Source organism: Drosophila guanche, unplaced genomic scaffold (genome assembly GCF_900245975.1).
Source record: "Drosophila guanche unplaced genomic scaffold, DGUA_6, whole genome shotgun sequence".
NCBI lineage: Eukaryota > Metazoa > Arthropoda > Insecta > Diptera > Drosophilidae > Drosophila > Drosophila guanche.
The window spans coordinates 4,403,179-4,547,357 of NW_022995748.1; the positions used below are offsets into that span (position 1 = coordinate 4,403,179).

Consider the following 144,179-nt stretch of genomic DNA (forward strand, 5'->3'; position numbering starts at 1 on the left):
GGGAATTGCTACCATCTAAATTAGCTCATCTTAATCATGTTGAAGGGGCTCAACAGATTAACTGTATGGAGAGTTAATGTTCAAGGTTAAGGGCTATTTGGTCCTAGCTAAATAAAGAGCACTTAGGGATATTCCTGCTCGACTTTACTTTAAGGAAAACCTAATTCTTTAAAGAGTTTTTTTAGAGCTGTCCCCAACTGTTCCAGCAAGATCAATCATGTCCAATCAGTTGATGATTCACCCTGACCTTCACCCCAACGCAAAACCCCAGCCAGAACATACACAAATCTCTACCAGTGGGGGCTTTCACAACGGTTTTGGCTCGCTGCAACGGGATCTTTTCCACCGGAGTGGAGCAGTTCAAAGCGAAGGGGTGGGTGCCCACGGGCTTCTCCTGCAGCAGGTTGCAACGAACTTGGTTTGCTCAGAGCACACAACATCGAACATTACCCCGCTTCGAGCTGGCAGCATCGAGCATTGCCCCTCTTCGAACATATCTTACGAGGTTTTAGCAGCGAATCGCTAGGTGGCGCTCTAGCACAACATAAAATGTCTTGTGTGGCTCTGGCTTGGGCCACTTAATCACAATAACTAGGTTATTGTTTAGTTAAAATGTACATTGTTTGTACTATTTGGTGCTATTTGTACTTTTTGTTTGTTATTTCCCATCGCTCTATTAGCTCTCTCCAGCGAAAAACTCGGTATAAAAGATAGCTTATAGAGTTTTTAATTGATACAACTGTTTTAAAAATCGTTAAAAAATATATGAAGTTGCCTCTGTTGAAGTTTAAGTGCTTTCCCAACAGTAAACATTTGATTTCCACTGCTAAGATAGAAGTTATACCACTTTTAAAATAGGGCTTGAGGTGGCCCTTGTTGACTAGTCAGATGGCTAGACCTGGATATTTGAGGATAGCTTATCCCGTCGGGATGTTTCTGTTATCGTTATCTGTTACTTCAGTGTTCGTTTTCGGGTTCAACCTTCGGTTTGACATTTGCCTGCCTCGGCTCCGGCTTCGGCTCCGGCTTCGGCTCCGGCTTCGGCTCGATGTTGCATGCAACCTCTGGTATGACGTAGTGGCGGGCAGCAAAGTTGTACACGAAACGGCCTTGCCACCACACCGAATTCAGTCGACGTTGGATCAAACATGTGTATAAGTTGCCAACGAACTCAACTCAGCAATGCAACGCGAAAATGAGCACATGTTAAGGGAATATGTTTGTATGGTGAAGGGAAACCAAGGCAAAGCGCGTGCATTCAATTTCAAATCGTCGTCGTGAATTGGCTTGTGTGGAAAACTTCGAAAATTAATATAAAATCTTAACAATAAAAGTAAATAAAGGGACAATTGTTTAAAAACGTGTGAGCTTGGACCAATGTGGATCATTTTTAAAATAAATTTAACAAAAAGTGAAAAGTGAATCTGTATGTATGGAGAAGGGAAACCAAACCAAAGCAAAGTGAATTCAGTCTCTGAGGCGAGCGGGTTGGAATAACGGTTATTCTTCTGTTCCACCCACATCTACCACCTCAACAAATGCTCTTCGCTTCTGAGATTTACAGTTCGTGGCTCGTGACACAGTGATGCCAAAGCGTGCCAGTGTGCGTGTGTGTGTGTGTGCTAGTGTGACCGTTAATCGGGTTTGAAAAATTTCAAATACAAAAAATCGTTTCGAATAATAAAGAAATCAATCGAATGAGATGCCTCAATCGCTGCCGCAGATCATCGGTAACGGAACAAAAGGCAACTAGAGAGCAATTGTTAAATTAACAGAGATTAAAGATTGAAACAAAGAAACGAGATATCTCTGCCAGTGTGCCCCTGCCAGTGTGCTAAGTGATACAACTCTCTCTCATCTGTGCATGTCTGTGCGTGTCCACCCGCGTGTGTGAGTGCCAGTGTTATCTGTCTAACAATTAATTAGCATTTAAATCGCTCATTTATCTAACGTTAGACCATCCATCCGAAATCCATCCCTAATCAAACAGCTCAAAAGAAAAACGTGAACGGTGGAACGCTGAACCTAAGAAAGGGGGAGAACGAGAGGCGAAAACGGAACAACAAATTTGTAAGTAAGTGTGTCAACCTGTTAATTAGCATAAAACAAACTGAAATGAAGCCAAATTAAATTATACAATAATACACAACATTGCTGAACTTTAAACCAAAAGTACTGGGAAAATGTTTAAGGTGGGGGCCAAAGAAAAAAGTGCGTAAAAAACGCCAGACCTGAAAAAATAACAAACATTTGCATTCAAATAAACACGAACAACACCCGCAATAAGTGCTGGTCCTGCTCTCCGGGGGTATGTCCTTTTTTTTTTTTTTTGGGTCGGAAAATGCGTCCGTTTACATTGTTGTTTTTCGCTTTTTTCGCGAGAATTTTGTAGACATTTTTTTGTGTGTAATATTTTGTTTATTTATGGTCGAGTTTTAGCGAGGAAAATGGTCTCCAATTTGTCGAAACCTTGGCCGGAGAATCAGGGATTTGCCAAAGGATTTGCATACATTTGCAAACCGTCAAAATGGCTTAATCCCAAAGAGTTTTTTCTGCTAAACCAAGAATGAGAAACTAAAGTACTGTCTGTTTCCATACAGTATCTTTTTTCCCTTGAGAATAGATTAAATTTGTGTAATTTTTCCAAGTGAAAAATGTTGATTAGGCTTTGTTTAGGCTTTGATTAAATATTTGCTTCACGCACATAGAATTTATGTGGCTGAAAGGGTGAATATACTGAGTATTATTTATTGATCTTGTAGCAATATGAATATGTGTTCTTAGGAGCTGGGTTTTTGTTTTGAAATGGTCATTTGAGTGGAAGCAAGATAGAGTTTTTGTGGAAAATCAAAGGCTGTATTATTCAATTTGAATTTAAGTTTTTGTTTGTTGGCGCAGAATAATTGTATGTAGATTGGAACGGATTATGACATGTAAGAGTGGTGTATAAAATGATTGACCCAATTTCAGGATTATTTAACAACCCATTTTGTATGGAGATGTTCGAGTTATTGCGAATATTTGAATGTGGACTTCGGAAAAAATGACTAAAATAGCCCAGAAAGTAGCCAACTGAAGAAGTTGATGCCTTCACATTTGATGTCATGCTCTCTCCCTGTCCTTCATCTTCAAAGCTGCTGTTCTTATAGAAAAATACTCAATAGTTTCCATCTAATCTCCATCCATTTACACCTGAGAATTTCCTGTAGCTACAGCCAGGAACTTAATCTTCTTGTAGCTTGTTGATTGCTTTCGGTATTTCTGGTGTAGTTACAACTGTACAGGAAAGCTCTCCCAAGACAGCTTGACCGTTTTGCTGCATAGCAAATCAAAATTTGTAAACCATCAAGTTAATGAAAAGCCCTTGTCTTGTCTGCTGTAAATGGAAATACTTCTACGGGGGAGACAGACAGACGAAAAAAAAAACATCCAAATTGATCCCAATTGTCAACGATTTGAGGCACGCTCTCCAAGAGTGGGCCGCGAGAGTCGTGTGCCCTATTAGCCTCCAATAAAAATTAACCTGGCCCCCATCCAACATAAATCCCAGACAGCCAAGACGTAAATCTACGGACAGGCCGCAAAGTCAAATGAAAATAGCACGTTTTCACTCCCGAAAAAATATTTTCATTAAAAGTGTGGAAAAGATTCACAATACGAGTATGTGAAAAAAAAAACAACAACAGACAGCCGGCAGCCAGCAGCCAGCAGTCGGAGAAAGAGAGAGTGCTTCTGGGAGGCTGGCTGGCTGGCTGGCTGGGCTGGCTGCGATGAGATGGAAATGGGAGATGGGAGCATCAACATTCATCAATCTGTCAGTGGGGCCTGTCAGCTGTTTTAAGCACCCACAAAGTGCTGTTCCAGGCAGACCCAGAAACAGCACAACAGGAACAAGCTACAGCAATTCGGAGACGCCACACAGTCAGTCATTCAATAAAGATCGAACCGAAGTGAACCAGCAAAACCAGAAGATAAGAAGGGCAAAACAGATGCAGTCGAAACAGTTGATGCTCTTGCAGGTTGATTGTATCATTAGTTTATCTATATAGTCGTAAGTCGTAAGAAAATCTACTAAAAGATAAACTTCATCTTCATAACAAACATCTGATAGAGGTCCCAGTACCCAGTGCTCCGAAAGAGTATCAAGATAAAGATGAATCAGTCTCTTTTGAAACATGGGGACCCAAACACCAAAAACACACAAAATGTAAATGTGAAAATTTCGGAATGCATTTCTTGTGGCCCTTTCGACAGACGGGTCATAAAATTGTTGTACTTTTTCTTGGGCAAACTTTGTTAAACTTTTTCTTTATTCTGTTGGCTCATTGTTTTTTGTTTGCTGTATATTTTTGTTCGCTTAGCCACGCGCAAAACGTGCGCCAATCAATTCCACAAAGAACCGAAACCAGCAAAAGATACGAAAAATAAAACAAAAACAAGAAAAACCCTTAACCGTGTGAACAACTTTGCACTCCCATGGCAAAGGCAAATTAAGGGAAAATGAAAATGAAAAGAGAAGAAGACCGCGTCAAGTCGTGTTAAAATTAGAGACAAAAGCAATTTGTCTTTGTGCAATACTTCAGTCGATACTCAGACACAAATGTATACTTGGAACCACTCGAAAAAGTATCTTGCAGATACATCTACACATTTACATCTGATGAGCCGACTGGGCTGCTTGGGTCTATTAAGCGAACGTGTTGATTGATTTTTATTTTCATGGCATTACATGTAGATAGATATCCCACACACACAACCGCCACAGAAATTGTGTGTGTTTTCCCCCTTGCGGTTTTTTTTGTGTTAATGAAAATTCGACTCGGTTTTCCCTTCCAAAAAAGGAAAGGCAGCCAGACAGAGATGCTGCTAAATCATTCAGCACTCGAGCACTGCCAAGGGTTTGCCGTCTCTAGTTGATTCTATTAATTACAGAATCGAGCTGGAAAGTGGGTCTGTCGCACGATGTGCTGGGAATCAATGACTTATTAAGGAGTCTCATTTCAATGGAGGAGAGGGAAGCGAGAGTTTTCATGCTCTGGTTAATACTGGTAAAATACTCGTTACTTAGCCTTAAAATCGCTACATTTAGTCGCGAGAGGTTTAGAGTTGAGCCAGTCCATCTTTGATCCGCGGTAATTCAGTTTAGAATCATTTGATGTTCTGCCAAAGACAGAACCACTTTAACCCCCAAAGGGTATAATTGAAGTCTACATTCTCCTCTCCTCATTCTTCCTGCCCTCTGCCACAGAACACTTTTTTTTTGTCAACACCTTAGCAAATAGATTTCAGTGTCGCCCCAGCACTTAGAGGACTGCTGCTGCCACTGCTGGTGATTCTGTTGGCTGCCACTTGCCACTTGCCACTTTCACGACCAAAAATTGATTGATTTTATTTGCACAAAAATGGAAAAGAAAACTTCTTTGGGCAACTCTTTCCCCAGCAACCAGCAACAAAAAAATCACCCGAGTGTTTGTGGGTCCAAAAATGGTGGAAGGACAGAGTGCTGGTTGAGGTATCTGTGACTGACATTTTGTGGTTAACTCATTTACACAGGTCCGCCAGCTCTTTGCTCCTTGTGAACTGGTTGAAACCGAGGGCTGTTCCGGCCATCCCCTCGTCTATGCAAAGTTATAGAATATTTTCATTATTTAGGGCTGCATTGGAGACCATCTCTTTGCTGCTGTCTGGACCCAACTCTAAATGCAAATTCCTCATTGACTTGTGGCTTGAAAATTATTTGATAGTCCTGGCCCGGCCATTTCTACCCCATTTTTTGTGTGGTTTTAGTGTGCATTATCGATGAGAGGATGTTTCTCATTTGTTGGAAACTTCACCTGAAAGCTCTCTGCATAGTTGTGACTCGATTTCATTTCCGTTGCTGCAGCTGCAGCTGCATCTGCAAGAAGCAAAAATTGTCATGAATAAATGATGATGATGGTGCTGACGATAATGCTGGTGCTGCTGCTGCTGAAGCGAAGACACTCAAATATTTTACACAGTAAACTCTCATTTCATTCCATCTGATTACAAAGAGTTTATTCCATTTCTGTAAATATATTTTACTGCCAGCAGGAGAGTATATTAAATATATTTGAAATCAGCAGCAATTGTGGAACATCACCGTCAATGATCCAGATATTTTAGTAGACATTTTTAGGATAATTTACGAAGCTCATGCATATACCTGAAGTCCTCCACATAGTCCTGGGTATCTCATTGTCGTGCCACTCTAGGTTTTACCTTTTTTTACTAGCTTCCATAGCTTCCTGTGTGTTTTTCCAAATTTATGGCATATTCCCAATTGATTTGGTTGGGACCAAGTTAAATAAAACCAAAACCTTCGTCGTCTTCGGTCTCTGTCTCTCTCTATTATCTTGCCAAAATATATTGAGAAACCTGGCTGCGCTCCGCCGTCGCACTCTGGCAATTAATTTGAGCCCTCGACACTCCATACTCCATGGAGATTGTGTGCAGCTTTTATTATGTGAAATGGGTTGATCGAAAATTCCAAAAATTTCAATGAAAAATGTATGGATAATACAAGTATTTATACTTGTATTATATTCATACTTTTCATGGCTGACAGGCCTTTGTGTTGAGAATAATCAAAGGCATATTTTTGCACAATGGAAATTGTATTTATTTTTAATTTTGAATTTTTTTTGTATATTTTATTGAGTATAATTTTGATTTTATCGATTTAATTGGAAATTAGTTTAAGCTAAGCGTTGAAACACGATATTGAAAGTTGAATATAAATGTTTTGCTCAAAGCCAATAACCAGCAAAATGTTAAATATTCCATGGTTGGAATGTGATGGAAATTCTTTATGGAACTATGTTAGGGATACAAGAAATTATTGTTCAATAAGCAGAAAAGCTGAAAGTATGATACCATCAAATATGCAAAACATAAATAAATAAATCTCTTTTGCAAAATAAATCCCCATAAATCCGTGAAAAAGTTAACATCTTGAATATGTAATTGAAGGCCCACGGAACGTTGTAAAAAATTACAATGCTAAATAAGTAATTGCAAACCACTCTGGGACACAATTTTTCACACTTTTGCTGCCAACGACTCATTCAAAATTTGTACAACAAAATATTTATTTCACACAACTTGAAATTTAAAATAAATTTCGAATGTAAATATTTATATTTTTTGTATTTATTTGGCGTATCTACATAATATTTATTACAAAGTGATACATTTATTGTATGGCATAAATATTGGAATTTATTTGTACGTAAGCAAACATATGCAGCAACTAAAGTCAATTGCCTAAAAAGCTGGGAATATTCTTTACAGTTGCAAAAATATGTTTGCATAAATGAAATCAAAAATTGAAACCCAAAAAATTATAGCAAACAAATGCAAAATATATTCACACATACGTTTGTGAGTTATTTTCTGGGGCAGAATAAAAAGTTGAGCTCTCGATTGATTGACAGTCAAATTAGCGGCAAACAAATGGCGAGAGGCCATGGCAAATAATTTATAGAAATGCGCGAGGCATACATGTATCTGCTGTGTATATGGCATATCAATCAAATAAATTATGGAATTGTGTAAGGCACATTACGGCAAATCGGCAATCCAATAGTTGCAAATCAATAGGGATACGGAGGCATGGGCATGGGCATGGGCATGGGCATGGGCACTTGTGCAGCAGACAATCATCATTTACTCGTTCGCTCAGTCACTCAGTCAGTCAATCAAATGTTGCACATTAGGATGGTTGCCGGGGGCGGAGGGGGCTATGCCTCAAGTGGCATAAACAAGCCAGAAGCTCTCTCTCTCTTTCCATATCGGAACTGGCGCCGGCGTCGCTGCAACCTAATTTTCCAATATACTCGTACTCGTATTCGTACTCCCATCGAACTCTTTTCGGCCCTATAGCTACTGGCGCTATATCAAATATGGCATTCATATGCTGCTGCCGCTGCCATCGAATCGAATGTTTACACAGGGATGGGTGCTGCTTTCTATGGGCCACTGGGGCATGGTGAAGAGATGTGGCACACGCATCATCACTCATACGTCACGTCGTCTGACTTGTATATCAATTTGGGTGGGATGGAACGTGCAACGAGCGGGGGGCAAATGTATGGGATCCTAATAAAAAAATACAAATACAAATTCATAGATGATGGATTCGAACGAATGACAAATGCTCTTTGGAAATGGTCGTGGGGGATGACATTCAATAGCTCTAAATAATTGAATGAGTGGGAACAGACCAACAATGGTTTGAGATCCTGCAAGACAAAGTGGAATAGCTTCAACACATGGTCCATGGTTTGCTCTTCTATGATTTGGCTATTTTATTCCTTTTTTATTTAATGCATGTCAAGCTTCCAGTTTGCATGCCCTCCCTTTTGCCATTGCTATTATACTCCGTCTATAGTGTATAAATACGGGCAAGCAGAAGTACGTGCCTCATGCCTCATGGCTCAATTCAATTGCAACCCAATTGACGTTTGCATAAATATTTTCTCCTTCTCAGTTTAGCCTTTTTCTATGGTGTTCTTTGCTGCCGGTGCTGGGTGCTGCTTCTACTCTTAGTGATACGCGAACTGCCCTCTGCCCGAAGTTTGCACAGTTTATAAATTTTGTAAGTTTCCCTCAGAGCCCAGTCCACATTGTTTTGGGTGGGAGCTACGGCTGCTGCCTGTTGATTTTTTATGGCACTCGATGCGTGTTGCTCTTTAGCACAAAATAAACAAATTAAAGCGAACAGAATGCCTCTTTTTGTTGTTTATAAATGCTCCTCATTCTCAGTGCTATTATTCTTTCCCTCTGGTTGTTGTTGCTGCTGCTGTGCTGCTGTTGTCGGTTTATTGGATGGCTTGAGATTTCACATTTGCCGTAGGGCCCGGCCCGCTCGCCTTCGTTTTGTTTATGGAGTTTTGAAATCGATTTGGCAACGCCACAAGTGGGCGAGATCCCTGTCCCCAGCTCCCTCATTCCACCTCATTCCACCATCCAAAAGAATCCCAATAAATTCTATAAAAAAAGAATTTCTCATTGCATTGGAATTCCCTCGCCTGCTTTGTTTGTTATTTATTCGATTTGACTTAATTAATTCCCATCATCATCATTTTATGTTGGCTAATTTTTTGAGTGGTGCCCCCACAAACATTTTTGTTGGGGCAACTTGATCTGCCTTCAATCAAGTCAAGTGCTTCTGTGTGGCTGAATGAAATTGGTGCGATTATGGGTTAATATTCATGAATATTTTTGTGGTGAGTTCTTGATGAGGTGGGGAATTGTAATAGAGATTTGGTTACTGCTTTCAAAAGGATGAATCTTCATTCTAGTACAAATTATTTCATTAAATATATCTGGAAGCAGACCAAAGGCAAGAGATGCATATTTGCCTTTTATTTATTTCTCTTTTTTGACTCCGTCTTTGCAAGTCTTCTGGCAAATTTATGTTATACTTCCAATTAAAAACCAACATAAATATCAATTCAACATTCGTTGTGACTTGAACAATTATGAATAATCGTCGGTCCAACAGAATTTCACACATAAATAAAATAAAAACTGAATATTGAATACTTTATTCATCCAGAAATTCTCCAGAAACAAACTTTCGGCTACCTGTTCTCAGCTACCAAACTATAAACCCGATCCCAGATAAATGGCTTCATTGAACCTTGCCAAACCCACCCACAGGACGCATTCACTTTCTCTTTTCACAAAGACTTGCTGAATAATTTGGGAATTTTTGCACTTGCAATTTGAACATTTTTATGCTACCTCAGAGGCTACCCCCTCATCATTCGGCTACATGGCCAAAAACCAAAATTCAATTACCTCAATACGCTCTGGGCCATGATATTGTAACCTGAGCTGAGGAAGCACGGAAAATGCCTGGGGTGCGATGTGGCATGTACTATGTAGAGGAAAAGCGAGCACAAAGAACAAAACATTTCTTTTTTTTTTTGGCATATGCTAGATTATAGAAGGACAGAGCGGACAGAAGACAGGTGAGGAAAAGTCAATCACTCAAATAGGAGCTGTAATTGATAACTTTTCAATTTTCGATGGCCAGAAGGTGGCCAGAGGGGATGGGCTTCTGTCCTTGGCAACATTTCATTTTCCCCATCATGAACACATGAACAAAAAGAAGTAAAAGTTCTTCGAGTTTCCATTATTTTAGTGCGTGTCCCCATGGCACTTGTGGGGCTGCTGCCAGCTGCCAGCTGCCCTTTTGTCTTCCATTCATTTGTCATTGTGGGTCGAGAGAGAGAGGAAAATGAAAGAGAGTATCATATGATTTTCTCATTGTGCCAAAATTGCAATTAATTTTTCAATAAATTTGACTTCTAATTACAGTCTAAGGGGAAGTGAAGTCAAGTGTGTGGGCGTTGGGGCATTCCCCGGAGTGTGCGTCTATCTACTCATTCATTCGATTACACTTTTCCGCCACTTAACGACAGAATTATGCAAATGAAGCTGCCAAAACACGCGAGCCATGCGAGATCGTTTCCCCGAGATACAACGAATTAGGTTTGCCCTTTAGAGGGTAGCAAATTAAGGGCAACAAATGAGTAAAGTTGGTGGAATAAATCACTGAATCGAATGATAACTACGCCTTAAAGAGTGTGAAACGTTTTTGCAGGTTTTCTGTTAAGTCCGTAGTGCACTGCTCGCTCTCGTTTTCCATTCTAATTGGTTTGATTATTTCGTTGCCTTACAGTTTTCCGGTACAAATTTCTTTGACCTCAATCCCCATGTACTGCGAATGAAGTCTTCTCACCTGGCTCAAGTTATTTAGGGCTCTGGCCAGGACCCAGCTCAGGGAGAGAGTATCGCTGACAGGCTGACATACGAGACCAGCAGCGCCACCCCAAGGAAACCCAACAACAGGCTGGGGAGTCGTCGTCTCAGTCACTTGTGACTGTATCGCATTTGCTTTGAAATTAGTTTTCTGCCAACCAAAAAAAAAAAGATACGGAAAAGAGAAGGAGCCAACGAAACGAAAGTAAAGGAAAATGAGACGTGTGTGACGGTGTTAGAGCTCCGTGCACCTGTCGAGGAGTGCTGGGGGGGATTGTCTGTTCATGCCACAATGAGGCGGGGAAGGATAGGTGGAGAGGCGGAGCGGCACTGGTGTTGCCTATGGCACTGAGTCCTTGTTGACTTGTTTCGGAACGAACAGATACAAGGCTCAAACATAGACAGATACAAAAAAAAAAGAAACACCACTACAAGTCACATTATGGGAATACATTTGCAGTGTGAGTTGAAGTTTACATCTGTCAGGTAGGAGATTGCATGCAAACACTTCCCAGGCTCTACACGGAATACTCTGCTCGTTTTCTCCTCGCACTCTATTCTACCATCCACACACCACGAAATGTCTTTCCTTTTGTCAATCAAAGCCCAATCATTGGCCCACATCCATGTGATATAAATATGAGTGCATGTCAGAGAAGTTGGAAAGTTTCAGGGTTCTAGGAGGGGGTCACATGTGTAGTAATTGTTCGGCAAAATGCTCGAAAATTGCAATCGGATGCATGCTGGTCTCTGTGTCCTCTGTCCCGAAAATTGTTATTAAGTTTCCTCATTATTGCCAAAGAGTTTTCTTCTATTAAAGTTAAGTTTCGTTTTACTGCAAGAAGAGAGTCAAACGGATTAAAGATATTTCCTTCAAGTTCTGCTCTCCCCGATTCATTCATCACCTCCTGCTCACCTCTTCAGTCAATTGATCAACTCTGAGCTGTACTCTCCATACGGAGTAGACCTTCAATTATCCATCAATTAGAGACACATAAGGCCCAGGGCCTATCCCAGTCTTTCCATTTAGAGCTCAAATTATTCATGATTTCCATGGAAACCCAAAAGAGCAAAGGGAACAGAGACAAAGCAGAAAAAAACAGAATGGGAATCCCAAAAGAAAGCGAAGAAGATAAATGACCAACAATTAGTCACACCTACGATGACAATCATTGAACGATTTTCGAATTCAATGGGATGTGTGGCTCGATATGGCAAGGCTGGAGGGGGAGCTACCCCCCCTCATGGATGGACAAAAGTTGAAATCCAATTCAAATCCAGTCGAGCCTTTGGGGTCTGGTCTGTTCGGGCACTAATGAACATTTTCGATGGCACACACAAAAACAAAACTTTCAATTCGAGCTTAATTGTGCCTCCGGGCTTGTGCGGGTGGGGAGGGGTGCACCGATTACAGAGGGGTATACCAAAATGCAAGCTCATGTGTAGTTTTGATTAGCGTCAGGTGCCATGTCAAACAGCAATTTGTGGCCCAACGAATTGTTCTATCATACTCCTCTACAGAAATGACATTTGAATGATGACAACGAATCGGCGACTGGTGTCTCATGATGGGTAACAGGTAACAGATCGCAGGTGACAGGTGGCGTCTCTTCCGCTCGCCTCCCCCCACACTTGTTGTCGTTGAGGGTTGGGCGGCACACACCCAGAACAGACCATGGAAATGTCTCTATTATGCCCAACCAAACAAGCAAACAAATTACTTCTGTCTGCCTCTGATGACTCAGAGGCGTGTCAGAGACTCCCTCCTCCCCCCTTCATTATACTATTTATATTTCCATTTCATTTACGAATTGTTTTTTCTTTCCATTGCAGAGAATCATTGAGAAAGAAATAGAAGAACACCCGCAATCAAAATGTTTGGCCAACACAATTTGCTGGCCGCTCTGTTGCTCATCGGCACATTGAAAGGTGAGTGCGAGCGAATACAAAATTGAACCATAGAAACTCTATCATACCATGACCAAATGTTACCCAATTATGCAGACTTCATTTGTCAACGTTTTTGGCGAATATTCAAATATGAAATTTCACACTCTGGCTGACATTTTCCAGTCAGCGAGGGGCAGGCTGGCTGGGAGACACAGATACGGAGGCAACTCTGACCGCAGCCAGGCGCCGGGCTCATGGCGTGCCTCATAAATTAATTTACACTTGAAACTGGCCAAGCCAGCAACAACAAACAATGGCAAAAACAACACCAAGCGTGCCAGTGGCACCAACAAAAAATACAAGTTGCAACAACAGCAGCAGCAGCAGCAGCAGCAGCAGCAACGAAATTGAATGCTTTATGCCACCCATGGTGCAGTGGCATTGCAAAATTGCAGTTTAGAGTTTTGCCGGGCAAAAGTGGAGTTGGTTTTTACGAGAGGGAAACCGAGTGCCGGGCACACTGTACAGTGGGAACGATCAGATCAGGTTCGGAGTTGAATTGTGATATTCAATGAGTTCATTCTCAAATGATTCTTTGAATCTGATGCCTGAAAAGGTTATTGAAATTGGAGTGTTTAAATGTAAAAGGAAATAAACTTTGGTTTCCATAGCCCTAGCCTGCTCTTTCCTGACCGCGCTTTTGAGAAACTTCTGCTCTTCCACGTAAAAACAACAAACAGAGAGAGAGAGAGAGAGAGGGAGGGAACCTGGACCACACTGTAAGAGTGACCTAGCTCCCCCCGTAGCCCGATCCCCACAGCGGTCGTTATCAACGCGGGAGCCACGCGTCTGTTCAATTGAAATTGACGCTTACTGCGTTTACTTTCTTCGCGCATGAATTTGTTTATTAACAATTCCCTAAAAAAAAAGCGCACAAGAAAGGGGCACGGGAAAGAGGGAAGGGAATGGAAGCAAGAAAATGGGAATTTATTGAGGGTAGTCAGGGAAGCTGAGCAAATTGCTCTGCGGCGGCACTTTGTCGACTGTCGTAATAATTCTGTTGCAATTGAAATAAATTAAATTGCATGCGGAGCCATTGTCGTCGTCGTCGTCGTCGTCGTTGCCGTGGCCGTCGCCTGTTTTCCCCGTTATTTGTGTGCGCTTTTGTCAAGCGAAATTCCGTGTGTGCGTGTGTGTGCCTGCGCGTTTGGCATCCACATTCGAGATCCATGGCCACAAGCCACCCAACACCCCGCTTCGCCACCCCACCGAATGCAGATGCACTAAACCACAGCCCCAAACCCATCGCAAACCCAAACCCGAATCCACACCCGAACCCGAACGCGAACCCGAAACCCGGCAAAGTCATCACATCTCGTGATGTGCACATGTCACTGCGGCATTTGTTTAATTAACAAAAACGCCGAGCCCTGGCCCCCCTGTTATGCTGCTGCTGCTCGTGCTCCTCCTCTGCTGATGGTGCAGCTCTGTGGATTGTGGGTGCTAAGTGGTGGCCAGGCTGGCTGTTGCTCCCCTCCCATTCCTCACTCTCGTTCCGTTTTCAAATTCAGCCAAAAAAGCCTTGCGGTTGTCAGTCATCGTTTGTCTTTGTAATTTGTGCCCTGATGAGTTATATTTTCCGAGTGCGTACAAGTACGAGCACGACTAGTACCATGTCTGCCCGCCCCGACTGATTAATGTGGGAATGTGTGTGCCTGTGGATCATGTGTTGTGTGCGCGTGGAAGATGAAAACATTTTCTGATGCAACGGTGAACTTTTGTTTATGAGACAAGACAAATAAAACACAAATTTACTGCAGAGTAAATGCTAGAGGAATAGGTTTCCCCCCTTTGGGTGCTTATTGACTGGGATTTGTAACAAGGTTTATAATGAAATTTAAAGTTGCAGTCGATATATGCATTAGGGGTGTGTTTTTCTGGAAGGATACATTTGGTACACAGTGCACAATCCGAGTGCAACCCAAGTAGAACGAATGTGGAACTTAAGTTAACACAAAGTTCGCCGAGAAACAATTATTTTCCATTAATTGTGCATTAAAAACGAAATAATATACATAAAACATATGTGGACTCCATGTGGAACGTATGTATGAGCATCTATTGCATGTAACCACATTTCATCTCCATGTTGAACCTGTTAGACTTCCAAGTTTTCAAACAATTCTCCAAATAAAAAACCACAAATCAGCTTGGCGGTAATGTCACACAACCAAAACTTTCCCAATAAAATGTTGAGCAAACTTAAATAAAACCAACAACAACCGCAACACAAAAACCATTTGAAGAGTAAGAAAAACGGAAATGAAAACTGTTGCTGACATTTTCCTGGAAGGTTAAGACTGGGACGGAATGGGAAGACGAATTCAAGAAAGAATGGAAAAACATTGAGAAACATTAATCATTTAATTTGATAAGCTATAAACGAAGTTTGCGATAATCTTTTTACGTGCAGCCACAACAAGGGGAACGGAGCCCATAGAAGGGCTCTCGACATGCTCTCGTATTCCCTTTCGACTTTTTTACTTTGTCTGGGTCTTGAGTTTTTTTGGGTGCTGGTGTTGGGGATGTGAATGGGGATGGGGGGCTGGCTTGGGTGTGCTATTGACGCATTGCATGCAATTTCAATTGATTATGCTACGCTTGAAGGGGTTTTTGGCTTTGCTGCCACACTGGTGCTGGGGCTAAAAAGATGAGAGACAGCTGGAAAGAAAAACTACTTTTGGCTTTCACTTCACTTGCAGACAAGGGCAGCCCTTCCAGCGTGAGTCGAGGGTTGGCCAAACTTGTCGCATGAAAATGCAATTCAATTGATTTATGTGCTCAATGCAATTACTTGAGAGGCAGCTAAGCGATGGGGGAAGCGTTGGAAAGCCGGCCAGCAGGCAGCAGGCAGCAGGATGCCGGAGCCTGGCTGCGTGCCGGGTGCCAATAAAAATCCAAGTTGCCCCTGCAACTGACAGCCGCATAAATTGCTGCCCCCCAGCCCTAGTCGCAGCCACAACTCCTCTGGCAATGGCAACCCTAGACAGCGTGTCACTAGGTGCGAAAATACTCACCCCTTACTCTAGCTCTCGACCGAAATTAAACCGCCCAAGTCAATGGGCGTTTCTGGTGCCGCCCAATTAAATTTATTGCCAACTCTTTTGTGCCTGCAAAATTGTTTTTAATTGTCCTTGGCAATTAAAAACACGCCCAGCACCCAGATAACGAGGAGCACCCCCAAACTTCGCCCCGATCAGACCACGGCAGAAATTACTTAAGCAAGAACGTCGTGTGCCCTGGATAAACACAAATTTAAAGCAGATAAACTCAAGAGCATTTTGTGGTAAGAGTGGGTTAAGACAGCGCGTAAACCTAGGAAATTAAATGTAGAATCGGTTTCCCAACGTTTAAGCAAACAACATTCAACATGAATGTACATTAGACTTGGGGAATCATTCATTCCGAAGAAGCAATTGCAACACAACAATTTCCAAACTCTCAATATTCCCTTATAGTCTTTGTGTTTTAAAAAGATTGTAGTCCCAATGTAATCTTTTGACACAATTCATCAACATCAAAAGTGAATGTTTGACATTTTAATAGCGTTCTTTTAATGCTCAATAATTCAATAAAACAATAAAGTAAAGGAAATAAATGTTCAAAAGAAACTAAATAATAATTTTATGCTCTTGATTAGCAATAATATAAGCGCCGATCTGTGTTGTTATTAAGATTAGGTTGAGGAAACGAGGCAGATTAATATGTAAAGTCTCTTAAGCCAAATCAGGAATCGAAGCTCATTTCAGGACTTCCTTTTGCTATCTTTCCATCTTAAAAACTCATCTATAAAATGTCCTTTCAATGCAATTCATTTCCTACTCTCCCGCACCCTGAGTGGAAAGTTTAGCCTTTTGCAAATGAATGATTTTATGAGGAATGAATGACTAAGAAATGTAGTACCTGAAAGCCGCTTCAGCTTCATCAGCCTGCAGCCGAAACCAATGAAAATCTTTATCCTTTTATTCTGCCATTTTTCCCTGCTTTCATTTCCTTTTTTCTGTGTCCCATCGTCGTGGACTCTCCTTAAGAGATGCAAAGTAACTTCTGTCCGAAACCAATGTTGCCACATCTTGAGGCACTTTTTAAGCCACTTGCAGCCGGTCTAGCTTCCTTTGGCTATCTCCGCATCGAATTTTTTTCAGCTTTTCCCCCGGCTCTGCCTTCACTTTTCTCTTTGCATAGAAAAATTCACAAAATCGACGTAATGCAATTTCATCTTGGTTCTGTTTTTTCCCCTGAATAGCTCCCCTCCATCTGCTACTGGTCTTTTCTTTTTTTATTATCTTTATTATTAAAGTGGGTTTTTTTTGGCGGGCGAATGATGCGGAGTTGCAGTGAAAGTTCCCCGGAAAGAGAGCTTCCGCAGACGGACAATGTTTTTAACAATCAGTGGAAAAGTTTTCAAGTTGGCTCAATTTTTCACTTGAAGTCTTCTGTTTTCTTTTCTTTCATTTTTTTATAACAAAAGAAGCTTTTCTGCTGTTTTTTGTGTGGTGAAAATTAAAGTTGCTTGAGGACACCTTTTTCTGCGAATATTTTTTTAAGATTTTGCAGTTTTAAGTGTCAGAAATTGCTGTTGCAGAAAAGTATTTTAATTGAATTTTAGAGAGAATGAAACTCGTGTGAAATCTGCATCAAACTTAAATTTATTTTACGCAGAAAATCCTTGCCTCTCTTTAAGTCCAACTTTTCATTTCTCGGGGCGACTGATTTGGTTTCTGTTTACATCGAATAATCTACGAATCGAACTCATAAATCAAACTTTGCTCCACATATTTTGTTCCCTCGTTTGCTATCTGTGACTCCCTATCTGGCTTTCCCATTCCCATTCCCATTCCCATTCATCTCTCCCACTATCTCTGCTCCCCTCTGAATCTCTGCCACTCTAAATATTTCACTCACTTTCCTCACATTTTATTCAAATTCAACGTGTTGCTTTATCCAACCTGCACATCCATCGTTCATAACTTTTTCCTCTTTCCATTTGGAGCTCTCTGAACCGTCCATCCTGGTCTCTTGCGCCTGGTCTGGTTCTGTCCTGCCTGTCCCGGTCCACCCACCCGTTGGTTCTGGCCTGGCCTAGAACAAGCAAACACCAGTCGACGAGTTATGCAAAAAATAATCAAAAAAAAACCAAATCTTCTATGCACGGAATATATATTTTTTTGTGATATAAATTCCATTTTGACGCGGAATTTTTGTTCCAGGAGCCCCGCATGGTAGGGTGTGATCCGCAGGGGGTAGAGAATGTTTCCTGAGCTTTGATGAAAGGAGTGAAATGGTAACTTTTTCTGTTCTAGTGTAGTTTAACGTTGGCTTAGAGTAAGGCAGGGTATGGAAATAGCAAAGGAGACAGAATAGTGTGAAATTTACGAAAAAAAACTCCACAAAAAAGTACTTCAAATAATTTATTCGCTTATTTCTAAAACCAAACTAACACTTTTTTGGATATTACGAGGTATCTTCTTGGTCTCTCTATTCTCTGTTATGTCCCTGCCATATTTATTTGCTTTCCATGTGATTATTATTTCATTTGGCTTCGTCTTGCAGGCCCTCTGCCTACTGCTCGATGCTGTTCCCATTTTTTCATAATTCTTGGCGACTTTGTTTGTTTTAATTGTGTGTGATGGTGGGAGCTTGGGGGATTGGGGGAATGTATTGGGCACCATTCCACGCTTTACGCTCCATGGAACGTGTGGCAAATTGATTAGCATTTAAATTGCTTGCAAAATGTGTGGCACAAACAGCAAAAGCAACAGAAACAGAAACACAGCAGCCTCAGCAACGAAAAATTAAGCCATAAAGCTGAATGCAGACCAGAAACGGTGTGTCTCCCTCTCCCTCTCTCCCTCTCTGTCACTGTTTCTCTCTGGCATATGGCTTGGGGCAAGGTATCACCCACTGTAGCTCCTACCCCTCCTCGCGCTCCTTCTCCTGAATGCCCCATTTCGATTCCCATTGCTGCAATGAATTGCAAATAACGCATTGACCGCACTGCACCTTTGCCGCCACCTTTTGCGGACAACTCGGGGTGAACCCCAATCCCATATTCCAGGTGTGTGTGTGTGCGATATCTGTCTCTCCCTCGGACTGTGCCCCCCCCCCCCCCCCCCCACCACATACCTCTCTCCAGCACACTGTTTGTGCCGCATGTGGCTGCTGCCATCGCACAACAGCAACGTAAATGGCAGCAACAGAAACAGCGGCCACATGCAATGCGTTTACCGCCAAAAACAGAAAACTTCTACAACCAAAAAAATAAAAATAAAACACAAAAAGAAACCTACAACAAAATGCAGCGGCAACAACAAAAATGGAAAAAAGGAAACCAGAAAAAAACGCCAAAATAAAAGAGTGCACAACACGAGCATAAAATTTTTCATGAATTTGTAATTTATGTGCTAAAATGTTATCGTTGTTATCGCTCCTTTTGTGTTGGAGCGAGTGTGTGTGTGCGTGTGTGTGTGTGTGAAGGAATTGTTGTTGGCGTTCCTGGTGTAATTGTTATATACTCTTCAAGTGGATATTATGATTTACGCAGAAGAATGAAAATTTACAAATGATTTCTGAACCAATGTCGAGAAATTATAGCGGCAGAATAAATTGCTTTTATAGGGATATTTCTGTTTTACATAAATGAGAGTAGAAAGAGTATCCACAGTTTCGACCTTTCGTATTCGTTCCTCGTGTGTCTGCCTTTTCTGCTGTTGTTCAAAGTTGTTGGCCCACGAATTGTTGAGCACTTTCGGTTAGCATCAATGGAATAGTGAGTAGTGGTAGCAGAAGAGATGGTAGAAGGTTGTGCGGGAAACGGGAAGTAGCATATTGGATAGGGATACTAGAGCAAATTTTGTTAAATTTCGAGAGTTTGTTAAGCTCTAAAATGAAGGAGAAAATACACCAAAAACAAAAAGAAATCGAGTTCAACGGAAATTGTGTCATAATGTTGTTAGTTATCGTTGGCAAAAATTATTTAATTGAATTAGCAAACTTGTTTTGACTTACTTAAATAATTTAACAAATTTCGGCAATTATTGATTTATTTTATCTATATTTTAGACTAACTTCTACTTCTGCTATAATTTTAAATTGCCTTAAAATATGTGAATGCACTCATGAGTGTTGCTTTTATTGCATTTGCTGCTGCTTAAGAGTGCATCCATGCGTTGCCCATTCATGACCAATACCCATTGGTATTGGGTGTATTTCAGATTCTTCTGTTGCTATCAATAATTGTTGTTCCATTATTTCACTAATTAAATATTCACACATCTCTTTTATGAGTGTGTTCCACATTTTTCCAAGGAAATTCTTTCGTCTCCGCTCCGTTTTTCGCTTTCGCTTTCGCGTTGGCTCTTTTCATCTTTTCATGTTTCCTTTTAAAAATATCATAACCAATATCGATGACAACGACCTCCTTCTCCGCCTCCTCCTTTGCCGCCAGCGCCAGCTGCGGTCCGTTCTTAATATGACAAAAACAAAACAGCGAACCGAGCCAACAACAACAACAACAACAACAACATCCAGCCAAAAGAACAACAAACAAACGACTCAATTTTAAACTGTAGAAATTTCTTTTTTACTTGCGTATGGCTTCTGTTGCTGCTGCTGTTGCATATGGCAGGCCATCGTTAAATCGCGGAGAAATGTTCCTACTGCTACCCCGACTCACGCGCCACTCCTCCTTCTCCGCCTCCTACACCATCTCTGGAACGAGGGCAGGACGATGACGTGGCCACTGATGAGACGCCAGTTGTCCAGCCGCAAAACATTCAATTGAATCACCCCAACGACAGCAACAGCAACAGCAAAGTGCTCTAAAGACCCTTTCGTTCACACATGCGGGTTAAGGAAGAGAGTTCAGGGCAGAGGATTAGAGTGGTGGGGGGAGGAGTGACCATTGCAGTATCTCCTCAAAGGTCACCGCCAGTGCTCTGAGCTCAGAGCTCAGACCTTTTTCCAATGTTTTTATTTTCGTCTGGCCGTGCGCGCTAAGTAAACCGATGTTCCAGGCATTAAACTTGATAATGAAATTGAAAAATATACACACATAAAAGCAGTGAGTGAGAGCAAAAAAGATGGGAAATTGTAAAGGGATTGAAGAGGGGGCTAGATGAAGTATACATATGTAGATACCCTTTTTGTACATCGAACAAGAGAGGAATTTATTTAGCTTCCATAATGGCTGAATAAATTAGAAAACAAAATATAAAAGTCTGCAAAACAAATAGAAGATTAATAACAACTCATATTAAATACTATTCCTATATTTATTCACCATCTATGCACAAGTAAAAAGTTCATTTTATGCACCCTACAGACCATCTTCCATGTCTTAGGTGTGGGAACCCTAAGCTGCACGAGCTGCTGCTCCATTTGTTGGCTATTCCTCGCTCCTTATTTGTTGGCTCAAGGCAACGGATCACCATACATATCCATATCCATTAAGCTGCCGCCGTCAGCTATTCATGTTCGCGCTCATGTCCAGACTCTCTTCTCTCCTCTCTTCTACACCCCGTCTCCCCCGCTCGATGTCGTTTCGTCGTTTGTTTTTTTCTGTCAACGGTTTTGGTTCGTTTCGCTTAATGCAGCGCGCGCCATGCAGAGCGGTCAATCCACTGTTCCCTTGCTCTTTGGCCTCCAGTGCCAGATCCAGATCCAGCACTCCCCCTACTCCACCTACTTCGTGGTGCTCCACTTGGCGTTCCCGTTCCTCCCCGACTGACCTTATCTTAGTGTACGTTCGACGACATAATAAAACTCGCTCTGCTTCGGTTTCTCAGCACATTTTGTGTGTGCGAGCTTGCCGCGTGTTGAATTATATTTTCTCCTCTCGTTTTGGGTCCAGAGAATCGTAAAACATTTTTATAATGCGTTCACGTTGTAGCCAGCAGATCGTTTAGAGGTTTTTCCCATCTAGATAGAGTGTGGGGCGGAGGCGGTCCACATGGTAAGCGGTGCAATGGACAGTGCGTTTCGGCATTATAAATGCTCGGTATGGCATGATGAATAAGTTACTCAAATGCCACTCATAGCTCACATATTTCAGTGGATATTTTACTTCCACATATGCTTACAGTCATGGCTTTTAGTGTACTCATGCGTAGCCTCCTCCATTTGCATTGCGGAGGTGGCTCAATCTCCATTCAGTCTTTCGGCTATCAAATATTGAGCGAGTTTTAAGTGACACTTTACATCAGCCCTGACACACGCTCCGTCTTCTCCATCTCCATCTCCCTCTTTTACTGTATCTCCCTCTCTGTCTCGCTTCACGTATCTCTTCAAGTGCAGTTTGCTTGAGGATCGTAAAATGTATTTTTTATGGTTGAAGGCTTTTTAGGAATTGTTTTTCTGGTTGCGCTGCCTTTTGGTTTAGATGATGGAAAACTTGTGACTTCGTTTATCGATTGACTAAATTTTATGGCTTTTCCTTAGTTCCCCCCCATTCCATCCTCAGACCCATCCCTCCCCGCCCAACGTCTGCTAAGTTAATTTTCTTTTGTGTTTTGCTTATGTTTATGTTATAGTTTGCCTGAGGATCGTTTGATCTTTTCCCCCCTCCATGCATAGGGATGCTCTCGCTTTTTCCTAATTGGAATTCTCGTGGCATCGGTTCCGGTTTCGTCATGGTGTTGAAAACAACGGAAGCGGTGTGGAAACTGCACGTTGGTGGGTGGTAATTGTGGCTCGCTGTTGGAGCTGCTTGGCGGCAAAAGTTCCTTTTGCTTTCTGCTGTCTGCTGCTGGCGCCTGTCAAGCAGCAACGATATAAATCGGAAGCTTCCTGCAATTTCCGTCATTGACAATATATACGGGCTGCATACAAAGTTGTCTCCCAACGCCCCAACCGTTTTGCACTCTTTCTACTTTGAAAACCTTCCTCCTTTGATGCCCTTCAGGTAAATATGTATTTAGATAAGTGTCACTTATCTTCTAACGAAAAATTCCCATTCTTTCCGAGCTCTTTCTCACTCTCTTTCCTCGTTCTCTTTGCTCTCACGGAGACACTTCAAACTGACTGCCGCACACGCAATTAATTCTCTTAATTGAAATTGCTCCCCCGCCTGCAACAGAGAAAGAGAGAGAGAGAGAGAGAGAGAGAGAGGGCTGCCTGCTGCCCCACCTAATTGGTAGTTACTCTGCCACGGTTAAGGCGCTGTGGGCGTGACAGGGAGCCAGGGGGAGAGAGAGGTCAGGGCATACGTAGTATCACTTGCATGCGAAAGTGGCGCCCCAAATGAATGCAACGAGCAAAAGCTGCTGGCATCCACAAAAGAGACGGAAGAATGGGAATCAAGAGATGGAATGGAATGGAAAGGCGAATGAGAAGCAGGAGGCGGAGGGGCATGGCATGGAACGGAGACTGGGAATCGAGAGAGATGGGAATCGAGAATGAGAATGCATGAATGAATGAATGAACGAACGAATGGTCATGCCATTGCACAGTGGATGGGGTTACAGAATTTATGCCAAGCACACAATTAAAAAATATATATCACAGTTTTTTATGTACAAATATTCCGCCTAACCCACTCATACTTTTTCCCTGCAAAGCATTTGAATTCCAATTAGTTTAAAGTCTCTGCTGAAATGATTTTAATACGAAAAAATGTTTGCCACATTCCACAGGCAGCACATAAAATAAAACCCATCCCAATGGGGTAACAGTGATTAAATATTCCGAAGAAGAAACCATAAAATGTTCTCTTTGGGCCATTAAAAAATACCTCAGGGAATAAACTAAGCCAACGAATTATTTACAACAACATTGGGATAATTCATGGGAAATATAAAAGTATTGCCCAAGGAATGTCGAACGTATTTGTTGAAATTAAATTTATTTATGGATTAGCAATTAAAATTATAATTTTCGTATTTAGTTTTCTTGCTATAATTCTTATAACCTGTTCCACTGTGCCGAAACGTTGCACAAATGAATGAATACATGAATTTCTTGGCAATTTTGATGCAGAGAAAAAAGGGGGGTGTTGCAGCTGGTGAGAAAAGTGGCAGTGTGTGGAGTGCGGAGTGCGGAGAAGCGACAAATGCAGTAACTGGAAAATTGCGCGACAATTAAAGATTTTGCGCGCCACCAGCTGGAGGAGTAGCAGCAGCAGCAGCAGCAGCAGCAGCAGCAGCAGCAGATAGGGGATGTGAGGCAGGAAGGAGACTAAGAGGCGACCAAGGCGGAGGCGTTCGCATCGTCGTTCTTGTCGTTGTCCCAAATGTAAGTCAAGTGAGGCGTAAAGTGCATGCGGGATAGGGGTGAAAGTGTACAAAGGAAAGCCTCTTCATTTTCCATTTCCACCCCGCCCCACTATTTTTCGCACCCTTTCTGGGGCTCACTTCCCCCACCCGCTGTCGTTGCCACTGTCCCCTTTCCCCTTTGGTTAGTGTCAACTTGTTGCAGGGCCCACCAGACCCACAGCCAGGCGAGGCCTGTCAGATCGTTCTCCCTCTCTGAGTCTCTCACTGTGAAGCGAATGTGACAACTTGGCTGACAAAATGCTAACAAGATGATGTGGCGCAAACTTTTTTCTGTTCTTTCCCTCTCCGTGTCCGCGAGTTTTTTTCACCATTTGCCGCGTGCAACAAGCTGTGCCAACAAATGACCAAATGTCTGGCAAGTGTCGCCACCAAAACCCGTGGTGCGACGAAGACGAGGACGACCACCCAAAAGTGAACAGCGAGGTGCGGCCTGTGTGGAGTGTGTGGGGTGTGTTCTACTAGGATCTCTGTCTCCTCCATCGCGAAAGTTTTCCTGCAGCAACAATGTGCCTTCTACCCACTACTTTTGGCTCTTTGTCTTCTTCTATTTCCATGGTTATTTGAAATACTTTTGCTGCGTACAATTTATGAGCTACAACGCAAAAAAATGGGCCCCAAACAAATACCTTACAGCGTCCACGACGCGTATGCGCAATTTTCCCCCCTATTTGAGGCCGTAAATCATTCCGGCCAATGCCTGACAACCATATGAGTGTGTGTGTGTGTGTGTGTGCTATCTGTCTCTCTCTGAGTGTGTGTGTGTGTAGGTGGGCGTGGTGGATGCGTGTGTTAATCTTAATAGCGCAACTGCAGTCGTCTCCAGTCTCAACAATTCTCTAGCTTCTGCCACTGACAGCAACGCGGACGGCATTTAGTTTTAATTTATGGCACATTTGCTCGCTTTATGTTCATTTCTTTTGCTAGATGAAGCCGCCCCCCCCACCTACCACACTGTTTTGGGGTTACGCCCTCACATTGTGATGCAGAGTGGCAGAGAGCCTTGGGGCAAAAAGTTCACATAAAGAAAGGAATCCTCTGATCATCGCTGAATCTATCGATACGGGGCAACTGTTTATGTATTATCCCCTTCATAAATCGACCTAATTGCTGCCTCAATTATTGTAATACAGGCTTAGAACATCTACAAACAACCACTCGATCCACAGTGCCCCTTAATCCACAACGCTGTGTTGTTGACCAGAGACATAAACAGAAACTACACAGGGAAAACGAGGATAACGGCCATGAAGCATGAGTATTAATTTGGACTATTCAATGTGCCACTTAATGCCAAAGACGTGTCAATTTCATGGCTGACAGGAACCACCCGAGATGATGGCATTCGCCATCGTTGACATCCGTTGACGATAATTCAGAGGCAGGGCTACAGCGACAGCGACAGGCGCACAACCCTGCCGATGCCCCACAGTGGAGGTCTCTTCTGGGGATTAATTACAGCCATCAAAAGTTATTAGACGCAATTATCGCAATGCTGGCAACGTGACGACCATTTGCCACTCCACTTGGATGAGCGGAGTGAATAATCATATATCCCAGATGAACTATAGAGCCAAGGGTTTTTGCTGTTCACAAAAGGTTGATAGAAGCTTCAGCAAACAAGAGAATTTATTGCATCTTCAGCGGTTCTTCAGGACATTGTCAATGGAGCAAAGAAGTAAGAAATTCCGCAAAATGTGTGACATCAGCAGAGGGAGAAACGATCTTAAGCAGTCCGAAACTCTTCTTAATTATCCATAAATGTTTGTAGAAGAGAAAGCAAACATTTATGGATGTTCAATTAATGCAAACAATTGCTGCTGCAAATGCTGAAACATGCAACATTCATGGCAGCAATATTAGCTCTAATTGTGACATCTGATTAATCATTAAAATGTGCCTCAACAACAGGCAAAGACATGGCCAACAGAAGTTTCGGACAAGAGATTTATTTAAGCTGTTTGCTTTTTGGTTGAATGTGCAACCGATTGTTGAAGACATGCAAAACCGAGTGGAGCAGGAGCAGCAGAATCTCCATCAACAACCACAATTAAAATGTTCTACCAGAGAACCCAAAACCAAGAGCCGACAGAACGTTTTCATTGCTTCCTCATCAGCTGGCTCTGCTCTTGCGTCCCCCCTACTACCGTCCATTCCATTTATCGCAATCGCAAATCTTCCAGGCTGCCTAGTTCTAGTCCCTGTCTGCCCCACATTTGTCAAGTGGCAGCAGCAGCAGCAGCAACCGTTGCTGGGGCTCCTGTGGCCAGGGCGGCCAGACCGCAGGCTCCGTCAGACTCTGGCAGCCTCCTCCCCTTCGGAAAACCCCAACAAATGATTTGACAACCGAAGGAATCTTTCAAAATTTGTTGCTGCCTTTTGTACGGAGTGTAATTAACACTTTACCGAAAAATTGAACTTGCCAGACAGTGTAAGCCGCAGACGCGGAAAAATATCCATTAACAATAGCCAAGCCTCCTCCTCCACTCACCACCACTAACCTCATCTCCCCGCAGAGCCACGAAAGCCCCCCGCCGCTCCACCACCAGGGCGAGAGAGTGCTAAAACAATTAGAAACAGCCGCGCTGCGTCGCTTGTCGCCGATGTCATTAACGCAGAATGCGACAAAAATGATCAGCAGAAAGAAGTGGAAAATGAGGAAGGGGCAAAGCTTTAGATCACTCGACTTTTGACTAGGAGTTACCCAGTAATTGGTGTAGAAAAAAGTGCAAATAAATGAAACAGAATTCACTCATTACGAGGCGAAGATTTAGTCTATTAGATTCAGAGAAAATATCGGGCTATTTCCTTTAGCATTCTCACATTATGTATACCCGCAGGGACTACAGGGTACACCTATAATGAGGCAAAGTGTGTGACAAGGGTATGCTTAGACACGAATGCAATTTTGAGTGCGGTTACCAAATGAATGTGCGGGTGGGTGGATGGGGGTCGAAAACATTTTAGAAAGTTTCAAATGTTCTCGTCGCTGATGTTGTCGCTGATGCTGCCACGGGGAGGTGACACAACGAAGACACACATACAGCAAAATTTTAAAACTTTGTTGATTGAAGCAATTAGCAATTGGCCTCCGTCTCGGGGCTGGGGGCATCAGCAGAGAATTCAGCCTCGACCTCAGACGGGAGTTTGGCAAATGTTTGTCTAATTACAGTCGGTACACACAGCTTTCAGCATGCGGCCATTTGTCTTCATTTTGTGGCAAGTCGAGCCATAACAAGCAGCAGCCACAAGCAGCAGAAGACATTCCGTTTATTTGCCTTTTGTCACAGTGGCAACAAACAGAAGCAACCGTGGCAGCATGCGCCACGTAACGGCATTAACATGCAGCAGCAGCAACATGAGGCAAGAACAGCAAAATTGACAGACTCAGTCAACAGTAGGAGCAGAAATGAAGATGGAGCTGCTGAGACAGCGAACGTCTGTAAAGAACTGAGCTGCACTTGCACGATGCGCTTTCTACCGATGGTTTTTGTTGTACCTAAATATTTGGAAAGTCACACAAATATTCTATTGGATGTTGCTGAAGACTCATTTTGGTAAACATTATACGAGAACAACTTTATGTAAAAGACTTTTGATGTAACTTACTGAAAACTTACATCCTCCCAAGAAGATGTCGGTGAAAAACGTTTCTTGCGACTACAGACTTTAGCGAGCGAATTTTTTTGTGGCGGAAATTAATGTGGCAAAAGTTTGCCAACGCATGGCAACTGCAACAAGCTGCAACACCCCCACTCCACCCACTTCTTTGACATGTGGCAACGGCAACGGCAACGGCAACCCTCATCAGCTGCTGCTTTTGACATTTCTTTTTCTGCTGACGGAGGCGCCTTCGAATTTCCCCCATCCTCCCCCATTTACTCTCTCCTGCCTTGCTGCCATGGCTCGTTGCATTTTGCGGTTTGCGCTGCCATAAAATTATATTTTATAGCGCATTCTGGCTGCTGCCGATGGCCTTGCTATAAATAAGTTTATGGTGTAGCTGCATCGTGCCAAATGTTTAATTCCCTTCTGCTCCTCAATGATTGTCAAGTTTGACGGAGTGATGGGGACGCAACATGTGAAATGAATGAGAGGGGAAAACTTACCCAGAAAAGCTGGCAAATTGATTGATGATCTGCTATAAAATGTCTCGTTTGCTGTAAATGTAACGCATCATAAATTTGCAAGCCAAATTATGGCAAGCACAAAAATCAAGCAGAAAGAAGGAAAGAAAGCAAAAGAGAGCCAGAAAGTGTGCGTGTGCGAGGGAGAGAGTGAAAGCCTCAGGCACAGAGTAAACAGGGAGGCAGAATTCTGCAGTCTGGACTCGTACTCGAGTGGTCGATCGGTGAAGCGAATGAGGAGAAGGCCAAACCATACCGAAGTTATAATTAAAAACATATGTGCCGTTAGCCCAGGCAAAAAAGAAGGGACAAGAGGAGAGAGAGAGAGAGAGAGCAAACAAAGGCAGTTGAGTCAGTTGGGGGAGGAGGGAATGAATGTTGGAATGAGTTGGGGTTTACTTAACCCCCGTGCGAAAGCTAATTAGCCTCGTGTGGTGGAGTCGCAGGGGAAATGGCAACTGAGAAGAACGAAAGGGGAGTAGAGAGCACTGCAAGCAGACAAGGTCAGGGCAAGAGAGAGAGAGAAAGAGTGTTAAAACGTAATTAAATTTAATATTTAATGAAAATATTTGGACTGAACACCAGGAATGTTCTGCCTTGAATTTATATTTAATTAAATCTCGACCTAAGGTTTAACTCTTTTTTATTTGTAATTCTCCTAAAAATTCCTAATATTATAAGTATTATTTGGATCATAAACGCTTCATGGCTTCTCCATAAATCCTCCTTCAATGTTCTGCCATCAAGAAGTTAATGCTCTGGATTTAATTTATTCATAAAGTTTGACAGTAAGCAGAAATAATCTCATTATTCTCATTCTCAAACAGCTGCATTCCCTTGATAAAGTGCATGTTTAACAGTTAAGATTTTGCATATATTTTATGAATTTTTGCACCCTCTATTACTACAGAACTTCCACCAACAATTCCACAAACTGCACCTGCAGAATGGCCAACTCTTTAAGCCCCGCTATTTGAGTTTCATCCCACATTCAGTGCCATCCGCAATGGCACTATTTCGCTTCAATCACCCAAAGGTAGTTTAACCATTTCTCTTTACTATCCTCTGAACCCCTCTCACACCCCACATGCAGAGCAAAACTTCAGCCATTTGGTGAACAGGAAAACAAATGTGCTCCCACCTGCACAACTGTACTTTTACCTATGCCCAAAAACTCGCTGAATCGTCACAAAATCACTTTTACGATTTTGGTTTATACACCCACACAGCGACACCCCTACAGACCCCCCCCCCCCCCCCCATATGTATGTAAGCAATAAAGAGGGAAAAATAATATGGCGGGAGCAAAGTTGTTTGGTGCAAACTAGCTCAATACAACTGAGAAATCTTTTCCTTCACTTTGACTCGAATCTGTGATTCGTGCTGCAAACTTTTGCCAGCCACTGTTCAAGCTCTCTGCAGGCTCAATAAAATTGCACGAAGGAGCCGGGCAAACAAAGTAATTTTTATAGCAGCGAACATCTTCCCCCGCACACGGATATGAAGGTGAACCATATTACATGCGGAGTTTGTATATGGGGAAATACTTGCACTACAGTTTTCCTTTCCCAGCATTCTAGGGGGTTTTTCCTCTGATTTTTATTTGTGTTTTTTCCTTGCTGCTGCCTTTCCGCAACGTCACAAAGTTGCCGCAATCTGTTGAGGCTGCTCTGAAATCCGAACGCGAAAAAGGTGGAGTTGTCTGGTAGTTCAATTCGTTAGCGGCGGGTTTTTTGCGTTGGGGAATGGGTCGTGGAATGGTTTTGGGGTATTCATAGCCGACTGCGAACAATTTACGCCTCGCATTACACAAACTTTTTGTTGGCCCAGGTCCCAGAACCCAGAACCCAGAGCCCAGATCTCTCTCGGCTTGGGCTTCGTCCTTGTGGATAGTTGAGAGTCAGCATGACTCTTTCGCTTCGCATCCCGATATCTACACATGTGCACCGCACGACTGTACGTGTATGATTGGCAGTAACTGTTTTTTTTTTCGACTAATTCCCAAGCGGCATCTTATTGAAAACGAATGGCGTGTGAAAAAATATTTGGAGCGAAATTATGTTAATTTTTTTTTCTACTTTCGTTGGCTTTTGTTGGAAATCGAAGCGAGTCATATCCGAGACATCTATCAAAATCAACGGAAGATATGCCTTTCAAAGGCATACCTAGGTGACATCTGACATGATATTTGTGGGTGGCTAACACAGGAAATGAGGCGGCAAGGCGAGAGTGAACTGGCATTTTTGTGTCAGTGGAGAAATTCATATTAGTGATGGCATTTCTGATAGCTTTGATGGCTAAACGATCGATGGAGTTGATGTGCTTGAGCGAACGAGAGTGGAAAAAGTAGCCCCAGGAAGGCGGCATAGTAGAACAACTAGTCCATATTTAAATACAATTTAAATTACCCAAAAAGAACTTCCAAAAAATACCTTAATTAGCTGGAATCATGTTTCATCTCAATGTATTTATTTCCATATATTTCACACTATAACATTTCCACTCTCAGTGCAATATTTACTTATAATTTCTTGAGAGCTCATCCTCTAAGGAAAGGAATATGCATATATGGCAAAAATATATACTTAGTATGTATTTACCTTCTCCCAATAAAATCAGTCAGTTAATTGTGCCTTCTGAAGAGTCTCCAGTTTGGGCAAAGTTTCTCATTAGACTGGATAATTACTGTGTTCCTTAACGGGCTGCCGCTTCCACAAACCCACACACAATGCCAAATTATCCAATGACCAACCACATGAGACAAACCCTGAGCTTAGCCAAAAATCTACTCGACTTGCCACAATCCAAATGGGTTGGGTTGGGCCTACAAAGTGGCAGAGTTAGCAGCAGCAGCAGCAGGATAATAGTAGAACTTTTCCAAACAGGATGACACAAATTAGGACCTCAAAATTAGCCAACTATACGAATGTGCCAGGCTCCAGTGCCCAGCAGCAGCAACAGGAATGAGCCTCCATAGAAAGAGATGGCTGCTGGGAGGACGCACGAGTCCTTGAAAGAGATAGCTAAAGGGCGTAGAAAGAGATGGCTGCCTAAAGCTGGGAACAGTAACAGCTTTTACCGGAAATCTTTTAGCTGAAAATATTTAGGCAAAAATTGCTGCAAACTGTTGCTGGGCGCACGAGAAAAAAAAAAACTTGGCAGCCTTGGATCCGGTTCCGGGTCCGGGCTTTTGCTTCCCACTCTGTTGGCGGTGCCCATCCCGTGGTGCTTGGCTCTGTCAAGAGCAGCAAACTGTTGCACTTTTTGGTGGCGCCTCCCCTGCAACGTTGCACATTTTTTAGTGTAAATATTATTGGCAACAAGCGCCGGGGTGCAGTGCTGCGCGGCGGCAACATCAGCAGGAGGCTGACAATGGCAGCTGCCTCAAGTGGGTGTCTGAGCTTAACAGCTCGCGGGGAGAAATATTGAAAAGGGGGAGACCGTGGGGTGTGTGTGGAGCCGGAAGGGTGCTGAAGTAGCTGTTGCTGTTGCTGTTGCTCCTGTTTGTGCCGCACTTTAAATGCACTTCAAAGTGTTTGCTTATGCCACTCCACACACACACACACACACACACACACACACACACACACACACACACAGAGATGCTTCCATTCTCCTCCTCACCCACACACACACCTGCTTTCTTTTTCTCTCCCACACACAAGCCTTCAAGCCTTTTAGTTTTGGGCCGGGCCGCCTTCGAGCTGAAATTTCGTACATCATTTCTGCCTTTCCTTTTCTTCTTTCGCCTGTGTGTATTTTACTTTATTTTATTTTGGCTGTTGTGGCAGCTGCTGCCACTTGCTCTTTCTGTTTGCTCTGCTGCTCTTTTTTGTATGTTTTCGGGTGCACTTTTACTCATTTGGAAGTTAACTTCAGTTGTTGTTGCTGCTGATTTTCGGGCAAGGCTTCTTTACGTTGCGGCTGGCTACATTATTTTTGCCACTCGGGGTGTATTTATTAAAGGGTTGGAATGTCCATTCATCGCGTTGGCAATTTACCTCGCTCATCCACCGAAGATTTCCTCATCTTTCTCGTGCTCTTGCTGTTGGCCAATTCTGGTAGCTAGTTTGAGCGCCTAAAATGAGCTTAACACACCTTGCTACTGCGAGGCTGCAGCTCTGCCTCCTTCTGCTCCTGCTTCTCCTCCTGCACCTTCTCCTTCTCCCATTCTTTTTCCATCGCTATTTCTACAGGGAATTGTTTTGTTTCTCCTGCTCCCTCTCTCTCTCTCTCTCCTTTAGTTGTTGTTTCTGTTGATGGTGTATTCTTATCCTGATGCTGTTCTCTGCAGTCTGCACCTGTGCCTCTGTTCGTGCACTTAAAATGCATTTCGTGCATGCCCGTGTCCCTGTCCCAGTGTGTGTGCATCCCCTTCACCTTTTTCTCAGCCATTTTTAAGTGACTTGCCGTCGACAGTCTACCCGCACTCTTCCCCTTATTCTATTTCTTTCCTCCTTGCTTTCTTTCGCCCACTTTTTGTACCTCTGGCTCACCCACTTGTGAGTTTTTTGTATATATTCCGCATGTTGCATACTTTTTCGAGTGCCCCTCGACTCGTTTGCCAGCCATAAATCATTTTGCCGAGTGCCACATATAGTGGCAAACGGCTTAAAGTGTTAAATCAGCTCAAAATGGTGGCTGTGGAAAGCACAGAGAGGGTAACAAAATGTGGCAGACAGACGGCTGCAAATTCAAATTATATTATTGTGGCAGTCATAGAGAGGGGAGCCGGAGAAAGCTGTACAAATATTCATCAGAAGAGAAGGTTCTTGCTAGAGATATTCGATTTATTTCTCTTCAATGCGGTTAGGAATAAATAAGTAATGGCACTTATCCTTTTATCAAACACAGAAAGTACTTTCCACACCCACAACATTTTTGTACATCAATAATTTTGATGACTTAAGAATTTCAAATGTTTTTCAATATTTATGCAAATGCTTAACCCACTGAGAGAGCCGTCAGCTCATCGTGGCTCATCGCATAAACATATTTTTGCCCCCCCATGCCCAGTCCAGTTCGAATTCCCCCCTCGAGAAGCCCATAAAATCCTCCAAATGCTGCCAGATGTTTTGTCGCAATGGAGATGGAAGAAGCCTAATAATCTGTACGATTTGCCTTTTCGCCTTTTGCCAAAAGATTTATTATCGTTTCGTTGCGGATAAAAGACGGGGTTGGAGGAGGAGGAGGAGGAGGAGGAGTTCGAGTGGGAGCAGCGGGAAGATATATATCTGAGTGAGAGGCTTGTCTCCTTGTTTATGAATATCTTGTCGCATCCACTGCAATGAAATGAAGTCATTCCAGACACTTCTGTTTCGGCTGCTGCTGCCTCTGCTGTTGCTACTGTTCCTGATTTGGTTATTTATCATTATTTCTTTATGACGCCATGTGATACAATATTTATGGGCCTGCAAGGGCTGCCCTGACACTTGACATTGACACAGTTCCATAAATCAGGGGGGGCAGGGAACGGGAACGGGAACCCTTTGACAATTACCAACTCAATTCTTATGTATAAGAAAAATGCAATCTCATTATGGGCTGTCAGTCTTGGGGCTACCAATAAACGATGCCATTTGAATCTAATTTGATGAGAAACCCACAATCAGTTATACCCCTCCAACCCACTTTGGTAGATGGATTTAAATATGTTGGGGAAAAGAAGGTCGGGACAGGCACAGGGTCTGTGCCCTAAGACAGTTTGACAAATCAGTTGGAAGCTCGAAAAACTATTAGCATACACATGTGGGCCCTTGGCGACCCCCCAGGGTGCTGACAAAAAACTTTCAGACAAGTTAATCATTTGTGGGATATTATCAATCCATTTTTGGGTTTTACGTAAACGTTTTCTCGTACGCAGAGCATCACACAAGAGGCGGGCTAAGCCGAGAGGTTGACAAGTTTGTTTTTTAATCGAACACAAAAGATATTCTGTTGAGAGGATTTTCTTTTGTATGCGAAGAGTGTCACATGACTTTTTATGCGGTTCCCCGATGGTAATGCTGATTGATTCATCTACCATCGATCGCTGTAGAGTATTCCCCATTCGATACATCGATACTCGCTGTCAGCCTGGCTTTGTTTTACCCTCTCTCGTCCCTTCTCGTGGTCGTCCTGCCAACCACACAGATGGATTAGGATTATAGTTTGCCTCTGCGTGTGTGGGATTTGGGCACATCATTACATAAAACTCCCAGAAGTAAGCCTGGGCTCGTGCCTGGGAACAACCAACCGACCTTTTCTTCATCTCATCGCATCCATTCGTTTCGTTTCGTTTCGTTTCTGTCTGAGTGGGAGTCCTGCTATTTGGGGCAGCCATAATAAAGCTTATAACACTTTGCATTTACACTAATGCAAATACAATAGAACGATGTGAACCATGAGGGACATAGACATAGCCCAGCCCATTTCAACTTCAATTATGCCCATATGTCTGTCGGTGGGGGAGAGCACAAAATTTGTTTAAGCTTTACTCTGGGATTAAAATTTGCAACTCAACGACCAACGACCAACGACCAAGGCGAAGGATCAGATCCCGGGCCAGGACCCTACGACCCAAAGACCCCTTGCTGGCTGTGTGCGACGGCTTAGATAGCCCCGGCCAGAGCCATTTGGTTGCTGCGGTTCGGAAGTTTACTCTGGTCTGACTCTGTGGTTTTTGGGTGGGAGTGGCGTATAGAGCACAGAGTACAGAGTGGAACTGACTTCAAGGAGGGTCTCAGCTCCGATACAATGAGCATTGAACTCATTACGGCTAAAGGGATGATGACTGAGGGGAAGCTGAGAAACCAGAATATTGCTTATTGGCTTATTGTTCTCTCTCGGAACAGAGGCGGGCCAGATCGGATGGGATCCAGGTAACCGTTGAGATTCTAATTAACAGATTGGTTCACGGAACAGTTTCTGGGTGAACAAAAGTGCAGAGATTCGTCTGACAATTGGCCATTACGCAGGGACTCAAATGGAATAAACTTTTGCATCTTTAGAGGCTAATTGCTGGCCATCTGTCAGGCCAACCGCCAACAGCAATCAAAAAGTTAAGAGCCAAAGCAACAATTCGACCGCAAACTAATTTATTAATCCCCTTCCACTTCACTTCACACTGGGGGGTGGTGGCTGGTGCTGGTGCTTGGTGCTGGCAAACTTTTAAAGCTCGAACTGGGACGGCGTGGAGGCCCTTCGCCTCATCCTTTGTGGCCGGGGCTAACCGCTTTTGGACATGGCTAAAATATGCAAAACTAACATAAATCTCAATTTGGAGATTTATGAAAAAACACTCACTCACACACACACACACAGAAACACACACATGCAAGTGCAAACCATATATTGTGCAGGGACGGGAGGGACTGCAAAAAGTATAACCCGCAAAGTAATAAAAAAATTGTAATTCCAATTCCGTGCAAAAAAGCTGAGAGTGAGTGGAAAAGCGAAACCCAGAGAGGGAAAATAGTTGCACCACAGCAAATATCACCAAAAAAAAAAAAAGGAATACCACACAAACGACGTAGCAATATAACAAACAAAAAATTCTAACAAATAAAGCCAACAAAAAAAGAACAAAAAATAGAAATAGCCGAAAAGTTTAAAAGGCAGCAGCACCACACACCGCAACACAACCAATGAATGAGAGTTGTGTGTGGGACAGATACATTGTATGTACATTGCAATGGATACCCTGGAGAAGCATTAGAAAATTATATTTTTTACAAGATGTGAGATTGTAGTTCTCTTATCAATCACCAACCGTTGCATTATCCATCAGATATTTCAAGCGACTCCACAAACCAGCATACCCAAAGACTCCACTCCAATGCGTTGGCCAAAAAATTGTTCCAAAAATCTCAGTCGGACAAATGGCCAATGCACCAAAAGGATTGTGGCTTGAAAAAATAACTAGAAAATGGGCCAAAGCAAAACCATAAACCGAATGCTCTCTTCTTTTGTATTTTTATGGAAATGAAATGCCATTGAAAGTGCTTTCTATTGTTGGACTATCACATCCCACGTAATATTTGCCCTGCTGGAAGTTGATTGATTTGTACACTAATTGGGGTGACAGTTGCCAAGTAGCACATAATCAAATTATTCCAGCTAAATATAACTACTACTGATTTCATTAATGCGAATCTTAGAATGATCTAATCGTACTCGTATTTGAATGACACGTGCAACAGTTGACATGACGATGCTGCCTTTTCGTCTCCTAACTAAGCAACCTCGCAGTTCTCCCTAATGCTAACAGTTCCTGCCAAAAGTTAGTGTATTCCTCGTTGCAATCACATTTTTGTGTTGTGCCAAAAAATCAAAGCTGTACAACGTTGGCAAAAATTGAAAAAATCCCTTAAACTGAGGATGACTCTGTGCCCAGCTCCGACTCCCGCTTGCCTGAAAAATACGAGCAAGATGCAAAAAATCAAATGAATTAAAATAAAATTAAATTCTACTACCCTCACACACAAACCCACACACACAGACAGTGAGTCAAGATAAATTACTTGCCGTAAGTTCCTTCCGCAAAAAAAGTTCTTCCTTCGCGAACAAATTGAAAAAAAATGTGGACATTCGCGAATAAAAATAAAAGAAGTTTTCAGCAGGGACCAAACTACTATGGTGGCTGGGTAGGTTGTGTGTCCTCCCCACACTTGGGAACTTGACAAAAAAGGGTTTTGCCTTTTGCCCTAATATTTTATTTTCCCCTTCCTTCCCCCTCTATCCCACTCCCTTAGCCCACGTGCGTGTGTAAAAATCTGTCGCTGCTTCAGCTTCAATTATTTTTTACACAATTTTCTTGTCTCTTTTTGGCGCTGCGCTCATTCTTTTATTTGTGACTGTCCGGGTGTGCGCGTGAGTATGTGTCTCCACTGCTGGCTCCGCCTTCGTGAGTAAAGTGTGGGCATTTCTTTTACCGTTTAAAAAAGTTATTTAGGTGCTGACTAATTCTGTTAAACATTGATAGAATAATAATAAAAATACATAGAGAAATTCTTGATCTTGATACGCATCTTGAAAGCATTAATTAAATAAAATTGTACAAGATGTTGCCATGGATCAGTCAATCTGCCAGGGTATCAGCAGCTACTACTCTGAAGCTACTCCAGCATCTCTCTCTCTCTCTCTCTCTCTCTCTCTCTCTCTGTCCCTGTTGTTTTCTCTTCTTTGCATATTTTCTTTTTGGGCGCTGCTCATAAATTTCGGGCCTGCCTGCCGCCTGTCCGTCCGCCGTAAAGAATCACTGCTGCCGCTCTGTCGCTGCTGCTGCCTCTGTCGTTGGCTATGCTACTGTTCTGCTCAGTATTCTAATTTTATGGAAATTCCTACACTTTTTCTTGCCTTTGCCTTTTCTTTCTTTTCAGCGAACAGATTTGTGTTTGAGAAAAATCTGTTTGTCATACGCTTCGTTGCGCCTCATTTTGCCAGAACGAGAGAGGGAGAGACCAAGCGATGGAGCAGTCCAGTCACTGGGAGAGTGAGAAAAGGCCTCTTTGTTCACCTCCTTCCTCCTTGGGCAGCGGCACAACTCCATTGAGTGGATGGACAGTGGGTGCCGTGCCGTAATTTCCTTCTCTGTTCTGTCGGCAACCGAAAAAAAAACTTTTCACAACGCATAAATTTCCCTGCGTTAGTTTTGCGCCACATAATTCTTCAAGAGCGGAAAGCATATGCTCAACAGCACTACCAACAGCTCACCATACACTCTCCTTTGCGTCATGGTTCCAAAAATCTGATTTTAAAGCAGGCGCAAAGTGAATTTTAATGATAAAGTCCTCTCCTCGCTGTTGCAAGCACATGAAAAGAAACTAAGAACCTCCACTCGTTTCTGCTTATTTTCGATTTTATGCCCAATTTAAACAAAATAAAAAGTTGTGCAAGCGCAGAAAAAACTGCTGAAATATACAATGGAAATAAGTTTTAAATGGATTTAAATGTTTGTGCTCCAAGGGAAGGGTATTATTTGTGTTCAGGTGAGGAAATATCTATACATCGAGTGTGGTAGTCGACATTTTGTCATTCCTAATTGATTATCCTGATACCTTATAATCTTAATTTGCCCTAATTGATCATCAATCAAAGTCCTCGGCTTCTGCTTGCTTGTCCCACTGTCACCTGCCTGACACCTTTAATTTTTTGTATCAAACTGTCAATCACCGCATTGAGCGTACTTGGGGAAATTACAAACCTAACCTTTTGAAACCGCAACGTAAACAAAGTAAAGGTGAACTGATACAAAATATAAAGTTATTTCAGGAAGGATCTGAATGAAGTATGGCTCCAGAAGATATCTTTCTTTTCACACTTTTACTTAAGTAAGAGCATAAACAATCTTTCAATCCTTTCCCTTTCCTTTGCAATCGACTCTGCATTTATTTGGGGATCGACTCTCATGCTCTGGCATTCTGTTAATTAAAGTCAAAGTTGTCAGGAAGGGATTTGCTCACTCTGAGAGTATATTGTATGCCCTCACCAAGTGAATGAATCAGAGCGGCTCTTTAAAGTTATTCACCCACTCCCATGCACTGCACTCTGCTCTCCACTCTGCACTCCATTCCACACCACTCGACCCTTCGCCATTCCCCCTTACTTTTACTGTCAGTTTTTATGAGAAAAGTCAGACGCCCTCGGGGCTGGTTGCTGCACTTTTTAAATGCTCTCTCCGCCGATCAACGGTTAATGCCTGCCGTGCGAGGGCCACAACTATTAGAAGGGGAAGGGAATAGGAGGAGTGGAGGGAGGGGTAGCCCAGAGCAGCCATAGCGGCACTTTTCTCACCTTACCGTTTCATTTGATTTTATTTGTTGTTCTTCTTTCGTTCTGCTTTTGTTCTCGTTTCGATTTTTTTGGGGTCATGCCTTGGGCCGCTGGGCCGCTGGGCCCCAGCCCCCGCTCCAGCCCTACGCCTATTAACTTTTTGTGGTCGACGACATCCGTGGAACGTTGACAAAATTAGAAGCGCGTGGGCGGGAGGGGTTGTTGGAGGGAGGGGGAACTTTGACTTTTGTGTCAAATGAATTAATAACATAAAAATGTCAAGCCTTAATTATCATAAATAGACAAATGACAACAAATATTAGAGCGGCCATTTGTTCTTCCTTTTGTGTTGCTTGGCAAAGTGCGAAAAACAAGACAACTCCTGGGCTACCAGATATGATCGTTCCACTCTGTGTATATATATTTTGAAACCCTGTATTTCTGGCATGTAAGGGTATACAGTATTAACATCAACGTTCATTGCAAGCCACGACAAAGAGAACAAGTTTTTTGCATTATTTAATTTTTGATTTATTTTCTGATGTTAGCTTAAGTCTCAAAGTTTGCCATTTAGCTGTCCAAATGTAAATCCAAGCATCAGGTATTTTCTAGTCGTGAACATCCTTTGTATTTGATTCTATATGTATCTTAAATGTGGCTGCTCATTTGTTGGAATAGGTTTGACACTAATTCGTTGGCGCGGCAATCAAATTTATGAAAATACGATATTCTCCCTCCATTTCCAGCTTTCGCCCTTTTGGTTCTCGCTTTTCTGCTCGCTTGATTCTTAATTAATTTGTTGGCATTTCCATGAATTAATTAATTAATAATGGAATGTGGGGAAGTGAAAAAGCAAATCTAATGTGCCTGATTGTTGTTCTTTTTTGTTGGTGGAGGGCGCAAGGTGAAAACGAATTCAAATTGTAATTTTTGGGGCAGTTTTGTGTGCTTGAGTGGTAGAATTGGCAGATGCCAAGATCTAGGGAATGGTCTCCATCTGTAAGAATATTTATAAATGAGATCAACGATTCAAACCCAAAATCCATTACATTTAATTGGAATTATTACTCAAATAGTTCCCCCTACAATTCCCCTATTTCATCTTGCTAAAAGATTGATCGCCCAGCGCGAATGCCAATGTCAAAACCGAGACCCAAGAGACACTTCCCTTTCAATTTTTAACACTTTTTCCCCCCGTCAGCGCACCAGCCAACAACCACCAGATCCGCACTGCACTGCATGTTCCCCCCTTTACCGGATAGACAAAATCGGAGTTTATTTTTATATATTTGTAAGAATGTGTGGAGAGAGCAGACAACAAAAAATCAATTGTCTTAAACACACACACACCACACCCCTCCGCTCCTTATGCACCGCCACAGGGCGAAGCAAACACATGACATGTGTCAAAAACAGAAAGAAAGCGAAGTCGAAAGAGCGGAATTTACGGAGTAAAATATACAAAAAGTGTCGTCGGGATGGGAGAGCACAGAGCATAAGAGTCGACTCGTCGACGACTTCGGCTCCTAACTCTTCAGACTCGGGGCGGGCGTGCTGCTGACAAATAAAACTGTCAGTTTTAATAACAAAACAACAAGAACTAGGGGAAGCCATAGATAGAGAGTGCACTCCACTTGGCTGCACTTCATGAAGAGACAGACCGAACAGAACCATCAGAGAACTCAAGTCGCGACGACCCCGAACCCGCCTGACAGATTACAGCTGCGATAAAGTTTTCCATACTCCATAAAGTAATTCCTATACCTATTCCTATTCCAATGCTGCTCATCATCAGCCGGCAAGTTCTGTTTCGTTTTTAATTGGAAATTATTATTCAAATACCAAAGCCAATGCTGATAAAAGTTTTCCAACTCAAATCAGTTTCTTGTGTTTTCCGTTTCTCAACCAGCTCATAAATATATCAAAGTTTTGTATTCATTTTCATACATCATTTAAAGACACAAATATAGAATGAGAGAGAGAGGGTTGGGCGGAGTAAGGGCAGGAGGAAGAGCTTGTTCTGCTGATAATCTTCGTCAATTAGGTTTAGAAGAGAATTTATGTTCATCTCAGGAAATGTTTATGCGCTTGAATAACGAAAAAACGAATTATGAAAATAGGAAGAGCATTTTAAAGTTAAATCAAGGATAGTTCCTGGCATCATTCATATGCCCAGAATTATCCTTCTCACATCTGGGTTATCCTGGGGGAAAAATACCCCTACTTTAGCTTTAAAGCTTAAATGTAATTTCTAACTTTGAGTTTGGCTGAAAACTTTAATCAACATTTTTTGTTCTCTCTTCCATTTTCTTTGTCTTTCAGGTAAGTCGCTGCAGAAGTTTTCTCTGCCCTCCGCACCCACCAGAATAAGGTAAACAAGGAAAACACTCAACTTCTTTGTGCCCTGTGCCCTGTGCCCCATGCCCCATGCCGAACTGTGTTGTCGCTGACGCTGGCGTGAAAAAATCCATTAGAAGTGGAACTATGTCAATCGATGCCGGAGAGAATACAGAGAGCATTGAGTGAAGAAAGCCCCGGGCAAAACATAAACTGTAAAAGCGTAGACAGCGGGTACAGTAGACACTCATCGAAGACGGAAGATGAATGAAGTGAATGGAAATTGATTGAATTTTGGTGTTTGCAGAGGATAATTAATGCATGTTGGTGGGTAATTATCTGTAGGTGCAATTTAGGTCCAAAAATATCCACCTGTTAGAGATATCACTGTACCATTGCATATGCCAACTACAGACAATATGTATGTTGCGGCGGCCTGTGGTAGCCATGAATTATTTACATACCGAACCACCCAAATGCATTTCTAATGTTGCCACAGCAAAAGCAGAAAGTGCAAATGAGATTTTGCTTACGGTCAGAATTTGTGTGTCGGTCAACGACGGACATGCGGACTTGCGGACATCTCATCGGACATTGGCCGGACATTGACAATACAAAAGTTAAGCCCTGTCTCAGCCCTATTGATTTGTTCGGAAGATTGCTTTTACTTTTGTTCCGATTTGGGGTCTCGTCTCTCTGGGCTGGCTCTATGTATATTTGGTCCAACCTGGGGGGGCTTAAGTGGCTCGCAATGAAATTAATTTCAATTGAACTTAATTGACAACCCGTCTAAGCCCTCCGTCGGAGGGTTGACCCATTCAAAATGAAAGAGCTAGAAATTGTCAAATGGAATATTACTGTGCTGCTTAGTGTGGTAAAAATCAGTTCCATCTTGAAATCGTAAAAACTATTTGTCAAAGAATGCACTCAACACTCGTCCACCCAAAGAAGGCATCAGATTGTGTTCTGTCTAAGCATACCACTTTCCCCATCAGATTACTATTTAAAGCCGAATCATTTGTTGTCCATTCGCCCAGACTCTCCACAGATTACACATCATTACATGTTGGCATCGATTGCTGAGAGCTGAGAGCTGAGAGAGCTCCCCACTGAGCCATGGGATCCTGCATCAGGTTTATTTACATTAAAACATCATCAACATGTTTATATCAACATCAAACTCATTTTACGCATCACCAAACTTTGCGTAATCCTTTGATCCTATGAGGAGGATGGCCCCTAAAAAAAAGGGTCGCAAAATAAAATCAAAACCGAAGCAGTCCAAAGCCAAAGCCAAAAGCTCATACGGAGAGAGACATAGACGGGTGGGGTGCCAGAAAAAGGGTTTCATATGTATGTCCCGACAGCCTCTTCCTTGTTGTTGTCACAAATCCGAAATAAATCAGTTAACTTCCTCAGTTGAGGGCTTGTTAATTTGAAATTTATACGAAAAACAATTTAAGCATTTCAACCAAAAATGTTTGCCCCGAAATTGGAGATGAACCGTTGCTCTTTTCTCCATTCAACCACCCACACCGTCTCCTCCTCCTGTGTGAAGGGTTGGGATAGGTCTAGTCCCTTTCGAAATTGAACTGTGCTCCGGTTGAGGTCGGTGCCACTTGAGAGTTCAGCTTAAATTGGGTACCCTGCTAAAAAACAGATGACATTTCAGGTGATTTCAGGGAGAAATTTTGTAGTTTATTATATTTTGGGATAAAGTTCTTTTGATTTTAAACTCGGATTTGTATTTTCTGTAAAGTTTAAATTAATATGTCAAACATTTCAAGCAATATTTCACATATGAACGAAAATATTTATATATTTATATTTATATTTTGTTGTTGTAGGTTCTTGTCCGTCGTTTGCTGTTTATCGAATCTCTAATAAAGCATATAGAAATTAAGAGAACAAATTCAGTTTTAGATGCAAATTGGTTGACAAAATATCTGGAATAGTACAAACCTTTTGAGGATTTTGTCCGAAATATCTTCCAGACAGCTTTCTTCATTTCGAGGTCACAATTCAGTAGATGGTAGCTAGGAATTTATTCCGCGTTTCACATAGTACACAAGCCACAACGAAACGTAGGCCGCAAATAATAATATTACCAGGAACAGTAGAAGCGGTATTTCAAACACGAGCTTCTTATTTTTATCGGTGAGGCGGATGTACGGACCCTCTTGCAAAATCCTCAAAATTAATCGAATCATTTTAATGATATACATTTTTGGACTGTTCTTTTCAATTACTTGAATTGAAATGAGCTCTCAGCATGAGGCAGGGACAGCTCTCGCCAGGCCTACTTTTATAGCAGATTTTGACACATGAATTATGTTGATTTTTGCGATATTTATCATTGGTTCAGCCTCACGCGTCTCTCTAATGAATCGACCTCAGAACCTACTATTTTTACCTGGAAATATTTATCTATGGTACGAGGATAACCAGACACACAACACAACACCCCCCACATGCACACGCGTACTCCTATGACTTGACATTTTGGATAAGTTTTGAGGCACCTGAAAGTGACTTGAGCCACACACAGCCAATGCCGAGCAAACTTGACAGTTTCAATTAGCTCAGCTGTCTTGCTCGCTCGCTCTCCGCTCTCCGCTGCCTGTCTCTTTCACTCTGCAATGTTTTGGGGGATTCCGCAGTCTCATTACGAAATATTTAATCATATTTTGGAAGCAAAAAGACAGAGAGAGATGGAGAGGAATGCTCAGGCCACAGCTCTGAACAATGCAAACAGTGGCAAAACCACAGCCACCAGATGTCATGCAGGAGATGCACAGATACATTGCCTCAGATGCTAATGCATGGCAGTAGATACAGATACAGATACAGATACAAACACTAATGCAGGGATATATAGATACAAATGCAATGTCCTCGACTAAAATGGTTCGAGTGTATTTACCAGTTGGCAATAATATCAAATTGCACTTTTCTCTGGTCCTCCAGTGGAGAGCCGAGGAGAGCAGAGCCGAGCAGAGCAGGGGAAAGTGTATCCCAGAGATACACAAATATCTGGCAAATACCGACAAATGTGCAAACAGAACAATCACTTGACTCCACCACACCCTCCGAGGACAAACATTATTCAAGTCGTAGTCACAGCCGGCGACTGTGGCACGAGCGGGCCACAGACCAAGGGTTAAGTTTTGGCACGGCTCAGCGTTTTTCCTCGCCCAGAGTTGACGAAGTTTTGTGCCGTGTTATTTGATATCCTACGCGGTTATTCGATAATAACAGCTGTCTGATAACGAGGGGAATGTAGATAGGACACGAGACGGAGAGGTGCCTGAGTGGCTGTCGCATAATATCAATCGTTTGCCTCCGAGTCCTCGTCGTTGTCATCGTCATCGTCCCTTTCCTGCTGATGAGGCATTCAATTGTTTGCCAACTGATTGTGAGGAATACTCTGACAGAGGGAATTCCTGATAGGGAAAAGTTAAGAGGGAAAAGTGGAGTAAGTATCTCGAATAGAACTACACAAATCGAAGGGGAAGCTGCCGCACTTTTCAGTTGCCCATCGCTTTATCCCATTCAACCAGAAATCCTCAACAATGAAAGATAACTTTGCCCCGACATTGAAACTGACACAAGGAGAGTTTATTAAATGTGAACTGTCCTCGACTGGCAGGTCCTTTTCACCGGACTTTTCCGATTGTCCCCCAAAAATAATGCACAGAAAATTGATGCGTGACCGCAGCACGTAACTCCGACTGGCAGGGGCTATCAATTCTCTAGGTCTCTCGGTCTCAGGCAAAGTGTTTTAAAAAATGTTTATAAATTTTGATGCTCGAGTGGCGAGGGTCGAAGTTCGGATACAAAAGAGACTCTGTGTGTGTGGGGGCCACGTCTGCACCTTTGAGCCTGAAAAGTCTCGGCACGCGTCCCCTCATGAAGTCAGCTCTCTGCCAGTCTCCCCACCCCCCGTCCACTCATATCTTGCTTTGTGTGCGAATGAGTAAGGTTCGATATCCCAGAGGCATCGTCTCAATGACAGCTACAACTGAGACTCTTGGCTCGTGTTCCTTGGCTGGCGCCTCAACTCCTCAACTCCTCTACTCCTCTACTCCTTTTCTCATTTCGTACCTCCCTTTGCCCTTTCCTATTAGCAGTGGCTTAGACGTGCGTAGTTTTCCATATGACTGCTCGGGGAATTCTGAACTGTGTGTGAGGAGTCCTAATACATCTCCTTATGTGTGCATACATATATTCTCGTATTCCCACTGCCTTTTTGGTAATACGCTTATTATGATGATGCCACATAAAATAACAATTTAGTCGAGCATTACGAAATTCGGTGCCCTGGCATATGTCGGAGGCTAAAGTCAGCTGTTTGTTACCCCCGTAAGCCTGCACTGCACTTGCCCAAAAACCTGTCCAGTAGCTGTCTGCCTCATTAATGCTTAAATGAATTAATCAGCACGAGTCCTCGGGCCAGTTTGTGTGTCTGTCTGGCTGCCTGGCTGCCTGGCTGCCCCGTTGCCTGCTGTGCAGACACACAGACGGATTATTGATATTCGATTGCCCTTCTACCTGTGTGCACCTTCCTCCGTCCAGGTGTCTGGGTTCTAGTTTAACGCAAACAAACAGCTGCCAGCCAGGAAAATGCTGTTTGATTGTTGTTCAGCCAACCTTCTGCCTCTGTATTGAGCAATTACATTTGTACATTTCGTATGGATTTGAGTGGCTATATTTGTGTTCGTAATAGGCATATTTCAAGCTGCCTATTTGGATTATTATTGCTGTAGAGAAAACAAAGGTAAAAGCAATAGGTTTGCTTTGAAAATCAACTGAAAATAAGGTTACTATCTGGGCTGTTTCCCTCTCTTATAGTTTTCGTAATTTTTCTCTAACGAATTACCAAAAATGTTCCCCAGATATATGGAAACTTCCCAAACTTTTCCTAAAATGAAATCAGATGTACCGTGACATTCCAAAGATATTTCCTCTGTTTCGGAGTGTAATATTAATAATCTTCTCATACTTAAACATCATTCTTAACATCCCAATTTAATCCATCGACAACCCTTTCATACGAGTCCCAAAAACTATGCTCAGCCTTTCAACAATTTGAGTTGCAAAGTCTGCTCTGCCACTAGATGTCTGACTTGACCTTTCCATAACATTATTTGCTCTTAATTTCCACACACATTTCCCCTCACCCCTGCACATCCCCTGGTCGTCTGCCAATGCGGCACCATTCGAGGAGAACAAAAGAGGAATAGAAATCGAATATAAAACATCTGTTCCATGCGCATTAAAGGCTCAGTCTGGACAGGGAGTGATGTGTGTGGAGTGTGTTTGGATGGGAGGGTCAAGCGGCTTCCGAGGTCAAGGGTCACGAGTCACGAGGGGTCTGTCCAGGGAGGGAGGTTTTTTTGTGACCATAACCGAAACATATTTGAACTTCAGCTAAATAAACCAAACACGTGACCCCGATGAAGATGACACAAGGCAGTGGGGGAGGCCACAGGATAGAGGCCAGAGGGGGGTTCCTTACCCACATCCTCCGGATGGACCAGCGGCTGTCCCTTAATTGACGACCTTCCACAAACAGATTTGTGGGCCTTAGTCGGGCCTTTCACTGCTGTATTTCAATTATAAATTCCTCATGGTCAATACGCTTTAATTGCACTTTTTATTTGGCTTAACCCCGTGTACAGGGTACACCCCTCTGTCCTCCCGGCGAGTGTGCTGCCAGGCCAAGCGTGAAATACATTAGCGTGTGGACCTTGTTAGCCCACACACAGGGGGCCAGCTACAGACACGCACACTCACGCAAACTCATTTAAGGCCCAAAATGGCAATCCCCCAAAGACCGTTTCTGCCCGTTGTGTGTCAACTGAGGTGGGGGTGGGTGGTGAGCGGTGAGCGGTGAGTGGGCGGTGCATGTGGGCCTCACGCACACTGTCCGTCAACTGTTTAGGTATACGCTGCCTTAAAAGGTAACTTTCAATTGGTGAAGAAGTTTGTCTCAGCACTGGAGGAATGTCCGTGAGTGACTCTATTCGCTGAGGGGAAATATTAAGTATCTAAAATACTGAGTAATTCCCCTTTAAAGTTTATAAGTAACCTCGAATCCTAAACCATCAAGACAGCTCATTCACAGTGGTGCAGCCTGAGGTAAAGCCCCACATTTATTGTTTATTATTTGCACTTCCCAATTTACATATGATTTACCGTTACTCGAGCGGCGCGTACCCACGGCAGTGGCCGTTCTTTCGTCTATCTATCCCGCACTTTTCGTGCATGCACGTTCCTGCACTTCTCTCGCGCTCTAGCTAAGCTTCGCTACCTGCTCCAACGCTCTCCTTTTATCGATTCTTTCTCTTGTCTCTCTCGCTTGCATTTGGGCACGGGCAATTGTGTCCGCCTGCCCTTATATGATCTTCATCATTTTTGCACTCACTTTCTTACGATTCGTTCTTAAATAAATCAACATCAAGTGAACAAGCAGACTAGCTTAACAAAAGAATTATGAAACATCTTGTGTAGTGTATTTGCTTATTCGTTTTCATAAACATTGTCTTACCATTCAGCTTTCTGTTGTTTTTGCGACGGACATTTCTATTTACAGCCCTGCTCTTGCTGCCGTCCTTCTGTCTGTTTGTCTTCTGTCAATTCCCCTGTTCCCGTTCCCGTTCCCGTTTCCATTAAATCGAAAAACGATTACAAACTATAATGCAGTGTTTGTTTTGGCCTAAATCGACTGTCTGCTCTGTATCCTTCACCCTCTCATATCTCCCTCACTCACTATTGCATTTTATTCCCTTTTTTTTTTGTACAAATTCCAACCCTGTGCCTTGCAGTGTCTGCCTGCGGCCACAGCTCGAATTTAGCGTAAATGTCAATTCTCTTTCAGTTCCCAATCCAATTCATTCTATTCTATTCCATTCCATTCACGCTTCCCCCCGAAACATGTTTTGTGTCTGTTTTGTGGTCATTTCATTGTTTCATTTTCACACGCAACAATAATTCCAATCTAGTACCCCAAACCCGAATCCACCCAGCCACCCTTCCACCCACCCTTTCTATTCATTCTCTGCATTCGGCATCCATTCTGGGTCCATTCCCTGGGGGGTTTCCATATTGGGCCATTAAATTGCATCACATTTTATGTGCAATTTACGATTTTTATTTGCTTTTGATTGTGATTTGTTCAGTATGTTCTCTCTCTTGTTTCGCCCGGTTGTTCCTTGTTCTTGTTAATTGAAATGTTCATCGAGCTGGCTACGTTTATTTCGGTCATGTAACTCCCCGATGAACGCCAGCCAGCCAGCCGAGCAAACCCCAAAGCCAATTAATAATAAATTATGAAATTCAATGGAAATACAAGTTAGAACTAAATAAATTTCTTTGGAATGGAAGATACCTTTCACAATTGTGGGAAATTAGAAATAGAGACTGTAAAGAGCTCTACTGTCCATCCTCCCTGATCATAGGGTATTAAAGTATATTTTCTGATTCATGATTAATTTGATTCTTAGAATTTTAACCACAATACTGAATGAAAGAACTCGAATCGACGTGAGGTCATCAAACCAATTTAGAAAGGAATTTCTCTTTCTATTCCATCTGTTGTGTAGTCTCTCCTTTCTGTTCATTTCTGTTTGCACATTTTTCTCCTTTCCAACTTTATTAAGATAGAAATCAATTTGAGTTGTTCGCCTTGGCTCTTCCGCATATTTGCACGGTCTTCAGGCTGTCAAGCGGCTTTGGCTTCTGCCTGCAGCCCGACTAATTCAGGAAATTGCCACAAAACATGCCACCAGGCGGAGTGCAAAAAGTGTCAACTAGCTGACCTCATCTACTCGTATAACTGGCAGATGCAACCCAAACCGAGGGGCACAGAAGACAACGACAACGACGAAAAAAAAAATAGAGTGAATGAGGAAGAAACTGTTGCAGACATCAAAATGACGTGACCGAGCTGGGAAGGATGGATAGAGAGAGAGAGAGAGGTAGAGAGGGGGCAGTGCAAATGAAGTCGCCAAAGCTGCTGCTGATGGGAGTCGGGTTCCTGGGGATCTGCCGAGCCACTGGGCTCTGATCTGGGTGAGATTGTTTCTTACTGTGGGGCAATTACAATGCGACGGACGGGGTCCAGGTCATGATGGAGGTTCCGTTTTTGGGATTTGGGTGGTTTTGCCACTACCGGGCTGCTGCAATGGTCCTCTGGGACCATTCTGGTGGCATAGTGCAGTCACCAGATAAACAAGTTGGCAGCCCTGCGAATGGCGTGCGGCTTCGGCTTCGGCTTCGGCTACGGCACCCTCTCCGGCTTTGGTTGCAGTTTCTGGTTCTGCCGCTTCCGTCTATGTCTGTGTCTGTCGCTGTCTCTGGCCTGTCATTTCGAAGCTTTACGCTCATTTTCGCTTCTACCAGCGATTTTTCTTCTCGTTCGTTCATCTTTTGGGGGACTGTGGGTGGGTGAGGTTTGAGATACCCTTGATACCCCTGAGAGTGGGGGATATTTGTGAGAAGGTTGTCACTAAAGTGTGGTTAATTATTTTAGCATCGTAGTTAGTATTTGACGTCAGACGTTTACAGACATCAGAAACTCATCTTCCAAAATGCATTAGAAATAATTTCATAAAACTTGGAGCTTTCCATTCCAGACTTTATAGCTTCTAGGGTATACGAACCTTCGTTCCTCGAACTACAACTTCTTTCTTACTCGTATTTGGTTCATTTTTTTGTTGCTTTACGGCTCACGAAAAATGCAGGAAAGGATGCGGAGCACAGTGTGTGTGCAGCCTGCATCTGTGTGTGAGCTTAGCTTCAGCTGTGAGTGTTGTATCTGTGTTGATGCCACTTGCTGTGCGTGTGTGTGTGTGTGTGCGTGTTGCTCTGTCTTGTGGTTCGACAAGCGTAAGACATTTTCAATTACAGTTGCCAGCATGACCGCTAACCAGCCAAGTCCCACTGCTAACACGCGCTGTTCCTTCTCCCTCCCTCTTCTGCCCACCAATCCACATCACAGCTTTTTGCCCGACGCGTCAGTTTGGCAAATCAAGTTGCCGCATGTGGCACAAAACTGCACTGGATAGGGGGGGTTCTGGGTGCCTTCTGTGGCTGCTTGTCAGGCCACGAAATGCGTCAATTAGACGAAATTGCAATGTTGGATGAAAAGTGCAAAAACTGCAGTCGGAGATGTGGATGCGATGTGACCCTCCGACACATCTCTTTCTTTGCTAAAAAAGAAACACAAATAAATGCCCACATAAATTCTTGTTCTTCTTTGGGGTTCATGTTGGCAGTTTCGGCTGGAGGCGTGGCCAGACCAAACTTTTATGAGTGTTAATTTGTGATGTCAACAAAGTTAACATGCGACTGTCGCTCTCTGTGCGAATGTGCTGCTGGAAATATGGTATGCTGAGAAAATAGAGAGAGAAAAGACACAGAGCACATCCTAACAAAGTAATATATTTGTAATCTTTCTATTTCCTTGCAACTTTTTACTCTTTTTTGATAATGGACATTGTTGGCACAGGTGTAAAGTTGTGTCTCAGTAGGAAAGAAACAATTTTAAAATGATTTTTTATACCTTATTGTTTGTAAATGTTCTGCACCAAAAGTACAATCTTTATCTTAATGGACTCTTTGCACTTCTCAAGTCTCGCTCTTTCTCTCTCTCTGAGAACTGATGAGCACTTAAGACCCTCTGCCCACATCGCTCTCTCTCTTCTCCACTTAATCTCTGTCTCTCGGTCAAGTATCAACACCCGAAATGCTCAAGTGCAATTAAGATGCAACTTTATGCGTCACTAATCTACGGTAGAAGGCCAGCTCGGTCTCGTCAGAATGTGACCGCTTGCAGCCCCCACAACCGCGAAGACGCCTGTCAATCAGGGCAGCCACAGACCCAGGGTTCCCGTTCAAAGCACTTGACTCTGGGGGGGGCACCCAAGCCGTAAGCAAAAACACTTTAAGCCATAAATCAATTAAAATTGATTTCGTTACAAAAATAAAAAAAAAAGGAACGCAGACAAAGTTTTTTCTTCCCCCCTCAAATTTCTGTCTGACAAAAGGCAGCGCAAAAATGAGGAAAAGAAAGGAAACGAAAATATGTGTTCCCTAATGAATGAAGTAGCTGGAAATGATCCGAGTGAAGTTTTCGTTTTTCAAGAGAGTTTTTGCTACTTAGAGAACGACCCCAAACTGCTGCTGCACCCCGCTCCCCTTCCCCCCCTTGTCTGTGTGTGCAGCATCTTATCTGCAACAGACAGCGAGGCAGTCAAACGAAGCATGGAGCAGCGGCATGGAGCAGGCACCAAATCAGTGGCACAGTCAGGGTCGCAATTGCATTCAGTTGGCAGTGGCAAGCCATGGCCATTGTGGCACATGCACCCCGCCCCTCTTGCCACTTGCCATTTAAATATTGACAGCTATTGGCCAATTGCCTCGTTTCAACTTCAACTTCAACTTCAACTTGAGGCAGTCCGCATCCGCGTCCGCCCTGCCAAGTGTCCATAATTTTGTTTGGCAACTTTTTGGCTCATAAATAAGATTGTTTTTTATTTGTATTTTATATTCTTTCGGGCTGGCAGCCTGGCGTGGCAACATCTGTGTGGCATGCACATAAATAGAGTTGCACATTGAAGTGGATGATATCGCTCGATCTGGACACACAGCTCCCTGGTTCTGGTTCTGGCTCTGGCTCTGGCTCTGGCTCCTTCTGTTTCTGTGTCTGTTGCTGTTCCTGTTCCTTTGGCAATTTCCATAAATATTTCATTTAGCGTAACCTCTACGCTTTTCCTCTATGCTTTTCCTCTTGCTCTTGATTTTCCTCCGCTCGAGCTTATCGCTGTCAGGGCATCTTTGAGCAGCTTGCAGATCCATCCCCATTGGGGGCACATCCCCACTCCAATTCCCATTGAGACTGAGCTCTGGACTTTTCCCTGCTTGTTGGTTGCATCTCTGCTGCAAGTTGTCATAAATTGGCAAAAAGGGAGAAAAATGCTGCATGGAAATTCCCTTTGTGACATTTTCCCAGTGTAATTGCGGGGCAGGGCACAGAGCTTGGAATGGAATGCGAACGGAGAGCAGCTATGTATTTGGAATGACATTCAATTGAGACTTGCCAGAGATTCGCAAAATGTTTTTCTTTGTTCATTATTTTGCACAGATATTTCGATTTTTCTGTGCTTTCCGTTTGATTTCTTTGAAGTTCTCATTCCTTAGAAATAGTTTAGAAAAAGACTTTATTAACCTGCATGAATTTAATATGTAAATATTTATTGAATAAACAAAACGAAAAATGTTTAATGTGTAAAAATATGTCCCTCGGAATATACAGCTTCCAAGAAATTTGTGCATTTTTTGTATCATTCCCATTCCATTTCTGAATTTTGAACAGTTTCTGCTGCCATGCAGATTCCTTCGTATAAATATTTTACCCGTTTCCCTTTTAGTTTGATGAATGGCTTCTGGCTGCCCGAAACGTTTTGCGAATTTCCATTCCCGTTACATATTCATGATTATTCCGATCAATTTGCACGGCTCCTGCGGCTGGGGTTTAACTTGGTTTTGGCTGAATGGATAATGCTCCGATCCGCGCATGTACCATTTGGCATTTGCATTTGGTGGCCCCGAGTCACTCTTGACATATTGTGGCCTAATCAATTGACAATTGGCCTTAAAACAATGGCCTGGTCCACACCACTGACAGCTTTGTGGTAGTGGTGGTGGGGCGTGGGCAATTGCCAAAGCAATTGCTCCAAGGAGACAGAAATCCATTGAGAAATAGTAGCTGCTAATTGAAAATTATTTATAATGAATGTTATCCACGGATAAAGGATTTACTGTCCAAGGATATATGTACTCTGCGCTCTGACTTCTACTTCCCACCGATTTAATGTCATTGAATCTCCTCTCACTGTCTCTGGGCAGTTGGTTGAGTCAAGTCGAGAGCGAGGCACAGGACATGACAGGATAATGGGCGCATTTAGCATACATTAAAATACTAATTTCCATGAAAGTAGCAAAAACGCAGCTCCATCCACCAGTTCCTCCCGCTGCGTATTCTCCCTGCCGCCTTTCAACTGGATGTTGCCGCTGTTCCTGCTGCACAGGCGGTGCCTTTTAATAGAGCCACACTAATTACACGCCGTTAGAGTGAATGCCCAGCCAAGTGCCGAAGGAGGAGTCGGCGCTCCCTCCCGCCCTGAGGCTCCTGCGCTCACTAGAGACTCCCCCACAGTAATGGCATGCCCCGAGGGAAAGTCTGCTGGATGCGGCGGGGCAGTGTACAGGGAGATCTGTGCAACAGCAGCAGCCAAAGTCAAATTTTGTAATTAAAGCAACGGAATTTATGAAACGTAACATTTTGCATTTTGGCGTGCACCAAGCCAAAGTACACACACACACACACACACACACAGACACACACAATGAAGCACAGACACCAATACATGAGCGCACACAAACGGCTAAGGGATGTTTATGCGTGGATGAAGGATCAAGAAGAATCCGGGAAGAACGCGATGAGTGCTCGACTTTTAGACAGGAAAATTAATTAAGTTGAAGTGAAAAATGCAAGAGTTTGAGACTTAATCAATTTATTCAGTGCAAATAATTTGTGATGTATATAATAAATAATATTTAATAAATAATAATAAAAATAGGTAAACAATTTTTAAATATTTTTTCTTTCTATTTTTCTTTTATACAATTTTAAGCAGAATATCTTTGCTTAAATTTCTTAAATAGGAAAATTTCACCTCGCACTTTTAACGAGTTTCTTTCACGCATAAACCTTTCCATAATTTCCTGCTTATGCCCGCATTTTTCCATATTTTCTACTTTATTTGTTCCTTTGCTGTGTTCTATTTTTCGTGCGTCTCTCATTTGGGAACAGTTTTTTTCGGTACGGTCTTGCCCTGGATATTTTCCATGGAAGTTAATTTTGTGCAAGAGACCAAAGGAAAAATGTTTAAATTTTCATTTTCGCTTTGACCCAGAGGCTGGCTCTGGCTCTGGGACTCGCTCAACTCATACTTCCCATATGTTTACGGGCGACAGAGGAGAGTTATGGGGAAAGCTCTCTTCAAGTTTTATGGCCACATAAGCGATGGCATTCAAGCCGATTCAGCAGGTTGTATATAGAATATACTCGTATATCTGTATTTGTAAGGGTGTACTTGAGCGTCTAATGGTCAGTGCTTGAATGGCTGGATGCTGGGTGCTGGGTGCTGGGTGCTGGTAATATATAAAATTTATTAGCAGAAATTATGATTATTTCGTTTGCTCTTTGCTGCGTGTATTTTTAATATCCACTGCTGTCTGCTCTTCCTTGAGCTCCTTGCATTTTAATGGTTCTCCACGCTCTTCTCCTTTCTCCGTCAGCTGCATCAATTTTGCTGCTCAGAAAAAGGATGGACAACGGTAGCTAGAAAAATAAAAAAAGGCGGAGCAAAGCTCGTTAAGCTCGCTTTAATTTTTACTTCAGACCATGGTTCCCAGCTTCTGGCTGCCAAGCGCAGCACATTTTTTATGTGCCCCAGTATGCCACATAATTTGCGTGCGTTTAATTGTGGCATACCCCCATCATCCTCCTGAGCCATGCTGTTTTGGCCATTAAGCGTGGCCAAATTATTTGCGGCTAGCGGCAAGAGCCGGTGCCAGGGGGCATCTAATTGATTTGGTTTAAAAGGCTTTGGGGTACATTTTTTGGTGCATTTCTGCCGTCGAAAATAAACCGCAGCAAAGCGAAAAGGATTTATAAATAAATGTATGAATGCAAATAAAAGGGGAATATAAATATGCGCAGGATGACTTAAAGAGCATTTTGATAACGATACATTTATTTCATACATAAACAAACAGATTAGTCCTTGAGTCTTAGACGCATGAAACGAGTTTAAATAAAATGTTTAATAGTTTCTCTGGCAGTTTAAAAATGTAAATAAATTATGGATTAATTATTTAGCCTTCTTAAGCGTGTTCTTAGGTGCCACAAAATTATGTTCTTTTGCACTTTGCTGCCCAAAAGTAGCCTACAAAAAAGACCTACAACGGGCCCCCATATGCACATGCACCACATGCTCTCCCACCACAAATAGTCCACAGCAGCAGACGCACTCAGCACCTCTCCTCCTAGCTGTAGTCCTAGCGCACCCGTAAACCCTATAAAAAAAAGACAAATGACCCATTAAGCGGAAAACTTGTGCACTTTCATTGCAAAAAGGATGAACAGGAATGGGCGGAAAAACGGGTGGCAAGAAATGCAAAAATGGCGGAGAAATTATTGCCCCGCAGCCAAAGACAACAAACTCTTGATTTTTATACTACCTGCAGCAGCCGCAACGGAAGGAAAAAAAAAACAAAAGAAATATATGGAAGGAGAGAGATGGAGAGCGAGAGGCATGGGCGGAGGATGGAGCACGCTCATAAAACGCTAAGATATGCCACGGTCCGGGACTAGGAAAAGGCGCCACGCAGCGTTTCGTCTATTTTTCACTTGGTCGGAGCGGGATCCTAGAAGAAGGAACTGCCACGAGTGCCTGGGGGAGGTGCTTGGGCTTGGGCTTGGGCTTGGGCCGAAGACGGGCTTCAGGAGAGAGGTTTGTTTTAGGATTTGTTGTGCTTATGAAAGCATTAAACTTTCCTCATTTAAGGGCTGGCGCACTTGAGTTGCCTTTTTTACTGCAATTTTGCTCTTCAGACTGAGCTGCCCCAGCCCCAGCCCCAGCCCCAGCTCCAACCCGCAACCAACCCGCAACCATCATCGTGCCATCAAACCTCTCTGCACCACCGCCACTCGCCCCTTTTGACGGTTTCGGTGTCGTCTGATTATGTCGCACAGCTCGCAGCGGTACTTGAACTTGTTTTGGCTTTCTTCTTGGAAATACCCAGGGCTCAGAAATGGTGGAGCAAAAGGGGTAGATGGGTTTGAAGATCAAAAGGTAAATGGACAACCCAAAAGGAAATATTTTATCATTATTCTGTGTTCACTTTGGCAGCAGAGAAACTGAATTAGCGGCTTCTCCGTTCACTTGGTAGTTAAAAAAATAGTTATTAAAAATAAATCTCAATCATTAAATGTAAACCACAAATATCACATTCTCAAGGGTATCAAAGAGTCTTTCCACCCAGCTAGCTATCATTTTGCCTTAACCCGATAAGCGTGGGGGGCGACAATAAGGCAAGATCCTTGTCTATCCTTTCGTTTCTACTTCTGGCTTTGTATGTGCGAGTGTTTCATTCTATCCGTGTGTGTGAGGAAAAATATTATGCAATTTCAACATTTTACACACTTGAACATTTCCATGCTGCCCCGCAGCGTTTTGAGCTTCTCCTTTTAGACACTTGATGAGGTACTCCACCCACCCGTCCACTCCCTCGTTTTTTTTGGGGTAGAGAATTGTTATACAAGTATTTGGAGACAGTGTCGCCCCTGTTTTGTGTGTGCAGAGCATGTGGGCGTGGCATGTGTTCTCTCATTGTGTGAGAGCGAGCCCTTTGTGCCGGAGGACTTCCTTGAGGGATTGTGCCAGTGTGGCCGTGTGTCAGTGTGTCTCTTTTGGTCTCTGGTCGGTTTCTGTTCCCGCTCTTTTGTTTGCCGTAATGTAAGAGCAAGCAAATGTGTCCCACCGTCCACAGACAGCCAGAATGACGACGACGACGATGACGACTGTTGAACTTTGACTCGGCGCGAGTCCTCCCTCTCAGCTTTCATTTAAATTCCTTCCAGTGGCAGTTGCAACCTAAACCGCTTAGACTTTTGCAACAGCAAACAGGATCAGAAAAGAAGCCCCGGGCCAAAGCGCAGTCGACTTAAACGCATTCTTATGCAGCCCACTGACTGCTAAAAGTTTGCTTTAGCAATAACTCACACACAAACAACACTGGAACCATTTTTATAGTTGGAGCATATTTAGCCGGCGGGGGAAGAGCGTGTGGCAACAATAATAATCATAAAGCAAAGAATGTGCGGAGAACAAAAGGAAAGGAAACGTTGCCAACGCTTAAAGAAGAGGGATACAGCCTCTGGAGGATACCAAGCAAATGATGGCGAATGGGCGACATTTCCAACGTTTTCTTTTGCAGTTTTTAAAGTCAGTCGAAGCATACGGTCAGTCTTTTTTCTGGTTATTGTATACAAAATTCTCCATCGTTTAGGAAGTACTTAACGTTGCAGGCAGCCTTCGCTGACGTCTCAGTCCCTGCTATCAAGAGAGAGAGAGAGAGAGAGAGAGAGAGCTGGGACGCTCACCGGGGTAAAGTTGAAGGCACAAAAAAAACAGAAAGAAATAATAATAACAAAAAGCAAACAAAGAGTAGAGTCAAGCTCAGTGCATGAGGGAGGGACGTAGCTGGAGCCAAGTCTCGTGAGGCGCCTCATGTGGGAATTTTCATACGGCGCGTAGCAATTTCACACATTTACATAGTAAAACACACACACTCAGGCCCCCCAAGGTAGACGTGATGCCTCCTACCTAACAAGTGGCAAAAGTGTCGTCGCATAGCGGAAGTGAAAGAAAATGTTGCTACCCGAGTAGCAACTACAGCAACAATAACAAACGGAACAAAACGAGACAGAGGAGTTTCCGAGAGGCGAAGATTAAGATACCCTTGAAAAAAACTATGAAAATATCTGAGAAATCTTTGGTTGTTGAAGTGGTTTCTTTGTTGTTCGAAAGGAGAGAGGTTTTCTACACAATAAGCTCGGAAAGGGTATCCAGAGCATGCGAGAAATGCGCAAATTATATTCCGTTGTAAGGCAAAGGCAAACAACACGACTTTTACGATGAAAACGAGGCGCTATGAGGGCGCCTCCACCATGCGTGTGCTGCTATTGCGTACAAATAAACAAACAAAAAACGAGAACAGAAACGTTGCTGGCGTATAAATAAAATATCGTAATGTTGGACAGGCACCGTGGGAGCGGAGTGTAAATTATGCATTCAAAAAATACACAGGAAAACTCAAATGGATAATTGAAATTGCACGGGCATGTTGGCGTGGGAAGGGGAGTCGGATAAACATAAATAATTCATACTTACATTATTTAAATTAATTCGCATTAATTTTGCAGTTGGAGAAAATAAACAGGCGCAATTTAATTTTCTAACAATTATTTGTTGGGAATATTTAGCTGATAAGAATTAATAATGAGCCGAATAATGGGGGAAGCTTATTACATTCTAAAAATATAATTCAAATCATTAGAATCAAAATGGCAAACATTTTCCGTAATTATCAAATATTTCATTAGGTGAATAAATACAAAGAAATGTGTTGAATACTGTCATATTTTTTAAAAACAAAACCACAAAATTTCGAACGTTTGACCATGACAAATACTCATAAATTGTGATGTGTAATTTTCACAGTTGCATTTATTTGCACTCGACGTTTGTGTGCCAGTGCTGCCGTTTCTGCGCCGGGCTGCGTGCCTCCCTTTTGTTTGCTCTTATTTGCCGTGAACGGTTCCCCGTCTTGCGTATGCCCTACGTCGTTTTCCGTGTCCCTCTTTCCACGGTGACTTGTGGCGCCCGCAAAAGTAGGCAACCATTTCTGTTCTGCGTGTGACCGCATCGGAAAGCAGGAGGGAGGAGTAAAGGGCTGCGTGCGGCACATATCAACATCGTTCACGCTGTGCACAAATGCCATAAATGCTCACAAAACCCACACCCACACAAGGCAGCTCGCACACACCCATACAATCATCACACACACACACACACACAGAGGGGTTGATGGGGAAGCCGACTTACATGACGTATGAGTGACTTTTATGTTTTAATTGTGGCCCAAATGGCGGATGTGCAGGGCGTGTGTGTAGGGGGATGGGACCCACACAGCTGCGACAGCCGGAAGCCTTGAGACACTCTCTAATTGGCAGAGAAAAGGTTCACCCGTAACCCCTCCAGCCGGCGGCAGCCGAACAGCCCAAAAGGACCACACGCTATGCTTGTGCCGGGGCTGCTCATTAAAAATTTGCATAATTTATGAGATTTTTCTCAGTTATATATTAGATGAAATTAAGACCCCCAAAGCTCTGGAACTACTGTCAATTAATGATAAATGATAAATGTGGGCGGAGGAGAGCTGCGAAAAATATAAAAACTCCCCACACAAAATGCTATGCAAATTTTATGACAATATTATTTCATAATTAAAATTTAATCTCGCGTGTGTGTGTGTGTGTTTGGGTATGTGTCGGGTGTGTGCGGGGGCAAGGCTAAAAATAATCACAGATATTATAATTGTGAACTATGGCAAATAAATGTTGCAGAGATACCAAACACGAATAAAGCAGCGATAGATGAGAGAGACAAAGCGAAGCCAGGTCTTAAATCCATTTTTTTGTGACCCGCAGCGGACAATTGCCTGACATAGGCCAAAGGGCTTCTGGCCGTGTCCAAACCAGTCAAGCCCAGGCCCAACACCCACTACCATATTGCACTGCAACTCACACACAGAGACACAGATACAGGACAGGACAGACAGAAAGTAAAATTAATTAAATAAGAAAAAAGGTAAACCGAGAAGTTAAATATAAAACAGGAAAAGACAAACCCAGAACGGAGCCAAAGAGAGACGACAAACGACGGTAGAAAGAGAGCAGTAAAATGAAACTTGAAATTGAATAAAGCCCGCAGCGTAGGCGAACCATGAAGAGCCGGGGGGGGGGGAGCACCACCCACAGTGGGGCGACGGTCAGGCACAAAAACAGAAGTGAGACCAAAGACAAAGGAGACACAAATGCAATATAAAACCAAGACGAGCCAGCGTGGCAATGCCAGAGGAATGTACATACACTGTGGCATGTCAACCTTGAACAAAATCAACCCCACAATACCCTATAAAAGCGTGCGCCCACAGCCAGCGGGCAGCAAGCAGAAGACAGCGATGACGACTCCACCCTTGGAATGGATGAATGAGGCCCGAAGACATATAATTTTCAATGCACACGGCAAATATTCAGCCAAAACACCTCAAGGGAGCAATGTCATTTAGTCTGTCTTTCACTCCCATATCGCTTTGAATGTCTCTTTCGCTCCCACTGCACTTTGCCGTTGACAGGGAAGTCTTTGGAGAGTGCGACGGCCACGACGTCCACATGATTAAGGTTTCACAATTTATCTAATACAATTAGTCAAAAGGTGTTCAAGGTGTTCATGGGGCAGGGTTCAGTTGCGGTAATCGTAGACGCCCAAGTGACCGTCCTCTTCCGGGTCGATTCTTGCGGCTGTCCTCAAGAGGTGCGTCAACTTTCAACTTTTGATGCAAATTGTGGTCGAATTTGAGGGAGGGATCATCACCCAGGGCTGAAGTGTAGCAGGTAGACCATCCCAGTGGGTGTGGCCTTCCTTTGTTTTTTACGATTCGAGTGAGTTTCGGACCCAGCCGGGGGGTTACCAACCCAAAATGTCACCCACAAACTTCAATTAACTTGAAAAACATTTCAAATTGAACACTCTCACCTGCGCCTCTCGGCAATGCAGCAAAAAGCAACTAAAAGTGAATTGCAAATGGTCAAAATGAAACATTTTCAAATGTTTCAATCGGAACTTAAAGCAGCGAGGGTGGATTGAACATTTGTAGCGGTAAAATATACAAAAAAAAGGAAAGAGAAAAGGGAAGAGTACTCGATTGGGGATGTCAAATCGGGAACTTAAAGTAACTCCCCTGTTATCTGTCTTGGAAACTCTTTAAATAACCCTCACTGCAGCTTCACAGATAGTCAACAGGCATTCTTTTTTTTCCCCTTTTCTATCCTTCTCTATTTTGTTCTGTTTGCCTATCTCTATGTGCCCCTTCCCACTCTGTCCGCATCAGACATTAAGCATGGCCCAATGCAATATGTTGTCAACATTTTTTCCCACTCTACCCGATGCTTTCTGCTTTTGTTTTGTTGGCCATATCACAAAACCGCAAAAAGGCAGAAAACTTTTTCTGGCCAACTGTTGTTTATGTTGGGCATATTGGGGGTTGGGGTTTGGACTAAAGGCGAGTGGGGAAGGGGGAGTTGTTGGCAACAAACTTCAACAACTCAATGCACTCAATCAATGCACACAAACGGGCAACAGTCGCCTGCTGTCCACCCCACCCTGCCACGCCTTTTGTGGCACAAACACTCCAAACAGGCGCACACACACAGGGACAACCAGAGGCACTCAAAAGCACACACACACCACACACACACACTTAAAGCTCTCATCAGGAACAAGAGAGAGTAGCAGTGAGAGAAAAGAAAAATACAAAATGTATAGTGCCACAGATAAAGCGGAAAAACATCAACAAAGAGAGGATGTAGATAGATCGATACCCTAGAAGATCGATAATGTCTGTCGTATATGCTTAAATTTATGAAGAATTTTTTATCTTTTGATAATTGGAATGACAGCTTGCAGATGAATATTTGTTCCGATCCGCCTGTTTCCACAAATCAGCTTAAGATGAATTTCTTGCAGTAGATTTAGATCAGTAGAGAAAAGATTTGCATTGTGTAAACATCTGTCCTAGTTCGTAATACTCCTCGAAAGGGTATACACATCATGAAGAAGTTTGAACAACAGCAGCAATGCTGAATGCTGAAATGGAAAAATCAACAAGCGATTTTTAAAACAGCGTCAAAGACAATCAGAATACAATCAAACCGAAGGACACAGAAAAAAAGGGAGATGGAGCAAGAGAGAGAGAGGGGAAAACAACATTCAAATATGCGTTTATTCCTTGTAAACAGATTGATTTCAAAAATGATAATGGGTCCCCAAAAGCCGACAAAAGCCTACAGAGAAGGACAGCGGACCACACCAGGCCAGAGTAGGACAGAGGAGGGTACAGGCAGAGGGCATCCCAGTCGCTGAGGATGAGAGGGAGGGTGTGCCGTGGGGACGGGGACAAGCCGGCTCTTGGGCAGCCTTCCAACATTCACAGACCATTTGGCGGCTTAAGGTTCGCATTTCGGGTTATCGCTTAATCGCATCGCTTGCCTGCCACCCGTCTTCGTGGAGGCTGTTGTTGTACTCTTTGCAGAGGGTATGACGATTTTTTAATCAGAAATGATTGTATGAGGAATGGAAGTTTCTGCTGATTAAAAAGAGATGTCATAGGAATAGAAAATATTCTGCAAGCAGCACGGAAATCATTATTTGTGTTATAATATATCTCTGAATAATGTCCAATCTTAATCTCACCCGAGCTATGCCTCTGTAAGGGTATCAAAAACTTCGCCAACTGAAGTTCGATTTTCTTGCTGCTGTTGTCTTGAGAAGTTTCGCTACTGTTGTTGCCGTCTGCCTGTCTGCTTTGGTTTCGGTTTCTTGTCTTTGGTTTTCCTCTTACACAAAATCTCATCCTTACAATCACCAGCCACCCCTCCTATCCACAACCGCTGCCCACCATCGCTTTGCCGCTCTCCTCGCCGCACAATCATTTTTCAATAAACAAACAATTTCATGGGCGGCTTGTCTTTTGGCAAATCGGATCTAAGCCTCAATAAGCATCCAGCGACAAGACGCACTTCCTCAATGTCCTCTCTTTCTCTCTCTCTCTCTCTCTCTCTCTCTCTTCGCTGATGACTATCTCAAGGCCTTTTTTGGTTGTCGAGAGTTACCGCAAAATGTTGCTCCACTCTCCGATTACACTAAGCAACAGGAATCTTAATCGCATCATCTTGAATCAACAATTCTGATTGGATTTGCGTGTGTCTGTGTGTGCGTGTTGAATTAAATTCCAATTGTTTTTTCATGGCGAGCAAGTATTTCTACTCCGTCAAATTAAAATAATCAAAAATTGGCAACAAATTGAACACAATTTCAGTGAAAATAAAATATTATTAAGAAATTGATAAAGTAACTAATGGAATTATAAAACAATTATTATATTGTGTTGGAGTTTTGGTTTCTATTAAAATTGAAATGGAATTAATTTTCTTTATACATTCAATATGTATAAATTATGTAAGAGAGTAAGAGTAAGAAGCTAGCTTCTGCTGCCTCCGTTTAATCATAATAGAATTGAAAGGTAAAGCACCAAACACATATTCAAAATATCCTGAAATGCGTCAATTGTGGGGAAGAATTATTTGCATCAGTAAGTTTATTTGTCCCATCTTTGCCCAGACCTTATGTATGTTTATTTTTAGCTCTTGCTCCCTGTTGGATTTTGTGGTAACGCATTAGCGGTTTATTTTCAATATGACAGACGTACTGACATGTCATGTGGTTGACGCAAATGGCTAAATTCATTCCAAGGCGATATTCCATGCTCTCGTCTCTTTAGAGGTCGGAATTCTTACTTCAAATTCAAAACATTAATTGGTGGCATAATTTTACACAAAGCCTGACGCTGCTTTTCGGCATTTCTCGCTTCTTTGGTCATTTGAGTAATTGATTTATTTCCCATTTTCGTTTTGCATTTTCAGCTGCAGTTATTTCGATTCCATCTGGTTTACTTTTTATAATTATTTAGTTTATAATTGAAACTTTTGCTGTTGAGTAGAAAACTTGAGCCAATTATTTTCCTGAAAATAAGTTTCTCCTTGTGCTTTCAAGTTTGTTTCTCAGTGCTATCGATTTGCCAGCTGCCAGATTAGGTTCTTCCATTGATTAATAATTGCTTTTTTCTCTTACAAAATGTACATTTAATTGTATTCCAAACTGAAATACGATACAAGTTTTTGTCCAATCAAACGAGAGGAAATCACGAAGTAGTCGAAGGGGAAAATACAAAGCAGAGAGAAAGACATAGAGTGAGAGCGAGAGAGAGAGAGAGAGAGAGAGAGAGATTCGCTCTAATAGAACAGTCAAATATCCAGATAAATTTCAAGTCAAACAAATGGCTTAAGAGAGATCCGGAGAGTAATTACAACAAGAAGCCAGTCCCAGACCGGGCCCAAGTGAGATGCAGAGATAACCAGAGCTGCCTGTAAGAGAGAGAGAGGGGGAGAGAGAGAGAGAGATAGAGAGAGTGCGAAAGAGAAATGAAAAATTCAACAATTTCCTTGGTTCTGGGCTGTTGATTCCCTCTGCTTCTCCTTCTTCTCCCTGCAACGAATTGCTAAAATTTAACTGAAACATTTATTCTACAGAGCACTAAATTATTCCTGCGCCTGAGATAGATGGCATCGCATGGGTACATTCTCCATCTATCTCTCGCTCTATTTTGCTTTCTCTCTTTCTCTGCTGGACTTTTACCCTTTGTTGTATTTGTATTCATGTGGCAAATCAGCGACATTATCGTCTGCCTCATCAGCATCATCATCAGAGCACTAGCAGAATCAGCAGGCAGCCGCCGCATCATCATCTGCACCAACAGCTGCAGTTCGTGCCAAAAGTCATAAGACAGCGCAAAGCTAGTCGAAAACGTATCAGAAGGTGCTCTTTAGAGGATACCCTACCAGATACCCTTACAAATTAATTTACTTTAACCTCTTTGGTATGGCGCCTCACATATGAAGGTACTTCTGGGTCTGTGCAAAGTTCCAGAAAGCTGAAGTCTTAATCCAATATTTTATCTGCAGCGATGATAATGCAAACATCTTCCTAATGGTGTAATAACCTTTTGCAAGGGTACAGAAACAGCAAAGTCAAAAGCTGTTATAATTCCGTTTCTTTCTCCCTTGCTCATTCTCATTCTCACTATCTCGCTCTGTTTCCACTGCTCTCCGCTGCTTGCGCTGCTTTCTTTTGCTTGACTTGGCGCCCGTCATTAATATGCGAAAATTATAACGGCATTGCAATGGCATAGCCCCAGAGAGCGGTAGATCAAGAGAGCGCTTTTGTTTTTTGTTTGCCTGTCCTACGACTGTGGTTTAAGAGAAACCCAGAGAGGCAGGCACGTGGCTGTGCCAGTGACTGTGTGGATTGAGAGGGGAAAGGGGAAGATGGAACTGCGATGGAAAGACAGCTTCATTTAATTCTTCTGAGCATGGGGTATGGGCGGAGCGGGTGGCATTGCATTACTGTGCATTTAGCTACCGGTTCGTTTCATTTGCTTACGTTTGTGCTTATTCGGGTTTACCCGTCTCCTTTCTTGCTCCTTCCTCTTCTTTTTGTGCTGTGTGCCAACGTAAGCGCTTTTAATTTTCAGCTTGCATGCACAAAAGTATGCAATATGCTCCTCTTTTTTTTTGGTAACTCCCTCGACCTACCCCACATTTATCCAAAACAACAACGACAGTCATGCCTGCATGACATGGGTGTTGGTTGCATCCAGTGCAGTGAAAGCGACAGACTCGGGGATGTGTGGAAACGGGGGATAAAGCTCGACAATAGCTTACATAAAGTTTAAGCTCCATTAGCAAAATGTTACAGCCAGTGCATGATGCAGCCCAGAGGCGACGTGTGCATGCACTCACACTCTCTCTCTGTTTCACTTTCCTCCTCCCTACCAATCTCACTCTCGCCCGCTCACTGTCTGTTCCACTCTCCCATTTCTGAGTAAAGTTCAAGTGCAGCTCAAGTTTGGGGTTTCCATTATGTGCATGGCATACGAGTATTACATGGCTCTAGTCACAACATTTTTCGACAATTTGAAGGGAAAACTTTCTGCTTGCCTTAGGCCCAATACCCATGGCTCATTTGTATATAAAGTGGGCGATAGAGAACTTTAAATTAGACAATGCGTTCCGTAAAATTATGTATGAAGATGGCAAATGAATTCCTTAACATTTTAAAACCACAGATCAGAAATAAAGTCCATCCAATCAGCAATCCATACCTCTGCCACACACTCTGTAAGCCCTAAATCTTAGACAGAGAAAGAAAGTAATCGAAGCATACCATTCGCATCCTTTAATGAATCCTTTGCTGACCCTAAGCACACACAAAATTTCACTAATTGCAAATAAATTAACTCAGCCGGCTAATGGCCACGGCCCCTGCCGCAGGCAGCGTTCTCCAGAGAAAACCACAAAAATAAACAATTAAATTGGCCAAAAGAGCGAGAAAGAGATTGGGTAAGGACACGAGAAAGAGCCGGAGCAGGAAAGAGAAAAGAAGATGACCAACTGATGGCGGCATAAAAATCAATTCAAACAAACCACAGCAACGAAATGAGTTGCGGAAACTATAACTTACCCAAGGCCAAAGCCGGGAGCACATCGTAAACTTAACGGGATACAACTGTGGTGTAAGGGGAAACCATGGCTCCACCGCCGCCTCCGTCTCTGTGTGCAGCACAATGAATACAAATTGCTCGGTAAATAAACAAACATCTCAATAAGGAGCAAATTACTGACGCCAGTCAGCGAAAATACTACACGAAAGAGAAAAAAAATATATATAAAACCAGAACTAAACCGAAAGTTGTCAAAGCGACTATGAGATACCCTTGAAAGGTAGAATTCAACAGGCTTAAACTATGGTTTTCTGGCAGATCCAACCAGCGGGACAGCTGCTAATGCGATTAATAAATATAAATCAAATGTTATGAATGGGAAATACTTTTACACGAATGTAATACACCTATGCTCAGAGCAGGGTATGCAAAAAAAAAACAGCAATAGCTACAATGGGCAAACAAAACTCTAGCTAAAGAGGAAAAGAGAATTCGTGGAGTAGTAGGAGAAAGAAGCCGCTGCGAAACAGCAGCACCAAAATAAACACAGTCAAAGGAAAAGACAAACAGACACACACTCAAGAGACAAAGAGAGAGAGAGAGAGAGAGAGAGCATGAGTCAGAGAGAGAGTAGAATGTGCAATGCATAACAATAGCAACAATTTTGTTCTCGAGCCGCACCATCCTGAGTGGGAGTGGGACAGACTTAGAGGCCTTGATGGAGTGTGTGCCGGGAGCTTTTAAGAGTGGGAGTGTGTGATGCTAATGAATATAATGGCGTTACTCAAACGGCGACAGGCCCCAAGGCACATTAAACAAAAGGCAAGGACTAGGAACTCCAAGCTGAATGCACTGTCTTACCCCACAATCAGTATACCCTGCACAGGCCTAACAGTTCTAGTTTTTGCTTCTAGCTGTCACTCCTTCGGCTTCCCTTTACTACTCGTACTTATCCTTTGCCTACTCAATGCGATTGTTGCTGCTGCTCTTACTGTTATCGCTCTGCTTCTTCTCCTCCTCAAACTTCTTACTGTTGGCATTGATGTGTGTGGAGGGAAACTTGCTTAACACCAACACAATTGCAAATAAGCTGCCTCTTCTGTGGGTCCATGTCCATGCGTGTGGCTGTGTACGCAGTAAAGCAAATAATGAGCGTAAATCATGGTTTATCAATAAATATGGACAAAGGCAAAGATACATACAAAGATACGTACGATAAATGGGCAGGATAGGGAAAGGTTTATTGAAATTCATGAAGCAGGATAATGATGATGATGGAGAGGAAGTAAATACTACAGGAAAAGGCAAGAGCAAGAGCGAATGGGTAGGGGCCAGAAGAAAACATAAAGGACAAAAGATACAACACATGGGATACAGATTACAGAAACTCTCGGGATAATGAGTGCATAAAGATCTATAAAAGATCCCTAGAAGGCTTCCATAAATTCTTTAAATATATTTTTTAAACAAACAAAAAGAACAAAACTGGAAAAAAAGCTTAACAAAGTTCAAGGCAAACATTGCACAGGGAACCCCTCTGATTTCGAATTTACACAAGAAACTAAATCCCACCCAAACTAATTGGGGTTAATCCTCCCCATTTATTATCCCTGCAATCCGAACCCCACCCCGCCCGAATTTACACAAATTTTAAAGCATTTCCCCCGACCTGCAAGCAACCCCCTCAATTATAGATATGCACGCCCCTTTTCTTTTATTTTCCTGGCCCTAATCAAGGCTCGGCAATGTTCTTATCTTATTGTCTCAGCAATTTAATATTTATGCCGGCAATGGGGGTGGGCAGGGCAGGGCAGGGCTGCTTCCTTATAACTGTAACTACAGCCTCGTCCAGTTTAACCTCCATTTGAACCGAGACCCAACGGACGGCAGGGTCCAGGGTCCCAGTACCAATCCCAGTGCCAGTCCCAGTCCCAGTCCCCTTCCTCTAATCATCATTTCGCCTTGTTTTCTTTTCATTTTCCATACAATTTTCCGTTGCTTTTTTCCAGTTTTGATGTTGCCCCAGGGAGGTCTGAAGTAATTGTTGCGCTTTGCCACGCCCAGCGGCCGGCCCATGGCCCCCAGACACATTAAAGTCAGGCCAAGCGAGAGTCGCGAATATTTCCGTATCCTAGGGGGCAGAGATAGATAGCAGAAGGTACAAAGAGAGAAGGAGAGAGAGAGAGAGAGAGAGAGGGGAGAAGGCGAATCTTAGTTGGTGAAATATTTTAGCAGTAAAAATTCCCTGGTATCCTCTTCCTATTTTGCCACTTTCCGATTCTAGTTTCGTTTTGTCAGAGCGGAATCAATTTTTGTAGCTTTCTTTGGCTTTGGATCTACAGTGAAAGCTTTGCAGAGCGGATATTTTGGGTTCCAACCAGGCTGATATTGACTTAAAGGAGAGTTCTCCATGTCCATTTATGCAACTTAATTTGCCTCCTCAAAAATGTCTAAGCAGCCAATAAATTGTGATGTATATTAGGACATAAAATTGTTGACCATTCATAAGTGATGTCCTGCCCTTGGAGCTGCCACTGTAACAGGGTTAAGTCGCTGAGAATGCATAGCCTGCAACGGGGTTTTTATTAAATTCCACAATCGAATTGCAGGCATCGCATCTCTGCCATGGTAACGGCCATATCCCGGCCCAGATCCTCATGAACTTTTACAGAGCCATTATATGCAAATGATGAGAGCAAAGAAAGCAAATATTGCTACCTCGGGCAGTGGCCACACCAGCAGGGGCAGGACCAGAAACACGACCACTACCAGAGCAACACACACACTCTCTCACACGCACTGGCATTGTTTGTACTGGAAGGCAGGACGTGGTGGAGCATGGAGACCACGACGAGCAGGAGTGTCCTGGCTCATGTGCAGACATTTACATAGGCAAACAGCTTCTTCTTCCTGTACGTCCTTTCATGTGCTGCATGAAGCCAGGACTGCCTGGCCGTGTCCTGGCACGAACTACTAATAAACCAAGAACACCAACACCAACTACATCCACAACAATGGCGATGGCAACGGATATTAAGCCTGAACCGGCCCCGAGGACCCCAAAAAAAGAAGAAAAAGAAAAGAAAAGAAAAGGAAACGAAGCAATAGTGGAGAATGGAGAAGGACCTGGAGAATAAAAAGGAAAAGTCTCTAACGAGGCTAACTTTTTGCCAAAGATTAAAGATGGACCAGCAATAGTGTAACGATACAGTGACCTGCCCCACACGTGGGCCAAACACCAAATATTCCCCCCTCTAACACACCACTCCCCGCTCCACTGTCCACCCCATACCGATGACAGCTTAAACAAACGCCGCTAGGGGGCACAACAGCAACAGATGAGACGGTCGAAGGATTTTTGAAAACGCCCAAAGGCACAATGGAATCGAACATGATTTGTCGCCTCTTAACAGTCACAGTGGGACAGATGCCACGAAATTGTGGAAGGATTTGGAAGATTCAAGAAAACATAAAAAGGGCAACAATTTGGAGGGTTTATGGAAGTCGTACTTGTATTTTGAATATGTTAAGGTTGGGGCTTGGATCGAAGAGTGATGGTAGATTTAGTCGTGTTTGTAGTCTCAAATTAATTAAAAAAATATTTATGAGTAAAAATAATAAAGTTACAAGACTTAAACCAGAGAGCTTATTACATTTCTTGCCTCTGCTTAAATCCTACACGAAAGAAAGTCTGAAAGTATTCCTTTGTTTTCTTTTCTTCAAACCATTTTGATAATATTCTGCTAAGAGACAGACATCACATTTGGACATCATTTGCCACAGAAAAGTTTCGACTTGACAGCAATTATGTTTCAGCTTCAGCGAGGTACAGGGAGGGACAGTGTCTGCATAAATTTTCTTGTCATATGTGTAAAAGTTTATTCTTTTTCGCATTCCATTTCAAGCATACTCTTTGGCTGCTGATTCTTGGTATTCTTATTATTTTGGTTCCCTTGCAAATTTAATCACTTAACCCCAATGAAGTATGAAAGGAAAGTTTTCCTACCCAGCAGGAAAAACTTGACGGAAGAAGCAGAAGGAAGGAAAGAATTTCTTTGAATGGGTGTGTGTGGTGGGGGGAAAAGGGAAATTGATTTTTCACTTGGCAGAGGTCGCAGCCTGAGCATATTAATTCCACTCAAACCCCGAACTTCAACTCCAGCAGCCACACACCCATTGTCTGCCCTGTTGACACTGTTCTCGGGTGTGTGCATGTACTTTTGTGTGTGAGTGTGTCAAGGCGCCCCCAAATGACAAAGTTACTTAAATTACCCAAAGAGAAAGTTTCTCCTGGCGCTGCCGCTGGCGCTGGAGGTGATGCTGCTGGTTGGAGCTCTTCTGCTCTTCTGCTCTTCTGCCTTTGCTATGCCCTTGAAGAGGGTATTCTGGGCTTACACCTAGAATATGCTTTAGACATATGCTTTAACATGAAATATGTGAATAAATCATTGAAATTAGATCAGTTTTGGAGGAGTAAATTGTATATCCTCCACGGAATCAGTCAATCAATTAGGGTATGCAATATTCCGCACATATTTACAGCCTCTTCTTGATGCTCTACTTACTCCTGCTTTCTGTCGCGACTTCTAACACCGTTTCTGATGTTACTTTCGCTCAGTAGTTCTCCATTTGCAGTTCGACTCTTAAGCAGAATTAATGAGTGTGAGCGCCAGCGAGCATGCAACCTAAATTCACTTGAAGACCAAAAGTAAAATGAAAGTTTTTCCGTTGGTTTTCCCTTTTATTTTCACCATTTTCTTTTGTATAGAGTTGAGTTTCGTTCTTTATATTTTGGTATGCTGGCCAACACAGTGGTCTCTGCATCGTGTGTGCGTTCTTGCCAAAAAAAAGTTTACCCATGCAGTCTCATTAATGTCTGTCCCGCTCTGTCCTGGGCTGGCCTGGCTGTCAGTTGGTGCAGCTTTGTGGCAAGTTGTGGCCAGGTGCTTGCAGCAAGTGCCTTCTTAAAGTACTCTTACACCTGGGTGGTGTCGTACAAGGGAGGGGCAAGGGCTGACTGTGCATCTCTATGCCAACAAATTGGAGATGTTACACAGAGAGAGACTTATGTAAATATGTACATGTATACATAAATGTATGTACATACATTTTAGAGTATGCATTTGTACATATGTTTATGAATTTCCAGGCTTGTTTATTAGCATTCCTGATGTGGTGTTGCAGGTTTGCATTGTGATTAAGTTGGAGCTGTGTTCGCTCTGGAAATTCAGGCTACACGAATAATGTAAAGAACAATAATTCCAATTACAATCTAGAATATGATTCAGCCTAAAATAAAGCATTATATTAGTAAGAGGATTAACCAAAGAGGATTTCGATAAGGTTTGCTTCTGAATGTTTGCCCTGAGCTCTCTCTCTCTTTTGATTCAATTACGCTCATTCCGGAATACTCAAATATATCAGAAATTTAATGTCTTAATGCATTGTGTGGAGAGTATAAACTCTCTCTTTCTGCCATTACCTAAATATAATCTGCTTCATTGCTTATTTTCCATCAGTTGAAATGGAATCATTTCGATCTTCGGTTGATTGCCATTTCATAATTGAATTGGACAACATTAAGAGTGTCATTCATGAAATGTCTTCTCAGACATCAAAAATACCACAAATCATTGCTCAACCCAAAAATGTGCTGTCCTCGCCTCGGACACGACATTGCACTCAAACTGAGCCTCAAGTGGAGCGACAACAATTGCAAGTCACAGAGAAGAGAGCCAAGGATATATTATACTCATAGAGATTGAAATATTCCCACACACATACCAGAGCTGGGAACTCCCTGATGTATGGGTGGGTGGATGCCTTTGTATACAATAATATCCTTTCACATTTTATTACACTTGTAATGTGCAACGATTGGTAAGAGGAGGAATGATGGGGGTGAGTCTAGAAGGGCATCCATGTGAGCAGTCATTCTGGAGTGACAGCCGCAGGCGCTGTAATAATGTAGGACACGCAGAAGGAGAGTAGGTGGGCGTGTGTGTGTGTGTGTGTGTGTGTGTGCTCAAACATAGTCTATCCAGCTGTAGGGGGCTGCTCTCCCTCACTCTCTTTGTGGGCTTGTATCATTGTCAATATTGACAATAAACAAGTTTGCCATAAAATGTTACAAGAGCCGAGACGAGCCTTCAAGAGGGGACATAGAACGCTATAGACAAGGAAAGATATAGAGATAAAGATAGAGATAGAGCGAACAAGTGGCCACAGTGAGTGGCAAAAGTTGAAGACTCTGCGAAGTGGTGGAGCGAGGAGCGAGCATAATGCATAAATCAGGCACTCAATCATGTTGCAAAAACCAAAACATCACATTCCTGTCATCACATTGACTTATTAATCGTATATAAAATAAATGTTATATATGGCATTTACACTTGGAAAAATAAATTAGCTATAATTTGGAAGCATTATTACAGCCAAGAGAATTATCTGCAGACTATTGCATGCTTCAATTTAGTTTAAGGCGCGAAACTAAACGTTTTTATACCCATAATTATTTCTCTAAGTGTACCTTATGTAAGCAGCACCTTTACAAATTAAAAGAGCCATAAGAGGCAGAGAGTTTGATGTTTTTATAAATTATATAAAATATACATTAAAGGGCTGGCTCATCACTCAGGGTTGACTGACACTGGCCATGGTAAAAATAAACTTTTGTAATTAATTAAAATTTCCACCCGCATAAATCAATCATGGTGGCGCCTCCACTCCCTCCGTTCACCCCAACCCCAATTAATGATTTAAGTCGTCTGTAAAACAAAAAATAGCCACGAAAAAAATATATAAATAATTTTTGTCGCACTCTTTCGCATTGCAGATTTCATTACTGGGCTGCGACTGGTCGAGGTCCGCATACCGAATTACGTGATTAAGGGCTCAGCGGCGCAGCTGGAATGCCTCTACGATCTGGACGGAGAGGCCCTGTACTCGGTGAAATGGTATAAGGATGGCAACGAGTTCTATCGCTATGTGCCCAGGGACATGCCGCCGGCTCAGACCTTCCTGCTCCCAGGTGTTAAAGTTGATGTGAGTATACGAAGTCTCTACACACACAGATGCCTACCCCAATGGAAAGAGAAACAAAAGGAAAAAAGTTTCAAAAGTCCGGGAGTGTGTCGTACTAAAACTAAACATTACAAACAACGCTGCATACTTTTTGCGGTGTCTGCCGAAACAACAATGCACTGGGTGGGAGGGGCACATCATGTCCCTGTGTATTCCAGTGTATTCTCTCAATCCTCTTTTATGTTCCTCTCCTTTTATGGTCTACATGTGCGAGTGTGTTTTTGCGAAGAATAGCGAATTGTTTATCGCTACACTGAATGAGGTGAGCTGCGGTGAGGGTTGGGGATTGGGTTTGGGGTCTGCTGGGTCTAAGGTAAGTCCTTACCCGTGCCGACAATGTGCTACGCTGCCTTCGCAGCCAGACTGAGAGAGACAAAAGAACTACTAGACTCGTTTGTGCATCCTTCTAAAAATTAGTTGAATAACAAAAAACTGACCTGAGTCAGGGATTTCTGCAGAAATGTGACGGGAGGTGACTTGGGAGAGATTTCTCAGCTACGAAAGATGATTAGAGCCGGGATACATATACATAGAGTTTTAAGGAGTTTTTTATTTAAAAGTTTAAACAGAAAACCTCGATATATTTTAGATTCTATCCTCCAGTTTCGGCTTAAACATTTTCCAATATATTTAACCTGAAAATACCAAAACTTTCTGGACCAAATAAAGTTCCTAGTTTATTACTCTTTGGATATTCTTAGTCGTTGGAAATTCTCTCCCAGTTTTGTTGTAAATTTCGAGTTTAATTTTTGTTAGCTGGTGCTTGAGCAGGACTGCTGCAAGAGTAGCCAAGAGTTTTGAAAGTACATAGATGCATATAACATGCCATGTGCATATACTTATGGAGGGTAGGGATGTTTTTTTTTTTTGAATTGCCAGATCGAACTGTTTAATAGTCCGAACCGAAGCGGAGTGCATGTAAAGGATGGATGTAGAGCACTTAGAATGGCGTCGCTCCATTATTTTTGCCACTAAAACTTTGGCACGTAACAATGCACTAGACTCTGCCGGGTAACACCAGCTCCACCTCCATCTCCGATTCCCATTCCGATTCCTACTCCACCACCGCTTTTGCAGAGCCAACGGCACTTCCAGGGAGGAATAGTTGGTGTAGTGGGGTGAGGAAGCGCGGAGAGCCAGTGGCAGATAAGCACGTGAGCAGACAATCGGACCTGGTTGATGGCAATGGCAACATTCGACATGCCTGCCACTCTCTTTCTCTTGCGCTCTCTTTCTCTCCTCTCTCCTTCCCACTAATCGGCTACCGAAAAAGTGAAATCTGTTTTCCCATGAATGCGTCCGTCCATCCGCCCGTACGTCCTGTGACGCCTTGTTCGTGAGTGCCTCTATTTCGCCCCCCTATCTCTCTCTATGTGCCAGTCCATCCCTCTGTCTCTCTTTAAGTGCAATAAATATTTCAAGTTGCGCTTTTGCGTTTCGGTAGCGGTGGTGGGCGTGACCGAGTGTGTCCATAAAGCGCGTTATAGCAACAGCAACACATACCACATTACCGCAAAGCGATTTCCGTTGTGCCACTATGGGAATTGGTGAGAATAAATGGCACAAAATAAGATTTGATTGTGTCAAGAAACGCGTCTATGGATTCCCCAGGGGATTACTGGAAGGAAACTAATCATTTAGAAAATAATATTCCTTGAGGAATTGAGTCAAAACATTCTTTAGTTATTCCTGAAGTTGAGATTTAAAGTATTAAAATTAAACAGTTACTCCCTCTCTCTTTACCACAGAGTAAACACTTTTAGCCACTCAATTCGTGCCTTCCTCCCACTGTCGCTTTTGTTCTTTTCGCTGCTTAGCGGTAAACTTTTTGATGTTGGGGCCGGCAGAAGATGCCAGTTAGCGATAACCAATTGATGCGCATGTACGTGTGGCTGTGTTTGTGTAAGTGTTAGTGTAAGAAGGGGAGCTCCATTTGCTGGATATTGTTTTAGCATAATCGATTTGAGTGACTTCGGGAGGGGTGGGGGCGGACCATGAACTGTGGGCAGAGGACCTGCTGCTTCTGTGGCTGTGGCTCTGTGGCTGCTCTTCTGTTCGGTTTTGTTTTATTGCAGTTGGGAATAGTTTGTTGCTGTTTGCTGTGTTGCTTAGACGTGAGGTTTACCTGTGCTGCCCGCTGCCCGCTGCCTCTTCGTCTGCGTTTTCTGTCCGTGTGGTAAACTATAAATTAGGTTAAAACAACAGCAAAAGGACGAGGGTAGATTGTTGGTGGGCAGAGGGCCGAAAGAATTCGCAATAAAAGATAACAAAGTGCACTTTTCTGCTCCGTCAGATAACACACCGAGGCCGGGGCAGGGGAAACTGATCCCCGGTCCACCTTAACTCCAACATCTCCTACACCCAGCGCTATAGACCCGGGATTTAATGGCTTAAAGTTCAAGTGAAATATTTGCCTAACCCTTTTTTGGTCAGACATTCAACACTGACCCTCTCGGACGTTGGGTCTTTGCCGAGGGTGAGGTATAAGACGTAGGACGGAGCCCCGACATTCAAAAGGCATTTTAAAAACAAATAAGAAGTAGGCTGTAGGGGGAATAACGACTTAAAGATACCCGGTAGCTGAATGGTTGGGGATAACAGCGGAATACTTTATCCGATCGAAAATGCTTCAGACCGACTTTTACAGGGTACCCACAAGGAGCACAAGCACAAAGTAGAGTAGAAGAAGCGGCCGAAGCGAAAACATGCGAAACTGCGGCAGTTTTCAAAAGCAATTACGTTACATTAACGTCCAAAGTGGCTGCACGTCGCCCCCTTTTGCCAACATGCCCCTGTCCAAGCAACCCAACCCCAATCCCATTGAAACTGCCAATGACAACGGAATTGGGTGAAGAGGGGAAAAGTGAAGGAGATCGAGCAGTGCAACAACTTTTCGCCCACTTTTCGTTACATTAATTTTAACCATCTTCCATCTCTCTCAGTGCCATCATTCAACAATTTCACTCTCTTTTCTCTTTCTCACTCTCTTCCATTTTTAATTGCAGTTGCACAACTCAAGCGACGCGATTGTTACGCTGCGCGACGTCAATCTAAACTCGGCGGGACGGTTCCGTTGCGAGGTTTCCGGTGAGGCGCCTTCCTTCCAAACGGTCACCGAGCATGGCGATATGGTTGTTGTGTGTAAGTATATGTATATATAGCTCCTCAGCACCTCCTATATCCTCCTTCTATATACTGGTAGTAGTAGCTGCTGAAAGTCAGGCGAAAACTTATAACTCTAATTAGAAATTGTGGCCATTTGGCGTTGACTGCAGACTGGTTGGCTGCTGCTGTGGCTCAGCGGGTTGCTGTGGTGGGGGCGAACTGCGTCTGACGTCGCCTGCGACTTTGACTTTTACTCTTAAAACTTGTCACAGAATGGTGGTTGTACTTTAAAGCTACAGCAGAGAGACAGAGAGAGATGTACGAAGAGAGCGAATGAGAATGAGGTGGGGAGCGAGTGAAATGAAGTGTTTAAGCTCCTGTTGATTGAATGCCAGTCGACACAGAACTTTGATGTGGAAGGTGTTGGCTCATGCTGTCGCCACAAGAAAAGTCGATAGCAAGAGAACCATGCTTATGGAGGACAGGTCGCTCTCTCACTTTCTGTGCAACTCGTTTCAAGTTTTAACTGGGTGAAACAAGTCTGCAGTTTACAGTGCCCTCAGAATTAAAAACCAAATTAGTATGGAACATTACTGAATAATGTATTCAGAGAAGTAACTAAAATGAGTTAATTTTGAGTTCTTTGTGCACAGCTTATATATTTTTCATCATTTATAGATGGAGTTGTAGATGTAAAAGTTCTGGGGGAGCTAAGGCTGAAGAGCGCGTAGATAGTAGCAGTGAGCTGTAAGCTGGAGCGCTAACAGATATCTGCAAACGGGAGCGCTAACAGTTAGCTGTTACGGGGGCGCTAACAGACTGTTAACCTGGAAAGCTAACAGCGCTGTTGCTCTGCTTCAGCTGCTGTCCGATTTTCTGACTTTCATTAACTTTAAAGTCAGCTTAAACTTAAATAGTAAACCAGGGATTATTAGCAACGAAATCTAGCTCTACTGCCAATGGTATAAGTTTAACCTTGTCCAGCGTTAATTTAATTTTGCTTACCAAAGTGGCTCACCTGATTCTGAGCAACTGGCCGGCTGGTTGGCTGGCTGTCCTGACCCAATCAGCTTTATTCAATCGAAATTGTGTTTACTTAGTCAAAAAGCATTTGAACTGCATTTGACAGGCTTCATTTGATTCCCAGCTTCTAATGCCAAACAAGCTTAGTGGACCAGCCCAACCCCACAGGCAAAACTGCCCAGAGCTTAACAGTTTAACTCAATTTTGGAAGTTGTCTGTCCGTGGATCCATGAGTCCCTGTGTCCGTAAGTCCGTCCAGGTCTCTGTCTCGTCTCGAGCAGATTTCCTGCAGGGCAATGCCAAAAATGTGCTGAAGACGCCGCCACGCAATCCACTGGAAATGCAAACAAAGCAAAGAACAAAACAAAAAAAATATCTCTCGGTAGATGATTTAAAGTGTGAGGGTGGCAGTGGCAGTGACTCTCTTCCCCTCATGCCAACGGGCACCGCACCCCAACGAGCATACCACTAATACACGTGGCGCGTTGAGCACTTTGAACTGGCGTTGACATTTCGTTTGTTCAATTATAAAACTTTTGCGTGGGCGTGCCATAGCACTGCTCTGTCTCTCTCTCTCTCGCTCTCCCCTCTATGACTGTCTCCCTTTAGTGTTAGCCCTCGTCGTCCTGCCTGTGTCTTTTGTTCTAACGGAGGGGCTTTTGCTGTGCTTTTGTTTTGCTGTTTCCTGGCTTATTGTTGGTGCTGCTGCTGCTGCTCATACTGTGGTCCCGGTTCTCTGGTTCTGTTTGGCTTTCAATCAAAGTTTTTAAAAGCTTCAACAACGAAACCAACGCATATGCCGCACAGCTCCCAGATGGTTTTTCTTCTTCTTTTTTTCGGGTCCCTTTGGCAAACAACAACAAAAACAGCAAAGCAAAACCATTTCCGTTTCCGTTTGCAGAGTCCAGCTTGGTGCGGATCCCACAGGAACCTAGCCAATAGATCCCTAACTGATGGGTACACTAACTGGATGAAAGACTGGCTTTGAAAGCAGTTAAAGATATCTCAATTGGGACGGGATTTAAGGGACAGTTTTTGATGGAGTTATTTCAATATCAATGGATGGAATGTTAGCGACCCTTGATCTCCCTTTAGTTAGAGTATTTCAGATTCCACTTGACAAATTTCATTCCTTTTTCTGCCTTTTTGTAGTTTGCTTTATTTTTTTGTTCGCAATTTTATCAGACGTCCGTCAGTGCATCAGCGGCTGGAACTTTTATTGAATTTCCGGCTGCGCTTCGCTGACTTTGTTGTTCCCTTCCCCCCCTTCCCCCCCTTCCCCTCCGCACTGCTCTATTCTGCTCTATTCTTGTCTCTTCTGGTGGCTGCTGTTGTGGTGGTCGTCAGAGCTTAGGTTTATTACGAAATTCTAAAACCCGCACAACACTGCATGCTCCGTGCTGCTGTCCCCCGCCAAATGTCTGCGGCTGTAAATGAAATTTAGCTTTGCCCAAACTTCGTCAGCAGCCCTCTCTCTCTCTCTCCCTCTCTCTCTGGCGTTAAACTAACTTGTTGTCTCTCTTTTGCAGCTCTGCCGGACCAGGGACCACCGAAGATAAGTGGCGGGCGTCCGCGCTATCAGATTGGCGATTGGGTGCGCATCAACTGCACGGCCGGACGCTCTAAGCCGGCCGTGGATCTGTCGTGGTTCGTCAATGGAGAGGCCGCCGAGCCGCAGAAGCTGCGCAAGTACGACACCATCGTGTCCGGGCGCGACCATCTAGAGACCTCCGTGCTGGGTCTCCAGTTTCGAGTGGAGCAAAAGCATTTCCGCAACGGCGACATGAAGTTAAAGGTAAGTCCTGAATTGCATTAACCCTAATTTAGTGGGTGTCTAACTTGAATTCTCGTTGGCTATTGCAGTGCGTGGCATCGCTGTCGACATTGTATTGGCGCAGCAACGAGGAGTCCGTCGAGGGCGATCGCCCACAGAAGGCGCCCGTCCTCGAGTCGCGCGAAACCGTCTACGCCAGCAACTCACGCGCCGATCCCGTCCAAGGTATGTCATACCGGGAATTATTTGTTACCAAAATCTTATCGCTTTTCATTCAAACAAATGCAGCCAGCAAATCGGACTCGCTCCTGTTGGCCCGTGCGCCCAGTGCCCTGCTCCTGCTGGCCCTGGCCGCGGTGACAGCCCTGGCGGGTGGAGGCGGCATCTCTGTCGCACGGCACAGCCACTCCAAAAATAAAGATCATCAAGAACATGATGAGAATGGGCAAGAGAATGATAAAAAGAGCGAGAGAGTAACTGCTGACGTGGACGGTGGAGAGGCGGAGGAGCTTTTGGTTAGTGAGTTGCTGGCGTTGGAGTTGGAGTTAGAGAGGAGCGCGAGCCGAAGCTCGACGACGCAGGAGCAGAAGCAGCAGCAGCATCGGGGAATGACGGTGACTGCACGGTAGCTGCATTAAGGTGGGACTCCTCACCCTCCAACACCGTTTTCACCGATTTTTCCGTCTTCGCTTTGCATAAAAAAAAAACTGAAAAAAACTCAACATAAAAGAGAAAATCAAAAAAAGGAAAACACACACAAAACAAGCAAAACAGAGAAAACCTAATGCAGCTTATTTATTTATGCCGTTAACAAAAAAGCTTTCATGAATTTAATTTGTAAAAAGTGAAACAGAAATTATCTAGCACATAAATTAAATTTAAACTTACTTAAAACATAATTGTACGAAATTGTATGTAAAGCCAGGTGCGAATGTGTTTTATCCGATCCACAGCGGAAAATGTTAAGCCCCCAAAAGGTCGCAAAACCGATTGTAAATAGTAAATGTTTAATATTATATAAATATATATATATTTATGTAATTGTATTGTATGTTATTACCTTTTAAGCCCCCTCACACACTCACACAAAAGAGCCGAAAAACGAAAAGCGAATAAGCTAGTTAATAAACTAAATCAGCAAAAATATAATAAAAAGAATATCATTAAAATGAAAGGATAATTGAGCAGAAGAATCCTCCAACCAAAGTTGGTCACGGCAAATTACGAGTTTAATAAAATATGCATAAATAAATATATAGGAAAATATATGTAAGGATATGTCTGTCAGCTTAGTGACGATTACCGATGACAGATTACGCAGCATTTCAAGCGAAAACAAAGATTGGATTAAGCGACTGGTGTACAGTGCGTAGCGAAACTATAGAATGGCTTCGTGCAGTCCGAGTGTCCGTTCAACTTTGACCTTTGACTTCTTATTTTGAGCTTCTATGCTAATACCTATTCGATTGATCAATCAATGCAACGGAGTGTCTACCTTTTCTATAGTTTTGTAACGCACTAAACAGCCACTAGAAATTCATTCAGATTAAACCACACAAACATATTTCTTCTTTCAATTAAAGTTTTATTTTTTAGAAGCACGTATAACATAAAAGAAAACTGTAATTAAATAACAAGGAACATTTTAGATATAGGATCACAAAAAAATCAAACCAAAAAAGCACCTAATTTTAAAAAGCAAAACAAAATGAATATAAATGAATGGAAAAAAGAGAGAAAAACTAATCAAATTTAGAAATTAAAACTTGGTGACTGTTGGAAAAAGTCTTAAAACTAAACAAAAACATATCGTACATTTATATGAATTGCCAAAGTCTTAATGGGTATTAACCGAATGGAAAGCTTCCACTTTTCCCCCTTTATAAATGCCATGAATGTGTCCTGTGTATGTACAAGTGTGTGAGTGCTTGAGTGTTTGATCATCCTCTGTATAAACTAATAACATTCCGAGCTCCATTTCGCCACCATCCATACAGATAATGTGTACACAATTTAGTTAGCCAAATGTTAGGAACACAATAGCAAAAGGTCAAAAAAACAGAACAAAACTAACAAATCGAAACAATAGCAAAATGATTGTGATGCAGCCTTAATAAAACACAATTGAAATCCATTCAGATCTGATGCGAAATCGAATCAAATCGAGCGAAAAACAAAATCAAATGATTTTTGTTATTTGGTTGTGTAAATAGAAATGAACTTTGTCCAAGGATTCCATACTGTTTTCCCCCTCTTTGATGTCAATAAAATCTGTGTGTAAATATGATTATGAGCTAACTAAATTAGAATTAAGGTGTCAATGGCAGCAAAAGCGAGAATGCAAAAGCCATGCGCCAATTTTAATATTAAGCAATCGAGAGAAAATTATAAATATAAAGGATAAACGAGGAATTAACAATAAATATAAATATGAATTCAAATGGTAATTGCAGTGCATTGTGAATGTGAATGTGAATGGCCATTTAAGTCGGACATAGATCTACCTTTATATGCATACACACACACATAAATACATATATACACTCACACACACACACACACACATAAGGATATATAAATCTGCATTGTTGTCAACTGTAACTGTTTTTTAAGTCTTATTTAATATCGAAGCCATTAACTGCAATTAAAATAAAAATTACTAAAACTGAAATCATAAAACTACAGCAAAAAATAATACCATGAAAAAGAAGAAACCCTATAAATGGCATAAAGATTAAAATGAAAAGCAAAACAAAATATAAGTGTGTGCTAATTGTAAGTGTAAATTATTTGTGTATTTAAATAACAACTTTTAGATGTATAAAATAAAACAAAAGCCAAGAGAAAAAAATGAATTAACGAAAATCCAAAAATGCATTCGAATCTATACGATAAAATCTATGTGAATCAGTAAACGAATTCAAACCCTAAGAGCGCTGCAACATAAACAGAAACGAATTATTTACAAACGAAAAACTCAACTCGAATCAAATGCCATAATGTAATTTCAACTGAATTTAGCTGCCAGCGAGGGGACTCGGTCTCTAGAACTCTGTAAATATCTCTAAGCCCCATTCGATATGTGCGCCCCGAGCGATCCAAGCCAGAACGAACGAATTGTGAGGAAGAATCGTGGAAATTCATTAATAAAACATACTTGTTTCAAAATCAAATTAAAAACTGGAGTTTCATTACTTGATCGCACACTATAGTGTATCGTGAAGCGGCATTATTTAGCTACTTCATAGATTGTTTTTAATTCATGAGATCTACAATTAATCCGCGCCTTTGACCTGTTCTCTGCTCCATTGTAATTTCAAATTTGTCGAAATCTGTGGCGGTTTATTCTAATATCGTTTTGCAGCTTTAATAAGTGTGTCACCGATATAATTCTCCTCTTTAAATTTGCCTTTTCCAACAATTTTCAGTTGCTTTACTTAAAATCTCCTACATAAATCTGCTTCAAATGAAATTGCTGTTTTGTCCACATTAAACCGGCTTCAATTATATGAAAAGCCAGCAAGGGTACCTTGTCCAGCTGCAGAACGAAACCTAGTCTGTATTTCTGTGTATTTTATATATATTTTTTGTATTTTATTCTCTGGCTGGATGCAACACAAAGAAAATTGGGTAATTTTAAGAAAATATTTCAAATACGTGAAAATGTTCCAAGCGAACGTGACAACAACCTTCGACGAGGACAACAACAAAATGGTAAAAGAGTCCCAAAGAAAAGCCAAAACGTTTAGCAGTAAAAAAGAGCGAAGCAGTTAACAAAAAAAAAGGACAATGCCAAAAGAAGAACTTAAGCAATGTGCAGAACAGATACAGGACCTGTCTACATGTGTGGAAGAATGTATAAAGAGGTGTGAATATTAAGTGGATAAGAAAAGAAATGTTCTGCCATTCATCCTTGGTACATATCAGCGAAACACAGCGCTGACCAGCACTCATATCTGTGCAAACAAATCCTGATCCCTATCAGAGAAAACTTTAGGAGGGAATCCCCTTAGTACCACATTTTGCCTTAGCCCTGCTCATCCTCTGGCAAAGTATGCACATCCCACAACAATCCCTAAGCCAACAAAAGAAAAAGAGAGCAACAAGGAAAATAAATACAAAATATCTGCAGACTTATCCCTAAGTCGGCACCTTAGCTGCGGATAGCACAGGGACAGAGGACCTCGCGTCGGACTTCACTAATAAGCTGCCAACGAAATAAGAACATTTGATAAATACCGTGAACAAAGCCAAACAAATTATAAGTGCCAGGGATACAAGGACACCGCCGTGGGATGACCAGAGATGACTTCACAGATTTATTTGCCAGCCAACAAATGGCCACAAATGAGCAGCCCAAGAGGAGTTCTCCCACCTGAGGTCTGCTCTTCCTGGTCGGGCAGCTATCAGATGGCACATAAATCAGATTTGTCATCTAATGAAAACAACAGCCAGATTTCCCAGGGATCTTTTCCCATTCATTTGTGGCAGAACTAATAGAGGCAACACACACAGTCCAGGCCCAGGTTGTGGGTCTAAGTCTCTGTTTTTGGGCAGACATAATTCGCGTTCCACTTAAGCTCTGGGTATGGGTATTTTCCAGGATATTCTGTGTTGACAGCCACCTTCGTGCGGCATCTGTGCCTGGGAGATACTTTCAGCATATTAAGCTCAATTGTGTGAGGCTTAAAAGTTTCATGTTTGATTTCGCACAGATAAGAAGGCATCAATTTGGGGCACAGGTAAACTTTTTGATTGCCTCCTCCCATGCCCAGTTCATGCTCTGCTCTGCTCTGGCACTTCCATGCCAAATGATAAGTTAAACTGTTCATCCGAATCTAGGGGCGGAAAGTTGCTCAAGTGGGGTGCAGGAGGAGGAGGCGGAGGCGGAGGGTAAGCTGTTAAAAACTGATGGCGATATGCCCAAAAGTTTAATTGAGCTCGTTCAATTGGAATGAGTATGCATTCGGTTAGCCATTAAGGACTGTTTTTGTTGAAGCACTAGATGGGTATATCGTTTGTACACTTTACAACAACTGACCTGTAAACGTATGCTTTAAACAGTCTCCGTTTCACTTAGAACCCATCCAAATGCTTCATGTGGATATATTCTTTGATTAACATTTCTACACTTCTCGTACCCTGTGCACATCATCTGCAATCTTTTTCATGGCTGTCCACATTGTTTATCCATTACCTGATTCGCTTGAATTATCACAAACAGACAGACTGACAGACAGACAGACAGCATGATTGCACCTTGAATCGATTTCCATGCAACGAACAACAGACAGAGGCAAGAAGGCAACGCAAAAGTTCGATGAAATGTGTGTGGCATGTGGCATGGGTGCTTGGGGGCAATGGCGCATCCATTCACAGAATGTCATGTCTGCTTGCACGTCCCGTCCTCGTCGCCGTCGCCATCCCGTTTTGTTTTGTTGTTATCATTTGCAGCATTTGAAATGATTTGCAATAAAAGTGTCTGCCACTGTCCATTGGCCACGCCCCATTGCTAGATTACGTGCCACTTCAACTGACGAAGCTGCCACACTGCTGTTGCCACTGCCACTGCTCCTTGTATTCTATTGCTGCCTTTGTTGGATGAGTTGGCACTGGCCATTGTCCTTGCCACTGTCACGTAATTGCATTGGCTTTTGTTTATTTTCGTTGCTTCTTTTTGAGTCCAGTGTCCTCTCTCTACACACACATTTTGCTCTTTTGCTTTTTTACGCATGTTCAGGTGCGGATTGTGCGATGAAGGGGAGCCCAAATGTGCAGGAAAATCAATCAAATATTTCATAATCCATCAAAAGTCTTCGCCCTTATATTTGTGCTTAGAGATATAAAATGCAAAAATGCGCCCCATTTCAGCTTACGCCCACAGCGAAGATTCCTCGTAGTCCACACCCGTGCCGACGGTCTCCGCCGTAGCTGGAAGGAAACCAGAGGACAAAGCATAAATAAACATAGAAGCAACCGGCAGTCCAATGGCCACAATCATAATTCTCGTAGTGCAATAAAAATGCGTGGCAAGTAACAGAATTACTCATAAAAATAAATAAAAAATTTCTGCCTGCCTGCCTGCCTGCCAGCCAGTCTCTGTTCTGGAGTCCTCCTTTTGGCACTGTGCTGTCTGGTGTGCTGCCTGCAATTTCTGGCACATCATTCGGCATTGCCGGGAGCCGTAAATTATATAGATTCTGGACAACATTTGTAGAATTAATGGCATGCAAGCGGCACAGCCGGGCCATAGACGGACCTCGGATCCTGTCCAAAATAAGTGGCATTTTGAAATGGATGGAAATGGATAATGGAAGTGGAAATGATTTCATGTCATTGCAGTTACGTGTTGGTGGAAATGTCAGCACAGCTGCATAGCAGCTGACGGCTCAAAGTTCCATTCGTGACAGTGTCAGACATCCACTCATTATTCCAATTGCAGATAAATTATGGAAATGTATTTCTTTCGCTATAAATCCAAGTCTACATCCACTGGATACCAGTCACAACGCATAGAAAAGACACAGAAGCATCCTAAATCTAAATCTTTTCGTGTTGAGTCTCACAATCGATTTACATTTTATCGAGGGGCTCCTGGGCTCATTATGTTGGCCAATTTTACTAGCACCTAAAGATTTGCAGCCCCTTTTGCTTCTGCTGATTTCATCAGAAAATACATTTCGTTACCTGGAAATTGTATGGCACTGGGAGGGAGGACTGGAGTGTGTTGTGGCAAATTTTATATATCTAAACAATGTGGCGGCTGGGGTCTGAGCGTGTGTGCAAAAAAGATTTTCGACCCCTTATCCTTATCTTGCCACAAATGGTTGATTCCGATTTAAGGCAGCGGCAAGCACAGCCGATATTTGATTTTTTACGACTCTCGACCACTTTTGCCCTTATCCCTGGCCAGAGTCAACGTCAACCCTTTCTTGGCGATTTACTTTCGCTTAAAATAACAATTTCAAATTGGTTTTATGGCCTTGGGCCCGTTCCCCGTTCCCCGTTCCAGTCCATTCCCCTTCCGTTCTATTCCCATTCGCAGTCGCATCGCATTTTGATCGCTTTGCATAAGCGCCTTTCAGCAATTTGCTTTGCCTCCGACCATTTGCTATATGCGGCTTAAAGTCGCCTCCGTGTTGGTACAGTCCAGCCCCCGGGGCACCCCCTGCCAATTCAGAGTCAAGTGCATTAGGTGGGTCGGCAAAGTGCAGTCAAAAGGGGGGGCAACAAAAACTTTTCTGCTGCAGACAATAATTGAAAATGCCGCCAAGCCCAAGCCGACTGGCTGGATGTGTGTGTGTGTGGCCGTCGTGTTTGTTGCCCAACTTCGCTGGCCGGAGTTAAAATTATGTTAATTGAAATTTATGTGCGCTGGCCGGTGCTTAAACTCAAGCCCAAAAACACACACAAAAAATGGCCAAAAAGGATCCTGCGAAATGGGAAACTTTCTCTGTCATTCCACATTAAATGGCGAGCAAATGTAATCCATTTTAATTGTAGTTTTCCATCATGTGTCAAAAACAAATCAATTTCAAATTAAATTTACTTTATTCTGGCTAAATTAAATTTAGGGCTGATTTAAAATAATATATGTTATGCTCTTGTAACTTTTACTGACAGTAAAAGGGGAATAATTCTGATGCTTATCTATTTAAAAATTGAGTTTTTGTGGATTATGTTTGTTCCCGCTCGAAGTTTCTTATTTTCAACTGAAATCTCCCAAAGGTTCCTCAACTTATGCATAAAAGAAACCCTGAAAGTTCTCCGACTTCTTGCCCAAGCTCAAAACATACTGAACACAGCTGAAGGAGTTGATTAAAGTACAGAAAAAGAATTCCAGGAAGAAGGGACCACCGCATATTTGATGCACACTCATTACGTGGTTTCTAATCGGCTGGGCACGCGTCTGCAAATCGAAACAGGTTTGCTGCAATCGGAAATTAATGTATTAAAGATTCAATTAGATTTGAGTAAATCCCAAAAGACCTTACCAGATTTCTCAACTGCCTGGCAAAGCTCTCCTGCCTAGGGTCCATCTGGTAGTCAGCTTCCAGTTTGTTTCCTAGATCAATGCCCAGCAGCTGGAGACTAAGAAGGTGTTCCAGACGAGTCAGACAGTCGTTGCACATGCCTATGAGAAGCATCCGCAGCAGTGGAGCCAGACAGCTGCCCAAGTGTCTGAAGATCAATTCCCACTTCTGGCCCATGTCCAGGCTGTGATTGAATAGAATGCAGTTGACGATAACGGAACAATCGACGACCATGCCAACGATGCTGGAGAAGAGCATACTGGCCACGGGTAGCCACAGCTCCATAATCGCCTGATGTCCATTGCTGACCCGCGCGTAGAGACGGAACAACCGCAGGAGTTTGGAGCGCTGCCCACGACTGGGTGTCCGAAAGCGATGCAGAAAGAGACTAAAGCTGGACAGCCAGGAGAGCAGGAGCAACTGGTAAGCAATGTAGGCACTGAAGAAGATCTCCAACAGCACGATATTGTACAGGAATAGACACATTTGAATGCGAAGGCAGTTGAAGAAGTGCAGGACAGTCATGTGCAGCTCGGCCAAGAGCACGAACAGAAGGTGCAACTGCGTCAAGCAGAGCGGCCCGAAGCAGCGATCGATCAGGGAGTGCAATCGGATGACCTCATTGACCACCCGGACAATGGATCGATTGTAGCCGAGGCTGCTCAACCAGTACAGCAAACGGCCGACGTTCCAGTAGGCCAGCACCATAATAATTATAGTCACGAGACTCTCGAATATCCGTCTGTGATTCCGTTTGTGATTGTCGATGTCCGGCAGAAGTGGTACAATAGCCATGCAAATATATATGGCTCCAAAATAGTCTGAAATGAGTACAGCCAGCTTAAGGATCAGTGCTATGCGTTTGGTCAGCAGTCCACGCGCCCGAATGATCATCTGACCCTGCAGAGGATCGTATTTCATCTGGCCAATCACACAGCCCCGACAGAACAGATACAGGGTCCAGCCGATGCCCAAAACAGTCCATCGAAGGAGCCTTGTCTGCCATTTGCTGCCGCTTTCCGTGTGTCCTTCCACTGGCATTCTCTGATGGACTGCATGGACTGGTCGCTGGTCAAGTGTCGCAGGGTTGATTGGGATTAATTGCTCCCATTAATTAGGGAACAGAAATCCTCTTCTACTTGGAATGACATTCAATTTATTTAACGAGCGAATTACATTAAAAGTATTCCATATCGTATTGAATGAGAAATAAACAGTTGGACAGGATGGAGCCAAACATGGCAGTGGTAGAGCTGCGGCTGATGGGAAAGACCTTCATGACAGTTAACTTCAGTGGATTTCGTATCAGCTGCAGCTGCAGGCTCTCAAACTGCAGGATAGTCAACCAATTAAAACCGAACTTGAGCAATGTATTTGTACCTACAGCTTCTTCCAGGCGGACATCCAGACCCGCTGCGAATAGCGTTCGCTTCTCCATCAAGACGATCGTTTTCTGGTGCTCGTCCAGAACATAAAATGTGACAAACAGATTCAGGAAGGCATCCAAGTAGTAGAAAAAGCACCAACACACAATCAGGGCCAATCTTCTGTAGCTCATGCCAAGGTCCTTGAGACCAAGCTTGACAATGGTGTACCCAAGGTAACCAGTGCCCACCGTGGAGAGATAATACCCCGAAAAGACCAACAGGCCCTGAATGGCGTATAAGTCTCGAATGTGTTGTACCATGGATTGCAACTTTCCTTGAAGACTGGCTATCGCCTCCACTCTGTCGGCCAGGGAGCAGCACCTGCAGATGAAGACGCCCCTTCGCGGCGGCCTGTGGCTCAGCCCATGCGCCTCGTCGATCACCTCACGGAGCTCCCGATTGAGCAGCAGGTACCGGGCACGGATGAAGAGCATGACAAAGCTGTGCTGGGTCACGGCCAAGTTGAGAATTGACGTCATTGAGTAGACTAGAAACTGTCCAAATAACATGCTCAAGTCCACGTTACTGTCCAAAGCATCCAGGCTGATCCACACTTGGATGCAGTCCGTCGCAATGGCAATGCAAAACTTTGTCAGTATTCCTCGTCGGCACATCCGCTTCACCTCGGGGCGCTCCAGGTACAGGCGAAAAAGGGATCGGGACAGCTGCATCACCTGTCGTCGCATTAGCCATTGACTGAGCAGCGTTATAAGGCCAGCGGATATCCTCAGGCCGCTCATCAGAACCATGACGTACTCGTGCAACATGTTGACATTCCCGAAGATCACTTTAAACTGGGTCCTCCCGTACCAGTGGAAAACCAGCAGTGTGGGAAACATCAAACCAACGAAAATCGCATAGAAAGTGCTCATTTTTGAGGTGTACGCACGACCGGTTTTCCAATCGAAGTCAAAGTTACTTACGCCTATGAGATGTCCATAGTAATAAATGCTTTTCAGGACGAGACTAGCCCATTCAACCATTTTGGCAAACTGAAAGCCAACTCTATGCTGCTCGGCGTCCCGGCGACGAACCCAAAGCAATAATCAATATCGTGTTTTTAATGAGCCTAATGCGCCGACAGACAAGAAGATTTTTGATAAGATGGGATCGTCCGTCGAGTATAAAGGTTAATAAAGCAGAATTTTTAGGGGTCATGTGTTGATGACCTTAAGTGGGGTAATTTGGCAGCTACAACTTTCTATAAATTTATCTCTTCTCCCTTTATTCCAGAGTTATATTTATAAGTCTATGTGCATTTACTTATTGACAAGTAGTTGGTAGCGAATTAATTCTAAGAGTTTATATTTTATGATGATGAAATGAAGTAACTATGTAAACACATATGTAGGAACATACATATATAAGAGAGAGTTTGAGATATGAGAGTATGCATCGGTTAGCGACAGAGCACATCAACAGCAGTAGCAGCAGGAATAACGGCAGAAACGGCAGAGAGCGAACACAGCAGAGGAGAAGAGCAGCAGAAGCAGAGTAATAAGATGACAATCGCAGCGCATTGCAAGTGTCAAGTTTTGTACCGCAAGTTTCTGAAGCCGCCAGCAGAGGAAGCGAGACTCATTCAAGGGTGGGTAGCGAGAGCGAAAGATCGAGAGAGCGATAGCGAAGGCGAGCTTCAGAGTGCGCGAGTGTGACTCATGCGCGAGAGAGCGATAAGAAAAGAATAGAAAAGAAAGGAAGACACGAAAGAACGGTTGTATAGAACGGGTACAGTGGGCAGTGCAAATAACGAACAAAACACATAAGTGACTATGATTTAGAGACAACCATATATTATTAGGCTGGGAAGCCAAACAATATCCGCCTCTTGTACTCGTTTAGAGCTCGACCCGACTTGATTATCATTTGAGTGATACATTCAGAAATAATTTGATATGCTTCCAGGCATCAAAGTTCCAAGTTACCCCGATAATAACTTATACAGAGAGGGAACCTCCTGAAAGCCTAATTATACACCCCAGGCCATAAAGTTTCCTTGCAAAACTTTACCTACGAAACATGCAGCTAATTTTACTTTGGGAATATTTAACACCTCTACTCCGAAGTAAATTTAAATTCAATTACGTTTGCCAATTAGTAATCAATTTTGTGAAATCCATTACTGAAATGTATCACCACAAGGCAAACACCTTGTCCTTCAGTCCCTAATGGGTGGATGCGTCATTCAGCTTAGCTTTTGTCGTCATAAATCAAAATGTCGCCACAATTAAAGTCCACACGAAGGAAGTTTCCACACACGAACAGACAGGGACAGACAGGGACAGACAGGGACATGCATCCACAATGAATCATCGAATGAGTGGGGCGTAACTGGCGGGAGTGAACAGCGTGACCACCATTCGTATTGCATTTCCGTTAGTTATTCATGGTCAATAAGCGCAGGACAACGAGGGAGTGAAAGTCGAACTCTTTATTTGAAGCGTTAGTGGAAAAGGGATTTTGTGCAGGTTCTGGGCATTTGTGTAATTTATGGATTTATTCCAGGTAGCGCATTATTACGCTTTATCTATTCGATTGTAATTTAGTTTATAGATTTAAATTAATTTAGCGGCCGTAAAGCGAACACAGTGCTGGCTAAAAAACTGCTGACACGCTGGCCAGTGGGTGGCTGGATATTTACTGTGCAGCGTAAGCATGTGCGTGGCACTTTTATCAAATTTACGCTTATTGCATTTTAATTAATTATAAACAGGTAATTATGGTAAACAGACTGGCACACAGCCAAAACGGGGCCCATAAATCCGGGCTTACAACATTACCAATTTACGAGCCAAGTGCCTTAACATTAAAGTGTTGCCCTGGGAGTGCAGCCCCCAGGAAATACTCGCACATATAAAATTAATTTAAAACCTATTACAAAACCTTACAACCTCTCTCCTGCTTACCATTCAGAGACACCTCCTCCCCGCTTTACTGTCATTCAATGCCTAAATGTTTCCGCAATACATTTTTGCTGATAATGGGTTGGTTGGTTTAAGGGTTTTTAAAGACATTGCTTTATAAACGATTGCTCTTCCAAAAAAGTGTGGCCGTGCGAAGACGGATTAAAGATTTGGTACAAGGAAAACTACCGAACGCTGTAACTTCGCCGCTTTATCATAGTGTTAATTATTTACTTCCAGTCGTTTGTCTTTGATACTGCCAAAAATTGATGAACGGAGCCTAAGTAAATCCATTAAGCTTCGACAAATGTCAAGCACACTCTTAAATTTAGAAGCAGTAAAATATACGCGATGGCTTAACCAATCCGTACTCTCCATTTGTCGTCTTGGACACCTTGTAGTCTTTCAGGTGATCCATCGAAATTTCGGACTCCCTCTCCTGCTCCTGGCCAGCTGCTGCAGTGTTGGCCTGGAAGTCCTTTCGCAAGCGAATCCGCTTCGCAAAGTACTCAAAGCTGGCGTTGCCGTACTGCTCGAGGCACTCCTTGTAGATCTGACCGTAGCGGGAGTACAGTTGCCGCTGCACCACCGGGTACCAGGCTTCATTTTCCATCCAAGACTTGCGCGTCTCTTCGGCTCGGCTGGCCACGCATCGATGATGCAGCAGCTGGTCCGTGAATATAATTTGATCTTGCTTCATTTTTGTAGGCGTTTAAAAGTCAAACAAAAACTGGAACTGTGTGTTAGAAAGTAAATTTAAGTGTTTGAGCAGAGTTAACTACGATTAAAGCTACAGAAAACCAACAAATCTTAACACAAAATATAGATTAAATCTCATATCTCACATTCTACTCCCAGCCAATTTAAGTGGTCCACAAACTTTGGTGCCTCATCATAGTTCAACCAAAAAGGAATAACTTCGCCCCAGGCTTCTTGTGACAAAGGGAGATCTTCGACAATTTATTCATCCATTTGTTTGCTTCTTGTAAAATGTAATTTCGATTTTGAAGATAGATGCCACAGGGCAAACTCCGGACTAAGAAGGACAGGAAACGAGGAGCTGCCGTCAAAGTGGCCCAATGCAAATGCTTTTGCAGAAATGGAGGCAGGGCCAGTGCTCAGCGGAAACGGAAATGCGTTTCCTGTTCAATTGAAAGACAAAACCATTGTTTGCTTGTCCTTTTCTTCACTTATTTTATTTATCATTTTCATGTTCAGTTTTACAAACTAAATTTCTGTCTTGAACATTTGATTCTTTCTTAATTACAAAAAAAAATGAGGAAAAATAAATGTGAACAAAATTTAATGGTGAAGGATAATGGATAATGCTGGAAGGTTTAGTTTACGATATTTTCCTTAGCTAAAAACCAATCCAACAAGAGAGGTTCATTTTGTTTCACATTTCTCTCTTGTTTGAATTCAAATTTTGATTTGGTTTTGGTTTTTCTGGGTTTATGCTATCCCATTTTGTTTTTAATTTACAACACGCACAAGATTTGCTTAGATTTGAATGGAGAATATGCTTATAGAGCTGTTCAGCGCTTCCTTCTGCTTAACATCTAATGACATTCGAGTTGAAACTCCTCTCTGGCTATGTACAGTTTACAGTAAACATTCATTTTGGCTAATTTATAGGAAGGAGTACTGCCCCGCCCGGTCAATCAATGCCAAGCTGCCAGTGGCCCAGTTGGCTATCAAAGAAATGCCCGAGATACTCGTGCTGCTGGCCATTTGTTCCCTTTTGGCCCACAATCGAACCAACGGCTTTGTATGCAAATGAGCCGCGCCAGGCCAATGGATTGCATTTCTCACACGCCAGGCCCCAGACATGCAATCCCCTCACCAGCACTTCCTTTCCCTTCCCTGTGCCTTTTTCGCGGCATGAGTCATGAACTGCTGTTGGCCTCTTGTTTGTTGGCTGTTTAGTTTGTTTGGACTTGAATGCATTTAATGCGGTTTGTTGCGCATTTTCGCCCCATGCATGTCTGTGTCAATTTTCACCAGTTTTTGGGCATCAACTGCTCGAGAGTACGGGCAGAACCTTATCCCAGGTGCCTCTGACTCAGCTCAAGATAAATTAGCATAAGCCAAAGGATTAGTATCATGCATGTTGCTAATTTCACAAGGGATACATTCATGCCAACACTTATAGAGGGGTGACTCAATGTGGAACGGGTGTAAAAACATTCATCAAAGAAGTTAAAGTAATTCAACTTTTTGTAATAGCAACATTTTGGATATGGTCATTGCACCCTAACAATATTTAGTTATTAATCAAATAACTTTAAACAGATGGAAGATAGGCATGATAAGCTCCTACAATCAGAGCTAACAGCTTCCAAAGTGTTTGAAGATTATTTTCGTTTTTTATTTGGATTCATTCCTTCTGGAACTCTATTTCTCTTTAACATTCTGAAGAAGTTCTTGCTCCAAATTACAATTGTTGGAAATTTTAAAAATTGTTTTCATAGGGAAAGAACATTTCCAATTGCAATGGGAAGGCCAAAGTCCACAGAGGAGCCATTCAAATGGGTTCCGGCAGCTTTGCACTGATTGATTCAATTACTTTCAGGCATACGCCCATTATTCATAGTACATTTAGATCTATTTCCTCATCGAAACATTTGCCAAATTCGAAAGTTTTCAACTTTTACAATCCATGGCTCCTTCACGGCTCTTTCTATGTACAGCTTTCTGATCAAATTTTTACTATGTGTATATTTTGGATTTCTTCGAAGAGTTTTTTGAATATTTTGATATTTTACTTGATTAAAATTAGTTTCGATTTGTTTGCTTTACAGTTTTCTTACACTTCCGTTAGGGTCTTAAGTTAGTTGCTCTTATAAGTAAATGCAAAGTTTCTTTTGGGTAAGTTTTAGATGTGATTTCATTTGCGGATCATTGTGCAATCGATGGATATTTTTTACAATTGAAATGTAAGTCGCTTTTGATATGCCCGAAAAAGGTTGATAAAATACAAAGGAAGGAGAGGAATGGAATGGAGAAGTAATCGAATTAAAAAGTTTTCGCTACTCGTATAATATTTTATTTCCCTCCTTTTCAAAATCAAGAAAATATCACAAAAGATTAACGAATGTATTTCTTCTTATCTTGTCTCAAGTTTTTTGCCTAAACAACGATTTTTTCCTTACAATAATAATTGCCTAAAATTATGCATAATTATATACAGTTTCTTAGCCTCTGCTTAAATGCTCGAGTTGAGTAGTTTTCCATTTCCGTTTCCGTTTCCGTTTCCGTTTCAATATTTCATTCAATATTGAATATCTTCCTCTTGCACACACACACATCAATTGAATTTCGAATTGAACCGCCGGTTAGGATTGAATTTATCTTTTCATTTGTCGTTTTCTTTGAGATTTTGGCATAGGATATGTTTAGCTTTTCCACATTGACTAGGACTCAGCTGCTGTGCTAGTTAATATGCTAGTATGTATGTCTCCCCTTCCCCGGATTTCTGTTCAGAGTCTCAGCTTAGGCCGAAGATAGTTAACTCGCCCTCGACCAGGGCCAGGTTCGGAGCAGCAGAAGCAGCAACATTGGAGGCAGCAACGACACGAGATGGGAGGGTAGCCGTGACCCAGCGGCACCTGCAAAAAAGAGATTCAGTTAGTGGTGTTCGTGGGATAGGGACTCAAAGTTTGGGCTACGGAATATACCAATAGTGCTGGATTTGGCTGCCACCGTTTCGCGGGATTCCAGGGCCGGTGCTCGCTGTTGACGATCGCTTTCCACACTCTCCTCATTGCTCTGCAAGTACAACGAGCTGATCTTGGCCACGCACTGCAATGATTCACATGAAAATCGTTAAATAAGTCACCTTTAGAGTAAAGTTCATGTGTGCCACTTACCTTTAGCTTCATATCTCCGTGCTTAAAGTGAAAAGGTCGCACTCGAAACTCCAAGCCGAGGCGCGCCATCTCCAGTCCATCCCGATTGACCACTATCTTGTCATACTGCCTCAAATGTGCCTTCTGCACCGGCTCCCCATTGATCAGCCAGCTCAGGTGGCACACCGGCTTGGACGGCGACGAGGTGCAGTTGACGCGGACAGTGTCCCCAATCTGGTATCGCGGCTGTCCGCCGGTTATCTTCGGGCCATGGTTGGGTGTCACTGGAAGAAAATATATATAACATTAGGGATATTCAATTGGGTGGGTGATCTCCTCTCCTCATCCTTGACCATCAAACCTAACCCTTCCTTACAAACATTGATGCTAGACATTTATAATTCCCCCACTGTTATGATTGTTTTCTTAAGCTTTCGTTGGGCTGCACTTCAATTAAATTTAGCCTGAATCTACCTTCGTCTCACGACTATCACCCACAGCCTGGAGCCAGCTCCTCCTCCTTGTCAGTCTCGCCCAAGCTAAGTTATTTAATTTTAATGAGCCGGGGAAATTGAATGTTTTGCTAGAGCCGAGCTAGCTGGCCATTTCGTGATACGTTTTATTTAGCCAGAGACTGCCTTCCCCTGCTTTCTTGTTTTATTACTTTATATGCAGCAACGCTTATGTGCCCCACTGCCCCACAAGGATAGATGGCAGTGGAGCCTGCTCGGCATTCCCAAGATTTATGTAGAGATTTGTGGCAGGCAGCCAGTGAGCGAAAGGGGTTGGGAATCTTCCGAGTGAAAGAAACTTTCTTTGGGTCTCACGAAATGCTTATTCAAAGTTTATTTGGCCATGTGTATGTGTGTCCGTCTGTCTTGTTCTGTTTCCATCTGTGCGTGAATGGATGTGTGTTTTGGTCTGTGTGGGTGGCTGAGAGTTGTACAATTTTTGGGTGAGCTGAGCGGGCCATCTGGCCAAGAACCCACATCCAAACAAGTGCCCCCGTCTCATGCCTTTTGGGCATATTTTTTGTGCATAACAAAAACAAATATTGGAAGGCCACAGGGAATATTTGTTTTCATAAAATACTCTTTAAAATGTACAAAGAACAATGGAAGCTCGAAAAGTGGAGTCAATTCTTTGCACCCTTTTTCCCATAAACTTTTTCTAGCGATCAGTGAAAATTTCTGTACCACGCTTTATAGTTGTTCTCCGCTTTCATTCTACTAAATCCAAATAACTTTAATAAATATTTGAATGTGTCTGCCACACGTGTTTCTCACTCTCATTTCTAAAAATCATTGGGCACACATCCCTCATAAGTCTCTGCTCCCCTGGCCATTGTCTTGGACTCCTCTGGTGCTTCATATCCGACATCGCCCGACACACTATTATCCATGCATGTGCAGATATAAAAACCAAGTCAAGTGGGACCAAAGCCAGGAGCAGGCCTCAGTCTGTCCTCCCCTGAGGCGCCGTTCACGCCCACTCTCCTGTATATATCCCTGCCCCTGGCTCACTGGCCGGAGTGTTTTTCTGTATGCATTATAAATATTCTTTCATGCCAAAAACCAAGAAAAATGGGAAGGCAGGGAAATCTTCTTCCTCATAGCATTTGCTGTTGCTTCTGTGTGTGTGTGTGTGTGTGTGTGTGTGTGTGTGTGGCATAAAATAAAATTAATTTTTAATGGTTTTCCAAATATTAATTTTGCTTAGAAGCCGTTCGAGGGTTTTCTTGTGGCTTGGCATTTGGGTCTTTTCTGGTTCTGGGGTCTAACCAAACCGGGTCCGGTTCCAGTTCCAAGAAAAAGTCCTGTCCAGTCCAGTCCAGTCCAGTCCAGTCCGTTGAAGGTTGCTCTTTTCTGGATTGGATTTTCCGTTTGCTTATTTGTAATTTATAAAGTAGAGTTTACTTTGCTTTGGTTCTCTCTTCCGTCCTCGCTCTCCAATCCCATGGTAAACTCAATTTGGGTGCAACATGCAACCGGGAAAGAGGAACGCATAAAGGAAACAATCTAAAAATCCAACTTGGTGAAATGCATTTTTGATAAACACATTTGGAGAGATTGAAAATATGATTTCTCTCTTTCTCTGTACACTCTGTTGCCAGGGCAAATTTATTCGGGCTGCTGCAGTTGGCCACTCGGCGAATTGTCATAAACCAAAATTAAATTAAGCAAAAAAGGTACATTTATGTGCGTCCGGAGCTGCCACAATAAATTGTGGACAAATTGTTTGTAGATACAAAATTGACTATACATTCAAAAGTATTCCGAAAATCAATATCCAGCATTGTTGGATATGGATTACAGATTTATTATGCCCCTAAATATTTCCCAATCTCTGATTGCTCATAGAAATTCCTTGTTTACACTATTGATCGACAACAATTTCCTCCTTAAAATAACTCAACTTAACCTTAACTTTAATTAATGGTCTGCAATATAAATTGAATGTTATCTCTGCATGATATTTATTGCCACAAAACCTGTGCCCAAAACCCGTGCTCGAATCCTTTCCTTTGCTCACCTTTGTCCTTGGGGTTGTGTTCTGATAATTGTTTATTTATAATGTGAACATTTTTTAAGTCAACGCCATATTGTCGCACTTAAATTGTATTTTGTGGCATAAATCTAATGGGACACCAAAGCCCCCCATGAAGAGTCCTCGGCAGGACAAAAGAGACTGCTAGAATGGGTGAGGGAGAGGTACAGTACCCTCATACCCTCACACATGGATGTCCTGAGTGTATGTTTGTATGATTTGGCAATTTATTTTGGCCAGACTTAGCACGCAACGGCGAAGGCTCGGGGGCAGAGAAAGAGGTGGAGAAGCACAGGGAAAGCGGAGAATAATAAGAGTGAGGCAGAGGTAGAACACAGCCAGAAACAGATAGAGAGAGAGAGAGAGACGATAACACTGGGGGAACCCGCAGCAGCTCCTGCAATAAGCCCAAAAACTAAAAGCTAAAAGAGAAATGCTGGGGGGAAATGGGTGGGAAATGGGCGAATGCTGAATGTTGAATAGCCGCATGGTTCAAGTATATTTTCGGCATTTCGCCATGACTAAGCAGTTTCTTATTCGGCAAAAAGTGTGGTGAGTGGGGGGGGGGGACAGACGAGCATTTTAACTGCTCGTTTGCTACCTTTTGTGCATTCAAAGAGAAGGCGAAAAAACGAAACCAGGTGAAAAAGTGTCTAAGGCAGCCGCCACCATCCAGCACCTGCAGGGGCAGCGGCAGACACCAACAACAACAACAGCAACAAGGGGGAGGGAACAGCTCGCTACTACAGTGAGCACTTTAAATGGGCGTCCGTCCGTTCGGCCCTGTTGGTGGTCTCCTTTTAATATGCTGCGGCATGTTTTTCCCTCTCTGAATTTTCCTTCTCTCTCAAGCGCACTTTGCAGCTTCTTCTGAGGCAAGCGATAAGCTGGGTCAGGTGGTTGGGATTTCGGCAATGAGCAGCAGATGGATTGAGGCTGAGGCTGGAGCCTAGATTTCCCCCTCTAGTCATTCGCTTGTTCTGTTTGCAGGGGGTCTGTAGTCCGTAGTCCGTAGTCCTCTGGGGAACAAGTGGATTATGCACATGTAGAGTCCTTGCCAAAGCAGCCAAGTGACTATCTTTTTCTGTCGCTCTCTCTCTCTCTCTCTCTATCTCAAAATTTTTAATAAACATTTGCTGAAATGATTTACACCCAGTTATGGGAAATTTATTCCACTCTAAATGTCAGTCGTCTGTGGAAATAAATAATGGCTGATGCAAAATATACAGAAACTGAAACTTAGTACACCCTGAGACAATGGCAGGGGATAGCTCTGGTAGACTGTTGAAGGCAACAGCTCCAAGCGCTGTTAACAGCCCAACTTAACAGTCTGTTGCCGCGCCCGGTTACAGGGCTCTGTTAACGATCGCTCTCACGATCCACACGTCTCTCGAGGTTCCGTTTCTAAGATTCACATATTAAATAGCTATCCAATGATGATGAAATTATATCACCCAGTTATGAAGTTGTCAAGACGTTAACAAGCCTATTAAAAGCCTGCTCCCCCAAAACTTTTACAAAATATTCTCTCCTTAACGTCTTACTGGAGGAAGGAACTTCTTCCCCTAAGAATTCCCCACAATTGTTCTCACTAAACTTTAATGAATGTCTGAACTGCTGGAGCTGGAGCTGGAGCTGGAGCCGGGCCTCTTTCGAGAATTTACAGCTCATTAGTGTGACCAGAGCAAGGAGCAACAATAAATATTGCGGCAGAGTGGCCTCGGCCTGCGCCCTTTCCCAACTTTTCTCATAGCTCATAAAAATCACATTTAACTTTGCTCTCTGGGGTGCCGCCACGGAGGTGCGGACCCAAGAACATCCTTGTCTTGGTCCTTTATGCAGGCAATTGCTTTTTTTATATTGTAAAATCGATAAGCGATCACATTATACGAGTGCGAGTACGAGGACGAGTATGAGAATGGGGTTGGTGTGTGCTTGAGGGGCACGAAAAAAAAGAAACGCAGCGGGAAAAGTGAGTTATATATGTGTTTGTCCTTTAAAGTGCACTTAACCATAAATTCAGAGGAGGGGAACAAGTAGAGGACCGACCTGCCCAAGGACCCTAGGATCCCTAGAACCCATCGAGAGACAGCAAGTGCGAGAGAGCAGGACATGTGCCAAGCGTTGAGAGCCTTGCGTGCTCATTAATTATAAAACAACGCGCCAAACGCGCACACATATGTATGGATACATATGGAAGAGTCAGATACAGATACGGATACAGGAAGAGCTCAGGAAGTAACGGTAACTGTAATGTTGTCTTAACTCAAACATGCCGCAACTGAGAGCGAAATAGCAGAACAGAGAAGGAACGGCAGGAACGGGGCGGGAGTCTTGTACCGTGCATTAAAAATCGTTGCCATATGCAAACTTAAAGATAACAAATGAGAGAGGGGTCTGCGGACTAAAAGGAAGTGGGGGGAGGCAGGCAGGGGAACTGGATGGAAGAGAAAGTGGAGTAAGGGCAAGCGAAAGCGGAGCCATGGTGCCGGACTGAAGTACTTTTGTAGTAACAAGAAGCTGTTGCGATTTTACAGTGGAATGACAATTCTGCAGTTCCCTTTCATTTCATATCCGTTCTCTTCCATTTCGTTTCGTTTCTTTTAATTTTTTGTTAGCTGTTTTCAAACAACTGCCGAGAGATGGGCAAGACAGAGTGACAGAAGAAAAGTGAGATGAAAAAACGAAGGAGACAATTTCTGACAGCAAACAATGTAAATAACAATCCACAAGGAAGTAAATGAAGAAAAGAGTGAAGAGAAGCAGCAAATGAAGCAGATGGAATATCAGCAGGAGAAGAAAGAGCAGATCTCATGGGTGGGGAGAAATGAGTCCAAGAGGAATAGGATTGTCTTCTAATATACCTAACCAGCTACACCTGTGAAAAGTATAAAAATGTACACGAGAAAATGAGAGACATTTAGATAATGGGTAACAGTGCACTGTTACCGAAGAGAGGCAACAGGCTGTTAACGGAGACAGGTAACAGAGGTAATAAACTGTTACCTTGCGATGTTAACAGCGCTGCTGCTCTGCTCTGCATCATCCATGTGGTGAATGCAATTTCAGTGTTTGCTCATCGCAACCTACTCCGACCATTTGCCCAGCTTTCCTATCAATAAATCAGCTTGGGAATCCCTCGAAAATCATATCCATAAAAGATTTCCCGCACAGCAAGAATTTTCGCTGGCTTTTTATGATCAAAAATTAACATTTCCACCCACATTGGGGGGCGATGCCAGGGGTCTCTGTGGGGACAATCGTGGCAGAGCCGCACTAAAGCATATTTTATGGTTCACTTGCATTAGCAGGACCGCCACCACCACCATCCCCCGGGTGACGCCATCCTCACATACCACCCAAAGAATGATGATGCTGCTGACACAGTTGTTGATGATGAGATTCTCTCTCCCCTAAACTCTTCTTCCTACTTTTGGGTTCGATTTGCAACGCCCACAATTTCTTTATGTTCTCTGGCGTTTTCTTTTTTTCTTGCTCGATGTTGCCCTTCGACTTTGGTTCGAATATCGTTCAATTTGGCTGCCCAGACACATTGTTTAATATGCAAAACCATTTCCATTTCCCTGACATTCCAATGCGACCATGTCGTGAGGAAGATGGAGGGTTGGTAGCTCTGGGAATGGCCAAAATGAAAATCAGCATGAAATGTGCTTAGTGCGTGTTGTCCCGGGCAATGGGCGTGGTTCTGACTCTTACCCCCGTCTCGTAAGCTAATGCCTAGAGGCAGGAAGAGGGACTCTCTAGATGATGTTCTGGGTCTGGTACTCAGGGGAATTCCAGTGGTTGCGCTGCTGGTGGCGCTGCACATATTGATAACCGTTTGATTCTTTTATGAGTTTATAAATTTGTGATTAACTTCAGGCGAGTCGAGGCAAAGTTGGTTGAAGGAGACCCGAATCGAACCCCAAAGCATGGGGAGTTCCCCTCTTCGCATATGTAAAGTGAAACCAAATGCCAGCTGGCGCCCATTGTCTTGGAGCAAGCGACGACCATTTCTTCTAGTTAAAAGTCGACTGGGACATGAAAACATAATTTTACTTCAAAATTGCAGTGACAGTTGCAGGGTATATGCCACGCCCCTTCTCTGTACACACACATGGGGCGACTCTTTGTTGTAGAGTCTGCAACGGCGACGACGACTGCAAAAATTCCATTTCAATTGTTTGCTTAGATTATGCAGTTGTATTAGGAGCAAAAAAGCGAAAGAAGATAGGAATGGAAGCTGCAAGAGAGTGGTAGAGCGGGAGAGCGGCTGGGGGGTTTGCACACTCGGAGTGCTATCCAGTGTCTAGGGTTGCCAACGCACGGAATAAAAACAACACATTGAAACCGTAAAGAAAGCGAAAGAACAGGAACGTGGGTAGAAATAAGAGATTGAGAGCGAGAGAGAGAGAGAGTCAGAGAGAATTCCTTTAAAAGCAGCGAACAAGAGGCGAGCTTTACAAGGAGCATGGGAGTTGACTCGACTCGACAATGCCATTTGCAACGCATTGCCATGTTGCATGAATTTCATTTACGATGATGGTGGGTCGGTCACCATCTGTGTCAGCGACACCTGAGCCATGGAACGCCTTAAAGCCGTCTCATGTTTCCTTGTTGCAACAGGGAAAAGTTGAGTTGAAAACTTCAATTTTATTATGTTGATTAATGTCGCTGAAGATCTGAACTGAAGCGATGTATAGAGGGAAAAGTACTTGCGGTAGATTACTGATGGATTGATGGCAAGGGAAATATCACCGCAGAACGAGGAACAATTTTCCTGCTCCTGCTAATTGTTTTAGCTATTATTTCCATAGCTTCTTCCTCGCTCTTTAAGGTCTCAAGCTTCAATAAACTGAACTCAAAGATTGTTCGACTATTTTACTTCATCCCGCATCTGCGCCCGAGGCATCCGAGTGTGTGTGTGTGAGTAAGAAACCATCAAAGACTCCTTGACAGCGGGGCTGACAACCTGCATGCAATTTACATGCGACTACAGATTCTCGGACTCTGATTTCAGGATGGTTCGGATGTCTCTTTAAATGGGTTTTCTCTCTACGTATCTGGTGACAGGAGTCCTCTGCTGTTATCCTTTAACTTGTGTCTGTCTGTCAATCCTTTGGGCGGCCTTTCGGCTTTCGCTGCTTATCCATCCACACGCCGGCACCCCACCAATTATGTTGCACATCTCTGGCTCTGCCTCTGCTGCAACTTCAGATGTCATTCACAACATTGTTGACTGCCCGGGACTATTAGCATTTTAATTAAATTTTCTGTTGTCGCCCCACGGCTGTCCATGTTCATTTTACACCCAGCACCGCCCGCACCTTCCGTTTATCTCATTTTTTATGGACAAAGAACTTACCCACAACGGTCATAGTCTCGGACTCGGAGACGGTGTTGAATGCTGGCGCCTCGCCGGACACCTCGCAGCGGTAGAGCCCAGAGCTTTGGAGTGTTACGCGTCGCAGGATTATCTGTGTGTCCGAGGAGTTACGCAGCTGCAAGAGAGACAAATTATACAACAATGAGTCGACACAAATCAAATGCAATTAGAGTTCAAGATTTTTCTAATGGATTTCCATTTCCTTTTTTTTCTGCAACAAAATTCTTTTTACAAAACGAAGATTGATGATGATGCAACCAGCAGATTCCAAACTCCTCTCACAGTTTATTATTAGTTTTGTTTGGGGTCTGTGGCCAGCCCAGGCTGGACTGACTGACAGTAGGCGTGGCCTTCATCAATGAAGAAATTTAATTTGCTTGAAATGTTACAGAAAAGCAAACCAAAGCCATAAAGAAAAGCCTGAAAACCGAGAAACCGAACACAGGCCATGAAATATCTAGAAACAATCGCACGAAATTTCCACACTAAAAGTTGAATGGCGGAACGAGGAGCGGTGCAAGGGTACAGCATAAAAGATTGAAGTTACGCAACTCTGTAAGAGAATAGCCCATGTGGTGTGTGGGGGGAAGAGCGAAAACTGTTGTAGAAGTCACTCAAACATCTTCGTTTTGTTCTCATCCAAGCCACCCGAGCAACAATTGCAGTCAAGTTCTTTAAGTTGCAGTTTTATCATCCACACACACATGCTCTGTTGAGAGTTACACATGGGAGATGTGTGTGTGTACCGACCATTAGATACCTGCTGTTTTTATGTACCTATTTATTGTGCACTTAATCAAAGCTAAGCCAAGTGTAATTCCAAAGCGCGAAATAGCCAAGAAAGAACCTAAACCAAACTGTTGACAAAAGGAAAGTGTCTCTCGCAGTTTGTGGGAAGACACAGACAGCAACAGAGTCTGTAGAGTTAACAGAGCAATTAACAGTGAGAGAGCAGAAGCGGCTGTCGATTCTAACAGAAGCTCTCTCTCGATTCTAACAGAATCAACATCGATCGACGTTCATAACCGAATTCTCTCTGCAGCCACAAACATTTGAAGAGCGCAAAGTGTCGTTAATAATTTTTATAAAATCGAAGATACATATACAAGTCCCCGATTTCTATTTCCAATAGTGCCAATAGATCCAACACTCTTCTCTTCTTGCAGCACAACAATACTCGTATACCCCTTTGGCTCAACGAGTACCGGGTATACAAGGAAAGTTTCATTTCATTCTATTTTTAGTCCGTGTTGTCGACCAAATTTTTATGAAAATTCTTTGCTTTCGCTTTATGTTTGGCTTCTCTCTCTCTCTCTCTCTCTCTCTCGCGCTCTTTTGTCTTGTCTCTCTCGCTCTCTCTCCCACTCTGACGTTAACAATCACAAAAGTCACGTTCAACATTATTTTTGGTTTGTTGCTTGTTTTCGGATGTCGTTGCCACAGGGGAGCCCCACAGCCCATCAAGTCTTTTACAATGGTCGGTGGACTGGCTTTTGTTTGCTCCCCTTCTGCTTGGCAGTACTTAAGTCGGGCTTCTCCCTCTTATTCTGCGGCTGCTGCTGCCTCGTCTTTTTGCCAATTCTTGGGGCACGCTCAAGTTGTCAGCGCCCCGTAGCCCGCCCCCTCTTTAGATGTTGGTCAAAAAGGGTGTAACAAGGCGAGACGGTGGAATGCCACTGAATGTACAGAAGGAGAATTGTTTTTCTCTCGCCAAAAAACCAAATCTAGCCACAATTCAAATTGCAGTCTCTCTTTATTGCTTTCCCATTTCCCCTTCACCCAGAATGTCTCAAGTTCTGCCGCTTCTAACAAATCCTCTTCGGGTGAACATGCGCCAGCCATTTTGCTCATGATTGCAGATTGAAGCTGTTAGTTGTAATTCCAACTTTGGTTTTGGCCAAAAAGAATCTCAGTTCTAACCTTGTTTATGCTGCCCCTGATTGCAGTGGCCACATCTCTGATGTGGATGCAAATTTCATTTAAAAAGAGGGAAGCACATCAAGAGTATCGTTGGCTTTGTGCTTAGCGTCTTTGAAGTGTATTAAGAAGGGATAGATGAGGCATTTATGGAGGGATCAAATGGAACACTCAACCCGAACACTTCTCATTCCGATGCTCAATTGTAAATCAACAAAATGTTTAGCCATACAAAACAGTTTCCCCAGTTTCCGCAGTTTTCTATAGATTCAACTTTTGTCTATGTCCAGAAATATCCCAAACAATATCCCAAAATTCCATAGAGAATTTCCAGCATTAAGTCCAGGCCACAAGGCGCTCGCGTGAAAATATTTCCACTTTATCATGTCCCGAACAGCTTCCCAAGAGCTTTGGCCCAGCCACAGCCCTCTCGCTCTCTTTTGTTCTAATCATCTGCCTGCCCACGCGGTCGGTTGAGGCCTTCAACCCTTTTTGGCCGGGTCCAAATGCAGACTCTGAGATCAGCGAAAATTATGCCGCATTACGCGCTATGCCCGCCACGGCCCTCCTGCATGCACTGGGCTGTTGTTTCACTTGGGACACTGGGAACTGAAGGACTCGGGGGCAGGCTCTCTAATTTTCCTACTCTGCCCAGACTCGCCGTTTCTGGTTTCCCATTTTTAGCCGCTTGGAAACACGCACATGCCATAAAACACGCTCGCACATTGCTCATACGCCACGTTAGACCGACAATTGACGGGATTTACTTTGCCCTTGCTCTGCAGGCTTTTGGCCTGCACTTGCTTTGCGCTGCCTTTGCCCTGCCATTCGACAAAGTAGACGCACTTAAGTGCTTTTGGCAAATTATTATTATTAGAACGGCTCGCAGGAGTCCTTCCTTCGAGTAGAGCGGCAGGCCAAAGGATATCAACTTTGTCTGGGATATTGACAGCTTTAAGTGATTTCCGTTAACCTTTTCAATCGCAGCAAAAGCAGACCAACACGTGACCCTCGCCAAGCCAAAGAAAAAGCCAGAGAGAGGCAGCAAGGAAGGGGCGTAGGAGCCCAGCGCACAGACACACATTTTTATGGCCAACAAAAGCCGGTTACATCCACATTAAATTAAAGTTAAATTGCAAAACTACGTGGCAGCTATTTTCATCTCCCCGTCGACGTAATCAGCAACAAGAAAAGAAACGCCCAGAAACGAACTGAGAGGGTGAGAGGGCTCTGGGGCGACTCTGGGGGGAGCTGCGAGAGGGTTCTCTGTGGCAATTACATGTTTTAAAATAATCATTATTATCGGGTCGTAACACTAAATTCTACACAACAAGCTACCCAGCAGCACCCGACCCCAAGCCCCAAAGAAATCCAAGCCAGTAAATTGTAATAAAATTTTAAATTAAATTTCTCTCCCTCTCCCACTTTCGTTTTTGTATTTGTTTCTTTTTGCTGGCAGCAGGAGCACCTGTTGCCATTTTGCTACTCACATCGATGTTGACTCCGGGTAGGGGGAACGCCTGTCCGGGGGGCTTATCGCGCGGCACATAGCGGTAGATCTCGTGTCCATCCTTATACCATTTCACAGAGTACAGGGACTCACCGTCCAGCGCATAACGACAGCCCAGAGTGGCGCTCTTCAGCCGCATTATGTGATTGGGTATCTTCACCTCGGTCATTGTCAGGGAGCTGCTAATGTCTGCAATTAGTAGAGAGAGAGCGAAGAGAGAGAGATAACAAAAATTAGAAAAAATTACTATGCTGAGAGTGGTGGAAATTATTTGTAATGTCATGGCCCATTGTACACCCCAATGGAATGGCTTACTGCTAAGCCTTTGGTGACTAGCAACTTTTGCTTAAGCCACCATGACAGACCCAACCCACATACTCGCATTCGTACTCGTACATATTTCAGCAGTTATGATTCCGGCTGGTCATATTTTCCGTCTAAACCAGAAAACGCAAACACAAAAAACCTTTTGGGGCCTGCTGTCACATGAATTTTGACTTGCATGCTCCTGCTTTCTGGACGCCGGCTGCCACTGGGGGGATCCAGGACATCCACCCGTGCCAGTGCATGTCACTGCAGTCTACAATTCACGTGGCGGGCATAGCTAAAAATACACACAAAAAACTCGCATTTTTTCCAATCGAATTTTTTCCAAGGTGAAGCATAAATGCTCTGCATAGGAATTGTGCAGATCGTTTGGCGTATCTTTGAGCAATGTTTGGGGATATATTTTTCAATTAATTCAATTCAATTAATTTCGAGCAGAATGTTTTTTAAATAATACCAAAGAATAATACTTCAAAGAATGGAAAAATAATATACAAAAATATACTTATCAGCCCCAAAAATCCAACAAAACAACAAAACAATTACCCAAAATCTACCACTGTAAACAAACATGCAAAACGTTCCTAATTCCTTTTTGAAAAGAGCAAATACCTAAACAAATTCCAAAGACTTTAAATCACAAACAGAGACATCTCCCCCCATACATATTTTTCCCTTTTGCGACATTTTGGCTCACTTACGCCCCCAACTCCGAGCCCATATGGCCATGCTAGGATCTCGAACCCCCCTCCAACGGTTAGCGGGTGGTGGGGGGGGGGGGGGGGGGAACACACCCACTTATTTAATATACCGTTACACTTTTCGTTTCTCCAAACGTCAAATGTGAAAAAGTGAGTTCTGTGGCCACACACTGGCAAAAAACAAATACTCACACAGACAGACACACACACGTGAAACAGCGGTTGCACAAGTGTGTGTGTGTGTGTGTGTGTGTGTGTGTGTGTGGTGTAACGTGCAGCGCCGCCATTGAATTTATCACATTCACATGCAAATTGCGCCAAACGACCTTATTATGCAAATTGCCAACTGCAAATGGAGAACGAAATTGATTTTCCTGCATTTCTCCAACAACAACAACAGCAGCAGGAACCACCACTACTACTATCACAGAGAAGCAATGAAGTCACACACACACACACAATGAACAAAGTGTACAGTGGAACCAAATAGAGGCAATAAAGTGGTGTCTAGAAATTAAACTTTCTTCATTTAGTTTATGTAATATCTTTTGGGAACTGTACCACACTTTAAGGTTTTTTTTGGCACCTTTTATTTTGGTAGAAATGATCTAAAAGTTGTCTTTTATTCTTATCCCTTTTGTATACGTTTTCCAACCACTGTGCCACATATGACTGCCTCTTCCTGCGCTTCCGTATGTGCGCTCCCTTGACAGAGGGCCGATGGTGGTGTCTGGAGGATCTCCTGTTGTCTCTGGCATCGTTCAACAGTTTTGCGACATTCTGGAAGCCACATTTATATGACAACTAGCGGTGGCAGTGGCAGTGGCAGCAGAAGAGCAGTGGCAGTGGCAGCAACAGCGACAATGGCGACAGGTTTCTAGCGCCACTGAGAGACACACACCTTGAGTGGGGAAAAAAACAGCGGGGTTGGTGAGGCAAAAGGAGGATGGAGCAGGCAGAGCTATGTGGTTTATACAGCGACAAATGGCGAATATATTGAGCTGTCACACGCCCAACTCAAAAACCCAAGCCGGAGGTTATGCACACAGACAGGCACACGGCACAGGGCCGACTATAATATTGAACAATGTGCACACAAATCGTACAGAGGGCAGAGGGCACAGCAGAGCGAGAGCGAGAGAAGTAGCAGCGGAAGAGCAAAGCAGCGCGCAGCCCAGTCAACGCAGCAGACAGAGAGAGAGAGAGAGAAAAGCGAACTGTGAGGCCGAAGTATTTGATACTCTTACAGATTGGACTTACATATGACTGAGTTATGAAGGAACAAAGCGATCTACAGACTGTTGTGCCTAAGGATACAGATTTATACATAATCTCAGGTATTCATTTATATGTTAAACAGTATTCCCACTACAAATTATTTGGACTCTTCGCTGCCAACATTAGTTTGAAATCAGCATGCCCTCTGCCAGGGTGTTTGCATAAAGGGAGCGACAATCGGAATCGCAATCGGAATCAGAATCGCAGTCGCGCCTTCAATAAAAAATACGTTGAATGCTTTCACCGCATTTGTGTGTGTGTGTGCCTGTCGCAGTATCTGCCTGTGTGTCTGTGCCGTTTGTGGCAGACAATTGGCATAAAAAAGAGCGGCAAAAGAGATGGCAACCACAAAATGAGTTAGTTGTTTGCCTTTCCAGTTGCGCCTTTTTGCTGTCGCCTCCGCACTCCCCACTCACACATGCATTCCCTTTTTGGGCTCAAACAAAAATGGCAGAAGCGGCAGAAGAGTAGGAATATTTTATAGCCCAAACAAAACAACAAAAGTCATGCATTATAAATTCATTTCCGTGTGTGTTGTGGGGGTTATTTTTGCGGGGTTTCTTCCAGCACCAAAAAATAGGCAGATAAATGGAGTAGATGGTGCAATAAAATGTGCTAATAAGCTGCAGGATTTGTGTCACCCGTTGAGCAAGAGGGAGATAGAAACCCCCACAGGTAGTCCTGTCACATAAATTGTAATATTTTGGAACATTGATCGACTCCATGGGGGGTCATGGAAACCTGTTCAAAATTATTCAAGCTTTAAATTGTAGATAACATGGACTAAAATAGAATTGAAGGAACGCACATATGGCATTTCTAGATGCCATGGATACCTGGTCACACAATAGAGGAAAAGTGGTTATTATTCCGCACATGTGAACTCTCTACACACCCTTGGCTCAGAAAGTTTCCTTATACATCCAACTGCAACTTCCATCTATAGTCCATAGTGGAGGGGCACTCTGCCCAAGCAAGAGTCCTGAAAGTGGAGTGCATTGCGGTGGGATCTCCTATAGGAAATGCCACAATGGAAATAGTTCTTGCTAATTTTTGAGTAATTTTGTATTTTGTATAATTAAAATCCCTTGATCCCAGCAATTTTCTATGACAATTTTCGCTTAAACTCTTACCTATGGCCCGAGTCACAGGACACGCCCCAACGTTCTTTAGCGCCTTAATTGCAGTTGAGTGACATTTGACTTGGCAAATTGGCCGGGGACTGCCAGTCCGCTCCACACCCTCCCTCGCTCTTGCTGCTTTGGCAGTGCTAGACTGACTGCGCAAATGGTGTGTGTCCTTCTCTACGGCAGTAACAACAACTGACTGCACATTAAAAATTAAAAAAAGCCCACGCCCAGCCCCCCCCGGGCTGAGCGACCCCTGAGCGGAACCCGACGCAGGCAGGAGCAGAAGGAAGAGCTCAACTCAAAGGCAAAAGCCAAAAGCTAACGGCAAAGTCGCAACAGAAGAAGGAGAAGGAGAAAGAGCAGAACTTTGCCTCCAACAAAAAAGAAAAGAGAAGAAGCGAGGCTAGCTGATGGAAGCAACTCTTTAGATACCCTAACAGGAGTCGTAGTGCATATTATTATGAGAAGTTTAATCCTTAAATTGTTTTCGATCTTTTATAAATATAATGAAGTTTTGTCTCTTTAGCAAGAAAATGAAACCAAGCGGCTCCATTTGATGAACATTCTCTGCAAACATCTCATCAAAAATCCTTATACCCTCTCAGAGGGTAAGACGCAAGACCCCTTGCAAGTGAGAAACGGGAAAAGAAGCAAAGTAATTTCATGCATCGTTTAATTTTCATTCGGGTTTAATTTGTGCAACGCCCCCTAAAAAAACACAGCCCCATTGGCAGCCCAGACATACCCACATTTTCCCACCATATCATCATAAAGAGTTCCTTGATGGCACTTCTTGTTCGTTCTTCCAACGTTGTTGCTGTTGTTGGAATGCTTTGTAATACACCATTTAGACCTAATACTCAACAGCCACTTCCAGCTGAAAAGCGGAGCTGACAATTGAAACAGCAAATAAAGTGAAAGGGAAAAGCAAATGCCAAGACAACAGAAAGGGTGAAACAAATGAGACACACAAAGATACTTGAACACCCTCACACGCACCCGCACCCGCACGTAGCAGAAATTGACACCAACAACATTTTTTGACAAATAAAATTAAATGAGGCGCTGCTTTCTCCTTACTTTTCGCTTAGGCTTTTGTTTTTTTTTTTGGCTTTTTAACCCCTTTTCGTCAAAAGTGGGGAAAATTAATGTTTCCACTGGTTGATTTTCGAATTTGCCACAGCTTTTCCACTGCTTAGTTTGAAAAATATTGGGTTTCGTATGAGGAATTGAAAGAAATTAAAGAATCATCAAACAAGGGATGCCGGAGTGCCCCTTAGATTTAACCATTACGAATCTTATAAAAGATTCAATTATTTTCTACATTTTTCTCTGCTACCCAACCAGTGGAAGACTCCTCCTCTTAGTCTTTTGTTGTCGCTCCACATTGCCATTCCCACACGTCTGCATAGACGACTTGTCCGCTCTCCAAAAATTGTTTCGACTTTAATGAAGTCAATTTTGGAAGCTCCCTCCCTCGCTACTCTCTGCCACCCTTTTTGGTAATTGAAATTTTTTATAGTTGTCGTACAGTTTGCCATCTTGTGTCTTATTGGTGGAAGGGAGGAGACCACGGCACTCGTAAGACCAACTTTTATCAGCGCCTGGCGCATTCTTTAAAACAATTTCCAGCGTCTGCCCCCACACCACTCGCTCTATCGCTACATTTTTGGAGCCGAAACAAATTAATCCCTTTATTTGCATAATTGAAAAACATCAACTGAAGCTGCCAGTCGAAAAATATCAAGAACTCCGAGCCGAATGGCCGACGGGCAAATGTCCACAGAGACAGAGAGCAGAGCGGAGCGCAGAACTGTCGCCGCATTTTAATGTTGTGGTTTCTTCGGGGCCCTGGGGAGCTATTTAACATTTTTCCAACACTTTGATAATCGCACTTTGCGGGCAGATTAATTATTTACGAGCCACGTCTTCTACCTGAGCGGCTTCGCGACGTTTAACCAACGCAGACAACAGCCCCCGACAGACGCCAAGAGTCGACAAAAGCCCAGAAGTTGTTGTTAAATCTTGGTAATGCCTAAAGCCCCCGGAACCCGGAACCCGGAACGCGGCATACAACCCCCAACTTCAAGCCCAACCCCAATCCACTACCGACAGAGGCAATGCCGCACGGGGCGCCCAAGTATATTTGTCGCCGGTCTTAAGAGATTGCGGCGCACAATTTCCGCGCCTTGGTGACCCCGTGCCTACCCTCGAGACCCGGCGTTCCAGGGCACGCGAACCGAACCACAAGACATCAAAGCAGTCGCGTACACACAGAAGGCCAGAAGTCAACGCGATTCAGGTAGGAATGGCAAGTGGTATGGGGAAATGCCATTTGCCGAAAGGTAGACACAGGACAGAGTGGAAACGGCTGGCAGTTAGTGGCTGTGGTGACCCCGACACATCCCTGGAGTTTACTTAGTTATCAAATGGTAATATTTCAATTGTGGCCACATCCAGTGCAGCCAAATTGAAAAGAAACAATGACGGGAGGTAAGCCCGGAGAGAGATTATCTTGGGGGCAGAATTAAAAGGCTTGTCAGGAGCGTTCATTCATGGCCATGCACCCACAGAGGCGTCAAATTAATGCGCTAAATGCAATTTGTGGCGCTGAAAAGGCGGCTTAAGGTGATGCCAAGTGCCGGCTCTTTGAGCCAACTTTGAGCAAGGCAACTTTTACTTCGGCCACCTTTTGGCTTGGCATATGAATTATGCAGTCTAGCGAGGAAGGATGTAGAGAAATACGAGTATGAGATGAAAAGTGGTTTAACTTCTTAAAGAGGTAAATGCTTCTCAGGAAAGAAGAGTGAAGTTGAGAGCTGAAAGGAGGTGTTAGGCGATGATGTAGATGGTTTTCTGGTAGTCCTAAGATAATTTTTGCCTCAAAACAATGAGGACGAAAGCTTAGATAAGTTCTGTAAGTTTTCCTTCCCATTAAGTGATTTTCGGGACACGTTTTTAGGGCTTAAAATTCCGCAATTCCAATTAAAACCTAATAAATTTGGATTCAATGAAAGATTTCTTCTTTGGCAGTCATCCCACTAGTTTAGAGAAAATATTTATTTACCTAGAATATCTTCGAGTCTCTTTGACTGACTAACACATTCCTAAGAACCATGAGAATTTTGCATAATTGTATTATTGTAATATCAGGAAGTTGCATGGCAAAAGTAAACCCATAACCAAAGCGAGAATCCTTCAAGGCTTCGGATCCTCTTTCCACCCACATTAATATTTGATTACCGTTCGTTCCCCATTCCACTTCCATATAATAGTAAGAACATCTAGCCCACAAATGCAGCGTATCCCTCGAGGCTAGAGGCAAAAGTTGTGCTGAATTATGGCCATAAAATACGGGTACGAGTAGGCGCCTAAATACATAGAAGGCAAATTTTTAAATAAGAAAAAATCAAAAGCAAGAAGGCGCTGCCTGCTTTCCTTCCTTTGCGACCAATTTTCTTGACTCTTCTTTTTGTGTGCCGCTTCTGTGCTTCTGGCATAATTTGAAGAACTTCCTATTCAACTTTTGCTGACCAGCCCCAGGGTTCTGGCACACACCTTAGATACAGGGGGGAATGGCTATGGCTATGGCTGGAGGTATATAAATATATCTAAAGACAACTTGGCCCTGGCATATTACCATGTTGGATGGAGAGATAGAGAGTGCGAGGGCAGTCGTATCCCCATGTCTTGGCCCCAAAAAGAATGAAGAGTATTATAAATAATTCAGTGGGCCACGTCTGACCGGAGGCGCTTTAATGAGGCCAAAACGGACTTTTGGCCATCACAAGTTTAAGCAATTTTCGTTACAGGTAAGTGGAGAGTGGAGAAATGTATGAAAATTTAACTCAAGGAAAACCGCTTTCACTTTTCCACATACATATCTCTCTTTCTCTCTCGTTCTCTCTTCGATCAGGAGGTAAAGTCGTTAACCGTTTTTAGAGCTGCTGATTGAGATTGCTTTGGGAGGGGGGAAGGGTGTTTTTTGCTGAAGGTAAATACACATGACATATCCAAATGTGGGCGAAACCTGTCTGGGGCGGAAGCTCCACTGAAGAAGATGGGACTATGGTCACGGGGAGTGGATCGGGAAGGGTAAGCAGCCGCAATGCGTTCGGGGGAAAATCAATTTCACATAAAAAATTCAAGCAAAAATTGTACGCCAACCTTTTTTCCCTGTCTCTTCTGCTTTTGCCCAAGGAAAAAGTTATTGCCAAGGTATGCGTGTCTGTATGTGTGTCATGTGCATATAAGTGTCTGTGTGTGAGTGTTGTGGCATGTGAACTTAATGATTATGCAAATTGGCCTATAAATCGATTGCCAATCGTCGGCAGTGCCACAAATTGCCGGCTTTTTCTGCTGCAACATCGGCGACAACCACAGAAATAAACAACTAAGAACGAAATTGTCGTTTATTTGGAATAGGAGATAGCTGCTTATACTATGATTTATTTATGTTTTACTTGGTAGAAAAAATATCTATGTGTATAAGGAATTTTAGATATGGAAACTATCAAGGTAAGAACAGGCTTTGAGCAAGAAAATGTAGGGCACTATTTCTATTTATTTCTGTTAAAAAACTTAAGCACTATTTACACACATTTATATATGTAAGAGATATTGGCTGGGCAACCATAGAGCGCAACCGAGTCTGTAGTGCTAACAGAGAGTGAGCGTCTCAAAAGCGAACAGAGATAACAGACCTTACTGAGTTAACAGAGCTGCCAGAGTTAACAGAGCTGCCAGAGTTAACAGAGAGACAAGCAGTGGCCGCCGATTTAACAGAGGATGAGAATCTCTCTCCGGCTAGATCGAATAATAAAGAATTAAAATAATAAATAAACCATTGTCCTGAAGCTGTGGAATACCCAATAATCGCAATAATCTAATCAGCTGAAAATATTAAAAAACACGTAAGAAAAAGTCTGGCTGACAAATGTTCAAATCTTGCAATGAACTTATTTTGTGCTACATGTTACATCTTACCTTATTTTTCATACATTTGTATTTTTCATGCAATATGTTCCCCTGGATTAAAGTCGGCAACAACTCAGTTATATGTCTCTGCCGGCCGCCTGCTGCTCCTTCTACAGACCCCCTAATGGCTTGCAAGCTCGTCAACGCACTATAAAAATATCATTATCAGTGCAAAAGTTTGCTTATCAAAGATGACTCCAACAAGATTGGCAACAACAGCAGCAACGACAACAGCAAAAAAAGGACGGTTGAAAAGATGTGGCAAGGAATTTGCATATTCCACAAGACACAACAACACACAAGACACAGACCAGGACACGGAGCATCGGCTGCTGCTGTTGCTGGCGCTGAAGTTGAAAAATGAAAGCCCAGGAAAATTGAATTGCCAACTGGTCGACTGGCCCCGCCCCTGTGTTCGTTCTCCACAAGCTTATCATTAAATTCAAATATCAATCAATTTATCATAAAAAGAAACGGAAGCGTCAACAAAAGCGTCATCCCGTCTAAGAGACAGTCAAAGCGAACAGAGCAGAGTAGACCAAAGGAGGGATTGTGGCGAGGGGACTGCATAGATGACTGCAGGTTGAAGCTTCTGTCAAGAGCCATGGCTAATGCAATTGACAAGTGAGTGCGGGAGTGGGCAAGAAAGCAGATGGGCTGTGCCATTAGTTGAGTGAAACAGTGATGACATTTCTTTCGTTTTGGCATGGAAGAGTGGCACTGCCCTCCTGCAGATCTTTATCGTAGTAAAAGGATGACAATGATAAGTCTGAGCTTTATTTGTATAACTGAGGGTTTTCGCTCTACGAAATTTGACAAATTATCTTGTGACATTCCCTTTTTTTGTAGCCGAACTTCTTGCTTCCATTTGTCACTCACACATCCTTCAGCCACATGTAAGGCAAATAAATATCTATTTTATTATGCATTTGGCGCCTAATTAAAATGACTCAAAATGGAACAAAAGAAAAACATAAGCAGCAACAAGAAGTTAGATAAAATGTAAAATAAAATAAAAACGACGCAAGAGAAGAAGCAACAAAAATCATAAAAACAATAACAAAAAGTAATAAAAAAGTGGAGCACTTTACTTTTGTTTGCTCTTCCCCGCAGATACGGAGAAGGGTGAAAGGAAGAAGATGGGCCACAGGACTGGCAAACGTCCGCTGGCTGGCAGATGTTTTTATAGCTCATAAATTCGTAAGATGCTGGGCGGAATTGGCCAAAAATTGGGAGGGAGTAAAAGGCAACAAAACATCAGAATTCATTGCCTTTTGCCAAGTTTTGTTTATCCTTTCGCTGTCTTGGCATATAAACGCCTCGGCCCGGAGTTTTGCTTGGGCTACCAAGTTCCGAGTTCTGAGTTCCAAGTTCCGAACCAAATCAATAGAAAATTGATGAATACAAATGATCATAAAAAACAATAAAAAGCAATGCCAAAAAGCAGCTGTAGGAGTTGCTCTGGGGAGACCAAAAACGGAGCCCTCTGTTGTCTTGAACTGATTTGGTTATAAAAATCCCAGCCACGTATTTTGCCCTCCTCTCTCGCACTCTCCCTCTCTCACAATATCTACTTTGATGTGGTTGGGGGGGGGATTTGTGTGTGCGCGGGCAGGGTACGAGAGTTTTCAGCAAAGATTTCCAGACAAATGCATTCCCATTTATTATTCATATATGAATCTATATAATGACAGCCCAGCCAGCCACTCATTTGAAATTAATTTCGCGGAATGGAGCAGCTAGACTCAAAGATGAAGCAGATAATGGAAAAGAAGGTGGAACATCAACGTGCACTGAAAGAAAAACACTCGAACCTAACATAATTTTGTAATACCGAAAAAATATTTCAATGACTTGGAAACGACTTTTATTGACAAGCAGCAAATATTATTACGAATGCATTTTTAATTTGAACTTAAGAGCTTTTTTTCTTGCTGTGTAGAAGCGAGATGGCAGTACTTTTGTACATCTCAAGTTGTCCTTGTCGCTTGTCTGCACTTGGCGTCTGTGGCAGCTCCTCACTCCCGGTTGGAAGTTGCTCAGCCGGAGACAGACATTCGCCTCGCTTGATTTCAAGCGTATCGCCATCCAAACGGCACAATCGCAGTAAGCACACACACACACATGGAATCCCCATGGTAGTAACCGAGTTAGAGTAAATATATGCAAAAGCACACACAACCACCACCACACAGATGTCTTTGACGGGAAATTGATTTCAATCAATCAAATGTTTTGATTACTTTGCTGGGGAGTGCAGTGTGCTACCCAATCCTAGACCTTGTGTGGCTATGGGGGGCCATTAGCAATAATTTACTTAAAGGCTTAAAGAGAACTTACGACACAAATTGTCGGCACTTGTCGCTTGGGAGGGGCAGTGGTGCATTGACCTTCTTGCGGTTTGGCAATGTCATTTGGCCATTTTAATGCCAGTCTGGCAGTGGTTTGTGAATGAACTGAAGCCAATTCGGTGTAATTATTGTCAAAGGTTCGCTTTTCATAGCTTTCAAAGGGTTGAAGGGACAGCAACTGAGAAAGATTTTGACCCAAAAACAACTAATGTGTCGGGGGATGGCAGAGATTAAGGAGGGAGATGGTGCCATCTTTTTGGATTGCATCGATTAAATGATTTAATGCACAATCCCCTACTTATCGCAGCACTTATCACATTCTACCACACCTAAATCGTCAAACGCTGACGTGTAAAGCCTTTAAATTAGTCCCTTCACCATTAAATCTCATTCACAGATTCGCTCCTCCTTCCCTCCTTTGCATACGGGCACTCTGCCCACAAGTAAAAGAAAATTCGCACTTAATGCAATTTATTGAAATTATTAAGTGCAGCACATACAAATATTGTTGGCAATTAACTTTTCCCACTGCGGTGCAGAGAGGAAAAGGAATGGGGCCAAAGGGTGCCACTGAGTCAATGTGGAATATTAAATATTTAATTAAGCTGCGCGCGCATATTAAAATTGCATTAAAAATGTCATGCAAATGGAATTTTGTGTGTTTGTGTGTGTGTATTTTTTTTCTACCCAACAGTCAGCATTAATCCATAAAAGCCCCAAGGGAAAAGAGGGGGATGGTAGCCCCTATTGGGGTGGGTCTGGCAGTAGACATACTGCGGCGGTGTGGGCATAAAAAATGGAATATTCCGCCAACAGAATAACTGAATTCATAAAACGCATCGCAGGCAGCTGGCAAAAATGAAATGTTAACAACGGCAAAAGCCGAAAAGTAGTTGACACACCAACATACCCAGTCCACACCCCTCCCCTATGCCACATGCCACTGAAACATGACCAACGAGGCGTATGAGTGTTGCATTGGCTTCATACTTGCATGAAAAAGATCCAGGGAGGAGTGGTAGTGGGAGGAAAATAACTTTTGCGGCACGCGCGCTGACATCAAAGTTATTGACAACTGTAAAGTTCATGTAATCTGTACTCTCCACCACTGCCGCCTCTGCCGCTGTCTCTGTCCATTCCCTTCATTCATAGCACATAGTAAAATGCCAGAATTCAATTAAAATTTTATGATATGCACAAAGCAGCAGCAGCAGCAGCAGCGGCAGCGTATCCAAAAAGATGTGAATAAAAAATAGAGAAAAAAGAGAAAAGAAAAGAAACGGGCGGGGTGAATGAGGGGAAATGCTATGCATACATTTGTGTGTGTGTGTGTGAGGCTGACACTTAACTGTCATAATGAAAGCAGTTGCATGCGCACTCACACCCACAAGACCCACTCAAGCTGCCACGTACACAAACGCAAACACACACACACTCACACTCAGTCAAACGCTCATTGAGGCCATTGGCAGTTTCGGCTGTCCCTCTGCTCTGCAGCGATGCCCCACTGTTCTGCTTTTTTCGGCTTTCTCTCTCTTCTGTTCTGTTCTCTGCTCGCCACACCGCTGCCGCACTTTACTTTGTGGTGTCGACAACTGCACACAAGTGCTGCGCATTTTGGTATAAATTTATGAATACTCTACCAACAGATGGGAGCACATTGACTTTGCGAGTGGCTTTGGGGGGAATGTTATATAAAATTATGGGAGCTTCTTGGCAATAATGCTCACTACCAATTACCAGTCTCTTGTTACAAGAATTATTACTATAAAATACAGAAAGAGCATTCCAAAAGGCATGCAAATCCCTTATAAATACTTTTTCTATGACAATCTCTCATTTCTGTATTTGAGCAACATTTGCGTAGCGATTTTTGTGCTGAGCTTTTGCTTTTTGTTCGCCGAAACGAAATAAAATGAAAATGAAAATGAAAATAACCATTTAAATGATGGTTCTAATTTGACCAACAATTTTTGCTGGCATTGTTTGTTGCTGGGCCATCTGCTAATGCAGCTTTATGGCGACGGATGTGCCTCGTACTCTTTCGGTTTTTTTTTGTTTGGGAGTAGAGGACCGATCTCTTTCGGACGTACACACTCCACTCCAACAGCAATCGGATGAGCAGTAGCCGGGTGCTCATGTGCATGTGGATATGCAAATGGGGATGTTAACAGGATGTTGCAGCATGTTCGTCATAAATTTTACTGGAAGTGGGCCTTGGGCGGGCCACAAATCGACCATCTGCAGTGACCTTTCAACTGACGGCCATAAAACTGTCTCTCTCTCCCTGTCCCTGTCTCTGTCCCTGTCTCTCTGACCCGCTGGTGGGCCACTTTGCAACTTTAAGACCACGGAACGGGCCCGAAACGGATGCGATAAGCTTTGGCCCAGCAGTTTGCCGGCTTAACCCATCCGCAGCACCACACACTCGGCGCACTTTCGCACACTCAGCTGGAGCATTGATTACCACGAGCCAAAATAAATTACGGCCCCCGGTCCAGTTCAAATGGTAAACTTTCTCCGCACAACTTTCACTTGGCAGCAGTGGCAGTAGCAGCAGCCGGAGGCGGAATTTTTACGCTCTATTTGCTCGACAGTCACTGCCAAAAACTCACTGCAAGCACCTAAGCAAAAAAAGGGTAGAATATTTGAGTCGAGTATGGACTAGCGGATACCAACTGGCTGGATTAATTGCAGGGAACTGGCAAGAACTCAGTGGTGCTCTAAGAAGCTTTATTTCCTGTCCGCCAACTTGTTTCAAGATCGAGCAAACTTTTCCTTGTGTCTATTGCATACACCCCTACCCGTGCTGGGTATAAATAAAAAGAAAGGGTGAAGCGAAAACTAACATTGAGCTGCCATTTGCCAGAGCCAGGCTCGAGTGCGTCCAGTGCTAGAGATGGGTGCGTGTCAGGCGGTGGCGTGGCTGTGGGTTGGGCCTGGGCCTGGGCAAATGATGCGTGAATAAATCAGCTGGCATTCCAAGAGTATGTAAGTGATGTTTCCTTGGTCAAACACGAGCCCATCCCTATGCTGGGGCAAGGACGCAGTGCAGGGAGAGAGTGAACAGACATGCTTCCGAGCATTCCGCTGGAATGTATGTTCAAGGAAATGACAAAAGTAAAAATATTTCAAACACTTTTTCCCCAGAAGTGAGCAAGAACTTTCTATTGTGGCAGTGGGTGTGTGTGTGTGTTTAAGAGTGTGGCATCGATTGAATTGTCTTTACGCTTTGCTGAGCGGCTTACATGACTTGGTCTAAGCACTGATTGTGTGTCTCGCACAGGCCTCACCACCACTTCCATCTCCACCACTATCCTAGGCCTTTCACTTGGCTGCTTACTTGGCTCTCTTAATCAAGTGCTGTTCTCTTGAGCATAAAGGATGAAGTTTCAGGATCTTCGCATAACCTCGCAGATCGATGGTTAGCCTGAAAAGGGATCGCTTTATCCCTTGACCCATTTTACGCGCTCTTAGACGCATGTCAGATTATCTTTCTCTTTGTTACTCTCTCCATAAGATGCCATAATCAATCACTTTCGTTGGCTCCTCCCTTGATTTGGCCCACAGATTTCCCTGCTCGATTTACACATTTGATAATTTCCATCTCGGAGTCCAAATCAATTTGCTCGCCATCAACGCCCTTGAGGTTGAGGGACAGCTCGGGGTCGTCTGACCTGGAAAGCCTTTTAACCTAACATTTGCCTTTTCTTCGTCTCTCCTCACTCGACCCCGTACCTATCAAGGGTATGGCCGGGCCGTGCTGATTATTTTATGCCTGCCCGGTCGGTCGGTTGGTGCTGTGGTTGGAGCTGTGGGGTCGGTGTCATGTTGTTGCTACTGCCTGCCCCTTGTATTTTTTGATAAATTTTCCATATCGTTAGCGGCAGCTGAGAGAGTGGGAGCCGGGACCCTTTCGGGATCCATTTTAAAGGGTGTTTCTCCCCGTTCCGTGTTGGTCTGCTTTCAGTTGCTTTTTTTAGCTTTTTTTTTTGTTTTTTTTTTTGGTAGCTGCACAATTTGTTGTAATACAATATTTTCCCCATTAGGAGCCGGGAGTCGTCGGACAGGCAAATGGCCAAGTGTCAGACACCAGGCGGCGGGTGGCGGGCGAAGGTCTGCCGGGCGGACAGCGGCTCTGTTTGCTCCGCAATGTTTGCGCTTCTCTGTTCCCAGTTGCTCTTTTACCCCTCTCTCTCTCTCTCTCTCTCTCTCTGTCTCTCTTCTTTCCGCTCTTCTGCTGTTACTTACACTTTGAACCATCGCACATGCCGCAAGTAGCGTTTTTTTAATGGGGGGCTGTGGGCTGGTCCGAGGTTGAAATTTAAAGGAAATTTGCAATTTGGTGTGGAAGACCTTGGAGGGATTACATTTATATCTCAAAGAATTCTTACCTTGGAGAACTAAGGTGAACTTAGCATGTTCCAACAATTTGTATGAACAATAAAACTATTTGCATTGTGCTTACTTCCAGGGGAATTAGAATTTTCAAGTGGATTTTTATTGGGTGCCAGCGTTGTGGAGATCTCAAAAAGCTCTACAAATATTTTTCACAGCTCAAACATTTCCCACTTGTTCACAAAAATCCCCACAACACATGTTCTTAAAACCTGGAAATTTCTCAAGTTTGTTTAGGTCCGGAGACCGAAATCGAGATATTAACCTGCTCCACAGCTGTGTCTTCGCCTGAACATTCCTTCTCACACCATGCCCCTAGTGGATGTCCCTCCTTCCTGCTGCCTGGCTAATGGAACGTAAAGTCTGCATGATTAATAGGCGTCAGTAGGTCGTTCCCCTGTACCTCCACAGACATTAATGCCCAATCCAATCCAACCCATGCCCATGCCCAAATATGAGCCCTTAACTTTTTTTTGCTGCCGCTTCGCTCTAATGATTTCAATACAGCAACGGAAAAAAAGAAGAACCCGACGAAGTCAACACACGGAGACCTTCGTTTTGTTTCAATTTGCTTGGGGCGTTCTCTGACCGGATCGGACTCAATTCAACCGAACCTGAACCCGAATTCGTGCCCGCACTGGACCCTGTCTCTCGGACTTCCCTCTACTGTTTGTCTTGTCCTGAGTGTGTGTGTATGCCCTCTCCATTTTTTGGTTGGCTTTTAGCTTCAGCTATTACTTTTAATTGAAATGCTACAGTTTCTGTTTGTCCTGCCTTACTATGTATATCAAATCACAGAGAAAAAATCCATATCCACCTATGAGGTATTGGAAAAGTAAAGAAATACTCCTGTTTTGAATGATTTAAAAGGGAAAAGTTTGGCCTAAATGGTATCAAGTGAAGCGATCGAAGTGGATTAAAATATTCTACGTCTGGTAGAAAATTGTTGTTGCCTGTAAATTTAGTAATCAAATTGTCAACCTATTCAGAAATAAATAATTTGTGTAGGGAAATAAATTTACAGAATATGTTTAAATTAAAGAGAAAAAGGAAAGCCTTGCCCCAAAGCAAGGAATAACAATACCAACAAATGTCGCTAGAGTCCAAGAAATTTCCAGGAAAATTCTAGAATTCAATGAGTTGTGCAAAATAATAGCTGTAAGCTTTTCCTGGAATACGAATGGAATGATAGGGAATGATTAAATCAGTGCCGCAACACCTACAGTATATAAGTAAATGGGAACTGTGTCGTCAATTAAATTAATTTTGGTTCATCATATAAATTCCTCCATTTGTTTATTGTTAAAGAAACAATGAAGTAAAACAAATAGTAAAGTCAGCTTCATAATTTCCTCAAAATTGATCCCCTTTAAAGTCAAAAAAATGCGTAATTTATTTGGGAAAACAATATTAATAATAATAAATAATAAAATATTATTATCAAGTTGATTTGCGTACACACATCAAAGTATGGGACATGATACGTCATATCACGAAAAATTCCATTAAAAAAAATTTGTTTAAATTAAACGTTAAAATTCCCCTCATTCAGCAGTCAAAAGTTTGACTTTGTCATGTAGATTGCACAATAAGTGTGTACATACACGTTTTATATTTAAAATGCGTGTATAATTGGAACATAAAGTGCGTTTTACGGCAATTTGTCCATCAAAATGTTTACAGCGAGAAATGAGCATGAAATATGTCAGAAACGTTTTTTTGCTGTTGGATTACACTTGGTGATCTCCTGAACTATTCCCCTCTATTACTTGCTGTAAGATTTATTTGTGTTTGAGATACCTGTACAAGTATTCCCTGATACGGAAATACAAAGAAAAAAACAGCATCGAGGAGCTCCCCATCACTTCGGCAAATGCAAAGATAAACTTCAACAAAAGCTTAGTGGCTCAAAATGTTGTTGTCTAGCAAACACATGACGTGGATACAAGTGCTTGTGTATCTGTGTGAGTGGTATCTGTTGTGGCAATCAGTGTGTGTGTGAGCGTGTGTGAATAATCAACACAAACAGCAATACATGCAGAGAAAAAAAAACACATACACAGAGCGAGCGAGAGAGAGCGAGGGAACACATTTGCTCTTGGCCATTGTGGCGACACAATTTTATTTAAACAAAAGCCTACTTGAGCTTTTGCTCAGTTTGCCACACCAACAATTTAATATGTGTGCCTGCATGTGTGTGTGTGCGCTTAGAGCTATATGATATAGCCATAAGAACCTACACACATAGACATATGTATATGTTCGAATGTTTGTATGTAGCACATAATGCTCCCAACATGAACCATCTGCTGGGTAGGCTTTTTGGGGAGTATAAGTTCCGGTTGGGGTTTGGTAAGTAAATAATAAATGAAAGTGATATTCCGACAATAAAAAACATTTGGTATAAGCCTCAAATCTGCTGATAGCATATTTGTGTTGGAATTTTGGCCTAGAAAGAAAAAATGGATGGCATGGGTTGACAATCTCTTTGCTGCAGAGCTGCTTCGAGACTAGAAAGTATAGCAAAGTTATGTGCGTCAAGAAAATTGACAAGATATCTATAATATCATCAGCATCAAGCATAGTTTTTTGAGATAAGTGTACCTCATGGAAACAGAGATAAATAATTGTAACTTGTACTCCCAAAATATAATCTTCAACTATTATCTTTTCAACCATTTTTAGTAGATATGTAATTGCTTCGTACCTTTTTGGCAGCTACAAATCAAAGGTATTTTCATAGTTAAATATTTCTGGGGGCATTAATTCTGTGCGCTTCCCTTTTGGGTTTCGTTAATTGACATATTCTTTTCAGCAACCATTCCACCAAAACAATTGCACATCAATTAAGAGACTTGGAGTGGGAGAGCGAGGTATCATCGCATTCCATATGATTACTTTGACCCATGTGGCCCCTAGTCGCCTTTTGAGTAAGTGAGTCAAGGGCACTTTGCTTCTGGGGGCCACAACTTGATTAATGGCAAATTGTAGGGCAGCTTAATGAGCGGAATGTACTCATAGATGAGTGAAAGAGGAAGGTCGAGAGATATCTATAGTACAACTAAAAAGATAAGGACAGAGACCTTATATTATTTGTGTTTTTGGTTTAACATTACATTTTGCAGAAACTCAATGAAAATTCACAGAAATTTCAATGAAATTTCATATTTACGTGGTGCCCCCGAGGATGCGGTGTGGGTACAGGGTTGTAGGTGGAGGGTGTGGGTTAGACGCTGTCAGAAGCAATCAGGCTGCAGGCGATGCTCAGAAATATCAAAGAGCGTATTAACATGCAAAGCAGGGGCCACAACCAGAGCCCAGCATCCAGAACAAAAAAAAAAACAGAAAAGAGGGAACCGAAGCGAACTTGACTTGCCACAGAAGGCGCAACAAAATTGAAAACCATTAGGATTAATGTTTAGTTGAAAGATTTGCGCGTTAAGCCATTTTTACATGGCTGCCTTTCCAGCCAGCTCTCAGTCAGCGAGCGCCCCCCGCTTGCCACGCCTTTCCATCTGCTTCCAGCCAGGCCAATTGCTAATGTAGTTTATGTGTAGGAGAATGGTGGAGGAGGAGAATGGGTGGGATGATGGGAAGCTGTAGCCTGGCTCTGTTGGCTCTGCCTCTTAATGTTAACTGACGTTCCTCTGGCTTCTGTTGCTGTTAGGCTTAGGGCGAGACGCACAAACGACATGTAAAATGTGACATTTTAATGTATGCAAATGAGACGTTGAATTAAGCCAAGGCACACACACACACACACACACACACGCAGAGAGGGAGAAGATATGTAGGAGACCGACACAGAGGAAGAGGAGGAACAAGATTCTCGCTGGTGTGCAAACATTAACTTGGTTTCATATCCGTTTCCGCTGCCGTTCAACTGTGCAGCGGCACCAGCAGCCTCCGTGCCCTTTGTGATATGATTTGAAAATAATGAAAGAACGTTAACAGCTTCTCCTTTGCACCCCTCTCTGCCGCTCACCCACTTTCCAGCTATTAGCAGCCCCCGCACGTGTCTGTTTTAGCGGAAATGTCAACTTAACTTGCCCAAACCCCGACAACTGCGACAAAAGCCAAACCAGAACAACAAAAAAGCAAACAAGTAAGAATGCTGTGGATGAATATTGCGACTACAGAATACCCCAGGCCCAGATTAATTTCTCGGAAAATTATAAGCATGGAAAATAATAAAAATATTTCACGAAAATAGCAAATGAAAAGGGAGTTTAATGCTGCACAGAAAATTGTTATTTTTATGTTCCCAGCAACTCGAGGAATGCATGGAACGCTTCGGGATTCACTCTCCCTGTTAAATACATCCACAGGAATCCAATATCCCCAGTCATCGCACAATTACTGGGGAAAAAGTAACAGAAAAACAAACCCCAAATGGGGGACTTCTTGTCCAATTTATTAATATCTATTCCGTCAGCGTCTCACAATTTGTTCTTTGTCTTTGGACATTCGATTGTTTGGTCTTTGGATTTCAATTTGTTGATTGTTTTTCCTGCGCTTTTTGTCCTTGAATTCAATTTAAGAGGGGACCGACTTTCGATTTTCTCTTCTTTTTTTTGTCAAGAAAAATGCTGTAAGAAATGTTTGATTATGAAATCTGTAAAGTTTTTGTTGTAAGCTGAGATTTTCCACGAAATTCTTTCAAACATTTTAGGAATTTGTTACTTCACTTGAAACATGTTTGAAATTTGTTTAAGCACTGAAATTTCGTAGGCAGTGGGATTCTATGTTTGCCATTGCTTTGGAGAGCATTGAGTTTCGTTCTTTCAAAAGAAAACAGTGTAAATGTCAGCAGACTCAAATCTTTATTTCTTACGTTTTTTTTCAACTCAAATTCATCATCGCCATGAGCAATCATTATTCCATCTCAATCTCTCGGGTAAACTGGTACAATTATTATTATTATAGCCTCTATTTAAGCTGACACACACGCTGGGTCCACCCACACACGTGCATGCACATTAATGTTTCCCCATTTTAGGCAAATATTTGTACGAAAATAAAAATGTTTATGGCCTAAACCAGCAACCCCCGACATTAATTATGGACCATTTAAAATGTGTTTATAATTAAAGGGAAAAAGGGACACACACACACACACACACACACACACACACACCACAAGGCGAAATTAGAGCGTTAGAGGACTGACTCACCGATTAGGACTAATATCACATGTAGAATGTACCAAATCTGCAAATGTGTGGCTGTCCTCGACGACCCAGAGCCTGTCTGTCTGTGGGGGCATCCCTTGCCCTTGCCCTTGCCCGGTGCCTGTTGCTCCAGCCGCTGATGGCAATGGTGGTGCTGGTCCTGTGACGATCTCCTCTGATGGTGGGGCGCCAGCTGGTGCTGGCTATACGGCTCCAGTCCGCACATTTTAGCTGTAGTTCGTAGTCGTAGTCTGCTTTTTTTTTTCGTTGTTCGTTTTATTCCCCAATGAGCCTCACGCCCACACGCACTAATGTCTTTATTAATTTCTGTGTGAAAATTTCACTTATTTCATTTAGACATTAAGTTGTTTTGGGGTTCCCCTCTGTGGGTTCCAGTTGTTGTTGTTTCGGTTTCTGTTGCTGCTGCTGCTGCTGCTGCTGCTGCTGCCTCTGTGCGGTAATAAAATGTTGGCTATTAATCACTTTTAATCGCGACGCGAACGAAAGCAACAAAAACATCGGGAAGAAGTTAAAGGCAAAAACTATTAAACGGCATAAGGATCGCCCTTGGTTCTCCCCTCTCTCCACTCTCACACTCTCTCTCTACTCCTCGTGTAGACCGAGAGACTGCAGTCAAGTTAAAGACATAAATTTTCAAGCATTTTGGGCAAAGATTAATTACACAGCAGCCTTTCCTTCAGCGGCAAAATGGAGGCAAGTGCGACAAAAGCGTGGAAAAGCCAGCGAAACGAAGGGAAAACCCATGCAACATAAATTCAAAATCCTTTGGGCTACCACGCTTCCACTCCCCCCCCCCCCCCCCCCCCCCCCCCCCCCCACCCCCCTGCTCCCGTGAGTTGATTTAGAGCGTCACGAAAGCGTTTGCGAGGCAATTGAGTTGCCAGAAGGAGTCTGTGTGGGTGCGGGCCAGGAATTGGGGAAATGAATTGGAGGCTCACGCCGATTCTCAGCTAAAGTTGTTTTCGAGGCCAAGTTACTAGCGGAGTTTCTGTCCTACTGCCTTACAGTGTCTCCTGGTAAAAGCAGGAGAAACCCCATATTTTTGGCACGGAAAATAAAGAAATTACACGGGCATAGAGTAGAGTCAGAAGTTGTTTGTATTTGAACAACTGAAGACCGTTCAAATGTGTGTCAGAGTACACAAATAAATAAACGACAAACACGTCGATCAATAATACACAAATTTTGAATTATTGTTGGCGAAATTTCATTTTCGAAAGGTGAGCGAGAAGCATTGGCAAACGCATCAAAATGGAAATAAATTGCATTTTCTGGGAAATAAACATTTTTTGTTAAATTTATGGGAGCATTTTTGAAATTGATTAGAAAAAGCTTTGTGCAAATGAAGAAAAATAAATTCCAAATGATTTAAAGCAATATAACTTCTAGGCTAATAAATATTAAGATATAGATATAAAAAGAAAGTTGTTCTATTATCTCAGACAACAAACAAGATTTACGGTACGGTCACCAAATGTATCTAATTTGCTTTTATTTTAATAATATTTTATCTATTACACTACGGACTAAGCTAACACCAATAATTACAATAGAAACACATTGCAAACATGTCATTGCTCGTTCGAGAATACCTTTGACAAGCAAAACATAGCATAAATATATGTAGTTTGAGTATGTCAAGAAAGCATGTATGTAAATACACATATTTTCCTCCATCATCTGACATTATTCTCTGGCAATTGAAAAAACTCAACAACAACATGAACAATTAACAAATATTGATACATACATATATAAATATAATGTCAGATACTGACAGCTAACAAAAATATTCAACATTTTTCGCGCTTTGCACCCATACTCCCTACGCAGCTGACATTTTTTTCATTTTGTTTAATGCAAACAATGGCGGAATAAACACAAATAAATAGCTAACAAGTCAGGTGCAGATAATAAGCCAGCAACAACAGCAGGGCTAACAGAAGCTGTTATTATAATTACAACAACATCAGCGACTGGGCAAAAAATGTAGTCAGCGCCTAAAAATATGCACCACGAAATAAATGTCCAAGACCCTGCCTCAAAAAGGACACTCCACTCGAACACCAGCCCCAGCCCCAGCCCCAGTCCCAGTGCCAGCCAGGCAACATAATTAGCCTAAATGGGAGCAGGAGCCAGATAGCGCGAAGGATAGAGAGCGGAGCGGGGAGAGCGAGACGGGGAAAAATGGCTAAATATAATTAAAGATTAAACAATTCTTGGGTCAGACTAAAATGTGCTGTGGCAATATTTCATGTTGAAATTTCCAGAGGTAGTTGAACTCAAGCCAAAACACAGCTAAGCTGCAGTTGCTGGGGTTTTTGGTATAACAAATTTTAATCTTTACTCTTTGTTGGTTTTTTTGGACTAAACGAAGCTTAAGAAATTCTGTCAGATCTTTAGTTAGTTTAATGTCTAGGGAACATCCAATGGATATTATATTCAGTTCATCTTTTACTCCTGTGGGCACTGTTTTGAATCGTTTATGTTTGCTTAGAGATGAAACCTCCTTGATGATCGTGTATTTTATACAGCACTTATATATTTATCCAAAATATAGTTATTTTATAGTTATTCAAGTGAGGCTATTATTTGTTTTCGTTGGTAATGTACAACATTCAACATTGCCTATGTGTACTTTTTAATTTCTTTGTTTCCGTTAGGGCTTTTTACTGCTAGTGATGATTATTTCTTGTGTTCCACTTTTCGCGCTTTAATTAACCGCAACCGCAACAGTTTTCTCAGTTTTCCCCCAACAAGAGCAGCAACAAATGCCTGACAAATGTTTGTGGCACGCAACAAATGCCGCATTCTTGCCTCAAAAAAAGTTCCACATTTCCACATCTATTTTTAGCTGCTTGTATTTTTGTTTTATTTTTTTTAAATTTGCCTTTGCCATGCGTTTCTGTTGTTATTATTTTGATTTTAACTTTTTGTTGTTCTGCACTTGCACTTTTTACATGAACACGGAATTACTTTTAGGGCTTGCTCTCTCCGCCACACACACTCTCTGCCACTTGTCTCAGTGTGTGTGTGTGTGTGTGTGTGTGTGTTTGAAGGCGCGTGCTTGTGTGTGTGCGTTTTGGGATGTTCGTTTCCTTCGAAGTTGAGTTTCAGTTTCGTTGGGGATACACGCGCGCCCGACAACAAGGACGTGCGTTCGTCTGGGAGTGCAAATGATGACTAAAAAAAACTTTACCTTAGTAGCGACTTGGCGGAGGTGGCGCCCCCAAGGCGGTCAGTGCGCGAAGCTTGCTTGTCGTTGGTCTCCTGTCGCAAAGAGAGCGCTAAAAGCTTTACATTCGGCAAAAACTGTTGAGAGAGAGTGTTCCTCGGGTGGACTACTCTCCCCAGCATGGAGGCTCTCTTGTTTGATTCGATTCCACACTGTTCCGCCAAAAGAGCGCTGTTAAGTGACACGAGAGCTATGCTCGGGGTTTGGGGGTGGCTTTACATTGCAGCTGGCTCTCAACAGTGCCATCTACCGTCACCATTATAAGCACTGGGGTGAGATTGCAGCCCTTCTCAATGATTGTGTAGGTTAGTTAACAGCCAGTTTAAAAGGGTATGTTTCCCAAAATAATGTATGTAGATAACAGTGACACTTTTCTAGGGCATCGCTGGCATAAGGCCTGAAGGCCAGGATAGTTATATTTTCATGGATTCATACCAGTTCACAATTCATTTGGCATTTTTTTAAGTTATTAACAAAGGGAAGGTAATCGTGTGCCCAGTAAACAATTGTTGTTAATATTTACTTCCTCCTTCTAAAAGATTGATTGATACTTATAACACGGAAAGTTAGTTGGCAATAAACATAATAAACAATGCTAACCTAACAGTCTCCGCTTTACAGTGTTCTGCTTAACATTACGCGCCCTGAATATCCATGTATCAGGTTTAGTGTTAAAATAGTGGGAATTAATATTGGCCTAACATTAGCCTGTTATTTGCATCTCTGGTTAACAAAATCCTTCAAATCTGTTAGTGTAATGCTTATCAATAAATTAGCAATGTCAGCATGATTGCTAAAGAATTTGTTTGGGCTAAATATAAAAAGTACTTCGTAATCATGTAAGCTGATTTTCGCGTGTGGAGTTGCAATTTGTATAAATTATTTTTAAACATACAGCTTAGTGTCCATTGGCAGTTTTGTCATTACAATGTTGTCGTTTGTTTGTCAGCGAAGTTTGCCATCTGATGGCATATATAGAAATAGAAAAAGAATATGTGCATACATATATTCACTTCTGGAACGGATGAAGCGTTGCAATTGGAAATCCAGGCTACTTGTTCCTAAGTATTAAACTAACACAACCAATGACTTGTATCTAAAGCTATATTTCTGAGTTCCCAGCATTCCTGATATAGAACGGGACCGAAAAGACTTCTTTCAAAATGTCGAGGCTAAGCGAAAAGCTGGAAAAACATTTTTGACAGCGCACAATTAAAGGCTATTAAACGAAGAGGACAGGACGAAATAAGTGTATGAATAAATGGAAATATATGGATATCTGTGCGAGCTCGTGTGGATATGGAAATCAAATATAAATGGCGCTTTGCGTAATGAAATAAAATGTAAATTTAACTGTCACTGTAAACCACTTAAAAATAAATATGAAAAATTATCACAATATTTAATGAACCAACAGACCAGAAAGCCAAACTCCAACTGATGACGTCAGTGGATGTCTATGTGGATGTGGATGTAGATGAGGGGGTGGATCGTCTGGTTGGGTTATTAAAAATTATCCCTGATATATGACTTTATCTATGCGATGCATGCCACCTACCTTCCCGTTGCCCCACAACAAAAAGAGCGAGACATTTGTTTGCCCAACAGAATGACAATGAGAAAAACAAAAACAAAAAAGGGAAAATAAAATGGAAAATGCATGCAAATGGTGGAATACAAAAAGGGAAATAATGCAAATGATTGCACTTTGTATGCATTAATTGAGTTAAAGTTTTATTCAGCAATTTAAAAATGGGTTTCACAAAAATACGTAAACTTTTCAAGGTTCAATTTCTGTTTGACTTCGGGTGTCGAGTTTCGAGTTTCGAGTTTCGATACCCTTCGGCCAGGCATATGCAAATGCTGACCACTGCCCGGACCATCCTCATGTGCATACACATACCTATCCCTATTACCATCTTCAGATACTTCCCTTTCCTTCCTCTCGCTCAAAGTCCACTGTGGGTCAGTGGCATGCGCTTCATTTTTGTGCTCGGAATGAGTTCAGCACTTGAAATGTTTAAGCTCGTGTGGTTCTCCACTTGGAGCGAAATTGAAAGAGAAATTTGTGGGGAGAAGCTAGCCGTAAGAAGAGATAAACAGACACGAGGGCAGACCAGAGAGCCAGAGCTATCCACTTTGTGTGCTTAGCTAATGGTTCAGCTTGGTTGAGGTATCCAAGGGATGGAGATTCCATTTTAACCAGAAACATTTCTGGCTGGTTTAGCAAAATCCTTTACCAACTAATAAGTACACATAAGTACAGAGAGAAAAAATGCACAGAATATTGCAGTTTATATTTTGAAATTGAGTTTGGAATCTTGATGTCTCCAGGCCCCTTCCCTTCATAAGCCAAAGTCAACTTTCACTCCAATAACTCCTCTCGCAGCTGTCATAAAATAGCGCAAAAGGAAAAACGAATTTTTTTTGTTTGGTGGCCCCAAAGGGAGTGGGCGTGTCCATACTGTATGGGAGTGTGTGTGAGGGTGGGAGTAGGGTTAAGGGCACACACATAAATTAATACGAAACACACTTAAACAACAGAAGGAATAAACTTTGCTCCTCATTGATTTATAGCGTTAATATTTCTGCTTTAATGCATCAAATAAATTAAATTGTCTTACGCACCTTTCAGCAGTTGAGAAAAACTTTTGATGGCCCTTCGATGGGGCGGGCGAAATCTGAGAAGGGAAAGGAATTATTTTTCGCCCTCGCTCAAACTTCCATGAGAAAGAGAGCAACAAATGCATAACTTCGATTTCGTAAAAACAAATAAATATTCATAAAAAATTATTCTTTCTTTCACGGTACTCCCTCATGCTGTCTCTATACACCTCTCTCTCTCTCTCTCTCTCTCTCACTCTCCGCTGGGTAGTACCTGTTCCCCTCTGTTGCCACAACCTGTCTCTTTCTACTTAAAAAAAAAGCACTTTGCGGATCTTCAGTCCTTGCCGACGCCGCCGCTGCTTTGCATACTGAAAGGTAGACGGGGCCTCTGCAAGACGCCTGAATTATAAATATTCATTTATGCTAAGCTCCAGAAAGAAACAGAAAGAGAGAAGGGTGAGAGAGTGAGAGAGTGAGAGAGTGAGAGAGTGAGCGAGGTCCCTGCCAGGTGTGTGCGGGGGCGTTACCTTCGTCGCGCCTGTTGCCTACCACTCCGATTTCTAGGGCTGCTCGTTTCGCTCCCGTCTTGGAGCCCCCTCCAACAGGTCGTATGATTGATTTAATTACGGTATAAGGCGTGTTTTTTGTCAGCCTTGCGAAGCATTCAACTTTTTGTGTTCTCGCTGTGGAATATTTTTGAACAAAGATGCGTGCAATTGAACCTTTTTGCGGAATTACTCTACTTTGCAGGGGAAGTTCAAGCAACAATTTGGACTCGTTTTCCAGTGAGTTTTTTAGGTTAGAGCTCAGGAATCCTGACCTATTTACAGCTGCTTTTATTATTGCTGGGTGAAAGTAGTTCAAATCAATAGTTACAGGGCAAAAATGAGTAGCAGGTGTTCCCCGGTGATCTTTAACTTGGAACTTGTTTCCTTTTTGCGTATTTTATAAAAGGAAGGCTCTTGGTGCTTCGATTTTTATTGTTCCCTCTCAAAGCGCATCTCTTGTTCGCCTTGGAATAAAAGTTGTGTTTGCTTAAGTTTTGTAAGTATTATTTTGTTCACCTTGTTATTCTGTTTTTGTCTGTTCCGAGGGCTATTTTTGGTTACTCCAATATCAGTTTCTGTGTTTGCGGGTTGGCTGTGGCTTATCCTTTTTTGTTTTGTTTTTTCGCTGGGTTCGAATGGGTTGCCGGAATTTGCTGGAACTGATAGATTGGGTTGGTTGTTAATCGCTTGTCTCGGCCTGCTTGAACGAGCGTCTAACCATCGAGTCGTGTCATTAAACTCGCTCTTCCGACTCGCTCCCTCTCCGACTGCTTATCGCATCCAGCGAAATGTTGGAAATTTATGTGTTCTTCTCATTGTTGTTCCCGATGATGTTGCTGTTGCTGTTGCTGTTGCTGCTGCTGCTGGCTGAATGAAAAGCTCAGCTTAGCGCTAACGCCCGCATGTACACATCATTTCCGTTTCCCTTTGTAGCACCCTCATGGCGGACAGGGACACAGGGACACAGGGAAACAAACAAGCGGCAGTCGTACTTCATGTAATCAACATTTTAATTGCGGAAACGGAACTCGCACACACACACACACACATCCATCCATCCAAACATTCAACTGTGCAGCAGTCTCCCTTTACCCCCTTCATGGAGTATCTGTTATGCATTACGCATACGCAATGTATGCCTCCATTTGCCACACTCTGGTCTATTTTTTGTTCCAGTCAGTCCGACCGCTGGCGTTCGCTTAGAGAAAACATTCCTCCTTCTAACTCTCTACTTCAATACAGAGTCTCTCACAGGCTGGAATTCATTACATCAAATATAAAGAAAGTTTTAGACAATTTGCCAAATATCCCAGAGAGAGCGTGCAGCCATTCTCTGTTCCTGGCCAAATAAAATGTAGAAAAAAACAAAAAAAATACCCACTCAAGCGTTGCAGCTGCAGCAAGCCTGATGCAGGTAGCCCAAATCTACTTAGCTGATGGCGGTTGCTTCTGGGGCAGAGTGGGGAGGATTCAGGGGCGCGTGAGGTGCCTAGGTAAACGTAAACGAATTTGCGAATATGCAGCAGCCGTAGCAGCAACATCAGCCAAACTAAAGGCAACAAAAACGTGTCCTTGGGTGAGAGTTTCGAATGAGTGATGCTCTGTAGGAAGAGAAGAAAAGGTGCTCATAAAATATGCCAAATGCTCATAGAATTTTAAGCATTGCTTAGGTAAATGTTAAACTTGATAAAAACTTAAGCCAGAACATATTTGGTTATGGCTATAGTTACTCTGTTCTCACTTGGTATTTATTGGTTTATGGAAGAAGAATATGAATATGAATGTGAATACCCCGCCCCAAAATCCTCAAAATATTTACTTGCCATTTCTTACACCCCAATCTTTGCGGCCTGTCATGACCATTTGACAAGCAGCTACCTTTTACTTTATACAGATAGATATCCTTCTGCCTTGCCTTGCACCTCTTCGCTGCTTCTCTGTTCATTCTCCTACTTTCTAGTTCTTTCTCCGTCACTTGCCTTGTGGATGGCAAGCCAGTTTGCCGAAACACTTGAGCGACAATGCCGCCAGCTTGGGGCTAAGCATTGCAGTCGAAAGCCCAAAAGCTTCGAACCCCCCGCGGGGTCGAGCTGCCCGGCTTCCCCTGTGCCAGCTATTTTTTTATAGCTGCATCAACAGCAGCAACGGCAACGGCAACGGCATCGGCAACAGCGGCAGCAACAGACATGATAAATTCTCTTTAGTATGCGGCATACATGAGTGATGATATTAACCAACAACAGGCAGCACCCCCTGGGATGGGAGGACGTCTGGGGAGCAGCTATTGGAACCGACACAGACAAGTTAGTCGGCAGCAAACAAAAAAAAAACACGAGAAGATAGGTGAAGAGGGTCGTTCGGTTGGGGTCTCCTTTTTTGGGTAGGTAAATGTGCAGAGCCGCAAGAAGTTTGTGAGTGGTTGGCATCCTGTCCATGGATGGTTTTGAAGTGTAAAGCGAAGTAGGTCCTGGGGGGAAAGTGAAAGCTAAGAATGATTCCCACAAACGGAAGGAGGAAGCGTATTCCCTTGCTGATTTTAATCAAAGTAGGAGTCATGGATCTAGATCCGGATTGATCCAAACTCTTTTCATTTTGTGTCTACTTAATGTCACTCTATTTTCAGTTTCCTTCCGTACACATCGTTCCAGCGAACACACACATTACCCCACACTCTCTTCCACATTACACTTTCTTTTACACTGCACTTGCTTTGCATTACTTTCACGGGTTTGACGTTCATAAGTTCCATCATGAGTGAGAGCAGTGAAAACAACGGAGAGCCTTTGGAAAAGTCACCGTCTCTGTATGCAGAAGAATCGGACTCCTCATCGGTCATCGACGGAAAGAACAACTTCGTGGATGACATGGCGGAGAAGAGCACAAGCAAAGATGACAAAAAGCTGTCGTCTTTCAGAATTGGACTTCAAGAGACTCCCAAACAGAGTGTAACACCTAAAGCAAAGCCTATAAAAGAGTTGCTGGCTAAGAAGGCAACCAATAAATCACCCAGAGGTGAGATTAAATTACCCTCGAAGAAAGCCCCTATAGCAAAGAAGTCGGAGAATGCTACGAAGAAAGAACCTACTCACAGTACGGCATTCCCCATACGCGACAAGAAAAAAGTTTCAAAGGAAAGTGTTAGCCTCCAGGAAATTCGATCGGTAACATCCATTGCATCGAGAGTCTCAACAATGTCGAGGTCTTCCAGGAAGTCCTTCAAAAAACGAAGCATGTCTTTGAAGCAACAGCTTCCTAAAGAGAGTTTTAAAATAGTCAAGATGAAAGCCAAAAAGAGTGAACCACTTCGCGAAGTCAAATCACAGTGGAAGGAGTCTCACGAGTCGCACTATGACGACTTGGCCACTTCGGAGTCTGAAAGTTTCGACATAAGCGTAAAGAGTCTGCTTGAAACTGAGGTAGCTGGGGAGCCAATGGAAATCTCCCAGAGGCTTGCCTTTTTACAGATTTTAAAGCAAGTGCCCGACATCCAAGACTTGTCGGAAACAACCACCATAGAATCGTTACAGATTCAGACCCAGGAGACAGAGGAAACGAGTGCCATACCCTTGGACACTGGACACTTTGTGGATGCAGTCTCGAGCAGTCAACATTCCGACTCGGAAAACTCTCCCCCCAGTCCGGAGTATGAAACCGCCCAACATCCAGCGGATAAAACAGACAGCGATAGTGACATTTCCGACTTGGTGCTGGATTTTCTATCCGAAAGTGAGGTTGATTTCTCAGAGCCCCGCTCGACTGAAGAGACAGCGGAGGATGTCAGCAAGAGCATGATGAGCATTGCCTTTAAAAGCGAAGAGCTGTCAGAGGTTGAGATCGGGGATGATGATCTGTACAAGGCCCATCTGGCCACTATGGAGGCGTGCGAACAGCTGCTTACTCAGCTGATCGATAAGGCTGTGAACTATGCCGAAAGCGACGACGTGCGTCTGACGCGAATCCTGGACAAGGAGAAAATGATGAAGCAACTCCACAAGCTGACAGTGGACTACATGGCTGAGCTGCATCGGAATGCAAGGCTCGACAGCCTCATCTGTGATTATTACCTCAGAAAAAACTGCTTGGGACTCATCACCGAATCCAAGCGATCAGACACCTTCAGCAAGACACGCTATGGGAACGCCATCCTCGAGCTGGACACTCGTCTGAGCATGCAGATTCAGGCAGAGAAAATGAAGGAGAAAACTATTAAGAATTTGCAAGATGAGGTCCAAGCCGCCACGATCGAGGCCGAGGAGAAGGTCCGCCACTTTGAGAATAAAGTCAGCCAGACTCTGTGCTTCAGGGATGGGTTTGATCATCTCAAATCATTGGTCGGTGACATCCTGCGAGGCATCACAACGTTTCGCGGGGAAGTGGACCAAGTCAGATTAAATTTGTTGCTCACCCAGCATCAATATGCAGCCCTAAAGATTGTAAGTAGATCGCCATTGGGATAGTCTTTTCCCTCTTAGCTTTCTTTGTTTTTTAAGCAATTGGATGAAATGGAAAATCTGGGCGATGGCTTCAAAATGCACGAATATCTGTCCCATCAGGCAACCAACCAATCTTTGGGCATCAAATTAGAAGGTAAGCTAAAGTTGTGTCTAAAGTTCCTCTTCTGAGCTCTGCCAACTTCTGATAACCCCCACACAGACCGTAATGCGGAGCTGAAGCGTTTGAGTGGACGCATCACTCATGACATCCACGCATTGGCCCATTACCAAAACAAAGATCTGATGTGCTCAAATATTCTCTCACGCATGAAAACGGGACTCCAACGACGGGTGGCAAGGAGGGAGAGCCTCCGGATGATCATCTACAAGGCCAAGGTCAAGCATCTGAATCTGAAAAATGAAAAGAAAAATATCCGCGCCGCCGGCTGCCTCATGCACTTTCCCGACTTAATGCGGGACTATGATGTGACTGTCGAGCAGTTGGAGGGTAAGCGGGTTGTGGTCAAAAAGCTGCGCTCAGAGCATGAGCGCCTGGAGCGAAGAGCCCACCAATTGGGGGTCTCCATAGCCGCCGAGGCTGAGCAGCGGCTACGAAGTATTCGTTCTGTGCCATCATTAGTAGTAAAAAAATAACCCATGGAATACTCTACATTTCATTTGGGAGTTCTATGGGGTTTGGCGAGTGGCAAGCATAAGGCAGGGAGGCAGCCCCTCTACCTCATACACCCAAGAGGTGTATGCAAACCGCACAGCTGGACAAGCTCTGGTTTCGCCTCACAGTGGCGCTCGAAGAAGCTTCAAAATCTTCTAGCAATTATTTGCAATGCAAAGATCTAGTCTAAATAAATGAAATTGTTTTAATGGCAGTTGGAAGAGCACAAATAACCGAGCCACGGCCGTGATTTATGTCCGCTCCATATTTCCCAGCCACTAAAATGGTTCGCAGACTCTCCTCCGACACTGTTTGTATGTATAGAAAAGTCATGTTTTTGCATCTTTTGGCAGCTGCCATATATCTTAGTTCTGGGCCCAAAACAGGACTACGAAAACATTGGATACGTAGTCGAGCACACACGAGCACACATGCAGGGACAGGTACAACCTCCGGGAGTGTATTAGTGCATCGAAGGGAGTCTGGGGACTGAGGATGAGCCCTGCAAAATGCAGATGAGGCCATAGTCTGTCCATGGCTGGTCCGTGTCTGGTTTGGCCTGCTCCTTGGTATGCACATTTCATGTTGCACTTAAAAACAAAAAACGAACAGTTCGGGAATAAGTTTGGGTTGGGGAGAAGGGAAGCTGAAGCACACAAACATGTGGCGAAAACTAATAGCAAAAAAGGAGCACGAAGGCACCAAGCTGGTCGATGCTTCAAGTACCCTAAGAGAAGCGACTTCTCATGGGAAATGTATGCTTGATTCATCTGATTATCATCATATTTTCGTTGATTTATCTGCTGGAAATGTATTTTTATTCGTTCTGTGGCTCGAAGTTCCAGCATACCCATTCAAAGGGTATGGACAATCAGAGTTGGAAGAAGCTGAAGCCGGCAAAAACCGAACCGAGTTGGGTTAATGGCAAAGGTGCTGATGCCGTGCAGAATTTGCTGCACACTTTGACCTCGAGCTAAGCATCCCAGCCCACCCCAATACCCAACCTCAGCACCCAAGCCCCACTTTGGTTGGTTTTTTGTGCCCAACATTTAGAGCGGACACAGGTGCATCTGCATGGGTGTGAGTGTCTGTAAGGCTGCTGTGGAATGTCAGTGTGTGTGTGTGCGTGTGTGTGTGTGTTTGGCACGCATGTTCCAGGCGCTTATCGCCATCGTCGCATCGTCGGCTGCTGGTTAGAAAATCAAGCAGTGGCGTACACGAGGGAAGCAGTGACCGAGCGGCAGGGAGTGCAGCTGGTGTGTCAGGGGTGTCGTGTTGCAGGGTTGAAGGCATGGAGGTGGGATTCTTGGCAAGCAAGATGAAATTCCGTTAGCTAAATTCGATTTTGCACTTGAGCCGCTTGCCGGGCTGGCTAATGCAGAGAACGACCTTCCCCTTCCCCTTCCCTTCTCTCCCTCAGTGGCATTCGGTGCCAAAGCTTTGCCTCTACACATTTTCCTTTCACCCAATTTCCATCACTCCCATCTCTGCCATCGTTCCTGCTGTGGCCGCCGCACTGGCCAAGTGGAAGTTGCACAAAAAAAAGACAGAAAAGTCTGTTAAAAACTAAAGCTAATGCGCTTAGCCAAATTGTAGCAAAAGGAACGAGGGCTGATACAGAAAAACTCACAAGTTTGTGGGAATACTTTGGGATAAAACATATATGAAAATATAATTCAAGTGACAGCTCTCTGGGGTGGACACTTTACCATTTTAGTCGCCAACTTATAGCCTTAAAGTATGCGAAATTCAGAAGTTTATCCGCTGTCCACCTTCCATTGACAACTCCCCAGTCAACCCGCGCTGTGCAGTTGCTTTTTCTTGACGTCGGCATACTTTTCGACACTGAAAGCAATTTTAGGTACTCAGCACCAGAGGATACGCAGTCGAATTTGCATTTGACAGGGGGACATGGGGACATGGGGACATGGGGCATGGGGACATGCAATGCACGTCGGCATTTGCATCTTCAATCCTCAATTGGATTGAACGGAATGTGCTGCTAAATATCTATGGCATGGCATCTACAAGCCAATTTCCGCTAATATATGTATGGAAAATATATGCATTGCTGTTTGCTGTTGCTATCGCGCGTCGCGCACAATTAACGCAGTTTGTCACTTTTGTTGCATTTCCTTCGGCATCCGTAGGACGCTTCCTCGTTGTATATGCTGCTGATGACTTTGCTCTAAGTATTTCCGTTGTATTTCAAATGTCATGATGGGAAGATAGTGGACATAAATACAGTGCGTTGTAGAATTATGTATTCAAGAGGACTTGGGTGTAAATCACAGAATTATAGACCCAAAAGATGGCTAGCCAAAGTGCGAATAAATTTCACTAACCAAACTAACTTCTAGCCCACCCCACCACCCTAGCACGTACTTTTGTCAGGCAGTGTCTGCAGCAAATTTGATTAAGCTGCGCCACGATTTATGCTTGGAAATTATTTATAAATAAATCTAACTAACTATTTGCCTGCATCGCGGCGTCATCCAGGCAGGACGTCAGCCCTTTCCTGTTTTGCCTGCCACATGCAGGCCCACATGCTGCATGCCACTTAAAGCGTGCCGCACTGGAGCCGCACACACACACACACACACAGTGGAACATTTTGAGTAATAAACTCATTTCATATGCTGACTGCTTTTTCATTTCAAAACTTTTTTGAACCACCTCGCTCTCTCCCTCTCCCTCCCCCACCAACTTTGGGTTTCCCTGTTGTTTGCTTCTTGTTAGCAGAATGCGCGGTGGGGAGGCGGGGGGTGAAGAGGCCGCCAGCAGGGTCAAATGATATACGAGTATGAGTTTTGTTTGTACCTGGCAATTGTAGTTTAGCAGGGTATGCCGGGAAAATGTGCTCTAGGAGATGCAAAAAGACCCACATGGAGCTGTGCACCTCCAATACTTCCGCAGAGCACAGAACAATTTTCTCTATTCCCTATTCCACTCCGCATTCACCTATTCGATTCCTCGCTCTTCCCAATACACAAACATTTATTAAGCTTCAACCACAATCAGAGACTCTACCCTTTGCCCAGCTCTTTTTCTTCCAAAAATCATATTCAGACTTTTAAAAGTGCCTCAAGAATATACAAAAACCCGTACAGTGGGTATCTTATAGTCCTAATTTTTCTATGCCGCTCTGTTGCTTCTATTTTTTCCTCCAGCTGGAACTCTTTTTGTTGTTGTGGTTCCTTGGCTGGAGAGTTTTCTGGAGTTGTAGTTGCTGTTGTTATTGCTGTTTCGGCTGTGGAAGTTGTCTGGGAAATATTAAATATGCATACGCTAAATGCAGTCCAAGTCGACTGCGGCATCCGTGACTGGAACTGTGCCCGTTCCCGTTCCTGTTATTGTTATTGTTGCTATTGTTGTTGCCTATGACTGTGTTTAATGTAGGTGAAACTGGCTGTCAGAAGGGCTGACACAGCTGTAATGAAATTTGCACAGACCACGTCGTCAGCAACATTCAACATTCAACATTCAGCCCCAGCCCACCGCTGTAGTCTAACCTCATCTCAGCCCCTCTGCTAAGCACAGTTGAGTGACATTTTAATAAAGTGCTCACTTGTTCAATTAAATGCCTCAGGCTTATGGCAAAGGAAAAGTATAGAAAAAACAAAAAACCACCCCAACCAGAGAGCATAAAAAGCTAAACTGCAAAGCAGACAAACACTCAGCCAGTCAGTCAGTCAGTCAGTCAGTCAGTCAGTGTGTCAGGCGAACAACGAAGCGTATTCGTAATATCTGACTGTATTCCGCTGTTGTCTTTTGTCTGCTATTCGATTGCGTTTAGCTAACAAGAGACGGATGACAGGCATGCACCGGGGTTGGCTCGATGGATGGCTATGTCAGTGCACCTTCACCGCTTCAGTGCAATGACAGGACTTGAGGTCATGACACATCTCCCAGCTACGTTGAGAGCTGTGCAATTATGTGGATGACTGCAAATTATAAGCTTATCAGGTGGCAAGGGAAACCATCTACGAAATAGATAAGTGGATAAATTAATTGAATGAAAATCTTGCTAAACAAATTCTTGGCCATAAACAAATTCTAAATTTAAACAGGAAATCCGATTAGGCTTAAACTAATCTAATCTACTTGCTATTCTTGTACATTCCTCTCCTCAGTCACTCACTTTCGATAGGGGACTGTCTCTCCAGTTATTCCTTCCCTATTGAAACCTATAAATATCCTCCACACAGGAAGCCATAGCTTCGCCTCTTGTTTATTTAATTTATTAGCTTTTTATTGTATCTACTTTAATGCGGTCAGACCGCAAAGCAACTCAATTAGAGGTATGATTTTGGGCCTTCTTTTTGTGCAGGAGATGAGATTAGCCAGCGAAAAGATGGTTTCTTCTTTAGGTTCTTCGACAGCTCAGCTGGAGCGCTTCAAGTGCAAAAGTTGGTGGAACAAGGACTTGGCCATAACCGAGGCAAATCAAATCGAGCAGCCGCATAAACTGCAAACTGCAAAACTGCGAGGGAAATGCAAAAACTTCTGCGACTTCGGTCCACTCGACAACTGGCGACATCTTGAGGCAATTTCAGGGACGTAAAGCAGCAAGCGGCAAGCGGCAGTCACGAAAAGACAACGGGAGTCGGCATCAACTATGAAAATTGGCACATCAAGTGCTTTAAGCGGCAATCGTTTATCTCCGCAGGGCAGGTTAGCGGAGAGCTCGCTGCCGGATATATAGATGTGCCTGCATTAGCTCTGCGACAAGACATGGCACGACAACCAAGGCGAATCGCATTGCAATCCAAATAAATTTCACGGCATGTAGCAAGCCAACGAAACAAATGGAATGAAACACGTTCCAGCTCGTCCTTGAGAAAATGGATAGGTAGGATGCGGATTGAATAAGCGGAGAGCAGATGCTCCCCAAAGTCTCTTAACTGAATGCCATTTAAAGCCAAATCAATCCTTGAGAACTATGTACACAGAAATAACCATGAAAACTGCATAGTTCCAAGTAAGTTTTGGAGTTCCAACAATGTGCCTTGGGTATTATTATTTATGAGAGATCGATTCCCAAATACCTTCCTGCCTTGCCACCCAAGTTTTAGGCAGAAACGTTGAGAGCCAGGGGCCGAAAATTGTAAATTGAATAGTTTCTGAAATGCCTTTTACCTTATTATACCAAAGCTTCTTTCATTTTCTAGATATTTTTAGATCGTAGGGCGCCCAGATTTCCTTGTACGTAAAATACGGTTTTCCTCTGGCGGAAATAAAATTAATTGCACAGTCTAGGGCCGTATGCCATTTAATGGGACAATGGAAAACTAAGCCCAAGAGACAGAAGGAAGTGAACTTTGTCCGTTGGCTGCTTCGTGGCGCATATTCTAATCACCCGAGTCACGCAAATGTCAATGCTGCTGTCAAAGTGTCAATGAAATGTTCAATGAAAATAAAATGCGCAAATAATAGGCCGAAGAGGCGCACAAAAGCCAACAGCAAAATGGCCAGACAGAAAGGAAGAGGGATAGAGAACAAGAAGAAGGAAAAACA

General features: G+C 43.1%; 6 protein-coding genes across 8 annotated transcripts; 2 read left to right on the plus strand and 4 right to left on the minus strand.

Annotated features, from left to right (window-relative positions):
• Positions 1 to 1,313: 1,313 nt before the first annotated feature.
• On the plus strand, positions 1,314 to 81,585 carry LOC117584167. 3 transcript variants are annotated; one of them, XM_034272933.1, is made up of 7 exons: positions 1,322 to 2,074; positions 12,625 to 12,720; positions 73,092 to 73,300; positions 76,345 to 76,480; positions 78,997 to 79,262; positions 79,331 to 79,466; positions 79,530 to 81,585. In XM_034272933.1, exons 2-7 carry the CDS (start codon positions 12,666 to 12,668, stop codon positions 79,868 to 79,870), a joined length of 1,143 nt encoding a protein of 380 aa, XP_034128824.1. In that variant the 5' UTR covers positions 1,322 to 2,074; positions 12,625 to 12,665; the 3' UTR covers positions 79,871 to 81,585. The 3 variants fall into 3 exon arrangements, with proteins under 3 accessions (XP_034128822.1, XP_034128823.1, XP_034128824.1); XM_034272931.1 differs by having other exon boundaries at positions 1,314 to 2,074; positions 79,331 to 81,585; XM_034272932.1 differs by having other exon boundaries at positions 1,314 to 2,070; positions 79,331 to 81,585.
• A 3,528-nt stretch (positions 81,586 to 85,113) lies between these two features.
• LOC117583957 (uncharacterized protein CG31750) lies at positions 85,114 to 88,315 on the minus strand. Its single transcript, XM_034272659.1, has 3 exons — positions 87,236 to 88,315; positions 86,997 to 87,171; positions 85,114 to 85,172 (listed from the first exon to the last, which is right to left on the minus strand). Exons 1-3 carry the CDS (start codon positions 88,313 to 88,315, stop codon positions 85,114 to 85,116), a joined length of 1,314 nt encoding a protein of 437 aa, XP_034128550.1.
• A 136-nt stretch (positions 88,316 to 88,451) lies between these two features.
• LOC117584664 (putative gustatory receptor 36c) lies at positions 88,452 to 89,684 on the minus strand. Its single transcript, XM_034273692.1, has 2 exons — positions 88,659 to 89,684; positions 88,452 to 88,604 (listed from the first exon to the last, which is right to left on the minus strand). Exons 1-2 carry the CDS (start codon positions 89,682 to 89,684, stop codon positions 88,452 to 88,454), a joined length of 1,179 nt encoding a protein of 392 aa, XP_034129583.1.
• A 2,116-nt stretch (positions 89,685 to 91,800) lies between these two features.
• LOC117584212 lies at positions 91,801 to 92,359 on the minus strand. The gene has a single exon (XM_034272980.1). It carries the CDS (start codon positions 92,302 to 92,304, stop codon positions 91,933 to 91,935), a length of 372 nt encoding a protein of 123 aa, XP_034128871.1. The 5' UTR covers positions 92,305 to 92,359; the 3' UTR covers positions 91,801 to 91,932.
• A 2,000-nt stretch (positions 92,360 to 94,359) lies between these two features.
• On the minus strand, positions 94,360 to 127,564 carry LOC117584532. The gene is made up of 6 exons (XM_034273482.1): positions 127,149 to 127,564; positions 106,793 to 107,001; positions 103,365 to 103,500; positions 95,474 to 95,736; positions 95,282 to 95,405; positions 94,360 to 95,212 (listed from the first exon to the last, which is right to left on the minus strand). The coding sequence occupies exons 1-6, from the start codon at positions 127,369 to 127,371 to the stop codon at positions 95,112 to 95,114; spliced, it is 1,056 nt and encodes a 351-aa protein (XP_034129373.1). The 5' UTR covers positions 127,372 to 127,564; the 3' UTR covers positions 94,360 to 95,111.
• Positions 127,565 to 136,164: 8,600 nt separating this feature from the next.
• Positions 136,165 to 138,659, plus strand: LOC117584109. Its single transcript, XM_034272859.1, has 3 exons — positions 136,165 to 137,989; positions 138,047 to 138,143; positions 138,210 to 138,659. The coding sequence occupies exons 1-3, from the start codon at positions 136,307 to 136,309 to the stop codon at positions 138,641 to 138,643; spliced, it is 2,214 nt and encodes a 737-aa protein (XP_034128750.1). The 5' UTR covers positions 136,165 to 136,306; the 3' UTR covers positions 138,644 to 138,659.
• The last annotated feature ends 5,520 nt before the right edge of the window (positions 138,660 to 144,179 follow it).

Bases quoted from the DNA above. Each gene is read 5' to 3' on its own strand.
- LOC117584167 (XM_034272931.1), top strand. From the start codon at position 12,666: ATGTTTGGCCAACACAATTTGCTGGCCGCTCTGTTGCTCATCGGCACA. The intron at 12,721-73,091 runs GTGAGTGCGAGC...TTCGCATTGCAG, and splicing joins GCTCATCGGCACATTGAAAG to ATTTCATTACTGGGCTGCGA. The intron at 76,481-78,996 runs GTAAGTATATGT...TCTCTTTTGCAG, and splicing joins TGGCGATATGGTTGTTGTGT to CTCTGCCGGACCAGGGACCA.
- LOC117583957 (XM_034272659.1), bottom strand. From the start codon at position 88,315: ATGCCAGTGGAAGGACACACGGAAAGCGGCAGCAAATGGCAGACAAGG. The intron at 87,172-87,235 runs GTAAGGTCTTTT...TTCCGATTGCAG, and splicing joins CCAGGCAGTTGAGAAATCTG to CAAACCTGTTTCGATTTGCA. The intron at 85,173-86,996 runs GTTTCTTTTATG...GTTTCCTTCCAG, and splicing joins GAAGTCGGAGAACTTTCAGG to CTACGGCGGAGACCGTCGGC.
- LOC117584664 (XM_034273692.1), bottom strand. From the start codon at position 89,684: ATGGTTGAATGGGCTAGTCTCGTCCTGAAAAGCATTTATTACTATGGA. The intron at 88,605-88,658 runs GTAGGTACAAAT...ACTATCCTGCAG, and splicing joins ATGTCCGCCTGGAAGAAGCT to TTTGAGAGCCTGCAGCTGCA.
- LOC117584212 (XM_034272980.1), bottom strand. From the start codon at position 92,304: ATGAAGCAAGATCAAATTATATTCACGGACCAGCTGCTGCATCATCGA.
- LOC117584532 (XM_034273482.1), bottom strand. From the start codon at position 127,371: ATGTGCGGACTGGAGCCGTATAGCCAGCACCAGCTGGCGCCCCACCAT. The intron at 95,406-95,473 runs GTAAGTGGCACA...GAATCATTGCAG, and splicing joins ACGGAGATATGAAGCTAAAG to TGCGTGGCCAAGATCAGCTC. The intron at 95,213-95,281 runs GTATATTCCGTA...TCTTTTTTGCAG, and splicing joins AGCCAAATCCAGCACTATTG to GTGCCGCTGGGTCACGGCTA.
- LOC117584109 (XM_034272859.1), top strand. From the start codon at position 136,307: ATGAGTGAGAGCAGTGAAAACAACGGAGAGCCTTTGGAAAAGTCACCG. The intron at 137,990-138,046 runs GTAAGTAGATCG...TTGTTTTTTAAG, and splicing joins AATATGCAGCCCTAAAGATT to CAATTGGATGAAATGGAAAA. The intron at 138,144-138,209 runs GTAAGCTAAAGT...ACCCCCACACAG, and splicing joins TTTGGGCATCAAATTAGAAG to ACCGTAATGCGGAGCTGAAG.